Here is a 110,622-nt window from a genome sequence, read left to right as displayed (position 1 = left end):
TGTTACTACTACCACTAATTCTACTACTACTACTACTGTTACTGCTACTGCTACTACCATTGTTAATGCTGCTACCGCCACTATCAGCACTACTACAACTATTACTACTACTATTACTACCATTACTACCGTTTCCACTACTACTTCTACTGTTGCTACTACCACTAATACTACTTCTACTACTGTTTCAACTACCACTACTTCTACTGTTGCTACTACCACTAATACTACTACTACTACTGTTTCAACTACTACTATTACTACTGTTTCCACTACTACTTCTCCTGTTACTACTACCACTAATACTACTACTACTACTGTTTCAACTACTACTACTGTTACTACTGTTTCTGCTACTGCTACTACCATTGCTAATGCTGCTACTGCCACTATCAGCACTACTACTACTACTACTACTATTACTACCGTTTCCACTAATACTTCGACTGTTACTACTACCACTAATACTACTACTGTTTCAACTACTACTACTACTACTACTATTGCTACTGTTTCCACTACTACTACTACTTCTCCTGTTACTACTACCACTAATACTACTACTAATACTGTTTCAACTACTACTACTACTACTACTATTGCTACTGTTTCTACTACTACTTCTCCTGTTACTACTACCACTAATACTACTACTAATACTGTTTCAACTACTACTACTATTACTACTGTTTCAACTACTATTTCTACTGTTACTACCGGTACTACCCCTACTGTTACTACTACCACTACTACTACTACTACTGTTACTACTGTTTCTGCTACTGTTTCAACTACCACTACTACTACTACTGTTACTACTGTTTCTGCTACTGTTTCAACTACCACTACTACTACTACTGTTACTACTGTTTCTGCTACTGTTACTACTACCACTACTACTACTGTCACTACAGTTTCTGCTACTGCTACTACCATTGCTAATGCTGCTACTACTACTACTGCCACTGTTAACATGACTAATTCTACTACTGATATTACTATTATTAGTACTACTACTACTACTACTTCTATTACCTTTAGTACTATTAGTACTGTTCCAAGGTAGTTTTCTCTGTCAACTGGACTCTGTCAACCCAGTCCAGTTGACAGAGAAAACTACCTTGGATACAATGACCTGGATGACTGAGAATCTACACGATAATAGTACTGTTGTTTCATATACTGCTGTTTATACTACTATTACGACTTTTACTATTACTTTAAAACTCGGCTTCTACAGTTTACAGGTTTTACATGTTTGGAGAACACAGGTTGTGCAGTGGACTGTCTCTTTAAATCTGTGCAGTGAGGTCATTGTTGGTTGGGTGGAATCGAGGACTAGAAGAGGAAGTCATGTGTTAGGCGGTTTGAGCGCCGTGGAACGAATTTGCCAGAGGCTGTGATGGTTTATACAGATTGGTGTGAAAACACTGCGGGTGAGTTTCCACGCCTTCCATACCTGAACGCCACATTAAATCGGATATAAAAATAAAAATAGATCATGTTGTGACGGAGGGGGGTTGTTGTAACGGAGAGTTCAGCTTGTGAAACCAAAAGTAAACGTTTCATACATGAGTACTACATTTTATTTTCACACATTATTGTGTGGAATAGAGATTACTAGAGCTGAAATGTTGAGGAAGGTGTAAAGATTGTAACATAGAGCTCAAATGGTAAGTGGTAGTTTATAGGTTTGTGTATACTAGCATGTGGTTTATGGTTAGGTATGTGGTTTATGGTCAGGTATGTGGTTTATGGTCATGGTTGTTGGCTTTCACAATTCCTGTTGTCATTTCGTGGAAGTGGTGAGATAATCATCTTTTGTTGTTTATCAATGATAGAATCCAAGCGATACTGTCCTGGGGAACAGTTCTGCTGGCGTGGATCCAATCTTGACTTTAGAAATCAAACATGACATCACCTGCAGAGCGGACAGCAGCAGAAGTCCTTCTGTACCGTTGGTGGAGCTGGATGTGGACATGGATCTGGACCGAAAGCTGTTGACATGCAGAGTAACGCATCCATGGAGTTGCCGATTGTCTTCAAAATGTCTTTGGATGGATGGTGAGGATAAGGCTGCAGTGATGAGGTCACCATTGAACACATTTATAAAGCATTATTACTCTAATTATCCCAGGTGTTATTGATCAATTCATATCTTGACAATGGAAGCTCTATGATGCTTTCTTTCAGCCTCCAGAAGCATGAAATCTCCTCAAGCCGGATTGGTCCTTCGAGGAGGAAGTGGACCATTTGGTCAGTGATCAGATGTAAGTTTCTCAGGACTCTTTTCCTCACCATCATGTTGCAACTTCCACCTGAACTGAGAACATCCCGTGATGCTGAGAGTACGTAGGAACAACGCAAAAGAGAACGTCAGGGAAAACCTCCTCGGAGGTTCTCTTCCTCAGGAGACTGTCAGAAGTCATGTGACTCACCTGGATGACCTTTGACCTTTGTTTGTGTCTGTAAGTTCATGTTATGCAAAGGTACTGTTTATGATTCCTCATCAGAGCCGAACAGCAGAGCTCAGAAGGTTGTGATGGTCCGAAGGAGCAGCATCATCCGGAACATCTGGACTCCACATTTGCGGTTTGAACACAAGCAGTATCAGTGATTGGTTCCGTGCGTTTGGACCGAGAGGTCAACGTGCTTCCCTGTGTAATTCTTTTGCAGCTGCTGGAGGAGAACATCTTCAACTTTGTGAAGAACGAGCTGAAGGTGATCCAGAGGTGCCTGAACTATGATTACCCAGAATGCCCAGAGGAGGAGGAGCTTCAGGGCAACAGAGAGGCTTTCTGACCATCACGGTGAACTTCCTGAAGAGAAATGAAGCAGGAGGAGCTGGACTGACCGTCTGCGGAGTGGTGAGGGAGATGCCTCTGAGCGTTCTGCGTATTTTTCAAAATGTATTTGTGTTGTTTTAGCAATAGGGTTGGGGTTTTCTCCTTTGTCCAGGGAAGCCCTGCTGCCGTCTGTCAGCGTAGACTCAAATCCTCCTTAAAGACAAGTTTCCAAAGAGTGTTTGAAGGGATCGCCACAAGGAGGGAGCCCAACGCTCCTAAATCAGATCTATACCGAACTCTACATCACGGAGGGGGACTGCACAGGTCAACGACGACATGAGGTCCAACAGATGGAATCAGCCTCCAGGAGAGCGTGTAGACCAGAAACTGCAATCAAACTCCAAGACATCTTCAACCCTTTACCAGGACGACATGGGCCAGTCAGAACGGTGATGACACAAGGTGTAGCCGGCATCGGCAAAACTGTCCTAACACAGAAGTTTGCCCTGGACTGGGCTGAAGAAGAAACAAACCAGGACATCCACTTCCTGTTTCCGTTTACCTTCCGAGAACTGAACCTATTGAAAGAGAAAAGGTTCAGCTTAGTGGAACTTGTTCAGAACTTTTTTAGTGAAATCAAAGAAGCAGGAATCTTTAAGTTTGATGAGTTTCAGGTCACTTTCATCTTTGACGGCCTGGATGAGTGTCGACTTCCTCTGGACTTCCTTCGCAACAAGGCCCTGAATGACATCACAGAGTCTGCCACAGTGGATGTTCTGATGACGAACCTCATCAAAGGGAACCTGCTTCCTTCTGCTCGACTCTGGATAACCACAAGACCCGCAGCAGCCAATCTGATCCCACCCGAGTGCATTGACAGGATGACAGAGGTCCGTGGATACCTCGATCCGCAGAAGGAGGAGTACTTCAAGAAGAGGTTCCTAAATGAGGAGCAGGCCAGCAGAATCATCTGCTCACATCAGGAGATCTCGAAGCCTCCACATTATGTGTCACATCCCAATCGTTCTGCGGATCACTGCTACAGTTTCTGGAGGATGTGTTAAAGCCAGAGAGGGAGTGGAGCTGCCAGGACCCTGACTGAGATGTACATCCACTTCTTGGTGCTTCAGTCCAAACTACGGAATTTCAAATACCACGGAAGTGCTGTGGATAGATCCACATTGGAATCCAGAGAACAGGGAGATGATAGAATGTCTGGGAAAACTGGCCTTTGAACAGCTGCAGAAAGGGAACCTGATCTTCTATGAATCAGATCTGAAAGAGTGTGAAATGCGACCCGATAGCCGCCTCAGTGTATTCAGGAGTGTTCACGCAGATCTTCAGAGAGAGGAGAGAGGGCTCTACCTGGAGAGGGGTGTTTCTGCTTCATCCATCTGAGGTGTTCAGGAGTTTCTGGCAGCACTTATGTCCATCTGAGTGTTCATCAACTCTGGCGTTGATCTTCTCTCAGAAAAAAACATCCAATGAAACAGATGACACATCTGCAGAGGCAACCTTTTACCAGAACGCAGTGAAGCAGAGCACGAGGAGTTCTAATGGACACCTGGACCGTTTCTCCGCTTCCTCCTGGGTCTTTCTCTGCAGACCAACCAGAGACTCCTAAGGGGGTTCCTGGCAAAGAAAGAAATTAGTGCAGAGACAAGTCAAGACACAATTTAAGTACATCAAGAAGCAGATCGGCGAGAGTGTGGTCTGCAGAGAAAGTATCAACCTGTTTCACTGCTTGAACTGAGCTCAACGATGGGTCCTCTGGTGGAGGAGATCCAACAGGCCCTGAGGTCTGGACGGCTGTCCACAGATCAACTTTCTCCTGCTCAGTGGTCAGCTCTGGTCTTCATATTACTGTCCTCAGAGGAAGATCTGGAGGTTTTTGACCTGAAAAAGTACTCTGCCTCAGAGGAAGCTCTTCTGCAGCTGTTGCCAGTGGTGAAAGCCTCGAGCAAAGTTCTGTAAGTGCAGATTAGCATCAGCTTCACCGGTTGGAAGACAATGGACATTAACATTGTTCCTTCTGCTTGTGTCTCAAGGCTGAGTGGATGCAACCTGACAGATAGAAGCTGTGAAGATCTAGCTACAGTTCTCAGCTCCTCCAGGCTCAAGGAACTGGATCTGAGTAACAACAACCTGCATAATTCTGGAGTAAAGCTGCTCACTGCTGGTCTATAAGAGTCCACAATGTACCCTGGACACTCTGAGGTCAGGAACAAACGAATTTACCAAACTTTACAAATTTGGTCATTGACAGTCGTTAACCTGTTCATCTCCTGGTCATGGACAGAACAAACTGTTTATGTTTGTTTTCTTTTCAGGCTGTCGGGTTGTCTGATAACAGACGAAGGTTTTCGTTTCTTTGGCCTCAGCTCTGAAGTCCAACCCGTCCCATCTGCGGGTTCTGGACCTCAGCTTTAATCATCCTGGAGAATCTGGGACAGAAAATGTTGACGTCTGACTCAAGGACCCAGAATGGGAGGCTGAACACTCTCAGGTGCTGAGCAATGCTTCTCTCCTAAAAAAAAATCAACCTTGTCTGGTCCGATTGGCTTGATAAACCTATTCCCACTGTTTTAGGATGGAACCTGCTGGCCCCCAGTGGCTGACCCCAGGTTTGCGGAAGTGTAAGTGTCAGCTGCTTGATATAAAATTGTAATATCATTGTTTATTGACCTAAACTTACGATGTTTGTCTGTGCCAGATTCCTGCGAACTGTCATTCGACACAAACAAGCGGTGAACAGAAAGATCCGACTGTCCTGAGGACAGAAAGGCGACTTATGTTGGGGAGGAGGAGCCGTATCCCGAACCATCCCAGACAGGTTCGACGAGTGGCCTCAGTTGCTGTGTGATGCTGGTCTGACTGGCCGCTTTTTACTGGAAGTGGAGGAGTGGACTGGACACGTCGACATATCATTGAGTTACAGAGGGATAAACCGATAGGGCACCAATACGACTGAAGGTTTGGCCGGAACGACCAGGCTTGGAGGTCTGGAGTGTTCCGAGGATGGCTACTGCGTGTGGCACAACAACACCGGTACCACTGCCACTGTCTCCAACACTACCTCCTCAGGGGTAAAACAAGGTAGCCGTGTTTCATGGACTGGCCCGCTGGGATCCTGTCCTTTTACAGGGTCTGCATCCGACAGGCTGCTCCACCTCACACCTTCAGCACTACATTCCCTGACCCTCTTTATCCTGGGTTTTGGGTTCTGGGCCAGCTGGTATGGTCAGTGTCCCTGTTGTCCTGTTGCAGCAGCAACAATAACATCACACCTATTCCTTGCACCCAGCATCATGATCATGACAGCAGAGCCCCTCCTCACACATCATAGTAATTCTATCTTTGTGAGGGACGTTCACTGGCATAATACATTCCTCAGCTTTTTTTACCCCAACCATTACACTGAATTGTGTCCTCTGGCCCTAACCCAAACCCATCTTTAACCTAAACCCGTTCTACCCTGAAACCTAATACCATGTAAAGTTGTGAGGACCATCCAAATGTCCTCACCTCCCAGAAATGTCTTCACTAGGGAAGTGCTGCTAGGAAAGTGTGTATTTTTGTACTCCCTGTGTAGCCTGTAAGAACACACTCACACACTCATTAGCAGTACAGTGTCAGTAGAAGGGACGGTGTTTTATTCCTCACAGAGGTGATCCAGGCCCAGTTGTTCCTCAGCAGCACGTCTGGAGACTATCTTCATTACTGTTACTATGGCTATAGTTGAAGCTGTTACAAACAGTTTGATTACATGTATAAGCACATTAATCTACAGCAGCACCAAGGTCCATACGCATGTATATTTATCTTTATACTGGTTCTGATAAGGTCAATTGGGGCAGAGCCTTTTCCAGCCCTCAATACCACTGATATTACAATATTACTAAGACATCAGATTATTTATATCTAACCTTTATTTCTACATTAACATATTCTTAAGTAGCAAACCAAATATTTTACTCTTATAACTCTATAAAAACATTTATGAAAACAGAGTGTTCTGTTGAACAATGTTTACTGTAATAGTTTGTATTTTTATATAAGAACAGGAACTGCAAAAAAATATGTTATAGTAGTTTTTCTCCTGTTTGAATAAAGAGTCTGTTTCATCGTAGAGCATTAATAAACTCATTGAAATAAACAGTTTGAAAACTATATTATAAGGCATTGTTCTGTTTCCAGATGCAGATAAATTACTGAAGTGCATGTGTGAGAGTGTGCACTGATCTTCTCTGCTGGATGAAACGTCTCCCGTCACCGCGGTAACATACTGCATCACATAATGCAGTGATTGCTCTGAGAGAAATGAGGGTCTAAATATAGAGCAGTGCAGAGATGTGTGTGTGTGTGTGTGTGTGTGTGTGTGTGTGTGTGTGTGTGGGGGGGTGTGAGAGCATTTTGCTGAGTCACACGGTTCTGCCAGGATGGATATTGAAATGACACCCCCCCCCCCCCCCCCCCTTCCCCCAGTGATGATTCCATTACCAACTCTGCCTCTATCAGAAAAATTGATTAATTGATTGGTTGAGTTCCGGCCGTTTTCGGAGAAAAAAACAGAAAAAAAAAACATGTTGCGATGGTTGCTGATCGGTGTTGTGTATTCCTGTTGGGTCCACTATTGTGCCTTGGCACTTTCACTGGCTTTGCACAATGGCTTTGGTAATTAGAAATAACAGCAAACTTGTGAAACGTTTGACCCCCCATCCCGGCTGATATAAACAAAGACGGCCTCTGCCTGTCGCTCTGAGAGCTAACATTCAGCCTGATTGTGGTTCCTCTCAATATTGCTGATCATTTATCGGTTATTTATTCTCAAGTTGCGTGTTTGAGTCAAACCATTTATAAATCTGACGGACTTTAAACTCCACCTCTGACCAAGCCGACAGCCAATCTGAGTGGGACACACCCTTGGTCCCCCTCCCTTCACTTGATTCTGCTCTCTCTCGCTATCTCTCCCTCCATCTCTCTCATCCACGAGCAAAAGGACGGGACAGCCCACACCAACAGCAGAAGAAGAACAACAAGGAGAAGAAGACAAAGAAAGAAAAGAGAGGAAGGGAGAAGTAGAATAACATGGATGTTCTGAAGAAAGGCTTCTCCATGGCAAAGGATGGAGTGGTCGCCGCAGCTGAGAAGACCAAGGCCGGCGTGGAGGGGGCTGCCACCAAGACCAAGGAGGGGGTCATCTACGTAGGTGAGAGGGAAGGGGGGATTGATGGAGGCATTCAGCATTAAAATTATGTTATTCACAAATAAATGAAGAAGTTTTTGGATTCTTTCCCACTTTAATATCACTTCAATCATGTTGGTCCAGTCTAAATATTGAAATCTGATCCGTCCTGAATTCTGAGTTATTGGAATTTAGTGCAGGGAGGAGTGCAGCGCCCCCTTCTGGCCAGAGTAAAACGCGGGAGGAATTTGATCTTATCTAATAATCTATTCAACACTACTGTTATTATAATCATCATCATTATTATTATGCCATTCGGAGGGAGCTGCTACATTTTCATTTCCCCGCCTGATCCTGGATCTGTGAGATTATAGGATCTGAAACATGACACAGCAATAATTCTTCCATCTGCAGCGGCCATCCTCGGTTTGGGACATGGCTCTACTGGGCCCTTCATCCTTACAGGGTTTATTATCAGGACCTCCCACCCCCACTGGCGCCAAGGTATTGACACAGGAGCAGCAGGAGCTGCACCCAAGCATGAATGCACAGGACAAATCTCAGCGTTTATCCAGTATTGATCAGGAAGTGATTTGGGGAACTTTTCGGCCACCTGGACTATTTTCTCTGATCAAACATGCTGCCCTGTCTGACCCGCTGAAGGTGTGCTGGAACACGCCACATATGTCGTCTTGAGCCCTGAAACAGAAGCAGAATCACATATGCTGTTGTCTTTCACACAAAGATGTTGTTCATTTGATTCATCACATGAGAAGCTCCACGCCCACTGGGAACACTGGATCTGCACCAGCACATCGGAGCCACGCCCATACCGCCCTCCCAGCCAATCAGAGGCTGGAACACTGTCCGCAAACCTGCAAAGAAAGGCTGAAAGTTGTCCGTGAATCTGAGTCTGTATGGAAGAGAATCTCAGCTACTTCTAAAGATAAACGACTGTAAACTAAGTCTGCAGTTCTAAACCAACTATAAATGGGAAATCAAAACAGAGAAACAAATAAAATACATTTCTTATAATGAATTTAAAGCTATGACGTAAAAATCATGTTGTCATTTTGGTTTCAAGGAAACAAGACGATGGAGGGGGTGGTGACCAGTGTGAACACAGGTAAACATGCCGACTCATGCTTGAGCTGGAAATTTGCCTTATTGGCTGTTGCTTCATGGCAGATTATGTTACTTCGTGTTTCTTTTGTCCCAGTCGCCCACAAGACAACTGAACAGGCTAATATCATAGCAGACACTGCAGTTTCTGGGGCCAATGAGGTCGCCCAGTCAGCCGTGGAGGGGGTGGAGAACGCCGCCGTGGCGAGTGGATTGGTCAGCTTGGTGAGTGATGAAGCTGCAATCTGTTTAAAATTATCCACATTTTGCAGTTGTAGTGTCTGCTAAAAAATAAAATAAAAGAATTAAACTAGATTTTATTCAAATTTCACATTTGTCTTCCCTCTCACATCTCTGGCGATTGGCCGATGACAGGAGGAGGCGGGACCAGTGTCTGAGAAGGTGTTTGATTTGATACTCAGAAAAATCATTAAAAACGTGTTTTTGTCGGCCGTCGCCACAGAAGACATGCGGTGAGTCTGGTCATGTGACCCCTGCTGTCTTTCCCCTGCAGCCTGGCGTCCCGAATACAGAGGCTGAAGCAGAAGAGAGCGAACAGGCGGTGCAGTAGGTGAGATTTGTCAGACTGGTAATGCTGGACAATCTGCTGGTTGGTTCCTCAGGCCAATGGTTTCTGTACTGCTTTTTAATTTCACAACAAAATTTGTTTTATTATAAAATCCTTAATTAGTTTCTTCTTACTCTCTCAGGTGCTCATCCTCACCTCCCCTGGTGGTCATTTCCTGGTTCTTCATGTGTAGTGAAGAACATCCAAGGAACCTCCTATTAGCCGTGTGAACCTTAACCTAATTAACCAGTAATAATTAAAAAAAACAAAACTCCCCACATTCCTCTGTTACCATGGTTGCCTCATCAACACAACGATGACAAGTCTAACACGTTGTCAGGCCATCCAAAGTTTCTACGAAGTAAATCATCAACATCACTCATCAAAAATGTCATAGAAGCCACGCCCCCTCTGTCACTCACCACACAAAATAAACCACACACACACCTATTCTAGTGCTTGTTACTTTGTGTGGACCTTTACTGGCATAATCCATTCCTCTCTTTCTTACCTTAACCCACACCATGACATCCTGGAACCTGTACCCACCCCCTAATCTAAACCCAATCCCAGCCTTAATCTTAAAACCAGGTCTCAACCCTCAAATGAACCGTGAGGACCACCAAAAATGTCCCCACTTCGCAAAGAATGTGCTGAATTTGCAAATAAAATGCATCTGCTGATCCTCACTGTGTAACATGTACAACACACACACACACACACACACACACACACACACACACAAACACGGTTCTGCTGTTATTAATTAAGCTCTTGTAGACAATAACCGATAATGAATAAAAAAAAGTTTGAAACTATTCCTAGCATGATCCTTTCTTCGCTCGAAGCTGATTGATTGATTAATTGATTGATTGATTTGAAATATGAGCCAGGTTTTCTACTGCCGAATAGTGTGAAGATGTTAATCTCATCAAGGGCTTTTGAACTTTTGAACATGTGACAAAAACAAGCAACCCAAAACAACCGGAGAGGCAACATATGGACAGATTTTTGAGGAGTGTGTCTGGGTGCGACTGGCACACCCCTCAGAAAACGCTCTTCTATAACACACACACCCATCCCTCCAGCGACACCTGTTCTCATCAACCAATCAGGAAGCAGTACCTACGCCATCATCATTCTGAACAGGGACCTTCATGTGGGACTGAAAGATAAAGAATCAAGCTTTCCTCATACATGTACTGGTTTAAAGGAGCGGTTCACCATTAAAAATGGCAACCATTTGTATAACCGATTCTGGCTAACTGATTTAGCATCATAGCTACATTACAGAGCTTGTAAATCAACACTTGCAAGCCTTCCTTCAGATTCTGTTGCCAACATTGTTAATAAAAGTGTGCACAAATAATGCTGAGGGCGACCCCATGGCTGCATTTCAAGGCTGAGATTTGTGCTGTGTTGTGTTCCTCTGCTGTCCTGTGGGACAGGTCGGTCCTGCTGTCACACCTGATTCCTCCAATGGGCGAGGCGTATCACATAAAAGATCCAGACTGAAGCATCAACAACAGTCTCTGAACACTTGGAGCAGCAGAACATGGACAAAATCACCGGCCTTCTTGGTGACGGCGCCGTCGGAAATATCCTCGAAGACCAGATTCGAGACAAAGCTGCAGATTGCAGCAGGTGAGAAATGATCTGGACCGAGTATGCTAGGAGGAGGCCAGACTTTAATGGCAGTTTCCTATTACCTGTATTTTCATTAAAGTAGGAACGTGAACGTCCAGGACCTTCAGCAATAGCAGGAATATTCACAGGATGGGTTCAGCCTATCAGTAATTTGTGTTGTTTGAAATTGGTGGGAGGAGAGCCAAGTTTGAGTCCGTGCCTCACGAGTCCATAGTCACCTCTGGATTCAGATGTGTTACAGATGTTTCTGTTGTGACTGTTCCTGCAGCCGGAATCTTCAATGCTGTCCGGGGTGGAGGTGATGAAAAAGAGGAAGAGAAAAAGGACTCAGGGTTGGATGTAGGTAACATCCTCCAAAAGGTACAGGCGGCAATGACGACAAAGGAGGTGAGTGAGCTCCCACAAACGGCATCAAGCCCCCCCCCAGGGGCCAAACACAAGCGATCGCCTTCATCTTTGTGTGCTTGACGTGTTTATTTCACTGTAATCTGCTGGTGAAATCTGGAAACATTTCACCACGGCTCAAGTTGCTGGCAATGAGCTCACTAACACGGCAAAGTTCGCATCTGTGATGTTTTGTTGTCTCACTTTTTTGCAGGCGTTGATGTGGGAAATGTGATCGGAGGATTTTTCAAATAGAAAGATTTGAAGAATGGGCCTGATTCTGGAGTGGATAAAATATATATCATCCCTAAATGTTAGTTAAACAAATAGCAAACATGCAGAAAGCAACTGTTCTTTAAAATGTAATAAATAAATGGGTTATTATAACACTGCTCACATGAGTCCATTTTAAATGTTTTTATTTGTATTAAGTGGTGGTACTGGGACGGAAAGGGTAAATGAACGGGTTATACTGGGGCCAGAGAGCATAATTGGACAGATGGATAGTCAGGCTGGGGAGCTGCGTGTCGAAGACGTGCTGGGTGATACTGGAGCTCCCCAGGGACCTGTGCTGGCGCCCTTCACTCTTAATACATCCTATTTCCAGTACATTTCTGTGTTCCATCACAGTGATACAGAATCATGGTCATGGGGGGCGATTACAGGAGCCTGATGGGGCTCTTTTGTAAATGGGTTGAAAGGAATGGGCTTTCTTCCTCACACCTCCAAAATTAAGGGAGTTTGTATTGGACTTTTGGTGCTAAGGTTGTACACTCCGGCCTGTGAACATCCAGGTGTGGACATGAAGCAGGTCCAGTCATTGGACTGATCTCAGGAAGTCCCAAAGCCTTTGATGCTTGAAACTATTTTATGTGTCGGTGGCAGTCTGCAGGGACAAAGGGACAAAGGTGTTAGGAGATTGGACAGACTGGTGAAGAAGGAGCTTGGTGGTTGGTATGAGGCTGGACCCCTTGTTGGGGGAAAGCACAGCAGAGGAAGCTCCTCCGTATCCATGGCCGGCCCCTCTGCTCCTTCCCTGGCTGTCTGGAGGAGTGCAGCAGTGGGTGGCTCCTCTCTCAGCCTGCCAGACTGAGGCACTCCTTTGTTCCTGCGGCCATCAGGCTGTATAATAGAACTCTGTGTGGATAGGAATTTAATTCTCCCTGGCTCTTTAAACTAGACAGCATCTTTTATTCTTTATATTTGTAATTGGTTTTAAGTGTGTGTGTGAGTGACCATTGTGCTGCTGGACAACGTGAATTTGCTTCTGAAATAAATAGTTATTCTGTTCTTTTACACTGGTGATGACGGATGATGCTTATGGTGGTGGCGGGTGCTGGAGAGCAGAACTGGGGGAGCGTGGTAATTCGGGTCTGAGGACACACCCGATTCGATTCCTCGAGTTTTTCTAGGCAAAAGTGAGGCGGCAGCTGAGAACACACACCAACACTCTTCACACACGCCCGAGAGGCCGGCAGACCGTCAACCGATGGATCACATCTTAGGAAAAGCAGCAGAATGCGCAGGTGAGTGAGGCTGAAGAAACAATGATCTTTAATAATCAAAGGCAAATTGTCACAGGTAAAAATTCTGGTGTTTATGTCACACGCGTCCTAAAATGTGTGTGTACTCCCGCTGGCTTTTGAACTTTGACTGTGGTCACACGTGAAACTTCCTGAGCTTACACCACATCCAGCTGTGTTGATGATGTGTAGCTTTTGTTGACTTTCTGCTTGTTATGATCAGACAGTGTTGTCGTGCCATCAGAACCACCATGGAGATCAGACTTGCACTAGCTCCGCCCACAATGCTGGCCGGCTATTATGAAGGAGAGCGAGGCGTTTAGAAAAGTTGGTTTCACTGTTTTTGTCTAACTTGTAAGCTGAGTATCCTGTGAATCACCTCAGTGTGTGTGTGTGTGTGTGTGTGTGTGTGTGTGTGTGTGTGTGTGTGTGTGTGTGTGTGTGTGTCTCTAACCTGCTAACGGGTTTCCACCTTAGCTTCTTCACAGCTGCTTTCTGCTCAGTGTGACGTGAGTCCAGAAACAGCTGACTGGGCCGGGAGACTTTTCAAAGCAAAGGAAAACCCTGAAAATCCTGTAACAAAACCAGAGGACCGTTAAGAACCCGAAGAAGAAATATCAAACAGAATTTTGAGAACTCGATTCGTCTTTGTTTATATAGCCTCAGTCACAATCTAAGTTGTCTCTAGGCGCTTTGCAGAAAACCGGAGCCTGACCCCCATCAAACAAGGAGAAGGAGACCTTGAGCAGGACCAGGCTCATATGGGGGGACTGAGAAGGAGAAGCGGGGCGATTTACCAGAACACATTAACATGACATAAACTGAGCCGTAACAGCTCATCGTTAATGGGGATGTGGAAAACTCATGGTAGAAACAAACAAGTTCTGATCCATCGAGATGAGGACGAGGGGAGTGGGACTGTCGGCTGGGATGAAGGGGGGCTGACAATCATTCGCATACCAGCCTCCATGGGGGAGGACAGAATTTACATTAAAAAGCTGTTATTGGACACACGTCACACTCAGCAGATGGCAGCTGAACCTTGTTAGCAGGTAAGATGACATCTAAATATCTTGTTGTCGTGCCATCAGAACCACCATGGAGATCAGACTTGCACTAGCTCCGCCCACAATGCTGGCCGGCTATTATGAAGGAGAGCGAGGCGTTTAGAAAAGATGGTTTCACTGTTTTTGTCTAACTTGTAAGCTGAGTAACCTGTAAGTGAATCACCTCAGTGTGTGTGTGTGTGTGTGTGTGAGAGAGAGAGAGAGAGAGAGAGAGAGAGCGATAGAGAGGGAGGAAGAGAGACAGCGACAGAGAGAGTTCATTGGTTCAGAGTCGGAGGAGCAGGTCAGTCTGGTCTGTCAACACACCTGACTCAGACTTGATCCATCCACGTTTATGTTTGTCTGATGTTCTCCTCAAACATGGAGCCTGCATCAGTTAAAGGATGAGGATCACTGCAGGAATCATCAGGAGCAATTGTACCAATATTAGCTCATTTCACTCAGTCATCTGTTCATCAAGTCACCCACAGCACACAACCATGTGACACATCATGTGAGCTCACAGCCTAATGGTGTTTGTTCTACAGGTGATGCGTTGGAGGGAGCACTAAAGAAGGTTTGTGGGGTGGAAAGCAAAAAGGAAAAGTCAGGAGGATTCCTCTCATTTTTGGGAGGTGACAAGGACAAAGATGACAAGGACAAGGACAAGAAGGACACAGGAGGTCTGTTCTCATTTGGAGATGACAAGAAGAAAGACGATGACGACAAGGGCGGGTTCTTCTCAAAGATCTTCAACAAAGATGACGACGAAGACAAAGAGAAGAAATCTGGGTTTAAAGGTCTGTTCAACGAACAGGGAGGAGCAAGTGGTGGCGGCGGGGGCGAAGAGATGCCCAGATTTGATGAAGATGCTAATGCAGGACCAGGACCAGGACCAGGACTCAGTGACGGAGGTAACTATGGAGACAGGCGACCCAGTGGGTCATTACGAGCACTGCAGTAATCAGACAGTAGTCAGCATTTTTGTTGATATTTTAATCTGTTTCATGTTCGATCTTGTTAAAATTCATAAAAAATTATTTACCTTTGTTGCAGATGTTTTCAATGATTTGATGGATGTGGCCGAAGAAATGTCCGAAGGAAAATAAAGGGAGACGATTTAGCTGACGTCCTCTTCAGTCCTCCTTTCTTCCTTAACCTCTTGTTTTTAATCTCTCACAAAATAAAATAATGTAGCTTTCACACATCGGAACGCTGACTTTGACGCGTCGGTCAGTTAAACAGCGTCTATCTGATGTCGGTGTGTTTGTTCAAGTTTTAGAATTTTGTTTTTCTGGTTTAGCTTAGCAACGTGAACCACCATGGCCCAGCTCGCTCAGGTATGGAATTTTATGATATTTACTAGAAATAATAAATAAAAGGTCAACGAGGTCATCTGATGGACGGATGCTTTTCGTCAGAGCCAGTTAGTTTATAATAAAGATGCATGTAAACATAAATCTCCACCAGACTGTATCTAAATCTGTGGGAACTGTTATTGATCTGATCTTGCCGGATCAATTGTGATTGATAAACCAGGTTTGGACGTCAACTTGTGTACCCAAACGGCACCGGGATCCAAATACATGTTTATTTGCAGAAAGAGTGTTTGTTTTATTTATTTCAAAATTATGCTTTTCCGTCACACTGCAAATAAAGAAAAGTTCCACAAACAACTGGTTAATCCTGGCTGGGTGGTTGTCATGGGAGGGGCTTTGATCTGAGACAGCTTTATCAGGAACGTTGATGTCCATCAGCTGGAGAACTGGAGGTCCAGCAGGGTGAAGTCCTGAGCGACGGGGATGCTGTTTTCATCACACAGGAAGTGGCTCTGGATGGTGATGACCATGACTTTTCTTGGGAGGGAGAGAAGGGTGTGAATCTTCTCTGCTGCCACCTGGATGTGCTTCACCTTTGACCCTGGAGCTGTGCGTCACACACGTGAAACATGCTTAAAAAACAACAACTCAGAAGTTTGTCTTTGAGCTGTAAAGGTTGTGTTGGACTGTTTGAAGAATCAGATTTTATTTGTTGCCTCACGCAGACGTAACAGGTGTACCTTAGTCCCGTAACTGTGACGGGACGCCTCACCTGAGCTCCTGTGGAGCTTATCAGGAGGAGCCTCCAGGATCTTCTGCAGGAGAACAGGAGGAACCTGAACACGCACCTGGCTGCTGCCCTGCCCCCTCACTGTCAGCATACCTGCCCTGAAACACACACACGCCTTGATATTTTTAGACACAACAGCCGTTCACAACAGGGCATCATTCCTACCTGTAGTAGCGGCGTACGGCCGTGTGTGGCAGGCAGGGGTAACACGGGACGTAGATGCCATTGGCGTCAGTATCCAGTTCAGTCGCGCAGAGGCCGCAGCCAGTGTAGGTGATGTCATCATTCAGTACCGCCACAATACCGTCCAATGGCGTGGAGTTGTCAAGCACTGCCCGTGGTGCTCTCTGGGAAGTCAGAAAATCCTGGAAGTGAAAGGAAGTGACCTGGACTCTGAGCTCTACAGCCCCTACGATCAAAACCAAAGAAACTGGTTTTAAAATGAATCCCCTGCGAAGCTCCTCACGATTCAAGGCTGAGCTCCTGAAGTGAATTATGTCTGTCTCACCGCTGTATTTCTGGGACAGCAGTGTGTCGAGGTCCAGTTCTATACTGGTTTCCCTCTGAATGGATCGTTGCTCTACGAACTCCTGTGCCTTGGGGTGTGCTGGGTCCAGGGCCTGGACAGAGCTCCAGGGGGTGGAGTGAAGTTCAGGGAGTTCAGAGGTAAGACCCTCCCTCACCAGGAGGTTGCGGAAGTCCCAGACCGCTGCTGCAGGAAGTGGACATGTATTATCTGACTCAGACTTTTAAGTTCCGGGTGTTAATGGACCTTATGTACCGTACCTTTGTTTTGCGTCAGGCGAGAGAGCCATTGAACAGCCGCTCCCCACAGAACCAGAACCCCATGCTGACTGCCTGGCTGCTCCACACTAATAATGGCCTTCATCTGGACAGCTGACCTGCAGCAGGACTCCGCCTCGCTTCGCCACTCTAACGATCAAACCCTTGACTTAGTCAAAGTCCTTACAGCGGTGTTCCACAGAGGTCTGTCCCATGACCCTCAGCGTTGTTGCCTTTATCTCCTGCTGGTTGCACAGATTACTTTGGGGCAACTGCATCACTCACCTGTGCCGAGCTGTGTGTGTGCGACGTGCAGCCAGGCGTGAACCAGCGTGTTGATCCTCAGTGAATTCAGGTTGACGTAAGGGAGGCGTTTCAGGTCCTGAGGCGGCCGAGCATTCAGAGACGCCAACAGAGGGCGCTGCTGCCGAAGAAATCCACACAGAGAGGCGAGCGAGCGAGCATGAACCTGCTTAGGGGCTGGAGAAAGAGCGAGAGAGCGGTGGAGGGTGAGAACCAGCCTGGTGAGAGCAGCAGCTGCTGGCTGGTCACACATTGTACCTGGAGGTGTGTTGGAAGAACTGACAGTTCCCAAATTGAGCAATTTACTGCTGAAGGTCGACTGCAGCACTGTCTCTCCTCTCCACTTGTCGTGGTTGACCCGCAGACCTGATCACAAAGGTTATGAACGCAAATGTTGAAAATGGGCCGTCTGTTAGGAACACGTGATTGAATGGATATTCTGGATTCTAGAGAAACTTTCTCAGCTGATCTCCCTCATTATAATAAACATGAACTCCGCCTCCACACAGCTGACCAACACTGTCGGAGTTTACCTGAGATGAGCAGAATGTCTCCGGGGCAGACAGTTAGGACCCAGAGTGCTGCGCGCCGCCATAGCAACACTTTCATCTCCACGCCCGACTGGTCAGTGACAACAATAGACGCCAAAGGGACAAAGGCGCCAGCCGCTGGTCCAGACTTGATCTGAAACAAATCAAAACCTTAATTGAATACCCAACACGTTTGCATCGCCCCCTGGTGGCCAAATGTGTTGTTTACTTTTCAGCCTTAAAGGGCTCCACTCACTTTGACCTCCTTCAAGTGACAGGGGTGAACCACAGCCACGAGAACTGTGTACGGCGCCGTCTTTCTGTTGCACTGGTTCAACAGTGTGGTGGGACATCTCAGCTCAGCAACATTTCTATTATCAGAAGGAGCTTCGGGCGCTTCACCCATGACAGTGTCCAATATTCGAGCTCTCTTGCTCTCAGGTGATTGCTTTGAGGTGAGGGGGGCTTGGACAGCATCTTGGGAGCAGAGCACCCCATCTGGGGTGGCCTCGATGACCACGCCCCCTCGCTCTGCCCTCAGTGTCAGCGAAGGTTGGCTGAAGAGTTCTGCAGAAGCCTCCATCGACAGAGGGACGGGACTGAAGAGTTCTGGTGTGCTGGAGGAGACGGACGATGGTGCCGGGACATCTGTAGACGGTGTCTGAATTTGCAGGGCTTTCTCTGAGCTCGCCGCTGACTGCATTCCATGTCTACCTCTCAGGATCAAGGCCTGGCTCAGAGTCCACGTGGAGAGGTACTGAGTCTGCTCGGTCAGGTGAGAAACACCTAAATTTGCTTTAGAACCCGTCTGATGGTCTGCTTGATCTGTCGGGAAGCAGCTGTCCAGATACTCAAAAACTGAATCTGAAGACGGACCCTCGTCCTCAAGGTGGCGGCTCAGATGATGAGGCCCAGAACCTTCGGTGGTCCAGTCAGCTCTTAGAGCATCCTGATCTGATTCTCCTGCGGCTGGACGCAGGTGTCCATCCTGCCAGGTGAGCTTCAGGTGCTTGAAGTCAGCAGGAGGTTGGCGCCTGACCTCGCTGGAGGGGGGCAGATCTCCCAGGAAAACATGGATCTTTGGCCGCTCACACATGACCTTTGCTGAGGAGAACGTGGAAGTATATGAAGCACAAAAGTTCATCAACCCTGACACCATAATCCACCTTTAGATTTTTCTAATATACTTAGATGTTTAAGTGGTTCTGTATCAGGTTTGCATGGACGCAGTCATGGTGTGAGTAACATCTGGATTCATTAAACAGGCCGAGCTGAAGGAGACCAATGGGAGCACAGCAAGCAGGGGGTGGTACTGATGTCACACTCCAGTGTTCACCCTCAATGTTTAACAAATGCTGGTTTTATTTTCAGTTTTCTAACCTGTTGAAGTCAGACTTTAACCGCCTGCCATTGTCTTCACAGAACATTAACAACCTTTTCTTGGCCTGAAAGAATAATTCCAGATTTCTCACTCGGTTTTATTTCTTTTCTTTTTTCTTTTTTTTACAAATCAATCAGCTCCATAAATGGTGCTGATGGTCTTCTATGGTTTCAGGGTCTCGGGGTCTCGTCATGGGCTGCGGCCTCAGTCATAAACTGTTCTTTTTTCAGTTCGCCCTTCTGTGACTCTAAGTGATGATTACCACCTGCTGCTGTCACTCCATCAGTAACGGACAGCGCCACCTACAGCCCAAATCTTCACTTGTGAATCCAAATAAGCACACTAGTCTTGTCAGCACACACACACTGAAAATATTAAGATTGTATCACAGAATTCAGTTTATTATTGTGGTTATGAACATCACACGGAAATAAAACTCATTTTCAAGATAAACGTGCTGCATTTACATTTTTAATGCTTTCTATTGTAGTTATAAAACACAGACACTTTCACGCGTGATTTGTAGTCTGCATTTAAAATGGTTTATCAATATTAATTTCACTAAGATGTTGCCTAGATTTTATTTATCTCCTACTGAATAACCATTTGAATCAATCATAAACTACAGACGGAAGCAAATAAAACAGCACTACAAACAGTGCGAGAGATCATCTAAAATCAAATAACCTTTCACATGCCTTTTAAGTGCTAAATCCCTTTTACGGTGCTTTTACGGTGAAAATTCTAATCCGGATGTTGCGTCAGCTCCAAAGCTGATGCTGTTGATAAAAACGTAAATTTGCGGAAACGTTGTGAAATACGTTGAAATTGACGGCATACGTGATTTAATTCTCTAATTAGATGCGTTCCTGATAACGCTCTCAAAGATTATTGCTAGTAGTTGTTTATACGCTTGCTTGAAAGCTGCTTTTAGGTGCTAGCGCCGCGTCAGTTGTTTACCGTAAGTACCCGCAGAAACGCGCAGCAGCGCGCGCTGACAGGAAGGGCTGGCAGAAAGGAGGAGCCGCTGCCATCGCCAACATTCCGCCTGTAGTTGTCTGACACCGTGCAACTGTTGTACAGCTCCAAACTGTCCTGGGGACGGCCGGCTACTTTAACAGTAAAATGTACCGATACTTCGGAGAGCTGCTTACCCGCGGGACAGGCGGCGTCCGATCCGCGGCTGCAGACTCGCTTCTCCCGGCGTGCGCCTCCCTGCTGCGCTATCGCGGCTACAGCCAGGCCGTGGACCGGGACGACGACCCGAACTTCTTCACTATGGTGGAAGGCTTCTTCGACCGTGGAGCCGCTATCGTTGAGAACCAGCTGGTGGAGAGCCTGAAGACCCGGGAGAACGTGGAGCAGAAGAAGAAGCGCGTCCGCGGGATCCTGAGAATCATCAAGCCGTGCAACCACGTCCTGAGCGTCAGCTTCCCGATCAAGAAAGACAACGGGGAGTGGGAGGTGATCGAGGGCTACCGGGCTCAGCACAGCCAGCACCGCACACCCTGCAAGGGAGGTGAGAGGGGCACCGGTCGGGACCCGCATAGGCTCCTCGGATACCCGAGAACTTCAGCTGAACAAAGTCTTCCACGTTGATCGAGTCCCAAAAGTAATTTATTCATCTGCTAATCTGGAGCCGGCACATTTAGTGAAAAGAAAATATAGTTTCATGAAAATGACATTAGAGACACAACCCCATCCTGGTTCCGGGTCCTTATTTTTCCATTACTTTTTATATATTAAAAAAAAAAAAAGTTATATATTTCGAACATCTGGGGCGATTATAACTGTAAGAAAATCAATAAAAAGCTAATTTGGTCTAAATGATGGGGCCAAATCTGCAAAGTTGACAATTGTCCTGACATAAAATTAATCTGAGCAATATCGAATTATACCGGAGGTCAACAGCCAATCAGAGTGAGGAGCGAGTCTACGTGGAATAAATAAACAACACACGGAACATGTATGTTAGAAATCACACATGTTCTCTACCGCCATGAAAAATACTGGCGATGTTTGTCGAGCAGTTGAAAAATGATTCCAAATTCTGAAATCCAGGAAAAGAAGGAATGTCTGTTCTCCTGCAGACACATCAAAATATCACAAAACTGAACACAACCCCTAATCAAATGTGCTTTTAAAAATAGACCTAAACATTTTCAGTGTTTTAGTACGTTCATTTTAATCAGTGGACGTTTTTAAACGCCTCCATCAGTTTGTTCATTGGTGTGTGAGGGTGTGCACGTGTGTGTGCTGGTTGTTGGGTCTGGTTTAGGTCTGGTTTCCTCCCCTGACTGGAATGTTGACACTCTGGTTGTGTGTGTGTGCGTGTGTGTGTGTGTGTGTGTGTGTGTGTGTGTGTTCTCGTGCACATTAAGGGTCGAGGACCAGAGTTACTGTACAGGTGAGGACATTTGGGTTGGTCCTCACAACCTTACGTTGTTTAGAGATTCCAGGTGTGTGTTTTCTTGTGGCTTGTTGTGTCACATCAAGCCACCTTGAGTTGTGCGTGTGTGCGTTCACGCATGTATAAGAGACACTTTTCATCGTTCAACAAACACTGTCGCCAGTGAAGAAGTTTAACTGGACTTTGTTTCTGAATTAGCATCAAATTAAAAAGACGTTTGTGATCCCAGTAAGATGAGGAGACAAACGACCCGGATGGAAACGAGCCGGAAGCTTTCTCTAAACGTTCTGTAAATGTCAGAAACACAAAACAAGCAGCGTTGAAGGGCTGCAGGTAATTCTGAACGAACGTGCTCGTACGCGCGTGATGGAAAATTAAATAATGAAGAAAGGTGATTTAAGGGGCTGGTAAGCAGCCACACAAAGTACTAAACACACACACACACACTTGAAGCCATCCAGACGTTTGCATAATGAAACGTGTCTGGCTGCCGAACAGGTTCATGTTTTTATTCATCTTTTTGTTGTTGTCTTGGACGGAGTGTGGAAAAAAAAAAAGAGGGCTGTCCAGATGCAGCGCCCTCTAGAGGCCGGGGTCGTAAATACATCACATTTCACAATCGGAGTCTGACGCCAAAGCAATTAACAGTGGCAGGAAAAACCCACTTTGACAGGTAGAAACCTTGAGCAGGACGGGGGGCAGCAGGATGGAAGGACAGAAAGAGGACAGACACGTCCATCATATATGCAACTACTTTAATTCTACTAAAGACAGGGAACATAAGCAGGGCAGGTTTTCCACCACGCCCGACTGACTCATCCAACGTGTCCACCAAACTCTTCCTCCACTTTCTGCCGCCCTTTTTCTCTCCTCCTTCTCTGCGGTTTAAAGCTGAAACCACATTTGTTCATTTGTTCCATGATCCAGCTGACGCCATTTGTTTCTTGCGTGTGTGTGGTGTGTGTGTGTGTGTTGTGTGTGTTTGCCTGCAGGATTTAACTGCCATATATAAAAGCCATAAACAAGAATAAAACATGACTGATGATGATGATGATGTGTGTTTCAGGGATCCGCTACAGCTACCGACGTGTCTGTGGATGAGGTGAAAGCTCTCGCATCGCTGATGACATACAAATGTGCGGTGTAGGTGAGTGGAAAAACACAAACACACACACACACACACACACACACAACACACACACACACACACATCTGAGAGCCTTTATTTTCTGTCCCGACTCACTGTTTGTTTTCGTCTCAATGTGCTGATGTGTTCCAGATGTTCCGTTCGGTGGAGCCAAAGCTGGTGTGAAGATCAACCCAAAGAAATATTCGGTAAGTTTCTTTTCTTTTTTTGCTTCGTGGATCCTTTTCCACCCTCGTCAGCGTTCCGACCGCGGGCAGAGTGACATGGTGCCACAGGTCTCATGTCCGTGCTGATGGTTTTACCTGTGTTATTTCACTTTGATAACTGATTGTCTAATTGATTCCCTCCGTTCATAGTTAGTTTGTGCGTCTGTGTTTAGGACAACGAGCTGGAGAAGATCACCAGACGATTCACCATCGAACTGGCCAAGAAAGGCTTCATCGGTCAGTGAAGGGTCAGATGTGAGAAGCTGAGCAGCCCGGGCCTGTTGTTGACATATGTGTGGTTCTGCAGGGCCCGGTATCGATGTTTCCCGCTCCAGACATGAGCACCGGGGAGAGGGAGATGTCCTGGATCGCCGACACCTTCGCCACCACCATGGGACACTATGTGAGTTGCTAGCAAGCTACTGTTCTCATTCTGGTCCAGGCGGATCACTTAAAATTGGTCTAAGTGGGACCAGACTGACCTTGAGGTTGCTGGACTGTGCTGGTGCTCGTGGGGTATTTAACTATGAAACCCTTTAGACCCTCTACAAGAGTGCATCTTTGGTTCCAGCTGTGGTTATTTGCTGAGGATCATGGGAGCTGCTGCCTTTAAATCCTGTTCTGTGAGTCGCCGGCTCGCTCTGTTTTGAATCACAGCTATCGTTGGTTGTCGACAGACTGACCCCCTCACTCTTCTAATCCAGGGACCGGTGTCGCAGGTAAAACCTGATCCCTGTGAAATCTTTAGATGAACTCTTTAGATTTTAGACTTGGTGACCTTTGGTCTGAGTCCCTGGGTTTGTTTAGGGGAAACTCTCTTTTGTGAAGTTTTAAAAGGCTCCTTGATTAAAACCATCTGCTGCTTATGAATCAACGTACACATTAAATGGGTAAATGGTTTCAACATGCTGAACACTGCCCCCACCGGCTCAAGTGGTACTGCACCTAGTGGTTTATATCAAAAACTTTCATATATGAGGTTTGAATAAAAGTATAAATAAAATGCCTCCTTATGTCTCCATTTTAAATCTATTATGATAATGCAGCCAACCAGCACGGGGAGGTCAGATGTTTTAGGATGTTTTGGGGAATTATATTCATATATGTAAAATCAAGAAAAATTCTGGTCACATGGTATAACTAGCAGACGTTTGCATTGTATGCTGGGATATAAAAATATTGTTTAGTCAATATTTTTATGTTACGAAGCAAATTAATCACATTCCTAACTCTGACCCTACAAATACAGCCGTTCTAATGGTGAGAATCATCTCACATCTCACTTTTTAAAAGCTTTCCTTTGTAGAAACTTTAGGATATTTGAGTGTTGGCCATTAGATTTCTTCTTGTGGCTCGGTATTTTTCTTTGGTTTTTTTTGTTGGAGCCTGAAATTCATCACATTTGTTTCTTTTCGCTCTTTGTCCTCTTCAGGACATCAACGCTCACGCCTGCGTCACGGGCAAACCCATCAGCCAGGGAGGAATCCATGGTCGAATCTCCGCCACGGGCCGCGGCGTTTTCCACGGCATCGAGAACTTCATCAATGAAGCGGCTTACATGAGCCAGCTGGGGATGTGTCCTGGCTTCCAGGACAAGACCTTTGTCATCCAGGTACACGTGTCTCCGTTTGTGGCGTGCATGTGTGTGGGGGGGAAGTAGCAATTTTAACGGGTTATCTCAATAACCGTTTAGTTTATTAGTCACAAATTAACTGTGGTCTATTTTCTGCGCGTGCTCCTGGGTTGACCTTTAACCCCGCCTCCCTGAACACAAAAACACAAACTCCTTGGAAACTAAAGTAAAGTTTTTCTCTTATTGTCTTGCAGGGTTTCGGTAACGTGGGTCTTCCACTCGATGCGTTACCTTCATCGCTACGGGGCAAAGTGCATCGGCGTCGGAGAAATGGACGGAAGCATCTGGAACCCGAACGGCATCGATCCCAAGGAGCTGGAAGACTACAAACTGGTCAGTGCCCGTCAATGACCCTCAATGCCAACGCGTCAGATCTCTAAACATGGATGCAGACTGGTCATTGCTGATCAATAATCATTAGCACGGGTGTGTTAGTGCCAATCAATGCTTTGTGATTTTCGTCTGCAGGCTAACGGGACCATCGTGGGTTTCCCAGACTCGACGCCCTATGAGGGAAGCATCCTGGAGGCCGACTGTGACATCCTGATTCCCGCCGCCAGTGAGAAACAGCTGACCAAGAGCAACGCGCACAAGATCAAAGCCAAGGTGCGCCGTTCCTCACTTCTGTGGGCTTTGATGTTCCATCACGGCTGACGTCATTCCTTTCAGATCATTGCTTGAAGGTGCCAACGGTCCCACCACGCCCGAGGCCGACCGAATCTTCTTGGAGAGAAACGTCTTGGTCATTCCGGTCAGTTGCCCTCTAAAATGGACTTCCTGCCACATTCCGGAGTGGGTGAGCTTATCCCTTCTTGCTGTCTGTTTCAGGACATGTACCCTGAATGCCGGTGGAGTGACGGTCTCTTACTTTGAGTGCTGAAGAACCTGAATCACGTCAGCTACGGTCGACTCACCTTCAAATACGAGCGGGACTCAAACTACCACCTGCTCAGTAAGCGCTCCCCCTGCTGCCACGTTTACTGAATTACAACTGTCCGCTGCAGCGTTCCCTGGCAACAGCCAACTCACCATCGTCTGACGGTTTCTCTCTGTCTTCAGTGTCTGTTCAGGAGAGTTTGGAGAGGAAGTTCGGGAAACACGGAGGCGCCATCCCCATCGTCCCCACAACTGAATTCCAGACCAGGATTGCTGTGAGTGCACATTATTATTAATGCTTTATAAAATGCTACAAACACAGACTCCGTGTATAAATTGTTGATGGTGCTTTCAGGGAGCGTCAGAGAAAGACATCGTTCACTCAGGACTCGCCTTCACCATGGAGAGATCAGCCCGGGTAACAAGCACACGTAGTAACAGAGAGATTTTGTTCTTCCCACTTTGTGAGGACTTTCTTAGACACACACCTCAGTGGCTCTCAAACACTTTCTGTCAGGACCCTTCAGAGAAATAAGGTTTTTGTTTGCACACAGTGCTTTATTTCCTATTTATGGTATTCATTAAGCTTCCTCTCAAACCTTGGGAGGTTTACTGGTTTCACTGGAGTAGATGGTTTTGAGCTGCCTCTCATGGTGCCTTTGGCCCAGTCTGATATTTGTGCCTTCGCCACACAGACCAAACCGCCACAGTGGTGGGTTTGTTAGTCGTACGTCACCAACATGAGTTTTAGGCCTTCTGACAAGCTTCCAAACTAAAAAACTGTCCTCAGTTTGCTTATGAAATGTATTTTCTAGTCCTCACAACAGTATGTATCACGTGCAAGAACACACACTCAAACTATTTTCTCTCGTCCCCCCCCCCCACAGCAAATCATGCGGACAGCTAACAAGTACAACCTGGGTTTGGATCTACGGACGGCAGCGTACGTCAACGCCATCGAGAAGGTTTTCCAGGTTTACAACGAGGCCGGTCTTATCTTCACATAGACACACCTGTGTGTCACCTGCGTCTGTCTTTCTGTCTCTCTCTGGTTCACACTGCCTCTGATTGGATGAATGTCTTTTTTTTTTTTTCTTCTCTTGAACCCGAACCAAAGATGTTTGAGTCGAATCGGCCGCTTCACTCACACTGAGAGAAACAGGAAACCAGGACAAAAGTCTGTGGACACCTGCTCTTCTTAGAGAATCCTCAGGTTCTTTGTTTTTCTGCAAAGTTAAACAACAGAAAACTCAATTCTTTTATTCCTGAATTTGAAGGGGGTAAAAATCACATTTCACTACAAATGAATTGCTGGATCAAAGAGGATGTTTGTGTTATCAACATTGCTACTTCTGGGTGTTCACACACTTTTGATCTATCGGCGAGCTCAGACTTTGCACAGAAATATTTTTTATAACAAAAATAACTCCTCAGGACTTTAAAAGTGTATTGATCAGCTTTTAAGTGCTGCTAACATCCATAAACACAACCAGATTAATATGACGTCTGCAGACATTCACCTATGCAAACAAACCCCACAGCTTTATTTTTATTATTGCTGTTATTGTTTACTGTGCCTTAAAAAGAATTGTCAGTGCGAGAGTTCATTGTCATCTCCGTGGAGAGCGAGAATGAAGCAGGTCTGTTGGGGTGCGGCTTCCCTGCTGCATCCTGCGAAAATGAGCTGAAACTATATTTTCTGCCTTTGAGATTATATTGGAATCAAATGTTACTGAAAAGAATAAACATTCAAAACAAATCCTCATGTGTGCGTGTCACCCACATTTTACATCGTATAAAATATATGGTTTACTTCCGTGTGTCCTTGTGATTTAAAGTTCACACCAAGACAAATTTTATCTTGAATATACACGTGATATTTGACGCATTTTAATGCGGCCGGTGAAGGAGGTGAGACCTTTTATTTTGATAGGGCATCGACTCCGCGCGTGGCGCTTCTGCGCCGTCCACCAATCAGCGGGCTCCATTTACCACGTGTCTACGGAATTCCCCTCCAGCTGCGGGGCTTTCCGACCTCAATGAGGCGCTGCTGAATAGTCCAAGCGCGAGGACTGCATTTCCGGGAGAAAAAGATCTTCAAATTAAAGGAGAATTACGGTTGCGCGATGCACGTGTTTTTCTACTAATAGTGAAGTAAAAAAAAATCCCGACAAAGTCATTTGAGGAAAAATCGTTTCAGTTTCTAAAAACAGAATTTTGTGTTTCCCCTACTGAATACATTTTTTGTACGAAACGTGGCTCTTGATTTTATTTTGAAAGTAACAACAGGAAACAGTATGTAGTGTTGAGACGTTTTTGTTCTCTCCTACACTGGAGTTTTGTGTTGTTGAGTCGGACATCGCTGCAGTTGACAGGTAAAACTCTTTTTTTTTAAAAAATTAACTTTAACATCGATATCTATCGATGACGCCATCATGAACGGCTTTATGATGTGAGGCGACGTGTTGCCTGTTGATCAGAGAAGCTGCTGATCAGCTGGTTACTGAGACGCTCGGAAGGTTTATTGACACTTGTACTCGGGTCATTAATCGATAAAAACCTTTGTGTTAAAGACAAGAAACTGCACTGATCGGGTTGTTTCGGGGGGGGGGACGAGATTCAATAACTTCTACGTCAGTGTTGGAGGATCATTATCACTAATCAATGTCTCGTGATCAAATAGACATCAACGCGTAAATTATTGATGCAATCATTACATTGGGTAATTGTTTATGTTGCTTTTTAATATAAAGGGTTAAGGTTAGGGTTTAGGGTTAGGGTTAGGGTTTAAAAAACCTGAGTTTAACAGGTTTTTTAAGGGCTCCAGATCAAAACAGGGTAATTTTTTTCTGAGTGATAGAAACTTTATTGAGGTGATGCTCGAACGTGACTATTGTAGCTGACCAATGGTTGCTTTATGGTGTTAAAACGTTTGTTTGTTTTTTTAACTTTCAGAGTGACTGTAAACTTTCTTTTGATTCATTTTTACACCTTTTCTATTCTTTTATAGAGTTTTCCCCTTTAGTTGTAGCGTTAAAGAGGTCACGCTTGCATGAGATTCGAGCTGCACCAACAGCTTCATGCAAACAGTTTCCACTCTGCTTCAGCCTTGATGCCAAGATCAATGCAGCAGATTCAGTTCTTCAGTCTGCTGGAAATTTAGGATTGTCCGTGAATAATCAGTGAGGAGGAAGAGTGGAAATACCCTATGAAACACACACTTGCACAAACACACGCACTCATAAATGTCAGATTTTTCCTCATATTTTTATTCAAACAGAAGAAGAAAAAACCCAGAAGGAGGAACAACCATCACTGAGTCAGCTGAGTCTTCATCACTTCATCATCATCAGTTGAAATGGCTGGAGCCCTCAGGTACGTGCATCAACAGCATAGATTTAAATAATCTATTATCTGAAATCCACCTTTTATTGTATGTATTGTATTATTTATTGTCATCAGCTGGCTAACAGCATTAGCTCACTAATCCTTCCATTCATGTTGTTATTGTTTGATTGGTGTTCCACCAGTTTAGACGGTAGCCTTGAACAACGGTAGCCTTGAACAGATCTGAGTATTAAATACTAATATTACTCATCAGTCAAAATTGATTTTTTTAGGGTTTTTTTTCTCCCTTTGCTTTATCAATTTATTAAAATTCCCTTCTGCTGTATTGGACAGTGGTTGCTTAAGTTGCCTCCAGTTGTCAAAACTGGTGACAGTTTCAGAACACTCCGAAATATATGACAAAATTAAGCATTTTAATAGGAAAAATCAACAAATATTAAGAATTAACTCAGCTCATTACCCTGATGTTACAAAGAAATCCTCATGAAATGAGTACCTGAAGAAAACGTTCATAATTAAGGTAAACAAGAGTCTGTTTCAGAGAAACCGAGTGAAACTTTCCCCGCTGCAGCTTTACATTAAGCTCTGTCTCATTGGCTGCTGTGGGGGGGGGGCTGTCCCTCGACTGTGAGGCGGGTTTTTCTGATGAGGGACAGGAAGTCAAAAAAATGAGAAAACAAAAAGCACCAAAAAGATGTGACAAGAAAAGTGGAAGTGAAGTGAGTCAGGAGGTCAGAACATGAAATTTCGGGACGTTTTCTCAGGTTTGTCCTTAAATTCTGCATTTGAGTTTAAATATGAAAGTTTGAAGAAGTCTTTTTGTCTTTATTATGAAATCACAGAAATTTCTTAAACACATCTCTGCGCCGATACAGTCACTGGAATCTGAATGATCAGTCATTATGGGCTGTTGTTGAATTTATGCGTGCTATTGTTGCTTTCAGAGACCTTTAAAAGTACATTTCAAAGGCAAAAATCTGTTATTTTGCCCAGGAGTTATCCAGTTGTGTTAGCCTGCTACCTTATTATGCAATAATTGCCTGTTGTCATTGTGGATTATTTTAGTAAATCATCAGTCAGAGTTAGCACACAGACGCTTAAGAGATGTTTTTGAAACATTTCTAAAGCCTGGCCTCCGCCCGTAACCGGAGTCCTTTTCATTCATCTGACTGAATCCAGTTAATCTGCAGTTAATCCTGTTTCCAGTCTCTGGGCTGAAGTAAGATAGTTTACCATTAGCTCTGCATTTAAAACTGGTGTCGGGCCTGCAGGATTCTGGACGATGGTTTCATTTGAGACCAGAACGCTCTGTGTTGCATAAGCTGCCCAGCTCCCTCACACTGCTCATCTGGAATTCTTGGGGTTTTCCTACACAGTGGCCACTTCCAGGAAGTGACTGAAACAGATGGGGGGGGGCGGGTAGACAGAGAAAAAAACACACACACACACGCACACACACACCACACAGATCGAGAGGTAGATGGCTAGATATTTACGTCTGTTGTGATGCCGGGACTTTAGTGACAGACGAGGGAAATTAAAGTGACTCAAGTCAGGCCTGTGTGTGTGTGTGTGTGTGTGTGTGGTGTGTGTGTGTGGTGTGTTGTGTGTGTGTGTGCATGCGCGCTTGTACACGCTATGTATTGAGTTCCAAACTCCACATTCTCTGACAGTGAGGACATTTTTTGGGAAGTGAGGAACATTTTTGCTGCTCTCACTCCGTCAGGGCTTCGGAGGGTCCAGGCTGGGTGTCGGTTTAACTTCTTGCTTTTCTTCATGTTTCAGGATGACTGAGGCTCAGTTTATCAACGTCTACGAAAACGATGTGAGTTGATTTTTGATCGTTTTCCTCAGATAATCTTGATTTCCGAGGGAATAGGTTTGATTTGGGCTTTTGTGGGGACACGAAAGTGCTCCAAGAGTAAACTCTTGTTGACGCGTGGCGCATGGACGGACGCTGATACGATGATAAAGTTACACGCAACCGTACATGTAAATGATTCCCCAAAAATATGGACGTAAAACCGAAGAACTTCTAGAATCTGAGGTTTTATTGTATCGATCAGCTGATTGTTCAGGTTACTGAAACCTTCTTTAAATAAACAACCTGAGCATCCAGCGTTGGACGCTGGAGACACTGGACGCTGAGCTGCTGCTCATTTAACCATCTACTGATCACCGATCTGCTGTGTCCTTCAGCTGCAGATGAATTTGATGCAGTACGACTACATTCCTCCAGTGGACATAAAGACGGAACCTTACATACCTGAGACAGGTACACAGGACATGCAGGTGTCCTTCCCTCAGATTTTGCTACCAGTGGTCCAGCCTAAAGCACAGAACGTAGAAATAGATCTTCTAGCGATTAAAAATCTGACCGCATGTTGATGTTTCAGCTCACGGTCCGTACATCCAGATCATCGAGGAGCCCAAACAGGTGAGACCGACCGCGCTTCCTGTCTGCAGCCCAGCGACACGTTAACCACAGGGAATGCGTTAAAAGCGGGTTCCAGGGTTCGGTTTCCCAGCTCACGTCGCGTCTGACACCTTCTCGTGCGTGGCAGAGAGGATTTCGCTTCCGTTACGAGTGTGAGGGTCCGTCCCACGGTGGACTTCCAGGAGCCTCCAGTGAGAAGAACCGGAGAACCTACCCCACCGTGAAGGTGCCGACCTTCTGATGACCTTTATACAGCTGAAGGCCGTTAGCTTTGTGTTTGGGATGAACTCTGGACTGAACCATCTATTTTCTTGTTTTTGGTAAACAGATCAGTAATTACGTGGGTCACGCCCGCGTAGAGGTGCAGCTGGTGACGCACACCGACCCCCTCGCGTCCACGCGCACAGCCTGGTGGGCCGTACACTGCACCGAGAACGGCACCTGCATGGTGGACGTGGGCCCCAATGACCTCACAGCCTCGTCAGTGTCCAATCAGATTCCTTCGCTCGTCAGGAACACAGCGGGCTTCACTTTGTGATGTCACCTCCTGCAGATTCAGCAATCTGGGGATCCTCCATGTGACCAAGAAAAGTGTGGTGAGGTCCTGAACAAGAGGCTCAGAGAAGAGAGGAGACGACAGAAAGCCGCCCACTGTCTCCTGACAAGGTCAGGCATCACATGACCGCCGCCAGCCAATCAACACACAGCATCTACGGTCGACCGTCATCCAGACGTTTTGACTTATTTGATCAGTTTGGGGTCGCCACGGCGACGTGAATGTTCACGCTAACGATACGACGCGGGCGCCAGTTTGGGATTAAACCCTTTTGATCCCTCAGATTTGGAGGAAAGCTCCATCCTGAAGGAGGCGAAGGAGCTGGGGAAGGTGATGGACCTGAACATCGTCAGGCTGAAGTTCACCGCGTACCTGCAGGACAGCAACGGCGGGTTCACACGGGCGCTGAAACCTGTCGTCTCCAACGCCATCTATGACAGCAGTGAGTCCATAAGTCGACTGGTTCGGAGGTGGCGCACGTGCGCGCTGGGGGAGGTGCTCAGTTTCCTGTCGCTGTTTTTCCTGCAGAATCTCCCAATGCCTCCAACCTGAAAATCTCACGCATGGATAAGACGTGCGGGACGGTTCTGGGAGGGGACGAGATCTTCCTGCTCTGCGACAAAGTCCAGAAAGGTGAGAAAAGGCATCCTCTCTGCCCGTCCGCCGGGCTCCCCGAAAACATCCCATCATGCTGCTGTGCTCCCCAGACGACATCGAGATCCGTTTCTATGAGGAGGATGAGGGAGGCTGGGAGGCGTTTGGCGACTTCTCACCTACAGATGTTCACAAACAGGTGAAGAAACCAGGAATGTGTGAGAATTAAAGGATGAAGTGAGTGTTGGCTGGAGGGCAGCAGAGAAAGTGGAGCGATGAGCACAATTTCCCCGAATGAAGGATTCGCCACTTCCTGTTTCCGTAAGACTGCAGCACCCTGATGACCTGTTATCTCCGCAGTACGCCATCGTGTTCAAGACGCCGCCCTATCACAGCGCAGAGATCGAGCGTCCCGTCACCGTGTTCCTGCAGCTGAAAAGGAAGAAGGCCGGCGACAGCAGTGACCCGAAACAGTTCACCCTACATCCCTCTGTCCAAGGTAAGCCCCGCCCCTTTTAAATCCACCGCCAGTTGCTTCCGAATGTGAAGGTCTGCCTCTGCTGCTCAGACAAAGAGGAGGGCTGATGAAAGAAGCAGAAACACTGCCTCACTACGAGTCCTGGAGAGGAGGAGCTGGAGGAGGAGCCGGGTTTGGAGGAGGAGGAGGAGGAGGAGGAGGAGGAGGGGGTTTGAGGAGGAGTGGGTTTGGGAGGGGAGGAGGTGGGTGTTGGAGAAGGAGGTGCGGAGGGAGGAGGAGGAGGAGGTGGGTTTGGAGGAGGAGGTGGGGAGGGGAGGGGAGGGGAGTGAGGTGGGTTTTGGAGAAGGAGGTGGGAGGGGAGGAGGAGGAGGTGGGTTTGGGAGGATGGAGAAGAGGAGGGTGGGTTTGGCGGAGGAGGTGGGTTTTGGGGGAGAGGAAGAGGAGGTGGTTGGAGGAGGAGGTGGGTTGGGAGGGGAGGAGGTGGGTTTGGGAGAGGAGGAAGAGGAGGTGGGTTCTGGAGGAGGAGGTGGGTTTGGGAGGAGGAGGCCAGTTTGTTTTTAACGGAGTAATCTGATTAATATAATCTGATTAACACACCCACGCTAGCACACTCATTAATCTGATCTATTTTGTCCTGACGTAGCCAATAGGTGAACATGAGCCAACATGTATTTATGAGTATTTATGAGCAACAAATCTGATTGCTGGATTTGAAGATCGGATTCTTACAAGTATCGGATTTTTTCGGGTCACGTAACGGACTCGGTGAGAAAGAGACTGACGGTCCGGTTTCTGTCAGGATACCAGTTTAACCAGCAGATGAACGGAGGAGGAGGGGTTTTCTTCCCTGGCTTCACTGGTTTTTAACGGAGGGGGGGGGCTCAGATGTCATGCTCCGCCCCTCCATCGCTAGAGGGTTCGGACAGCCGAGGGGACAGAGCGCCGCTGCGCCACTGCAGCATCAGCTGTTTCAGATCGGTTGAGACTGTCGTCATGACAACCAGACATGGCGTGTTATGCATACACGCGTGATTACGTCACCCTTTTTATCATGGGACTCATCATGTGACCTTGATTTCCAGCAACCGGCCCTCCACAACAGGGTGTCTCAGAGTGCCCGGCAGACTGCCGCCGCCCTGCTGCAGTACTGCAGCACCGGAGACGCCCGGGTCCTGCTGGCTGTCCAGAGACACCTGTGTGGGGTCCAGGACACCAACGGAGACACGTCAGTCAGAACTTGCTTGAGTCCAGTGGGCCGGCGACCAAATCTCAGGGCTGACTTTGAATTTGTCTGGTTTTCTGCAGTCCGCTGCACCTGGCCATCATTCATCAGCAGACAGGAGTGATCCAGCAGCTGATCCAGACTCTGCTGAGCAGCCAACAACAAAACATCCTCAACACGGCCAATCACCTGCTGCAGGTACGGCCCGCTAGCTCCATGCTAACGTCAACGGGGCTAACATCACTGCAATGGCACCTAATTCCTCTGGATGGTGGATTTGATTGACATTAGCGCCATAAAGCTAATAAATGTACAGCCAACAGTTGTACCTGATTGCGGTCACTTCCTGTGCCTGCAGACACCTCTGCACCTCGCCGTGATCACCCGCCAGGTGAAGGTGGTGGAGATGCTCCTGAGCGGGGAGTCGACCCCAGTCTGCTGGGACAAAGATGGCCGCAGTCCCGTCCACCTGGCATCGCTGGCTGGTGACAGCGCTCGTACTCCGCCTCCTACTGGCCCACCTGGGAGAAAGCCACGCCCACGTGGTCAACAGCTCCGACTATCACGGTTGAGGGACGCCCAAACGCGTGATCATCCTGTTTAAAGAAGCAAAGCATCATGGGGTTTCCCGGGTCAGGTCTCCCATCCTCTCCACCTCGCCGTGAGGATGGACGGCGAGCGCTGCCTCCGCCGGCTGGTGGAGGGCGGAGCCAAAATCAACGCGCCCGAGCAGAAGAGCGGAAACACCGCCCTCCACCTGGCTGTGAGGGAGAACCTTGTTCAAGGTGGCCTGCACGCTGATCACAGAGGTACCACAAACGCCACGCCAGTGATGTCACCATCACGCCACCTTGCATTAGCTGAATCTGCCCTGTGTGCAGCTGAAGGCGGAGGTCAACGCGTGCTCGTTTGGCGGGAACACACCTCTGCACCTGGCCGCCAGCCTGGGGCTCGCCAACGCTCTGCTCGATGCTCGTTGCTGCAGGTGACGTTGGGATCGACATTTTCCAGTGGGTTTGTTTGATCGCCAATCGGCAGATTCGGTGTTGATGAATGAGTCGACGTTCCTCAGGCGCCGACAAAAACATGGAGAACGACGAGCCGCTCGTCTGCAGCTCCTCCTCAGATGAAGACGAGCGGATGGAGAGACCCGGCAGGCGGTCACGCGCAAGCGAGGACACACCCCCCTGGACCTCGCCAACTGTCAAAAAGTAAGCAGATCACCAGCCTGGTGTGTGTCTCCTCTCCTGCGTCCTTGTCTCCTAATGTCCTCTTTGTGTCCTCAGGTGAGGAACCTGTTGAACTCCAGAAACAGTCCAAAGTCCAACTGTTCCAGCAGTAAGAAGATGAAACCCACCTCTGAAGGTTCGTCCTGCTCTCCAACGGAGTCACACAAATGTTCCTGTCAAAGGTCAAAGTTCAGAGCTGAGTGCGATTGCATGTATGACGCTAATATTGGCGGCGTTGCAGGGGCGGAGTCTACGAGCCTGGATGAGGACACGGTGACCCAGCTCATGGACGTGCTGAGCGACACAGATGTTCCCTGGATGAGGCTGGCAGAGAAACTGGGGATGAAAACGCTGAGTCAGCTGTACGTGGACTCAAAGGCGCCGTGTCTTCACCTGCTGCAGCACTACAAGGTAAGCGGTGGGACTCCGCCCCCTCTGATCACATGACGCGCAGCAGCAGTCTGACAGTAGCGTGTGTCCAGCTGGCGGGAGGTCCGGTCCAGGTTCTGATTGAAGCTCTGCAGGATCTCGGCCTGTCCGAAGGAGTTCGACTTCTGAGAAACACGGAAAGGCAACACGAGAAACACAACACTGGTAACACACACACACACACACACGCACGTCCCCGCTCACTTGTAGACGCACGTCAACCTGGCGTTTCTCCGTCCAATCAGAAGCCACCGTTGACAGCGGCTTCAGCAGCCAGCCGATGGAGGAGGAGCCGGAGCCGGTGGCCAATCAGTGAGCAGGAGGAGTTTCCAGCCTTTGGGAAGCAGAACTGGACAGAACTGTTAGAGGTGCTGTGAGCGGAGCGCTCAGCCACGCTGAGATCTTAAACCTCCCAACACAAAGATCCAACATGTCGATCACTTCGGCTTCAGTCTGATTATTTATCTGATTTTTTTTTTTTTTTTTTTTGCTTGGCGTCTGACGACGTCCAAAGACAAGTTTAAAACTTCCAGGGCCACGAGAACCGGTACGGAAGCTCATCGGTGCCAAAAAGGAAGAAACTAAATCATAGAACTGACATCAATGCAAAAACGATGAATTGATTTTATCAATAAGCAACATGTTAAATGTGAGCATTCTTTAAAAATGAAAAGAAAACGTATTCAATTTGGTTTTGAACAGTGACTCAGCAGTTTTAGCAAAAATCACGACCTGTTTGTCCGTTATTTAAAGTATTCGAGCTCCTGCACTAAATTTGTTGTCAGTTCTGTCAGAGTTTTTACTAACACCAAATTTTTGTTTGTTTGTTTGTGTGTTGGTGTTTGGGTTTGGTGTAATACCGGAGGGCCACTGTAGGTGGCGCTCTGTGATCGGGGAGAAGGTAATTACTCAGCAGGCGTGCTCCTGACGGTGGAGGCCCACAGTTTTTAATCATCCTCCTTTCATGTTATTACACTGTGGCCAACTATGGTTTTTGCTTTCCATTCAAGTTAGAGGGTTACTGGAAGGGTTGCACAGTTCCACTGAGGTCTTTGTTCAGAGCGCGAGAACATAAATAAATGTTTGGTGGCTGCACACGACGCTCAAGTGTTTCATTCATTGGACTTGGACCTCCAGGTAGTCCAGGGACTCCAGGTTTGTTCTGACAAACAGCTGTGTTTACAGGCTGTTTAAATCCCAGCACCTTGTTTAACATTGAAAGTTGTTGTTTTAAAACAGATTACACGGATGTGATTACACACAGAGGAAGGCTGCGTGAAAACGTGATTATGCTCGCATTTTAAATGGTAAACTAAATACATAAGATAGATAGGGACACTTGATGATTAAAAGGAATGTAAATGTACAGAATGTAAATATAGTTTAATCTCAGCAGAGAAAAGGACATAGACAGGTTAGATGTGACCCTCGGAAGTTTTCGTGTGAAAATCGTAATGGTGAAGCTTATCAGTCATATTTAAATCTATTAAACTGACAGAAAACCACATGCTTTTAAAAGGGTTTTATTTCTGCGCCTAAATTTCAGAAACATGTTTCACTACAACAGGAACCTCACAGGAAGTGGATGCATATTCAGCTAACATCAGCGTCCCAACGGCAACACTGAGAATTTACAAAAAACCTTCACAGGAATGAGTCGTCAAGAAACACAATAAATAATTCAAACAGCTGCTTTTACGCTAAAAAACTAAATCATCCTAAAATGTAGCGGGCAAGCGCTCGCTAGCTAGACGCCGAGCCCGACTACATTATGGCTTGTCAACATGTAGCCTTTTATTTACATGTTTTAGATGTGGACATCCCCGAGTGTCCATGATGTTGTTCTACAGGATTTACATGGGGACAATACAGATATATGACATTTAATTAAAAAAGTTATGTGATGTTTCAAACAGTTGTTTCAGATTTAAAAACGTGAGAAGATTACAGCAAGAGCTCTAAAAGATGCACATTTTAGTGTCGGTACCTTCTGAAATCAACTGGACTTAGCTGAACTTGTACAGCGTGCAACGTGTCAAGAAGAACCACGTCAGGAAAATCACCGTGAAGTCCATATGTGTAGTGGGTGGGAGGGGCTCATGGTCTGTGCTGCAAGCCAGCCACCGGGGGCACAAGAACGGTTCGGGACTATCGATGAGCTCTCACGTCATTGTTAGTCACCACCTGCAACATTAGTGTCACCTGACCTCAACTTAGAAGTGCAGTGGGAGCCTTCATGTGATCAACAATCCTGTAGGATTCACATGTCACCCTCATTAATAACCTTCACTATTTAAAAAAAATGTATTTACAGAAAAGTACAAAACTACATAAGTTCATTAAAATAAATAAATAAGGAATTCTCAAATTTCTATTACATAAACACAAATGAGTCTAAGACAATGTTCAGTTTTTTTCATTAGACATGAAAAATATTTGTGTTCTGTCATTTTTGCAAGTTGAATTAAATGTTTTCGTAAAATGCAGAAAAATATTGGAGTCTCTCTGCTGCCACCCAGCGGCCAGACAGTTGTTTCGCGGATTTGTACTCTAGCGACACCCCGTGGCAGCAGTGTGTAACTGCATGTGGACGCCAGACTGTAGCCCCTCCTACTGACTCACATGGTTCCATTAATCCTCTCATCGTTCACCTGATGACAGATTCAAACACGCTTCCTATTCCAGCATTTTTCCCTCAGCAAACATCTATAAAAGTTCAAAAGTGACAAATATTTGCCGTAAAAACAACAAAGGGGGTGACATTTAGAAAGTAAAGTCACTTACAGTCAGATTGAATTTTTCCTTTGTTGCTTAAGTCTGTAGATCAGTCACCTTTGATCTTCCATACATGTCTTCCAGCAAGAAGAAAAATATAATAAAAACAGATTTAATCAGATTCCTCATAGTTTGATATCACAGTATATGCACGCACACACACCAGACGTACACACACAGACACACACCCGTACACACAGGCACACATGCTCTAGTGTGGTTTCGTTTATTCTCCACGGTATCTCCAGCCATTTTTCCTTTTTTCTTCCATCTTCTCAGCTGCCGTGGCAGCAGTCCCACGCACTTGCTATGTTTTATTGGGTTGGCATGGCAACCCTCGCACTCGTGTGAGGTTAGAAAGTAAAAGTACCGCTGACACTTCCACACAGGAAGTCCCTGAACGTGTTACAGGAAGTAAAGCTTTTACTCTGAAACATGCCGTCGGCCAGTTTGTCGCAAGCCTCTTCAAACAAAGTTTTCGGTTAACGTCTTCACTCCCACGGACTTCGAACGCCTCACGACCTGGCTGCACTTTAACAGAAAACATTCAGCGCCCACCGGGCTGCGTCAGAAGCCACTCCGCCTTAAGCTGCCTCTTCCTGTTTGCTTGCTCTGCCGCTGCAGTTCGGGCCGCAGCTCGCCTGCACCGCTGTTCTTCTTCCCTCCTTCCTGGACGCCGCTGCCGGCGCTCTTGGAGGTGGAGGATGAAGAGGAAGTGACCTTCATACTCTTGGACTTCTTTGAGGGCTTTTCCTTGGTGGCGGAGGAGTCCTGAGGCAGCGTGGGGCTGGAATGCGCCCCTCTGCAGGCCACCGTCGCTAAATAATCGCCGCCTCAAAGGCCGCCAGGTCTTCGTCTCCACTTAACAGTTGGCGCGCAGCAGCATGGCGTAGGTACCGTAACGGGTTTTCTGAAAGAGCGAGAACAGCTTTTGGCTTTGAGGGTCGGTTCAACATCAAACTGTTGGAGATAATCACACCCAATTTCCTAATCGAAGCATCTGTGTGAGTTCACCTCAAACTCCAGGTACTCCTGTCGGGCTTTCTGTTCCTCCAGCTCACGACCTTTGACTTTCCGCTCCGGGGGTCGACGCCGTCAGATCGATCAGTTCTGAGCAACACCGCTCGGAACGGTTTCTCGTGAGATTTGGCCTGCTCCTCCTGACGGCACAAGTGATAATCCAGTCATTACGTCCACCGTTCGGCACACAAAACAAAATCTAATGTCGGTTTAAAACGTCAATGAAACAGTGAACGCGAATGACCAGAACCTGCGTCAGTTGGTGTTGGAACCCGGCAGCAGGGGGCGACTGAATCTCTTCTGGGAGCCGATCGCCGCCGGAAACGGAGGAGCAGAAAACATGGCCGCCACCAGATTGATGCGCGTGATCCACGACTGCATCTCTTCTGCGTTCCTGCAAGAAAATTCTGGTTTAATTGCGTCGTGCGTCTCGGCGCCGCGGTTGGAATCTGTCGCGTGAAGATGAAAGACATCAAAGATGGCCGGGCCGGTTCTTACGGTGCCTGGAAGAGGAACACCCTCCAGTCCGCTGTCCTCAGGTAGAACACGTTGGGCCTCTTGCTGTAGTCGGGCGGCTCTCATGGCCAGAGAGTGATGGACAGAAACGGCGTTCTTTCACGTCCTCCTCGGTCAGCTCGCGCTCTGCGCGGTACTCGTCCTGGCAGCCAATCACAGAGCAGCGATGCATGAGGTCCAGGATGGACTGTTTAGATGATCAAGCTGGGACACGTGAGGCAGGAATAACATTTACCTTCTGCAGGTAGAGCACCAGACCCTTCAGCAAGATGTAGAAAGACTTCCAGCCCCTCTTCCCCCGTGGAGCTGGAGGACAAAAGCATCGGTGGACCGTTAAAATTCAGCCGTCAAATTCACAAACCACATTGGAAACAGGACATTAATATGTAGAAAGAATTTAAAAATATATATATTTGAAAGAATAAACGGAGAAGAACGCCATACTTCTCTTTCCGTCGGGGTCGGCGTGGACTTTGCGAACCAGGAAGCCGCTCTTGTAAAGTTCACCGTCGACCTGCTGGGCGACGCCGACCAGCGGGTTTCCTCCAGAGCCCAGACGCTTCATGGTGTGGGAGGCGGAGTCTGTCCGGACAGTGTCGGTCAGCTCCGACTTCATCTCCTCTTCATCGCTTTGGAAGACCATAGGGAGGAAAAGCAGTGAGTAAAAAAGCAGCCTGCGTTTACACTTCGGCCAAATGAAGAGAATTTAGGGCACAACAGGCGTCTCCATAGTGACGAATAGCTACGTGTAACAGAGCTGCAATGGAACTACAGAGATGTCCCACTCAAATAAAATTCAGGATTATTGAAACCAGAACTGATCCATTTAGGTTGACCTGCTGAAGGGGGGCATTTAAAGGCCATTCTGGAGCCGGACACCAGGGGGCGATCCAGAGATGGCGTCATAACCTCATGAGGGCAACTCAACAGGATTTAACATCTCATCACGTTTGTCGGCAAAAACACAAACAAACATCTGCATGGGCGTTAGAACGGTGACCTGTAATTACCGCCACGAAATGGGAACGCAGGGAATGGTTACCATAGTAACAGAGGCTTAAATAAGAAAGTCAGGGCAGCGGGGACACAGAAATGTGCAGACAGTGTGTTCTCACACACACACACACGCACACACAGTTTCACATCTGCTATGTGTTAAACCAGTGTTACTACAAAACCAGTAAGTGGATGTTACTGGAGGAACAAACTCACATGGTCCACTGGAGCTTCTCGTTCTTGATGGAGTTGTAAAGAGTCTGTGAAGACAAAGCAACAATTTTAGAGCGTCTGTGTGAAGGAATATTTCATTTTATACGTCTGTGTTAGTTTTAATTATTTTGTGTTTACATTTAATGGAAATTGAATCGCTTTGTGGGTTTTTTTTGTTTTTTTTTTAAATTGGAACAATTTTATATTCTTCTGTCCTGCAAAGGTTAATCTTTGTTTCTGGTGTTTCAGCGCCCCCTGTTGGCCTTATGGAAAGGCGACGTTTTCTACCTTCTTCTTGCGGCTCTGTCGGTGCTGCTGTCCGTCCTGCGTCTTACCCAGCAGGTCCGGGAAAGCCAGAGGTTTGAGGGAGCGGGATCGGGGTGTCCTGGGATACCTGAACGGGTCCGTCTCCTTCGAATCACGCCCGCTTCGGACTGAGCAGAGCGATCGCGACCGCATGCGCCCTGACGAGGGGATGCTGTTGACACCAATCATGGTGGAGTGTTTGGAGGGCCACCGACCGAAGCTGCTGCTGTTGATCACACTCCACACGTGGACTTCCCTGAGGTCGGACTTTGACTGGACATCCAAGTGACGATCACAGGTGAATCCCAACGAACCGTCTCGCGAGAACCATCCGAATCGGGCTTCGCAATTAACGAAAGCAGGAAATCGGGAACTATTCTCCCCTGTCTGCTCGGCTCAGACCTTCACACATCGCACACACAACAAACGCTGTGTGTGTGTGAGATGTGTGTGTGTGTGTCGGCAGAGAAACGGCTCAAAACATTCAGAAAACGTCCAACGTCAACTGCTGACTCAGCACTTTCCCACAGCATCCGCGGTCCTTAAAGGGCGGCAAACGCGTTTGCGTTCGGCGGCGGCGGCGGGCGGCGGCGGAGGAGATCCCTGGACTGCGTGACGAAGAAAACGAATCAGCCAGCCCGCTCCCCTCGCTTCAGCCAAACACTGGAGAAAAGAGAGGCTGGGGACGATCGAGCACACCCACACACACAGACGGTGGGGGGGGGGGCACCCCAAACTGACGTCAGTTTCCTTCTGAGAGGAAGAATGGAGGGATGCAGGAGCCTCCTGTTGCACAGAAGAATGACAAAATCCCTCCTGTTCTCCACCTCCTCTTGTCTCTGTCCAGCAGGAGAAGCACTTGTGCAGGTGAGCTCCTCCTCTTCATCTTCCTCCGTTCGCCTCCTCCTCTTCACCTCCTCTCCTCCCCCACCCTCTTATTTCCCTCCTACTCCTTTCCCTGCACTTTACCTCATCCTCCTCCTCTTCGCCTCCTTCTCTCCCTCCTATTTTCTCTTCCTCTTCACCACCTCCTCTCCCTCCTCCTCTCTGTTTAAACTTGGGAAATGTTGCTCGCTCGCTCGCCCTCCCTTCCTCCACTCTCTCTCTCTCAATGCGCATTCTGTCTTCAGCGGTGGTCTTCAGCAGCCAATCAGAGCACACGGATGGGCTTTTGTTCCCACCTCTTCTGCTGGGAGCTGTCAATCACAGAGGATTCACAGAGCTGCAGCCACAACAGTGACTCAGCAAGTCTGTGGCTAAACATGACCAAGCATTTTTATTCATAGCGGCAGATGACAGCAGACGTCACTTTCAGCTTATTTACAACGTGGAATCCTGCAGGTTGTTTTATTGTCTGATTCAAGTTAAAATGATAAAAGAAACGTATTATAGTTTATTTCTTTCTCTTATCTTATTTCTTGTTCAAATGTGTGTAACTTAAATATGAATTTATATATATAACATTAAAATAATCGGTAATAGGCAATCTTGAATTTTTTGTGTATTTTTCACTTCTTGTCTTCACACCTTCAAGAAAACACTCATTACTAATCTCCTTCATGTGTTTTTGTGTAACAAGAATTTTTACTAGAGCTTCTGTAATCTATAGTTAAATAAACAGATTTTAACTTTGTTTTGAGGTGTTTTCCTCCAGGGTGGAAACACACCTACTGAGTATAATTCATGTTTGTCACTGATCAACACTCTGAGCTTCCTCCCACACACTCACTGCAGCACCAGGCGGAAACACATGAGCACAAACACGCACGCACACACACACACACACACACACACACACACAGCCTGGAGGATAGAAAAAATTTAAAAAAATAAAATTAATGCATCTCCCTCACTCATCTGTGTTGGAAATCTCAAGCAAAAAGATCCCGAGAATGTTGTATTAAGGAAGTGTGTGTGTGTCTGTGTGTGAGTGTTTGTATGTGTGTGTATGTGAGTGAGAGAGAGAGAGAGAGAGAGAAAGAGAGATACCTTGAGTAAATCTTTGGGGAAATCATGTCCATCATTGAGACCCTCCAGGTTGGTGATGAACTGACTACAGGACATCCTCTTACCTACATTCTACACACACACACACACACACACACGGAATCAGTAAAAACTGTTCAGATTTAACACTATTACATGTTATTTGTATCTTCCCTTGACTGGACAGCTTGTTGCCATAGTAACGGCCATCACATCCTTAAACAAGTGTCACAGCTGAAGTGCTGCCAGTGTGACGGAACGCTGACATGAAGCACGGCGCTACTGTCAGAGATGTTACACAACCACCAACTAACCCTCACGCTGCACGACTGCACATGGGGAGGCAGCAGAGGTCAGTAGAGGGCGCCACTGTGCAGCCACACTTCTTCCAAGGTTTTGTCCGTCTCTTTAACAGTTATATTATTTACACGAGAGTATCGTATACAGCCTGCAAATGTATAGAATGTGTACTGGATAACGTTCACGTCCTCCTGCAGATTGTGACAAATTTCATCCTCTAGGGAGCGCTAGTCTTTGTCTCATAACACGAATGAGCTGGATTTTAACTAACATTATAGGTAATAAACACATCCCTCAAATGATTGTACACAGATTCCAGAGGTATCTAGAGCTTTTACAGATGCCTCGTAACAATGTGTGTCAATATGTGAACATGAGGATCTTCCACTGGCAGCGCCTGCTGACGCGACCATATAAGGATTTCCTGTCAGATACAGCTGAACCAGTTCATCACGAACCTCCATAAAAATGCTCAGAGCTCTTTTTGTTCTAAAGGAGTCGCTGCTGTACATAATGGTCACGTGACCCTGTAGGAGTCGTTATTACCTCCACCACGGGGACTTCAAGTTCACAATGTTAGCAGCTAATTTACACTTTCTTCTGTCCAGCTGCTGCAAACACTCATGTTTACTACTTAAAACTCATGTGTTTGGATGTGACTCACGTTTCCGTGGAGATCAGTGTTCAACAGCATGACAGCACATGTCAAAGTGTGGATGCTGTCTGAGAGAGAGAGATACGAGAGAGACGAGAGAGGACAGATTATGATACTGTAGATAGACAGACAATCAGTCTGTCTGACAGACAGAAGACAGACACACACAGTCTGTGAGTCAGGTACCTTCATTTGTCTCACTCTCACGGTTACACTCTCTGTATCTCTTGGAGAAGTGAGCGAGGACTCTCTCTCTCTCCTGAGTTTCTCCAATCAGAGCGAACTTCCTCAGGAACATCCTGCACAGATCACGCCTCAGCACAGTGCATTGTGGGAAATGTAGTCAATGGTGTAGTGGTGTGGGAGCTGACCTGAGAGCTTGGTCGATGGTCATCGCAGTGAAGTCAAAGTTGCTCAGGTATTCTTCCACCACCATCTGGCTGAACTCGTTACTGTAAACACATAAAATGGCAGAGACATCAGAAGCCAATTAGAGGGCAGGCCGCGGTGGCGGTGGGGCCGTTCACATACGCACTGACTTCTTGCTAAGGTGTCGAGCCACATCCGATTTCTTGAAACCTTCCAGGTTGTACAGCCGTTTGGCCAGACGTTTCGCAGCCTGCAGGTCAGCCTTGGTGCCGTTGGCCAGCCCATCATCGCTGCCACCGAGTTCCAGCTGCTCCACCTGCGGGTACAGCAGCTCGAGGGGACGGTTCACTGGACGCTCCCTGGCAAAGATAGTTCCAATCATCAGGTGGTAACACACTGTTGGAGACTCTGTGTGTGTGTGTGTGTGTGTGTGTGTGTGTGTGTGTGTGTGGTGTGTGTGTGTGTGTGTGCGTGCGTGCGTGTGCGTGTGCGTGTGTGTGCGTGTGTGTGGGCAGGTGGTTATCTTTACTGTCAATTTACTGGCAATAATACACTGTTTCTATGGTTACGGTGCAAACAACAGCAACACAGCAAAACATTACGAGATGTAAAAACAACTTCTGTTTGTCTCACCCAAAGCACGATGGGGACCCTTCAGGCAGAAGCCAACGATGTGAATCATAATGGGAATTCATTTTTAGTTACGCAATCATAGCTCAGTGGCAAATGTTAGCATGCTAGGATTTGCATCTGTCCCGGACGTGTGTGTTAAATATTTTTGCGTACACTAGCATGGAGATATTAGCCTTTAGCTCACCGCACTGCAGGCTCATGCTTCCTCACAGAAAACAAAAACGTCCTTCTTATTTTTACCTTGATGCTGTTGTACATAAACAAAGCTAAATGAGCCTAGCATGCTGCCATCTAACATCTCCACAGGCCTGTATAGATCAGGTCAGAGCATCGCTCTATTCAACAAACCTCTCTAGTGAATCAAATCCGGTCTTCATGGCGGCTTCTTTGCTGTGAAAGTGGGCAGCAGAAAGAAGCTGTGACTGAAAGTAGGAAGTGGCCACCAACCATTTCCTACTTTTTCAACTTTTGCAAAATGATCCATGGGCATCAGCATCAAAATCATCATCCAAAATTCACCTTTGACCTTCATTGGCTACATCATCTGTAGCATTGCAGCGATCAACGTGGAATTCTTTAGAGAACATTTATTTTCCAGCAAACAGAACAACACCCAATCAGTTTGCCGGACACCGAGTAGTATGTAGTACTTCCTGTCACGTATCCATGGCTACAGGGAGTAACAGTGAATCCGGATGTTTCTGTCGGCAATTCCTTCCTCCTCCAACATGACCCATTCATCCAGGACAGAAATATTCTCTCCTGAGCAGCAGCACACAGGGAACCTCATTTTACAGGATGCCAGGACATTTTTTCGTTACCCAGCAGCCACTGGGGCCAGCCCATCTCTGACCACAGAGGCCAAAAACCCAGAATGCCACTGATTTTAGGTTTGGTGCTTCTATAACATTTTTAGAATTAAAGAACGTTGCTTGAGAATGGCTATGCTGTGATTGAGGTTTTCCTGCAAAGCCAGGCTCTTATAAAGGGAACCCAGTCGCTCTCATTGACACTGAAACGCGTTTTGATTCGCTGCCATGCGTTCATCTTTCCAACGACTGGATAAAAATGGCTGACACGATGGCTCCTCCATCGCCATCTGGGTCAATCATCTGCTGCCATGCTAACAGACCATCCTAACAACAAGATGTGAGCTCATTCGCGTGTGTTTACCACATAGATGGATCGTTTTTGTTCACTAGAGTGAGGCTGAAATTAATGGTTATTACATCAGACTGGATTAAACACAAAGGGTCAAAATTAGTACAGCGTGCTGCGCCTCGTCCGTCAAACAGCTGTGTGATATCACAACAGCTATATCTTCATCATCACCTCCATCATCATCATCATCATCCTGCAGCAAAACCCACAGGCACGGACGAAAGAAGGACCCTGAGCGTCTCTGAGCTGGAGTGTTTGATGACTCAGACTGTTATTTTCCAGGGTGTGTCAGACAACTTTCAGCCGGTAACCACGACAACCACAGCAGCAGCAGCAGCAGCACACAGAGGGACTGTCAGAGCCCGCCATCGCTCTGCTTGTCTCCTACATTCAGATGGACAAGTGAAGAGGCTCTGATTAAAGAATGGGTTAGCATGTACCGCTCAGCCCCCTTCTGATCCATAATGGAACCATCCTACGAGCTGCAGAGGAATGGGGAACAGGGTCATTACAGGATCTGTTTGAAGCTGTGCAGCCTGATGCCTCCCAGCAGTACTGCTCCCTGCTGAGTCACTACAACAGCTGTAGCTGGTCTGAAGGCAACAGACTAGCACCCCTGAGGCAGAAAGTGGTATTACAAGGCAGGTCAAAGGTAGCCAGTTAGCATGCTAACGTCAGTAGATACCTGAGAACATGTTAGCTATTACACCTGACCGAGTTAGCTGCAGACTCACCTGTAGACGGCTGGGTAGGGTGAGGCGTACAGGTACCTGTCCTCCAGAGCTCCGCCTCCCCAGCACATCAGGTAGCTGGCCATGCCGGCGTGAGTGGGCCACCCACTCTCACACCCAGCCGAAACTGAGCAGCTGCCAGTCAACACACATCCACATGGATATTCTCCCAGCCCGAGATGTTACCGAGTGACATCACCCAAAGTTTAATCTGATGATGTAATGAGACGACATCATTGGTCTTCTGTGTCCTCCCGCAGCTTTTTCTCAGTAAACCGCCTGGTTTTAGCTCTCTCCTGGGTTAACTCCTCCTCTTGGCTCCACTCAGCTCCTCTTCCAGCTCCTCAATGGTGTTTCTCAACTTTTCAAAGATTTTCATTACCGGCTCCTCCAAACTTTCTCTGTGGACTCGGTCGGATCATCTCTTCCCTCCCTGCCTCCATCAGCTGCCGTATTTTCCTCCCACTGAGGGGGGAGGAGGTATGCGTTTCCTTCCCAAAACGACCCCAGATGCCCCGCCTCCTCCTCCTCCTCCCGCTGTCTTCTCCTTCCTTTCATTGTCTCCTCAAACTTTCTTCAAAGTTATAATCTTCACAGCAGAAACAGACTGTGAATTGTATTTCAAATCAGCTTTAATGTTGTTTGTCCTTTTTTATTTTGTGGCAAAATACAGCAGCAAGAGAGCTGGGAAAGAGGGCAGATAAAACCGTTATGCTAGGACAAACTGGGCGACCCACTCAAACCTCTCAAATCTTAGGGGGTGTTTTTTGCATTGAAACTCTTCAGCCAGCAACTCTGAACCAGGTCAGAGTTCAGAAAACAGGCAGCATATGGAAGAGATCCACTGAGAGAAGAAGAGAAGAAGAGCAGAAGCAGCAGGAGGAAGAGGAGGAGGAGGAGGAGGAGGAGGAGGAGGAGGAGGGTCTGACAGGGAGTGTCTCCAAAAAGTCTGACAGGAGTGGGAGGTCTTTTTAGGAATGAATCCATCTGGAGTTTCCTTTCATAACAAGATCAAATGTGTGTGTGTGTGTGTGTGTGTGTGCGTGTGTGTGTGTGTGCGTGTGTGTGTGAGAAACATGGATGCAGTGTTGGAGGTGGGTCCTTCAAGCTGAGGGGAAGTGTTTTTGATCATGTGATCAAACTAATAACAATGTCCATCTAGTCATGTGACCCCTCTTTGACCCCTAATATGCCGACGCCTCACTGAGACCCCCCCACATCCTCAGAACAACTCCAGCTATTGTACTGAAGTGCTTTAGAAACATGACTTGATTTTTATCATTTGTGATGATTATTTAAACTCCAGACATTCAACAGCTCATTGCACCTCTCTAGCGCCACCACATGGCCGATCACTGTGACTGCAGCCTGAGTTATGTGAATGCTTTTAGTCGCATTTGAATAAATTATTTTATCACAGATTCATCTGCAGCTGTCCTGGTGAAACATCATCAGCCACCTACGTTATCCTGGACTCACCTTGGGCTGCTGTGGAGTGAGGGGGTCGAGTTGGCTTTACGGAAGCCCTCTTTGAGGATGGAGCGCCGCCACGATGCTTTCTCAGACATGGATCGGACTGGATGGCCGCTGTCATCTTTGGAGCCACTTTGGAGCCCCGCCCCCGAGGCACTGAGGCTGAGTTCGGATCGGGATGTCTCGGGGGGCACGGACGGATCGGGGTGAGTCAGCGGTGCGAAGCTGAGCTCAATGATTTGCTTGGCGCTCTCGCAGATCTGACTCTGAAGGCACAAACACACATCGAGTCACGAGTGTTGCTGCAACTCGGCCGGTCGGCTCTGACGTGGCTTCGTTACCTGAATCTCAGGGGTTAAGGTGGGCAGGTCAAAGGTAAACACTGATGTGGACCCTGAGGTCAGGAGGTCAACGCTGTCCAGGCTGCTGTAGGAGGTGCCCTTGGCGCGGTGAGACTCCATGATGCTTTCGAAATGGCGGCTGAAAGAATCCAGGTGGTTTTCAGAAGGTCGGCGTGGACTTCCGATGGAGATCGGAGACTTGAGACCACCTTGAGCATTCGACAATGCTTCTGAGGTTCTGAAGAAGTCAGCAAACAATGAACTGGGCCCAATGCAAATCAAATAATACCTTTTACTGTATTTATTGAGTAGTGAACAAACACACTAGAAGGTGGATTGAGACTCCTGCGTTCACATGATCGATGGACTGAGGTGAGCTCACCTGAACACCTCCTCTTCCACTTCGGCACCTCTGTGTCTCTGCTTGTCCGCCGGCACTTTCAGGCTCAACCAGCGGGTCGTCCCTTTATCGCTTTCAACCTCTTCCTCCCCCTCTTCCTCCTTCCCTTCTTTCCCACCATCCATCCTTGGTTTTTGGTAGGCGTCGCCAGGCTTGAGGCTGTTGTATCCCCGGATGCTGTGGTTGTTCTCAAAGGTCGTATTTATGTCCTCGCCGGCCTCCGCCTCTGCTCGCATCACCTGCCGACCGGGGTGGAGGGGACGTTTAGTCAGATACGTTCATTTTGAGGTACTTGCAGTGAAAACTTTGACTGACATCACCTCGTCCAGGTCAGTCTCTCTGTAACACCGCAGTGGAACGGCGTCCAGGTCTGTCTCCGAGTATTTGATGGTGTGACGGATGATGCCAGTCTTGGGGGCAAAGTCACAGGGGTCAGAGGTCACCAGCTCCACCTCAATCTGACGCACTTTGTGATGCGACGCTTTCTGGGCTGCTCTGTCTAAAGCCTTCCTTTGATTGGTTGTTTTCACATGGACAGAGGAGGGTGAGGAAGGGTTTGGTGAGAAAGGCGTGTCTGGAAGACAAAGGGAGAATGTTTACCTGGCAACACCAGGAACAACTGTGAACACAAACGTTTCTTCAAAATATAAAAGAGCTGAATGTAGACCAGGAAGTAAGTGTCAGGTGTTTAAAGCTTGTGAGTAGAGTTACGTAAGCGCTTTTCAATGCTAATCTGAAGCTAATTGGCTTAGCGAAGCTCCTGAAGCTGCCGGTGAAACGAGAGACGAGGACTGTAGTAATTTTCATTAACATGGATACGACTCACAGGGGACAATACACATGAGAAAGTTAATTTCATTCAGGCGTACAGAAGCACAAAACTAAACAAATCTTGTTGGTAAAAAGCTTTAAATGAACAACGATCGGTTCTTTTTTATGGAAACGGTTCAAAAAAGAGTGAAAGAGCAAGTGAAGCACCTCTCCTGCAGTGGTTCTCCTCTCTCTGTCCTCCAAACAGGAACTCCCACTTGGCACGAGCGATCCTCTGCGATCGTGACGGCAGCGTCTCTGAGCTGCGGTCCGACTGCATGAGGACAACAGGAATAATAATAAATCTTTTAGTTTTGTGGGAAGATAAATACTTTATATTTATGTTTCATCCCAATCAGATTACAAAATAAAACTGAAAAAATCTACTGATAAACTAAAAGGACAGACCCGAGAAACACGGTAAATATTAAATTAATCCAAAGCATACACCGAGGAACAGCACCATTATGTGTTTTTATTGTTACTGAGGTGATCAAATTACACATTATAACAATGAGATGCATTCCAACATGCTACCAAACCCTCATCAGCCTCCCGCCCAGCCGACCTGCATTGCTGAGCCACTGCCGCTTGTGTCTTGGCTTGACTGGCTCAAGGTTTCAGGTGACGGCTGCGAACTGTCTCCCACACTTCCTGTCACCCCACTGGAGCTCTGAGAAGACGTCCCACCCCCGGTGTGATCCAGGAGCTCCGTCTGCTCCCTGGACACGCTTATAAGTGGCATCTGCATCCCTTTTATTGCCAGGTTTCGTCCCACCTTCCTGTGATGCTCATCCTGACGAGCTCCGTTGGCACTACACACGGACTGTCTGTACTTGTCTTCGCAGAGGTTGTCTCCACGCTGGACCGGCCCAGACCCCCCACATTCATGGTTCCTGGCGGTGCAGCTCACAGGAGTCTCTTTGGTTTGACTTCTCCGTGACCATTCGGGGCTGAGGTGATTGTGCTGCCGTTGCTCCGTGGCCACGTACTGCGGCGGTTGGTAATGATGCGCACTGTTCTTACCAGGTGATGAAGCTTGCTTACTGTGTAGATCCAAGATGGGTGACTGAGTCTGGGAACACAGGCCTTTCCTTGAGGGGACAGGTGAGATCCGTCCCGGTCTGGTCAGAGGCAGAGTTTGCTCTGTTTGCCTCCGATGGATCTGCTCAGGGGACCTTCGTCCCACAAGAGTGGCATAAGGATGTAGATACGTCCCATCTGGATTTGGACTCTCTGATCTCTGTGACTCTGCTTGAGAAGACGTTGGAGAAGGAGTCCTTCTATCTGCAAACTCAGCAGACAGCTTGCAAGCGTACACAGCTTGCTTGCCCGCTATCTCATCATTGAAGGAAGGGGAGATGCTTCTCCTGCTGCTGGTAGGACTGACTGCATTAATGGTTCTGCTACTACGTGATGAGCTGTAATGGCTCTTGGTGTGTGAGTCATCGGCACCACTGTAGCGTAGACTGTCTTGAGCACAGTGACTTCTGTTAGCATTGCTAACGTTGTAGCTATAATTACCACAGTGCTGAGGCTTCCCAATAGTTTGATGGTCTGTCCTGCCACGACTGCTGACTGAGAGTTCGTGCTGAATATCTGTGGGTCTCCCTGCAGGTAACGGGGGGTAAAATTTACTGGACAACCTGGGCCTCTCGTCCATGACCTGTGGTCTTTGGGCTCTGTGTGACAGGCTCGGAGAATGAACATTTATAGGAGGGGCCATCGAATAGGGGGAGTATTGAGTGTGTGCATACAAATGGTCAGAGGCTGGACTTCTAGGGAGGCCGTTGACTGAATTATGGCATACTCCCCTGTCCAGCTCCAGAGGATGAGCTTTGGATGGCAGGGTGAGAGAGCCACGTGGCAAAACGGGGGATCCTGCCCAGGATCGGCATCGAGGTGACTGATAGTTCCGTGGCATGGTTGGGCTGCAATTGGCCGGGCTATACCCGCCATATCTGCGCCGGAGCACTGGGGTTGCAAACTCGTCCAACGTCCTGGTATCTCTGGAAGGGGGGTTATTGGTGGCTCTCTGCGTATAAGACCAACACCACTGGGGCAGATTCTGAGATTCTGAGTAGGGATAATCAGTTTTGGGATGACCTCCATGTCCTGGTTGACCAGTGTACCACAATGGATCACTCAGCCGCTTCTGGTTGTGAGGCATGAACTGCCCGTAGCTCCTGTGGAAAGCTTTGTCCAGCTCACTTTGGGAAACAGGAGTATGGTGACCACCCATTTTGTGTACATGAGATTTCTCTATGTATCCATAGGATACAAGAGAGGTCTGGCCCCCATCACCCTCCAGTCCTGGGACAGCACAGGACCTGGGAAGGTTGGAGAATGAAGTCCTTCTTCCAGAGGAAGCAGAAGATGGAGAGAGAAGCACTCTTCCTTGTTTTGGATCCCTTTCTGACCAGGTTTGACCTGTTGAGCCATGTTGACCTGAGTTAGTGAGTGTTTCAGGTGCCAGAACTTGTAGAAGTTGACCAAAACTGTCACACATGTGTCTCTGGACCTGACCAGAAGAACCCGTTACATCGGGGCTCTGGAGCTGGAAGACGACAGACTCTCTGGACTTCGATGGTGACACACAGCTGCTATCCAGCGGTAGATGAGTGGCTGGGGATAGTTCTGGACTGTAGTTGGAACTGGACCGGTTGGAACTTCTCTGGGAGCAAGGTAGGACTTCGGGGCACTGAAGCATCAGCTGACCGGTCCCTGTGTTTCCTGGAAGTTTCCCATCTTCCTCAGCAACAGGCCTCACCTCCACATACAGATGGAGGACTTTACCTGCCTGAGACATGACGGCACCCGATGAGCTTTATGCTCTTATGTTTGGGGATATTTTTAGGCAATCCTTCGCCTCCTGTTATGAGGCAAACTCCTGGAGGATGCTCAAGGTCATTGGAATGTCAGGTGTGACATTGCGGCTGTTCATCATCGCTTCAGCCTGCAGAAAGAGACAGGAATTATTTTTTTAGGTTTTAGAGAGCTTCAATTATGCAGATATAAGTAAAAAGAAATGTTCTCTCATCCTTTAAAGGAACCATTGTGTAAGGCTGCTCAACGGCAACTCAACCAGGACTTCACACAATTTAATTAAAAGATATTAAAGTCAAACTAGCTTAGCTAAATTACTCTAGCGTATGTACACACTTACACACTTTACTTACATTAGACATCTTTACCCGAAAGTCATTTAAGCAAAAAGTTAATTTTTTTGAGGATTTTTCAGGATTTTTGGAGGATCAGCTTCACCTGTCTATTAGTGTGACGTGCAAAAACTCCTCAAAATAAATTGTAACAAAGGAAAGCAAACGTCTGTGCATCAACAGCGCCACCTGGTAGCAGACAGACTGGAGCACATCCCATAAAGGTGACGTCTGTCAGAAAAGTCTGTGAAACACTCCGCTCTTCCCGCAGTCTGACAAAAACATGCTGTTTCTTTACAGGCGTAAAGAAGCCTGGCTGCTCCTCCATATTTATTCCATCCATCCGAATTCTGCAGCCTTCCGAAGAATCAGATTTCTTCTGAGACACAGTTGAGGTTGGATTTGTTCTGAAAATTAAATTGTGTGCTTCTTCCAAAGCTTTAACAATGCCTTTATCTCCTGGAATAATCACACGTGAAAAATAAAACGTTCCATTCACATCTGTGGTGAAGCAGCGGCGCCTCGCATGTGAGTTTGATTCTTCTATTAATAGATGAGAAAAGCAGCTTGGAGCTCAGCTGCTCAAGTGAGGACAGCCACCAGTAATTTTAAGGTGTTGTTCAAACAGCTATGAAAAAACTGCCAATCATTTTTGGAATCCACCTCCGTTTCGTAGCATATGAAATATTTGGTTTGGGCCAAAATGTTGAAGAACAAAATGTACATTTCTTCAAACGGATGAGTCTGATCCCTGCAGCTTCCAAGACCAAAGCTCTGCTCAGGTCTATCATGGTCAACCTGGATGTTTCCTAGATCTATCCAGGCCCGTTGCAGGATACATCCCAGATCTTTCCAGGCTCTATCCTGATTCTGACTCTGAACTGGCCTCTCTCAGTCGTTCTTGTATAAGAACAAAACTGAACAGGTTTTGAATACGAATCTGATTCTGGATCTGCACCAAACTGGGTTGCAGTCATTAATTATTCTAAAGGTTAAAGGAATCAGATAAGAGGCGAAGGACAATCTGGTCATCAGGACAGAGAAAGTGAAAACTTCAAACAATAAAAAAAAGTGTGAGGAGGACCTTCTGAAGAGACCTTGGTCACAGAGCCAGTCGGCTGATCTCAACCTCAACAATGAAAGAGTTTGCGAAGACTAAAGGGAGAAACATCCAAGAACAGGCCGCAGCCGAAGGCGTCTGCAGAGGAAACACCTGCAGGAGGAAACTAACAACCTCCAGACTTCAGCCTCCCTCTGACAGCCTGAGATACTCATCAAACATTCAAAGCTCCTGAAGACTGACCTCCTGAAAACGGAGCAACTGTGGATAGAGTGGCTTGAATTCATCACCAGTAAAGGCTGGACTGTTGTTACAGCATAACTGTTTGAGTTCAGACCGAGTGAGGTGGTTTATAGCGGTAAATATTATGACACTTTTCAATAAGAAAGTTTGGAAATGACCTGATCTGAAGGTTCACAAAAGAATTAATGATGAGTAGAATTTAATATTTAACTTTTAAAAAAAAAATGTTGCAATGAAGAAACAACTGTCCAAAAGAATAAAAGTCAATTATTAATGGATGGAATTATAGGAAAATCTGTGACAAACACGGAGCTGCAACTTAATCAGCAGGAGTTTGAACAATGATTACAGAATGAACCACTTGTCATTATCACTGAACTCTGAACTCTGTTTAGAGTTTACAGACACGCCAGTTTGGCTGAATTGAAGTCATATAATTAGTCCGACTCTTTCCTGAATCCCGCTAATAGGATTCCCCCAACGCCACTCTCCTCCTCCTCCCTGTTCCCAGCATGCACTGCACAACCCATACATTCACGTTTATAAACCACAGGTATGCAGACACACATGGTTGACACCTTACCTGTGCATCCTCATGGTGCCCTGGGCCCGACATTGAAAGCTTCTGGGTAGCCACGGTAATCTCCTCTTCCTCTCTCCGTTTTAGTATAACCTTGTTTTATCCTCTCTGAACACTTGTTGTCTGCAGCAGTCGGCTCATCCAGCTTCCCCTCCTCTGGCTCCTCCTCTTCCTCCTCCTCCTTCTGATCTCTATCAATCAGCTGAGGCCCCGCCCCTTTGATTCTCGGCAGACTCCCAGCCAATCCCATTTATCCTACAATCCGGGCTAGTCAGCCAATGATGAGCGGCCCTGGCAGACCAGGGCAGTAAGAAACTAATATCTATGTGGGGGGGTGTCAGAGGGTCACCAGACCCTTGTCCGGACATGCCACCATCTGTGATAGCGGTCTGTAGCGTGTTTAAGTCTGTGATGAACACCAGGATGGTCTATGATGAGGGAATTGTCTGTAGTAACAGTGGGTTGGTCTGTGGTGAAGAGTGGGACGTCTGCAATGACTTCAGGGTGTGAGGTAACAGTCTGTGGTTAATTAACCTTCTGTAGGCAACTGTAAGACAATGTGTGATGAGTTCAGGTTCGGTAATGACTGCGTTGCAGTCTGTGGTGAGTTCACTGTCTGTGGTTATAGTGAAATGGTCTGCGGTGAGTTCACGGTCAGTAGTTAACTGTGGGTTGGTCTGTGATGAGTCCAATTACACTAATTTCATGAGCTAAGTGTCTGCAGTGTATAAAATCTATTATTAAAGATATTAGAATTTTTATCAAATTACCAAACTCCCCTCTTAAAATAATGTTTATGGGTTGACATTTATGATTTAGTGTAAGGAGTTAGTCACATCAGAAACTAATTACAGATGACGTTATCCATAGTATTAACAATTAATAGGTTATCAGCGCACTCATGATCAATAATATCTGTACTTTTAAATTTAAATAATGGATTATTCGACCAGTCTGGGGGGTGTGTTTGTTCTGAGGCTTCTTAAAGAGGACGATGCTCCCCTCATCCCGGGACCCGCCGCCAGCGCACCAGACTCCTTTCAAAAATGGATGAGTGTAAAGTTCTCATTGTTTAATCCAAACCCGACACGACTTCACACGACACTCGCGTTTGATCTGAAGATCAGAAGGGTTCGCGACAGTTCGGCGTGGTTCTGGTCGACCAAATCGTTCTGCAATTGCAGGAACGTCCACTTCCAAAGGAAATGCATCCGTCTGCTGGGAACCACTCAGCAGAATGAATGTCATTCAAGATGGCTTGAAAAGTAGGAATACGACGAAAATAAAGGGTTTTACTGCTCAATACCGCACCCGAATTTATCTAAACATTGTGATTAAATAGAGACGATATTTAGTAAGAGCGTATATTTTCGAAATGTAGATAAAACCCGAAGATTGCTTTAAAATTGTACATTTTTCAAAGGGGTTTTACATGCGATCTGCTTACCCGGAGTGGAGGAGAATTAAAGGAGTGTGCAGGATTTTATGGACCCATGCTGATTCACACCAGCCCCGACCCTGAGTCACCCGGTGGATCCATCTGAGGTGTCGGTGTCGGTTTACGGCCACAGCGGAGACAGATGTTTGGAAAACGGCAGCAGAGTCCGGCTACATGCAGCGTCCGGTGGGGGTGGGGGGGCAGCGATGGGCGGCAGTCCACTCTTCAACCTCCTCCATCGGTATTTTACTTTTGTTCTGTTCTTAGTGTTTTCTTTAATTCTATTTTACTGCAGCCGCCTGACATTAGTTTACCTTCTCCACGGTGACTTCAACTTCCGCATCGCTGGAGTGACGCGCGGTGACGACATCGCCGACGTCACGGCCGACTGCAAGGTGGAGGAGCGCGAGGCCTCTTCAAGCCTTGACATTTTAAGATGCGAGTTAGTGTCCACTTTCTGTCTTCATCAGATGTTGAATCAGAGGGAGACATGTTGATAATTGTTTTAGATTACCTGTATTCATTTATAGCGTCAAACGCGCTCGCGAACGAGCTGCCATCTATTGTGTTTGAGTGCCATCTAGCGGTGGTTCTGAGAATCTCGACGTCACTTGGACGGCTGTGATTGCGTGAATATGCTGTTTTATTCAGCATTTTCTGCTTTATCTCAGCTGAATAAAGCAGCTCAGTGGGTAAACATTTAAAACCAAAAGTAATACCTCCCCCCAGTAAATGTTTATTCAAACAAAATGTCAAAAAAGCCGACATTTGTTTGGATATAAAAGTGGTTTTGAATCAGCTATTTGCTGGTTTAAGTTAAGTCTACCAGGGGAACTACCGTAACTAACGCTGCTTAGCTTTCGCATATTCCTGCTCATCAGTCACAGATGTCAAACTCATGTGAAGTTCTTTAAAGTACCAGTAGATGGCGTTCAAAGATAATTCGACAATTTCACAGATAATTCGGAATAAACTATTTATGTTCTTTGGATTTCTAAAAATATATCTTATATATTTGATATAACTTATATCCAACTGGATTTTTTTAAATCCACACTTGTTTATGTTTCTATATATAAATAAACAGAGGAATTACCACAAATTAATTGTTTCAAAAAATATTGGTAAAAGAAAAAACGAAAAAAAAAAAAATCAAATCTGAGCACGTTTCACCTAATTTGGGTTCAGGCTTTACGCAGAAGGACCTTCAGTGTCTCTGGATGAACTCTGACCAGCAGAGTCAAGCTGGCTGGAACAAAGCTGGCTTTAGTCTTTCAGGTCTCCACGTGTTTACAGGTGTTCACATTCACACACGAGATTTATAGAAATTTCATTTCTATATTTCTATTCATTACTCTCTCTCTTTCTCTCTCTCTCTCTCTCTCTCTCCCTCCGTTTAACCTCTGACTCCTTCAGTTAGACCTAAATCAGAGATTAGAGCTACACACCATAAAAATTACCTGCCTGATAAATTTGCACGTATGTGTGTTACCCTCCTCTTTCTACTCTCTTTCTCCACCTCCTCATCCCTCCTTCCCTGCTTTACCCCCTGTCCAGCACCAGGATGCCCACCCCCACCCCAACAGAGTCAATCAGGATTGTAACAGCTACTGTATAAATAAAGATTAATCGAATTATTTACCATTTTAAAAAAAACTCAGCTTTTTGTGTTTTATTGTACACATGAAAGGACATTTATAGGAGAAAAAGTCAATAAAACTCAGATAGTTATAGTCAATAGTCGAATTAAAGCGATCCATTATTTATGTTGAAACTTAAAGGACAAGTTATTGGTTTATTCTGAACAAAGAGTTCCCTTTTTAAAGCAGCCTAAATGTTTCTTCACGTCTCAAACGCAGCGAACGACGCCCGAAACAGGTGTGTTCTAAGCCCCGCCCACAACAGTGATAAATGGAAAGGGACGCAGGTGGGAAGCAGTCAGAAACGCGTTTGTCCTCGCTGCTTTAGCACGTCCAGAGGTATTGTCTCCTTTTAGGCTGTATTGAAGTTAAGATCGCGATGAATGAGTCGCAGGCGCAGCTTTCAGAGTTCAGCTTCGAGCGGCGCTTTGACGACAGAAGAGCGATGGAGTGGATGCAGAATAACTGGTGAGAACCCGATTCCAGACTGTTGTCATGTTTGATGGGGGGTCAGCAGCAAACTCTGAAAGTTTCACTCGAAATGTTTGCAGATGAATGTGAAAGGAAAAGATTCCAGGATGATTTAACCCGGTTTTGTTGTTATTTTTCAAAAACCTGCAGCTAAGCGATACGTCTTATTTAAATCGAATAAGACCAAATAATTAACCTGTATTTGTCTTTTACTGAACAAAACCCTGAAAAGACTGTTGGTATACAGAAGTTGTCCAGTGTGTTTCATCAGAAGCAAATCTTGAACTCGTTAAGGGGACTAAACGATCTTTAGTTTCTAGAGAGGCAGATTTCTTTGGTGTTTCATGAATGTCACTGGAATCTCTGGAATCTGGTCTTTCCTGTTGCTTCCGGTTGCAGTGATGATGAAATCCCGAAACCGTGTTATGAGTATTGTTATAAAGCAAACGAAACATTGTCTGTAATTAGAAATTATATTTCAAAAAGGAGAAAAATGTCCACAACTAAAAGATGGTATAATTCAGTTTTCCAACACTTTGAGGTCTAAACTTCTGAATCACAGCTTTACAGTGTCCTTTGTTGTCGCTAGGCAACATGGTGAAACTTCAGCCAGTGACCACTGTGAAAGGCTGCCTGTGACCATCAATTTTAAACAGCCTTTCTAAATTTGAAATGAAAGCCCCATCTGCATAAGCTGATCTTTTATTAGCTCTTCTGGGTCCAGGCCCCTCCCAGGGGTCCAAAAGTGAAAAATGTAACATTCTTTGTACGTGCTTTAACATCATTCTTTTCCTCTCGCAGGAGTAAATCTTTTCTGTTTAGCGCTCTGTACGCCATGCTCGTGTTTGGAGGTCAGCATTACATGAAGCTACGACCCAAATTGAACTTGCGGTTGCCGCTCATCCTCTGGTCGCTTAGTCTCGCCATCTTCAGGTAAGGAGGAGCAATCAAGCGTCATGCTTGATTATTTTATGAAAAAGCATAAGAATATTACCACATGCTCGGGTTTCACTAAGATGCTAACAGCAACAAAAACCGGTACCAGATGAGCTCATCTTTAATTTCACAGGTCCACCCCAACCAGTTTGTTTAGAGGCCAAACTGTCTCCTAGCAACAAGCGATTCCATGTGAGAAACATGACAGAACATGCAGGTGGTGAAGCGGTGTGACATAACGTCTAAACAAACCAAGAAGAGTGACGTGTTTAATCTTCAAATTTACCTGAAATAAACACAAAGACTGCAGGAGTTCGGGTTACAGGTGGTCACATGACCCCTACCTGAGCGCTTTAGATGCCGAGTCATGATCTCACGGCACCACTTTGTTCTCCAGCTGAATCAGCAGAACGGTGGGTCTGGGTTTAGGTTTGACCTGATGTACGGAGGCCTTTAGGGACAAATGAAAGTTTACGCCATCACACTGGTGATGCCTTCAGGTGTTCTCTTAAAATTCTGCAAAAATAGGAACTTTTGTGAACTCTGCGCCTGCAGTACTTTCAGCGGTCAAACGGTGCTGATGTCCTCTCTTTTCTTCTTCTGTGGTTCTATGGTAGCATTGTCGGAGCGGTCCGGACCAGCACCTACATGATTCACATCCTGAGCATCAGCGGTTTCAGGAGATCCATCTGTGACCAGAGCTTCTATTATGGACCCATCAGCAAGTTCTGGGCATACGCCTTTGTCCTCAGCAAAGCGCCTGAACTGGGTGAGTGTTTGGTTTTCTGATGCAGAGTGTTTGAACACAGCCTGTGTAAGAGGAGTCCAGGATCTTCTTACAGTGATACCGGTAAAACCCTGGGTTCTGTCTTGTAGGTGACACGGCCTTCGTGGTTCTCAGGAAGCAGAAGCTGCTCTTCCTGCACTGGTACCACCACATCACCGTGCTGCTCTACTCCTGGTACTCCTACAAGGACATGGTGGCCGGCGGCGGCTGGTTCATGACCATGAACTACGCCGTACACGCACTCATGTACAGTTACTACGCTGCACGCGCCGCCGGAATGCGCGTGCCACGGCCCTTTGCTGTGCTCATCACGAGCGCTCAGATTGCACAGATGACCATGGGGGTGGCGGTGAGCGTGATGGTGTACCGCTGGATGCAGCACGGCGGCGACTGTCCGTCTCGCCTGGACAACATCGCCTGCGCAGCGCTCATGTACGTCAGCTACCTCCTGCTTTTCTGCAACTTCTTCTACCACACTTATCTGCAGCGCCACGCCAAAACCACCAAGACGGTGTGAAGAGGGGCATGATGGGAGGTTTGAGTGAAGCTGCTGATGCGTTTGATGACTGAAGACTAGCAGGAAGTTTCAGTTTCAAATGTTACTGAGGAACGGGAGCCCCCTCCTGCCAGTGTGATGCCCCGGCCTCGTCTTTAGTTTTCTAAATGTTATTTATTTTGAATTGATTTGATGAATGACGGCAGCTTATTTGCAGCCTGAAAACTCACGTTTCACTGAATGTTAAAACTTTATCGTCACTGACGTTCACGGGGTGCATCTTTGTGCACGAGGTGTCTTTATGTACAGATTTTATTTATTGTAATGTTTAACAGCTGTGAAGGACATGATATCTGTATGAACATGCTGGTCCCCTTTTATGGTTCTGCTTCTGATAAGGGATGATTTAAAAACAAACTTGAATGTTTTTTTTTTATAAAAGTAAAATAAAGAAGTTGAACAGTGCAAATACATTTGGTCTGAATTTATTTAATCCATGAAGGCAGAATTCAAAGTTCTGATGAAAGATGGTGAGAACAATTGGTTCTGACAGCTGAAAATGTTTCTCATTCACAAGTCAGAAAATTACATCTGTTTAAATATTCAGGATAATTCCATATTTAAAATGGCTCATTACTGTAATATAGGGTTGTGGATCAGTATTGTAATGCCAAAAATATAAATATCTACTACCTGAGGATCTTATAGCAAGAAAAGCTTGAACAAGCGTTTTCAATTTAAGACATTAGCAGCAGAATAGCAACATTTCATTCAAGTATAAACTGCAAAAGAAGAAAAGGCTAAACGAGTAGAGGAAGGATGGTGCATTCAGGGTGTTGGTTGTTTCTGCTTCATCTCCCTCCAGCTCTTCCATAGCAGCAGGTCACGACTCTTAAGCAACGCCACCAAGCACCGTGGCAGCTGGAAACCATTAACCTGACCCACGCCGTCGTCTCTGCCCATCGCCAGCAGCATGGTCACGTTGCCTAGCAACCGAGATGATGAACATAGGTGATCTCTGGGCAGAGCCCAACATTAACCGGACAGTTGGTTCAAGCCAACATAAATATGTTTAAGTCATAATTCCATTTGCAGCATTGCGTGTGTACCTGTCCGGTATGCTGTCAGCCGTTTCCCATTCACACTGTTGGCGATGTTGCCAACGGCGATGCCGGCATGCAGCTCTGCATTATACGCCGTCTTGGCTTCGTTGACGTTATTGCAGTCACCGATGGCGAAGACGTTGGAGAATCCTTCGACCTGCAGGTGTTCGTTGACCTTCAGCGCGCCGCTATTGGTCATGTGATCAGCTGTAGAGACAAATGTATGGACGTAATTACCCAGAATACACTGCTGCTCGGCATGATTATCCAGGATGTGCAGTTTATTCCCTCAGAATTTAGTCCTCATGATGTCGCAATAGACAGCATCAGAGGATCAAGAGTTTTTAGCCAAACATATACATTTATCTTAATTAAATTTGGGCATATATTAATGGGAAATTATGAAATATTGATATTTAGTGGTCATTTTCCTCTCTGCGCGTTTGTGTGTATCAGACACTGGATGTGGGTGTGTTATGAATGTGCGCATGTCTGTGGGTGTGTGCACTGACAGAAACTAGACTTGTAGGCTGAACTGTTGACTCTCAGGCCGGTGCAGCAGAAGATCAGGTCTGTCTTGATCCGTTCTCCTTTGTCCGTCACCACCTCCATGTTCTTCGTGGTGGCGTTCAGTTTCAGCTCCGACAGATTGGACACTTTGTGTCCTGAGATGTACAGAGGGTCCAGTAAACGTGGACGGAACCAGAAGTCGCCTGGACAGAACTTGCCTGTGTGTTCTCACCGAGCAGAACCTCGACTCCTTTCTCAAGCAGAACCTCTTTGGCTTGATAGCGAACGATTGGCAGCAGATCCGGGTCTGCTAGCTGCATTCTGGAGTGGACCAGAACCACCTGGACAACTTCTGATCCTCAGTAATTTTCAAATGTTACAAAACAGCAGAATCCAGCCTTGACCTGCCTATGATGTCAGAGGTCACCAGAGTGACACACACCCTGACATCAGAGGTTACCATAGTCACGCCCCACCTTCTTGTCTGGATATTCAGTCCTGATTTCAGCAGCCATTTCCACTCCAGTTGACCCGCCTCCAATCACCAGAACTGAGTCTGCAGCCTGGACCTGAACACACACACGTTGTTGGGAATGATTCTGGTTCTCAACAGGGCTCGGTTCTGTTGTCGTACCTGCCCAACAAAGTCCTCGTACGACTGCACGGCGCTCTGGTGAGACGCCACCGTGTTGAACCTCCCTGGGAAAGTGCCATCGGTCCCAGTACACAGGATTAGGTGGGTGAACTGGATCTCCTGCAGCACAGACAACACCATAAATCCACAGACATGGATCAGAACCAGGCAGATGTCTCAACCAGCTCACCCGTCCTCCCTCCAGGACCACAGCCTGTCTCCCGGTGTCGATTCGCTCCACTCGTCCCTGAACAAAGCTGTCCCCAAACGTGTTGGCGTACGGGATAAACGTCCTCTTAGCGAAACCTGTCAAAGTGAAAATGGTCAGGGGTCAAAGTCTGACTGATAACAAGAATATTAATGGCACCGATTTTACCCTCAGCAAAAATGTCACTGTGACTCAGCATTAAAAACCTTTAGATATAGAAATATAAAGCAAATCTACAAATACAATACAAAACACGTTTAAAATGTAAATGTTAAAAAAAAACACAAGAGAAGTTTCATAAAAACAAGGCAAATATAACCAATTAGGGATCTCAACATTCAAGATGTTACCGGGCTGAAGAGACGCTCGGAGAGCAGCAACATTATGATGAAAAGAGTCCCTCAGGTCGATCAGAGTGAAGGCCAAACCTCGGGATTGGAGCCGGAGAGCCGCAGCTATGCCCCCGAAGCCTCCGCCCACGACCACCACATGGACATCAGCGGTGGAGACCTGACCCCCCATACTGTGAACCAGTAAACCAGTAAAAGATGCTGTTACGATGAATGCAGACGAGACCTACTCCATCACACACCAGGAAATGTGTCTTTTTAGTCACAGGGCTGATGCTCTGGGGTGGATATAGTGACAGAAAATGTTGCGCAAAAAAGACTATTTACGTAAACGCTCTTCAAACAATCAATGGATCCTTTCATCTCAATCAGGAGTCTAGATGTGATCATCATCGCATGATTGACCCGCAGTGGGTCAATTATTTTCCGGATCATCAAGGTGATTCGACTAAAGTATTTGTGAAATACTTGTTAGTACTCTCTGATCGCAGTACTCACCTTTTACAACTTCAAGGTTGCGGAAAAGCTGTAAAAGAAAGGAGGCAAAAGTTTTCTTTTTTCCCTGGCTTCGTGCTTCTACAGGCAGCTCCACGTGACCGGAAGTAAGTTCGCCCTTTACGGCCGTAGCTTCCGACGTGTGTAGATGATGGATCACAGCATGAACGTTGCCTGTACAGTAGATAACTGTGTGCATGTATGAAATCGCCGCTGTCTTTTCAACACCATTCCATGACGCCATGGCGCAAAGGTTGTGTCCGGTGCGTTCAGGTACTGTGGGAAATATTAACTATCCCACCATAACTACAGAAGACATTGAGTTTTCATTAAATAGGATGCTGAGTCGATTTGTGATTCGTGATTAAATGCCGGTTCATATTTTTAAACATGTACACTGCAAAACTCCGGAAGATGTAATATTGGAGACAGGTGTGATGCTTGAGGTATTTTAATTGAGAAAGGAAGAAGTAAAAGAAAGAAAAAGTACATAAATAAGTACGTCATTTCTGTAGTGCTCGAATGTGGTTCTTCTGAGGGAGTATGATGATATAAGCGACAGCATCCTATGATTGAAATTATTACTACTTGGATCACTCAAAATTAAACAGAAGAGAAATGGTCCTGGAATCTACAATTGAGGAATTGTAGTGTTCTCACGTAAAATTAAAATATTTATGTAGGTTCGCCGCCTCATGGAGGTTGACTTGAGACTGTAGCGTCAATGTTTTTACGATCTTTTTTTTTAAGAAAGTTGTTTGAGTTGAGAAATTTTGTGTTTACGTCGTTCTTTTTAGACCGTTCTTCGTAAAATTACTAAGTCTATATCGTTCCTCTTTTACCCTTGATATTAAAAAAGATAAACAGTCGTGAGGGATGTTTGGTTTTATTGTGATATAACACCGGGAAGGCTTTTATAGTGAAAGAGATCAGCGGAAGTGATTCTGTGTGTTTCCGGTAACTTCACGAGGCTGATGCTCCGTTACCCTGTTTCTTTCATGTCGGTTTAACGGCAGGATATGCGGAGCTGCGGGGAAACATCCATGGAGGAACCGTAACGTTCTCCCTAAAGGAGCCGCAGGAGGAGCCGGAGGAGGAGGTGAACTTTTACCGCGGTCAAAAAAAGTTAACTAAAGTTACTAAACCGTGAATATTCCCTTTAGGTTATCGTTACTGGACAAACTAAAACCCCAGTGCACGCGCCTTCTTCACCTTTGATGGGTTTGTTGTCTATGTGCGTGTTTTGCGTTTTTCCTCCTTAAACTGCGAGTCTTTGTTCTCTTGCGGCTCCGTTCCCATGGTGAAGCTTCATCACCTCGCGAGAACCTGAAGTTGTAGCGAGGTACAGTGTAACGAGCTACAGTGTAACGAGCTACAGTGTAACGAGCTACAGTGTAACGAGCTACAGTGTAACGAGCTACAGTGTAACGAGGCAGAGTCTGCAGTACTGGAGTTTACTGTAACTGCAGAACTGACTTGTGAATGTTTTCATTTAACCTTAAAAGTCCAAATTTTAATGGTTGTAATATTGTTATTTTAGTCCAACAGCAATTCACTGTAGTCAGAAGCTACTTCAGAGGTTACACGAGATATCGATCACATAATTAATCTGAAGTCAAGAACATTCAACATACAGTTTAAACACACAATTTAATTTCTTCTAAAGAGGCGCTTGTCTGCAATTGCGGATAAACTTCTGCAAACAAGTGTGGTGAATATATTTTAAAAGTATAGAGATCTGAGAACAGAGCCTTGTAATCATTAATAGAGGCAGGTCATTAATTTTGTTTTAACAGCAGCTGTTTTGGCAAAACTGTCAAATTTCTTCTGTCAATCATTTAATGGGGACATTCCAAAAACACATAGAGAATCACACAGTGATGACTGAATTATTGATTAGTAAAAGTGATTTGATAAATCAAAGAATCAGTAACCACCAAACAATATTTCAACAATGCTCCATGTGCCAGGCATGTTTAAATGTTTGCAGTGGGTTTACGGTGTGTTAATGAAACATGTGTCACTTTAGAGGTTCTGTCACTTTCTGCACTGCATCTGCAGGTGATGCAGCGTCATGCTTCATGATGATGGAGGACGATGACCACGGCGACTACATCTCCCAGCTGAGGGCGGAGTTTGACAGCTGCGACTCATCAGCCTCGGGGTTCCTGGACAGGGATGAGCTGACGGCGCTGTGCCAGAAGCTGCACCTGGAATCTCACCTGCAGCAGCTGCTGGACACTCTGCTGAGACGTGGCGCCTGTGGCAGGGTAGACGTGCATGCAGCTCGTACCAGCACGCAGTAACGGTACCCGTGTTTTCATCACTGAGCTGTGTTTGGTCTTCAGGTGAACTTTGAAGAGTTTAAAGATGGATTTGTGGCTGTCCTGTCTCGCTCTTTGGACCTCAGCACGTCGGAGGATGACAGTAGCTACCTGGAGCCAGGTAACCTCAAATTTCCACGTGTTGGTGCATCTGTTGTTGCTCAGGATCATGGGTGACCCCCAAAAAAACCTGTTCTCAGTCATTCCTGAAGAGGTGAAGCCAAAGTTTGTGAAGGGAAAGAAGCGTTATGGACGGCGCTCCCGCCCCGACAAGCCGGAGAGCGCTTTGTCCCAGGGATCTGAGGACTTTGGACCACCTGGGGTAGAATCTTCAGACCTCTCCCCATCAGGCATCCGCAGAGCTAAACTCAGACGCTCCACATCACTGGAGAGCATTGAGGTCAGATATCGTCCTTTCCTTCCTTTTAAAGTCGCAGGAAGATAATCTGTGGCCGATAGGGGGCGATATTTCACCCTTTCTATTGTATATTGGACTCACTATTGCTTCCCCAGGAAACATTTGATATTACAACACAATGTAACAAGTCTGTCCTCAAACCTTCTCTAGCTCGGTGCTGGGCCGGGTCTCTGCAGAATCACGCAGAATCAAAGTGGTTTCAGTTGTGTCACTGGTTTTATCAAAACACTCAGTTCAAATGTCCAGCAGAACCATCGGGTCCAGTTTCATGTCTGAGGTGGCCTCAGTCCTGCTGGTTGTGACGTGTGAGTACCTGAGGGAGGTGGAGCAGCGGCGGGCGTGGGGGGGATTTGACAGAGGCCTGTGTTTTGAAGAGGTTTTGAGGTTTGTGGCGTTTTTCAGGAAGTGGTATTTTCAGGAATGTCTGCTGGCAGAAACGGGGAGCTGCTCTGGATCTGCTTTGTTTGAATACGGACGAAGGTTTAACCTCCTCAGATTCATCACGCTTACTAAATGTGAACCATCTGTGAAAAAAAGCTCAGTCCAGCAGGCAAAAGTCACGCTACTAACTGGTAAAGCAAAACATTTTCATGGAACTCATTTCCATGACAACCCGAGGTTAATACCGCAGCACCCTCTCTCACTCTGTGGCTGTCTCTCGTCCAGAAATATCTGGAATTACTTCACATTGTCAAAATGTATTCTGTTACATAAAGAGCTTAACCACGCACGCATGCATGCGCATACACACATGGACACACAGACACACACGTACAAAATGTTCAGCCTGGCTGAAGTAATGAATGCTCAGAAATTCCTTCTGATCACTGGTTTGTTAGCATTGCAAAACACACACACACACACACACACACACACACAGACTGAATGTTTCACATTGTCTCTGCAGAGTCTGAAGTCTGATGTGGAGCCAGCCAATCAGGAGAAGTCAGATGGTACGTTCTTCTGTTTCACACACACAGACACACAGTGGTGTTCCTTGAGAAAACACTCAATATGTATTATTTCTCTTATCCGTCATGCAGCAAGTTTTAGATCCAGGTTTGTGTGTTGCAGGCCCTCGGCTGGAGGAGGATGCAGAGCTGAGAGGAAATGGAGGAGGCGTGAAAATGGTTAATGATGACCTTGATCTGGAACCGGTAAATGCAAAGGTGAGAGCCGCTGCACACAAAAGACCAACATTGTTAGATTATTTAGGGGTTCACGATAATATTACAAGAACAATTCATACAAATTTCCCCAGGAACTGCTCCAGAAGCTGGACTCTGATCTGGACACAAGCATCAGCAAAAGGGACTTCCACATTATGAGAGACTCCCACCCCTTATCCAGCTCCACTCCTTCACGATCTCTTGACCAGAAGAGGGGGCCACATAGGGTCAGATCCACATTTAACATAATGCACCTTCATGCTGAATGAATTCCCTGTGACTGATGAAGTCATTGCTCACATTAAGTATTTCAATTAATTCAAATGTCCCAAACTGTGTGTAATGTTGTTTATAACATAAATCCACGTGAATCATGTTGTTTAATTTTAGCTCTGAATTTTTAGATTCAACTGCAGTTGAATTTACAGGAAGTCCCTGAATGTGTCACAGGTGTCTCTACTGCAGCTGGCAGCCATCAGGCTCATCAGCTGTTAGCAGGTGCTAGCTGATAGCAGCTAGCTCACGTAATATCATGTACTGCACAGGTCTGATCTCAAGCTACAGGCTGTTAACATGGGTCACCTCAGACAGAAACAAATACTCCAGCCATACTCCCTGCTTGACTCAGGTGACGTTTTTATCCAGTTGCTAATGAAAGCCTGAACTTGTGTCCGTGAGATTTCTGTTCCCACACGGCTGTAAGTCAGCATAGGTTAATCCAGATTAAAGTTTCCAGCGTGACCTACCAACAACACCAGTCTGTTAGAGCTCTGACAGTTAATACAATGCTCTGACTCTGCTTTTGTCCATGAAGTCTCAGGAAGTCTTGGAAGAGTGCTCGGGTCGCTCCACCACACCATCTCTGCTGATGGCCACGGTGGGTCAGAGGGTCTTGAGTCGGCTGGACGATGGGACAGGATGCTGCAGCCCCGAGCAGGTCGTGACTCTCTGGACTGAGGAGGGCATCAGGAGCAGCCGAGAGATCCTGCAGGTTAGCGCAGCTCATGGGTGACGCTTATGGCAGCCACTCGTGCAAACCCAGATTTTTATTGAGTGTTTGTGTGTGGACTACTAAACATAGATCCATTTTCATATAATCTGGGTCAAACATCACTTGTTTAATTTGTTACTGTATTGATTTTAGATTGTCTTACTTTTTGTGCCAGTTCCATCCTTTCTACAGTCATATGAATTTAAAAATATATTTATCTTTGTCTCTTCTTTTTTTTAACTTATTGTTCAGACTCTGGACTTCTCTCTAGATGATCGTCTCAGCCTGGTCGACCTCACTCTGGCGCTGGACAATGAGCTGCTGGTCAGTGGAAATGGAATCCACCAGGCGGCACTCATCTCCTACAAGAATGAGATCCAGCACCTGCAGTAAATAGATTCTCTCTGTCTGTCTGCGGCTACAGCTAAGTGTTGTTTGGTTTGATGATTGATTTGGTTTGGCCCTTAACGGTTAGTTGAAGACCCCTGACTGCCTGGATTTTCCAACCCAGGTCAGATCTCATCCAACCACTGGTGGCGTTTATAAAGTTACACTGTGTGTGTGTGTGTGTGTGTGTGTGTGTCAGGGTACTGGCAGAGCAGGCCTCCAGGGAGAGGGACAAAGTGAAGGCAGATCTGGATCACGCCGATCAGAGGAACCTGCAGCTGGTCAGCGAGGTGGACGATCGCCACGCCAGCATGGAGAACCTCAACCAGAGCCGGATTCGGTCAGACTCTCATGTTCATGTTTATACATACATAAAACAACCCAATTGCAGTCAAAGTGGTACAGATTGGAGGGTGATGCTAGCAAGCCCACACCTTGTGAATCTGTGGGTGGTGCTTTTACATCCAGCTTTAAGTATAATGTCTTATCCTGTCTTATCAACATGGAGTCATTGGTGTTTCTGCAGAGATAACACAGTGACGTATACTTATTATAAGTGAATGTGGAAGTTGCCTGGAAAAATCATTGTGATAAAAAAATACAATAAGTTATGTTAATTGATTGAATTGGTATCCATCTATTTTTACAACAGCTCACCCCTTCTTACACTCGGGTCACATGATTACATAGTATCTTGTTTCCTTTCAAAAGTTTAAACAAAACGATAACAAAAATCTTATCAATATAAACCATCAGGAGCAGGTGAGTATTGGTTATCACATCAGGTCGGTCGAATCTCTGTCTTGCCTCCCTCGTGAGAACTCCGTTGATGGTTTTGGTCCTCTGTAATGCAGATATTGATCTATAAGCCCCTCCCCCACTACTTATACAAAGGTGGGACTGTGGTTGACGTGTGCTCTGTGATTGGCAGGGACCTGGAACAGGAGTTCCGTGATAGGCTGACAGCTGTGCGCAGTCAGGTGGAGCAAGAAAGCGACATCCTGCTGCTGCAGGTGGAGCGGGAACGCGGTGCCCTGCAGGAGGAGCTGCGGCTTCTCCGGGCACAGGAAGCAGCGCTACAGGAGGAGCTCCATGCAACTGCACAGGTGAGCTCACCTTCATGGCTCTCTGTACGACTTCCTGTGCCTCTTTTTAAATACTTGAAATTCTATACTCTCGATTCAGTATCTGAGTTGATCCCAATAACCAGAGGTGTCTTAAATGACCTCACTTCCTGTAGGAAGTGGACAGGAACAGGATATGGCTAAAATCAAGTAATCTGTAATGAATCAATAAGACAAATTTTATTGAAACAAGACCTGAGGATGAAACGTTGATGTGTTCTTCAGTGAGACCTTGGAAACAGGAGCTGTTTTGTAAGATTTGATATCCTGATGAGTTTGGGTGAACATGTGTGAACCTTTTACGATCAGGAGAACGTGGGTTTGGAGCAGGAGCTGCAGGTGGTGAAGCTGCAGCTGACAGATGCTCAGAATTCTGTCAGCAGACTTCAGAATGACCTGGACCAGCTGCTCAATGACAAGGTATTATTATTATTATTATTATTATTATTATTATTATTATTATTATTATTATTATTATTGTGGTTCCAGCTTCCTAATATTCCTGGGGGGGGAAGGGGCATACTATACTATACTATACTATACTATACTATACTATACTATACTATAAACCAGTGTGAACCAGTGTAACGCACACACCTATCACACACACACACACATACATACACACACACACACACACACACCACAGGTGTCAGGTGGTTTCCTGTATTATTGATGACAGTTTCCACTCTGACTTCATTTTCCTCTCTGACTGAAAGACTGCTTTTGACCTTTCGTCAATATGAAAGCTAATGCTGCCTTTGTTCAACAGTTTGGCAATTTGGACTCTGCCGGGTGTGGACTGAGTCTTGATGAACGATTTGCTGACCTCATCAAAGAATATGAGCAGCAGTGCCGAGTAAGTGTTGTTTGTGTGTGCGTGAGCCAGTTTGCGCATTTATTTTAGACCAGGCATATCCAAACCCAGTCCTTGAAGGCCACAATCCAGCCAGGTTTCCTATCCCACTGATTGCATTTTCAGCCTGGTAGGACAGAAAACCCAGCTGGATTGTGGCCCTCAAGGACCACAATCCTGACTTTGTTCTCAGGCGTAATATGCTAAATTGGTAAATGCTGAGAGGCTGTGAAGAGTTGTACCGGTAATTTCTGTTTTGTGTGTGCGTTTGAACGCCTCGTATGGCTTCAACAGAAAATCAAGGTGAGAAAAGTTTTGCTGTTTGAGGTGGGACACAAGTATCTGAACAGAGTTCTTTAATGCAAAGAAATTTTGTTCAAATTTGCTCACATCAGTGCATGTGTGAATAAGAAATAATGTTCTATTATATTCTATTCAATTCTATCTGTTGGGACTGATGTATTGTGGGTGGGTAAGATAAGGAATGGACAGAAAAGGTGTTACCTGAGGAGGAGGGACAGGAATGAGGAGGAGTGTTGTTGGATGTGTTCAGGAGCTGCGGGACAGAAATGATGAACTGAGCTCGGAGTTGGAGCTGCTGACGAGTCAGAGGAGCAACAGAAAATCCAGGCGAGCCTCTGGAGGGGATGCTGCTGCTGTTCTGAACTGGACTCAACCAGCACTGTCTGCGAGCATCGAGTCAGACTCTGGTAAACATCAGCACCGTGTCTGTGTGTGTGTCTGTTGAGCAACCAGTCAGGATAAATCACAGAAAGACCATTCTTTGGCCCTGGTTGCCTTCTCCACGGTGACCTCCAGTGAGTCTGGAGTCAGGTCCAGATTCAGGCCTAGTGATCCTTTTTGTGTGATCAGCCATAATTTCCAACAGGGAAACAGTTGCATTATGCAGTTTTGGAAGAATCTGAAAACAATTTTAAAAGAGTAGGTAGCAAGAAACTCCAGAAAGTCGTTCCTGTTGAACAGGTCTGATCTGCTCCGCTGGAATGGACACACCCACCCACCCCAAATGAAAACACACCCACACCCACACACACCTTCACCATTAAACGCATCATGTCTCATAGCTATTCTTGTTTTTCAGATTTGTCGGATGTGAAACGCACATCATCTCCTCAGATCAAGAAGAAACTGCAGCCAGATGATAAAGAAGGTGAGACGCACATATACATACAAGTAAGAAGGAGTTTACCTCATGCTCACCAGTGGAACACCTATGAAGTTCATGAATTGTAGGTGGAACAATGGTTGTGGAAGGTGTTTCAACAGAATACCCACCTATTACACCCACTCTGCCAGCAGCGCCTTCTGATGGTCATTTAGGAACTGCATGTACATGTAAACAGAAACGATGGCGGACTGAGACCTTTTTGCTCTGCAGCCGTCTGCCCCCTGGACGACATTTCTGGACCGGCTGTCAGCATCCAGACTGAAATGGCTCTGGAGCAGCTGAAGCGGAAACATGACCAGGAGCTCCAGCAGCTGCGTATCCAGCTGGAGACGCAGGTAAAACACCTGCAGTAGTACAGAGGGCATGGTGGAATGTTGAATGCAAATGTAAAAATCTCTTAATCTCCCTATTCCAGGTGAACTATTATGAGCGCAGTTTGGAGCAGATGCGTCAGAGCATGGAGCTTGAACGCAAAGACATCTGTCAGACCTTCAAGGTAAAAACTCAGCCACACGTATCATATAATAAAATTACTTTGGTAAAACTGGTGTTTGAATGTAACATGATAAAGAACTTTGAGGTCTAAAGTTGCAAGTAATGGTGAAGCAATGTAGCATTTCTCAGCTGGAGATCAGTGAGCTGGAGGAGCAGAAACTTCAGGTAGAGCAGGAGGTGAAGCAGTTGCAGGAGGCGCTTGGCAAACTGCAGCTTCAGCATGGAGGAGGAGGCTGGAACAGTGAGCAGGAGCGCAAGTAAGCGCCACAAAAAACCACAGTGAACATTCACTTATGCAGTTCTTTTCTGACGCTAGGTGATGTTGCTGTTTTCGCAGAATGCAGCGGGAACGTGCAGAGATGGAGCAGAACTTTGCCAGAGAGATCGGTAACCTGGTCCAGAGGCTGAGCTCTGAGAAGGACCAGCTGGAGGCGGAGCTTAAGCTCAAGATGGACCAGGAAGTGTCCCTGCTGAGGTAGGTGGTGGTGTAAGAGAAAGGGGGGGGGGGGCAAGAAGTTGGGAGAAATAGTTCCATGAGAGATAATCATTTTCAGCATTTCCTCAGAGTAAAAGATGCAGGTGTGGATAGGACAGGATGCTCATGGGTAAGAGGAAGTGTCAGGTGGTTTATGACACGATACGTAGTCATGCCCACTGTGAACAGGGAGAAGGCGGAGCAGCAGCGCTCTCACTTGGAGCTGCAGCAGGCCGACAGCCAGCGACGCCTCCTCCACCAGCTTCACTGTGAACGCCAACGGATGCAGGAGGCAAGGGTATTATGGGAGATTGAGCTCACTCAGTCGGAGCAGGAGAAGACGAGAGTGGTGGAGCAACATGAGGAGGCCAACCAGACCTCCAACCTGCAGATCAGCCAATCAGAGAAGAGTGTAGAGGCACTCAGGGTGCGTTGTGGTCGGGTGGAGGAAGAACTGAAAGAGTCCCGCGCTCAGGCCTCTGAACTGGAAGCTCGACTGCTTGAGGCTTGTGCTCAGTTAGAGGAGAGCATCGCCTTTATAGAGGAGAAGAGCTTAGAGGAGGAGGAGCTACAGCTTCTGAAGGGTAGAGAACAGGACCTCTTACAGCAGGTGTATCGGCTGAGAGCAGAGCTGGAGAACATGCACACCAACAGCTGCAGCCTCTCTGACTTTGTCGTACAACACACTGCCTCCTCCCTGGAGGAGGAGCTGGAGGCTTTGCAGAAGACCATAAGGAGCAGAGCCAGTGAGCTTGACTCTCTGAAGGCGGACCGAGACAGACTGATCCAGGACCTGAAGGATCAGGCCATGGCTGTGGACACCCTGCAGTTGCAGTTGGACCAGATCTCTGAGGAGCTGGACCAGATGAGAACTGCTCACAGTACTGTGGAGAAGACACTGGAGGAGGAACAGGCCAGGAGCTTAAAGCTACAGGGAGGCCTGGAAGAGGAAAAAGAGGAGGTGGGTCACCTGAGACAGGAAAAACAGACCTATGCAGGGCTGGCTGACCAGCTCTCCACCCAGATCGTAGAGATGGAGGAGGAGATCTGCACACTCCGAGAACACCTGAGGGAGGTCAGCTGCCAACTCAACCAGACCTCAAACCTGGTACTGGACCTCAGGACACAGCTTAATGCCAAAACCAGTGAGGCGGATTGGCTCCGCACCTCCTCTGAGTCACTCCTCAGGGAGGTTCAGCAGCTGAGTGACCAGCTGGAGGTAAAGAGTGGAGATCTGGGCAGGGCCAAAAAGCAAGTCCTTCACCTGGAGCAGGTCCTGTTGGACTCCAAAAACCATCTGCGTTTGGCAGAGGATAACTTTGAGCAGGAGAAGCAGAGGATGACCCGGCAGCTGGTGGAGATGGAGGGTCTTGTCCTGGCCCTGGAGGAGGTGGTGGACCCAACCAGTCCACACAGGTTTGTGGAGCATGAGACTACCGGAGCATGACAGAACCAAATCCTGGTCCCAGTGCCTGGTCCAGATGATGATTAACCCCCATCTTCTGCCACAGTTGAAACCATGAGATAATCTGGAAACACCCACAATGCATTGCTGCAAACTAACCTGCTTTAACCCCTCACCTGACTGCTAACCCAGCGACCACTGCATGACCTCACTGAATGACACCATCCTGTGATTTGTTCTCATTTGTCCAGAATTTAGATTTAGGCTAATATTTGATACAGAAATTAATACCTCCAGTAAATGCAACACAATGTTAAACATTTAAAGTAAGAAACTGTGATTGTGTGTTGATTTATCCTTACTCAGATTGGTTTTCCTCCTTTAATGCTCGTACCTTCCCTGAATTTATTTTATTGCCTTTTCTATTTTATATTACGTTTTTTTTATTTACTGGACATTTCATTTGATGGAGATTTTTTGTAAAAATTAAATTTACAATAATAACTTGTATTAACTCAAAGAATTAAGAAAATATTTTACATTTTAAGAGTTTTCTCCATTTGTAATGTCATCCGTGTAAAAACAAAACCAGGTTTTGAAGCAAACTGAGGTAGTTTTTAGAAAACCCTTAAATGGGAGCTTCTGAAGAATTCCTGTGCCAAACTGTGGTCTGATCTGTTTTGGTCTGGTGGCTTCAGGACTCGTCTGGAGGAGGTCCGGTCAGAGAACGGAGCTCTTCAGGAGCGACTAAGGGTCATGCAGCAGGAAGTCCAAAGCATGGAGGATGATGCTGCCAAGAAGAGGTGAGGAAGGGGGATTTCAGTGATGTCACACCCACATTTTGGAATGATGTCATTGCTGTTGCACATGAAAACGCTGTCAGATGTTGAGCTAAGTCTGCTGTAAATTTGACCTATAGTTTGGTTATAAAACCATTTCCTGTCTGTCAGGAGGAAACTGGAAGAGCTGGAAAGAACCAATGAAAGGAGCCGAGTCGAAGAAGAGCGGCTACATGAGGAGGTTTGTCATTGCCGAGTCACTGAGTTGGTGAGCTGCTGGATGCCGAGTCACTGAACCACTCTCTGTAGAACTCCAGGTATCGGGAGGAGGTTCTGGATCTGAGCAATAGAAACCTGCAGCTCAGCAAAGACAATGCGGAGTTGAGTGCCCGTCTCCGTGGGGACCAAGAGTCGGTCCGGTTGCTTCAGGAGCGCCTTGTTACGGTCGCCAGGGAACAGGAGGAGGAGGGCGCTGCTGTGAGTGGACATGTTTGTTCTGTTTTACGAGGTTATGATGTTGCTCTGAATGTCGTTGCCATGGTCGCAGGTGCGGCGCCTGCAGGACGCGGCGCTACAGCAAGAACGAGAGAAGCTGCAGCAGCATGTGGCGTGGACACAGGAGAAGCAGCTGATGGAGAAGGAACTCGGTTTGCACAGGGAGAAGGTGCGTCACGCCACCAAATGTGCCATCGGTGGCTGTTGCCGCTCTGGAATCTGCTACACGTCTCTCACTCTGCCCACGTACCGCTGTTCTGTTGCAGCTGGTTCATGTGTCGGCGCTGGAGGCGGAGATTAGTAGCATGACTCTGAAACTGCAGTGGTCGGAAGATGACAAGACGCGACTGCTGAGAGAAACTGAGGAGCAGAGCAACAAGGTCACGAGTCAGACTGGAGTTAAAATTCCCCTTCAAGGCTCATTTATGTTGTAGTTTGTGGGGACAACGGTGTCACACCAGGTCCCACCTGCCTGTCAGAGCTTTCCTGGTGTTTTACCACTGGTCTCGCTTGTTACTGGTAACTGCAGTGCTCAACACTGCCCCCGGCTTAGTGGGTGGTATTGCAGCAGGTCTGGAAAGACGTTCCACCGCTGCGGCTCACTTGTCATGTGACCTGTGTCTTGGTCAGGTGGTAGAGCTGCACCAATCGCTGCTCTCTCTGGAGACGGACTCGGAGCTCCTTCGCTCTCAGCTCCAAGCTGTCAATCAGGAGAAACTCAGCCAAGCGCAGGAAGTTACGGAGCTACGGAGGAGACTGCACGATGCTGAGGACAAGGTAGGATAGAAGTATCATAGGTTACTGGTTGGCCCATGAGACACAGGCTGAGGAGGGTTCTGTTTGTTCTGACAGGAAAGGGAACTCCACACCAGCATAAGGAAGCTCGTGAGGGAAAAGGAGGAGCACCATCAGGCTCTAGTAGAGCAGGAGGACCAGATCTCCTCTCTGCATAAGGAGTCACACAAACTGCTGGACCAGAACCAGCAGCTTCAGAGCCAAGTACTCAAACTGCTCAAACTGGACTAATCTCTGCTCACAAACTGGTTTAAATAATCTTTTCGAATCCTCAGCTATCAGAGATGCAGGTCCAAAGTCTTGAGGTCCAGAGCCTGAAGACCAGACTGAAGGAGCTGGAAATGGCGCTGACCCAGGCTGAGGAGCAGGTAAGGAGTTGACCTGAGACAGCGTGTCACGAGATATCCATGTCCAATTATATTGTCTTGTCACCTGCAGCAGAGTCTGGTCCAGGTGCTACAGCAAAGGGAGAAGACGGAGGAAAAATGGAGGAGCTGCAAACTCGTCTGATGGAGGAGCAGAGGACTCAGCAGCTGGAGGAGACTCTGAGGCATCGTGTCCAGCAGAGCAGCTCCCAGATAAACATGAAGCAGGTAAATTACCTTTTTTATTCAGTTGAACTTCTGCAAACGCCAGAGTATTTTCAGACTTCTGTACAAAGGGCCACATCGGAATTTTGCTAAAAATTTCTGATGTATGCTAACGCATGCTAGCATTAATTAGCATAATGCCAAAGAGAATCTACAGAGAAAAAGGTGCCATCAAACCTAAACATTTAATAAATCTGTTATGATGCAGGATCATATTTAAAACAAACTTATGTCATAAAGCTAATATTAAAAGTATAAGGCCCATGATAGGTGTATGCTCTAGGTCCAAAATTCTATTAATCTTTATATTTATTAGATATAAACCTTAAATGAGCTACAGGACTCTCATTGGCGTCCACCAGCAGATTCACAGGTGTGATGTCAGAGTTCTTTGTGTTCAGGATCAGTATGAGAAGGCGCTGATGGGCCTGCAGCAGAGGGTGCAGGAGCTGGAGACCAGGCTGAAAGGGGTCCAGATGGTCCTGCAGGAGAAGGTCCAGCTGCTCAAAGAGCAGGTCAGTTCTCCCTCAGCTGGCCTGACCACACGATGTCGGCAGCATTGCATTTCACACTTCCTGTTTCTCTGGTCTTCAGCTGGTGAAGAACACCAAGTCGAGCAGCCTGTTGAAGGAGCTCTACGCGGAAAATGCTCAGTTGATGACGGCACTGCAGATCACCGAGCAGCGGCAGAAGAATGCAGAGAAGAAGAACTTTGTACTGGAGGGAAAGGTCGGCGCCCTCAACAAGCTGCTGAGGGACGTTGTTCACGTCGCGCTCGCCACGTGAACACCACCACTGTTGCCTACTTTAGCACAAGGACTGGGATGGAGCTGAACCATCAGCCTAGCACCACCAAAGCTCAGAAAGTGCTGAGTCATGCTCAACATTTCCTGAAGCAGATTTTCAAAAAATTAGAGGACCAAACTGCCAAATAAAATAATCAATGTATCCACAGATTAATTTACAAATGATTTTTATGGTGCTTTTTTTCCACTATACATTTTGTATTTCATTCTACATTTTAATTATTTTTAGTTTAAGAAAAACATTCAAAATGCCATTTTTTCTTAATTAAAAGGGAATTAAATTGTTTTTTTTCCCCCTGTCATTTAATTGTGGTGCATGTGGTGTTCTTTGGCAGTTTGGGTCTTCCATAAACAATTTTACTCAAAACTCCTCACTACCTTTTTATAAAATCTAATTATCAAGCAGATTTCCTGAGGAAGTTGCTTCTGCTCAGCCAGTCACAGCAGTGAAACTGCAGCCTGACAACTGTCTCTAATTCACATCACTGTTGTCTTAAGGAGCAGCCAAGAGTTTATGGTCGAGGCCGCCGCAGCTGGACAGATGTGTCAAAAACAGTATTTTTACATTTGTACAATTTATTTTTGTCAATGTGAGATGTATATTTTTATGAAGTTTTGTCCTCGTCAAGTTTTACATTTTTCCAGCTGATTGTCAGGTAAAATGGACCAAAGCTCATCTGTGTCACATCATTGTAACATCAATCCACATTAAATTATGTTTTTATCTGTATCCATGTAGCTCTGGTTTATTTAGAAGTAAATATTCCCAGCACTAAGGGATTTAAAAGGGTTATCGCCTCTGTTTGTTTACCTGTCAATAACTCAAACTTGATTTTACGGATTTTGGTTCCAGATTCTGGAAGGACTTTGACCTACGACCGTCCAATTGGCTTTGATCATAAAGTACAGCTAAAATTGTTTTACTACTCTCTATACATTATATATACTCGTAACAATATCTGGGAAACTTTCTTGTTGGGTGAAGGTCGGTGCTCTCAAACTGCCTTTTCCCTCTAGATTTCTAATTAAAATGTAACACGATTTGAACACAAAATTTAATCACAATCAGCACAAATGTTCAAACAGTAATGATCAGGGACAACAAGAGCTTTTAAGATGTAAACCAGACTGATTAGTGAACTCATGACAGGACGTGCTCCAGGACACCCTGGCGAATCAGCTGCTCGCATTTCCACCGTGGCAGGAAGTGCTGTGGGGAGAGGAGGGTGTTAGAGCTTTGCATTTGCCCCAGGGGGCAGTGGAAGAAGTGGCTTCCTGTTCTGACCTGACTGTTTTTTTTGAGCAGAATCACTGTCCCGTCGTCGATCTCAAACTCACCATGGTCCTTCAAACATCTCACCTGGGGGGCGAGATGACACCATCACCAGGTGACCGTGTGCAAAGGCCCCTGGGTCAGATTAGAGGCAGGTACTGACCTCAATGTAAAGACTCTTGGGAGGCTTCATGTCCTGCGTGATGTCCAGGCCGTCGCCTCCACCCACAGAGCGCATGAAGTTTGCAAGAGACTTTTTATATTGATTGAACCACTGCAGCTGTCACGCACACAACACACAGAAAACAGTCACTCGAAACATCTTGATGTCTCCAAACATGATGTTAATCATGTTTGGAGACATCATAGCTACGCCTGCTCAAACACCCAACAGTGCCGGCGTCCACCTGTCCTTACCAATAGTCTGAAATAATCAATGTGAGGAGGCTTTAGGATAAAATTAGATCAAGTTTGTGTCTAGAAGCAACGTCACCTCCTCTGCACACATGTGGAAGCGGATGTTGGCAGGCAGCACGCTGCCGTACTCCCAGCGCAGCGCCCTGATCCTCAGCAGGCGGTCGTATCTGATAAACACATCAAATTATGGTTGGACAGTTGTGGAGACACAGGTGAAGCACAGGTGAAGCACAGGTGAGGTGGTGCTTACAGGTAGGCAACAACGCAGCGCTGGTTCCTCAGCAGGCAGCAATGGCGCAGTTTGATGGAGGGAATAAGCTCAGTTCGGCCGGCCTTCGCTTCATTACTGGTTGGAAAAAGTAGAACAAATTAGTTTTCTTTGAAGACTTTTGTTGCCGTGGAGATGGGAGACAATTAAGCCAAATCACCCTGTGAAAAGGGAATACAGTACTTGCATGTTTCATGTACAGAAACACTTAAAATAGGCACAAATGTAACTCCAATAATATAAATCAAAACCTCACACGTCAGTTTGGTTCTGTTCGAAAAGAGCTTCCATTTCCTGCAGAACCTGCCGGAGTGTGTCTTCCTAAGAAATAAGACTTGCGTAAGAGCTTTGCAGAAGTAATGTTATCAGCATTGTTACGACACAAATACAAAATTCGTGCTGGGTTTTCCTCAAAAATTGAGTTCTGGAATCGTTCGAGTTCAAATACAGAGTAACTGACATTAAACGCAGGCAACTGTCCGTCGCTCATCCGGTGCAGTTCTCGGATTAACTCGATGGATTTCTCGCAGAACATCCCGAAACTGTGAATATTAATTATGACAAAACCTGAAGACTCGGTTCGACTTTAATTTCGCGGGAAAACTTCCATTTCCTGTTGTGATCACGTGACAAAAACCGACGGCAGCCCCATTGGGACAAAAAATACCGTTAAATGTTTATATGTAAAGAGACGAGTACTTATATCTATAGGTGTTTGCCGCAGTTGTAGTCGGGGCTATTGTCATAAAGATCAAATAAGGAAAACGTGTTATTAACGGTGACAGTGTGGTGGAAATGCGAGGTTTTTTCGCTAGGGCGTTTCGCTGTTATCCTTTAAAAAATGGGCACATTTTCCTGTTCAAAATAAACCCGTCGGGGCACTTTACAGTGACGTTAGAGAGGAGGTGAAAAACTGATTGCGGCCTCATTTTTCTTCAGCGAGCGTTGTCCTTAAAGTTTTGCTCGCGTTGGTCGTTTTAATCAGATTATCGTCCTTGCTATTTCTGTCGTTTGCCCAAATGCTGCATTCCTGTTAGCCAGGAAAAGACCGACCCCGACATGGTAAATATTTGTTTCTGTACACACAACCGCGGCTATTGTCTGACGTCAGACAAGTTTAATAAATCTGTTAAAATCAAACCAAACATCTTGAAAACAAACTACATTGTAACTTTATTTTTAGTAAAGTGAAGATGTTGCGTTCACAGACAATCGCTATTTTTTTAATGTTATTTTAGATCAAACTGATGTCTGTCATGTTAACATTTCAAGTGCTGTAAATATATTAAACTAGAGCAGTACATTTCTATTGTATCATTTTTGTTTCCGATTTCAGTGCAGTTCGTTTGTGTGTTTGTTTTCATTCTCTTGAGAAAAGTCAGAACTGTAGCATTTACGACATTGCCCTGAAGGCATCATGCTCTACTTTTGTTTTGGTTGTCATTGTTCCGACGCTCACCGGTAGTCGTGGACGCAGCATATCTGATCACGTGGGGTTGTTTCTGTGCTGCGATTGGCTGAGACCGGTTAGCGGCTCTCCTCAGAGCTGGCTGCGTTGGAGTCACTGCGGGGACGCAGCGCTGTCCTGAGCGGCTCGCAGTTTCCATCACCCATCCGGCTAACAGCCAACTCCCCGCTGACATTCCTTTCTTATCCTGTCCTTTATCGTTTCCAGTGATGCGAAAGCGGAATAACTCACCGACTGAGCAGCCTGATAGTGGTTCTTTGCTGGAGGACGACCCGGACTTGAAACAGCGCACTGTCAGGGTAACTGCGGGGCCCTCAGCTGACGACCGGCAGGGCCCCGGAGCTGAGGTGCACGCCATGAAACCGTTCAGGAGGTGAGAGTCACGCCGGGACAGAGGAAATAACCGCTTTGATGTTAAAATTCAAACAGGGTGAAGGACATTCGGGTTCAAGTCATTTGTTTCTAATAGAAAGTCGTGATTATCACCGGATGAGCAAAAGATTAAAGTTAGGATAGATTAAAGTTACCTTCTTTCACAGAGATAATGCTAAGGACTATAATAACACTGAAACTGCATATTTATAATGTAAATCTGCAGAAATAGTATATTTATCACTTTGTTTAAAATCTTCGCTGTGACTTTATCAAATATTAAATTAATGTTAATGATAAAATGTATGTCCGAAACCAGAGGAATTTTAATTTAGTCATTAAATCGTAACCCACTGAAAGAACAGATCATGATGGACTGGTTTGACTGGCCACATTGAGACTGGTGAGCCTGTCAGACCAGAATCTTTCAGCACTTTGACCGATTGACATCAGCGTCACCTGAACTGGTGGGTGCACTCCAAGTGCGCCAACAGTGTGAGTGAACAGCACAGAGGTTAATCACCACACACCAATCAGAGACCCCTGAAGGTCAGGTGAGGTCACCTTGAGTCCCAGAACACTTTAGATCCAATTAAACCACAGGTTTTAGAGGGAGAAAACGGGTCGGCCCGTGTGGTTCCTGTATTGCTCTGCTAGGCTCCGACATCCATCAGCTAAATCCTAGGTGTGGCACGTTCCTCCGAGCACACATTTGTGGTGTTTTTTATATGTGTAAAAGTGTGTTTTTAGCCTTAAAACTTTCCTGCTGAAAGACAAAATGATGCTGATTAATTATTATGAATAAATGTGGGCGTTGGTGGATTTAAAGTCACTCCCTGGAGTGTTTTATACCTGCTGAGCTGTGCCCTCAATCAGTCTTCCTGATTTTGTTCAAAACAGGCCAGACAGGAAGTGACCTTTGTCTGTTTCCTGTTGTCTCTTTAGCTCATTAGTGAAAGAAGAAGTCACTTTCGGCTCATCTGGCTCAGCATAAAAAGTAGAGCAGGGTCTTTTCTGTCTGACATCCATTGATATTGCATCCAGACGGTGGCGTTCACCGGGCTCCTAAAACCAGATGCAGCTCTGCCGTGTTCGCATTAATCATTTAGGTCTAGAGAGCTGCAGCAGCTTCAGCTCCGGTTACAAACACCAACCTTCTGTCACGATGACCACGTTTCGGACCACAGGTCCAGGTCTGGCTCTGGTCCGACTGACTGGTCTCTCCTCAGGTTGACTCTCCTGGGGAGGCTGAAGAGGTTGATGCTGTGGCTGTTGGTGGTCTACGTCTCCGTCCCCTTTATTGTCAAACTGTGTCCCTCCATCCAGGCCAAACTCGTCTTCCTCAATTTTGGTGAGTTCACAAAGCCGAAAAGCAAGAAGAAGCTCCAGAACTGAAAACTCGTCATCAGCTTTTAGAGGATTTGGCTTCAAACGAACCCATTTAGTTTGTTTCCAGCTTCTGTTTTCTTTCATCTTTGAGGCATCAGTTTTAAACGGATCTTCAGCAGTTTTTGGGCGAAATGTCGGATCAGGACAGACTGTGATTGACAGCTGCTGTAATAGGAGATAACAGGTTATGACACCCGTGCCCCTACCCCACAGTCAGGGTGCCCTACTTCATCGACCTGAAGAGGCCCCTGGACCTGGGTCTAAACCACACCCACAACCTCTACCTGGAGCCAGAGGTCGGGATCAAGATAGGAGTCTGGTAAAATGCCAACACACACACACACACATTGTGTGTTTTTGCTACTTATTGAGTGCCTAAATACTTATTCTACTAGCAAAGTGAGGACTGTGTGTGCGTGCGTGCTTTTCCAGGCACACAGTTCCAGCTCACATGTGGAGGGAAGCTCAGGGAAAACAAGGTGACTGGTACCGCTCCATGTTCAGTTCCACCCACCCTGTAATCCTTTATCTTCATGGAAATGCAGGGACCAGGTGAGTCTACACACACACACACACACACACACACAGATCACAGGTCAGTGTCTTGTTTAACTTATTTTGCATTTTTGTTGTATCTCTGCAGAGGTGGAGACCACAGAGTTCAACTGTACAAAGTAAAGTTTCTCTCTCTCTCTCTCTCTCTCTCTCTCTCTCTCTCTCTCTCTCTCTCTCTCTCTCTCTCTCTCTCTCTCTCTCTCTCTCTCTCTCTCTCTCTCTCTCTCTCTCTCTCTCTCTCTCTCTCTCTCTCTCTCTCTCTCTCTCTCTCTCTCTCTCTCTCTCTCTCTCTCTCTCTCTCTCTCTCTCTCTCTCTCTCTCTCTCTCTCTCTCTCTCTCTCTCTCTCTCTCTCTCTCTCTCTCTCTCTCACACACACACACACACATTCATGCTGGTGAAGCTGCTGTTTTTGCTGTGACCACCACACTGTCTGTCTCCCTTCAGGTCCTCAGTTTATTGGGGCACCACGTAGTTACGTTTGATTATCAAGGTGAGTAAGAAATGTTGGCCATTGATTATTTAGCAAGATTTCATCTGCTGGTGGTCAGATTAACCAGTGATCAGATTAACTGGTGATCAGATTAACCGGTGATCAGATTACATCACCAGGTCACGGATGTTTTGAGAGTACGCAAGGCTCCACGATCTGTCACCGATCAGAAGGAGCGGTTAACCTGTAAACATCACTCCTGTGTGTGTGTGTGTGTGTGTGTGTGTGCGTGTGTGTGTGTGTGTGCGTGTGTCTCACTCAGGTTGGGGGGATTCCGACGGCGCTCCATCAGAAGGAGGGATGACGTCAGATGCTCTGTTCATGTATGATTGGTTGAAACATCAACTGGACGACAAAACATCACTTTACATTTGGGGACATTCTCTGGGGACGGGGTAAGACACACACACACACACACACACACACACACACACACACACTGCCTAAATGTTTTTCTGGTTTAAAAGCAAAATGCCATCTGTCAGAAGCCAAAAATGTCCCCACAAACCACTAAAGTCAGCACATAACTGGTCTCCACTTCTACTGAAATGTGTCTGTTCTTCCAGAGTTGCCACCAACCTGGTGAGACGACTGTGTGACCGAGGTTTGACACACACTTACTCACACACTCACTAAACACTCACTTCTCATGCTTTATTGACATGCATATGCTGGTCCTCGCAGAACTTCCAAGAACACGCAGTCACACACACAGAGCAGGATTATAGTGCAGCTCTTTTCTTGTAGGAAGTCCTCCCGATGCTTTGATCTTAGAATCTCCGTTCACCAACATCAGAGAAGAGGCCCGGAGCCACCCCTTCTCCACAGTAACACACACACACTCATGTTTGTAGCTCTGTGAGGACTTTCATAGACCATGTACCTCCCTTAGCCCCTTGCCTAACCTGAACCTGAGCCCATTTCTAACCTGGAGCGTGTCCTCTGTTTGCAGTTAAAACCCATATTGATGTCCTCATTGTGTAACATGTACAAGAACACACACACACACCAGTAGTGTATCTTTGTATCTTACGTTTGCGTGTGTGTTCCAGGTGTACAGGTACCTGCCAGGATTTGATTGGTTCTTCCTGGACGCCATCACGGCCAACAACATTCGCTTTGCCAGCGATGAAAAGTGCGTAATCTTCCACGGTGACCTCTGACCCCCGCAGAGCAGAGCAATTACATTTTTATTAGAAATTAGGAATAATTCCTGTATTCAGGGTATCTCTAAACTTTCTGGACTGACCAAGAACCGTTTGCTGATCAGCAGATCAGTCATTTTTAGATCCTTCAGGATCTGTGATCATGTAAAATAGATCTATAGGACACTGAGAGCGGGAACCCTGTGAGCGACGCTGTTACAGTCAATCACCTCTAGTAGAGGGCTGAAGGGTCAGAACAAAGTCCTGCGCAGAACTCATATCAAATTTTACTGCAGTTCCTGAACGCACCCTTCCAGACAGCTGCCGCTCTGCCCTCTACTGGCCGCGTGAGGAAGTGCCGTTTATTTGACCTGTGGCTGTTTGTCATCGCCAGTGTGAACCACATCTCTTGCCCCCTGTTGATCCTGCACGCCGAGGATGACAACGTCGTCCCTTTCCATCTCGGCAAAAAGGTTGGAACAAAAACAGAATTCAGACCAAAGGACGTCGGACTCATCCTCTTCCTCCCACAGCTGTACCTCATGGCCGCCCAGTCCAAGAGCCTCAGTGGTCACAAGGTTCAGTTTGTCCCTTTTCCCTCCTCCCTGGCCTACAGGCACAAGTTCATCTACAGGAGCCCAGAGCTGCCAAACATCCTCAGGTATTTGTTTGCCAAATAATGCTAATCTACTGTAAATTTAGCTACGGGAGCTGGCAAAGCTGCTGTCTCAGATAAGTTGAGTTAAGCTGAGTTTAACAACATTGCCTTAATTACAATAAGTTAACATTACCAACTATATTGGTTGTTACCTAAATTGAGATAACTTAAGCTCAAGATAAGTTAATTTTTGCCACGTCACTGAAGTTAAGCTTCCACTAGATGATCCAGCATTCTGATTTCTCCATGAAATTTGATTTTAAATTGAATAGTTTTTTCTTTTAACAGTGTTGACTTAAGTATTTAACTCAGCTAAACCATTAAGGGAATGTTGAGATTTTGGTTCTGTGAATGGCTCTAAGGTTTTTGTAATTGTCTTGGGTTACAGTGATTTCCTCAGCACTTCACACTGACAGATGGACGCACCTGAATTTCCACACTTGCTTGAGTTAAACACACCCTGCCTGAAGACTGACACCACCAAACCAACAGGTTATTCACTTTACCCCTGAAAGTATCGGGAGTGTTTTTGCGTACTGTAGAAGGTCATTAATCCAAACTGAACAACGGACAAAAGCCCTTCCTCTTATTAGCATCGTGTCAGTTTGTCATGCAATCTTACTTGTATCTTTTTGTCACATTTGCCTGATGGACTGTATTTAATGGCCTGTTATGACTTGAATGGTAAATTAAATATTTACTTTGTGATTTTAGACATTGTCCTGCACTATAAGTAAATGAGCTACAGAAATATTAGATGGATTTATTTCTGGGAACAGACACGAAACTGCGAGACTCCATCAATCTGCTAGTTTTAATAATACAAAAGCTTGTTAATATTACCGTGGGTGAGGTTTGTTTTCAGGAATTACAGTATTTAGGATTTATTTGCTAATGCTAGCTAACTCTAACATGGTAGTCATCCCCTATTACACCTGTTCAGCAGTCAGATTAAAAAGAGTTTTATTAGATCAAGTTAAAGATTCTGAAGTAGGCATCAACAAAACATGATTATCTTGGTGTCGCATCCAAAGAAGTTAGACAATTAGTACAAAGTTTGATTTTCAAATATAGGAACACAAAACCATCATCATTATCAGTATTTAGCACAAGAGGAGTGATTTAAAAATGCAGCTCAAGCCCTAAAACAAGCGCTTCAACGTCAGCGTTGTTACTTAACTCAACATTTTAGCACACAAACCAAAACCAGAGCCATTTAAAAAAAACACACACACAACAAATGGAAAACCGATTTTTCCATTTCCTTTAAGGCCAAAACATTCTGTCAAGTTTTAATGTTCTTCCTGAAGCTTTAAGAAATTAGCACCAGATGGTAAACAAATAAATGATCGCTAAATATGTGTAGAATTAATTTGACTCCACTTTAAATCTTAAAAGAAATGTCTCCAGGGATGTTGTTTAGAAGGCTAATGCTAGCTGCTCCATCATGTTTTAAGCTGGCTCTCCAGTGTCTTCGCTAGAACAGTGGCTCGTTGGGGGGTGGGATCGTGACGTCGGACGGTTCGACTCCCCAGATCTCTTGGGCGTACTGGGTAATGGTCCGGTCACTGGAGAACTTTCCTGAGGCGGCGATGTTGCGGATCACCATTTTAGTCCACTCGGTAGGATTCTGGGAGGAAAAAAGATGTATTACAATTTAATCAAAATCTCCAAAAGGGATTATGATATAAATAAGTAACTCTTTTACCTTGTAGAGCTCGCTGACTTTCTCCTGACACCTGACGTAGTCTTCAAAATCTGCAAACACCTTGAACCTGAAACATGACGCAGAAGCTTGTATTTAATTCCACATGAATAGAAACGTTACTGGTTTTACGTGATCCGACGTTTGGCGTCAGCTTATGTTTGCGTTTCCACTTGTGAGCTAACGGTGGCTCCGCTAACCTGTCGTGGTTCAGCAACATGTGGACCAGGTCTTTGAAGAGGTGAGGTTCTGATGGGCTGAAGAAGCCATTCTGGATCTGATCTATGGCCAGTTTCAGCTCCGGCAGACGCTCGTAGTACTCCTGAGCGTTGTAGCTGCAGGAGGAAAACGGGAAACGATAAATCCGGTGCGTTCGCTGAAGCCAACACGCCTGCGATGCCATCAAACGTCAGGAGGAATACAGGAAGCGATGTCATATGTGCTCACCCCTTCCTGTCCATCTCCTCCACGTCGTTCACCCTCATGCCGAAGATGAAGAGGTTCTCCTCGCCCGCCTCTTCGGCCATTTCCACAGTGGCGCCGTCCATGGTTCCGATAGTCAGAGCACCGTTGAGCATGAACTTCATGTTCCCAGTTCCGGAAGCTTCCGTCCCTGCTGTGGAGATCTGCTCGGACAGGTCAGCTGCTGGGATCACTGGGCGGTAAAAACAGACACGCCTGAGTAGCAACCCTCACTCCCTCCCTCCCCCGTGTCCAGCGCCCCCATCTACACCCCCACGCCGGCCCCCGGCCCTCCTCACCTTTCTCAGCCAGTGAAACTCTGTAGTTTTCCAGGAAAACCACTTTCAACTTGTTTCCCACGGCGAGGTCGTTGTTGATCACCTGACCGATGGATGTGACCAGCTTGATGATCAGCTTGGCCGTGTGATACCCGGGAGCTGCCTGTAGGGGGCGCAAAGGTACAGATCCGCTCTTTTATTTCCTCCTCTTTGCTCGGTTATTTTACCCGCCTGCTTTTACTTACTGTAACAATCTATTAATAAACAGATAAAAGTCACGTTTTACGTAGAACTGTTGTGGCGAGTCACCTTTCCTCCGATCATCACGGTCCGGGGGACGATCTCTCTGCTGGGATCCAGCTTGATTCCTGAAAACAAAGAGGTTTAGATGTGGAGCAGCAGGGGGCAGCAGGTGGTTCCGGCGGGCCATCTCACGGTTGTAGAGCGTGACGGCGTGCAGACAGGTGAGCAGCTGCCTCTTGTACTCGTGGATTCGCTTCACCTGGACGTCGAACATGGAGTCGGGATCGATGGCGAGGTCGTAGCTCTGATTCAAGAAGGCCGAGAACTTTATTTTGTTCTCCTGAGAGAGAGAGAGACAGAGAGAGAGAGAGCGAAGGAGGGTCAGAGACGGGTTCAGAGACCCCCCCCGGACGGTGGGACTGGTACCTTTTTAACCCGAGCGATGTCCCGGATGAACGCGTCATCGTTGGTGAACTTGAGGACGTTCCTCAGCTGTTGGAGGTCAGTCAGGAAACCTTCTCCGATCCTCTGAGAACACAAAGTCCAACTGAGCCGACCCTTCCTGTTTACTGGGATCACAGCTGCGCTCGCTAGCCTTCAAAGAGAGAAGTTGCCATGGCGACGGCGGCTGTGACGTTACCTCCACGATGACGTCAGCCAGGCCGGGGTTGCACAGCAGCAGCCAGCGGCGCGGCGTGATGCCGTTGGTTTTGTTCTGGAACTTCTCTGGGTTCATTTCATGGAAGTCTTTGAACCTGCAGGGAAGAAACGGTCAGAACCGGCCCACCACGCGGGCCGGGAGGGAGCGGGCCCCCCTCCCCCGGTCGGTCGGGAGACGCACACGCTCTTCTTCACGATGTCGGAGTGGATCTGAGCCACGCCGTTGACGGCGTGCGACCCCAGCACGCACAGATGGGCCATGTTGATCCGCTTGGGCTGGCCCTCCTCGATGAGGGACATCCGCCTCAGGCGGTCCGTGTCGCCGGGGAACCGCGCCGCGATCGCCTGACACACGCAGCACAAGTACATCAGAGGACGCGTCTGCACGCTGAGAGGCGGGACGCGAAGACGAGGGCGGCCTTACGTCCAGGTGTCTCTGGTTGATGTCGTAGATGATCAGAAGATGCCGCGGCAGCAGCTTCTCGAACATGAACACCGGCCAACGTTCCAGCGCCTCTGGCAGAACCGTGTGGTTGGTGTACGCGCACGTCTGGCGGGTGATGTCCCACGCCTGGACACACACACACGCGTTCAGATGCCTTCCCGTGGGACAAAAGTCCACTTAGAACCTGCTCAGGGGTCTCACCTTGTCCCAGTCCAGACCTTCCACATCCACCAGGATCCTCATCAGCTCTGGGATGGCCAGAGCCGGGTGGGTGTCGTTCAGCTGGATCGCCACCTGTCGTTAGGTTTAACCACAGAAGAAGAAAAGGTGAAAACATCCCGTCCACGCGCTAATATAGTTAGCATTAGCCAACATCAAGGTAACCAGAGGAACTTTAGCCAATCAACAATATTAGTAATGGAAAAGTATAAGATGAAAATGTAGATCCTCACTTTGTCAGGAAATGTTTCAAAGGAGGTTCTGATGGGATCTCTGCAGCCAAACTTGGAGGACTTGAACCTCCGGATGATGTCCTGCAGCGTGGCGGCCACCACAAAGTACTCCTGCTTCAGGCGCAGCTCCTTCCCCTCAAAGAACTACAGGTCGAGAAAGGCGACTCAAACGCCGTAACTGGGGCCGTTATTGTGTTCCGTACGTGAGAAGACTCATTTGTCTTACGTTGTCGTTGGGGTACAGAACCCTGGAGATGTTCTCCGCCAGGTTTCGGTCCAGAACAGCTTCGATGTAATCGCCAACGTTAACTGAGACACAAACGGGACCAAAAGGCTCGTAAACGGATCATTTAGCTCCAGATAAACGCACGTGCTCTAACAAATGAAGGTTGCTGCCCTCAGAGCCGCCACCAGAGGTCGCCGTTACCCCCCTTTTTAAAAAACGTACAGTTCTGCAATTTGAAGTCGTTTGGCGCTTTTGCCGACCACAGTCGCATCGTGTTCACCGTGTTGTTGCGGTAACCAGGAACCGGAGTGTCGTAAGGCATCGCCAACACGACCTGTGCACAAAAGCCCAGGGAACATTGTCATCGGCGGCCAGCGATTGGGTCAGATTAGCCCCTCCCCCTCTCCTGGCCTGAGTGTCGAGCCACTTGGCGCCGCCCTCCGTTCGCTCCACTCGGCCGTAGAAGTGAACCGGCAGCATGTACTCCGGCCGCGCCTTCTCCCAGGGGTTCCCATACCTCAGCCAATCATCGGCCTCCTCCACCTGAGCAACGCACCAGTCATCCATTATTCAGTTCCTCATTTCCCATGATGCTTCACTGGTGCTGCGTGTACCAGCGTACAGTTGTTGGTGAAATACCTTTTTTTGGTATTGATTACTAACAACCGTTCGTTGTCAGGGTAACCAGATGTGTCCCTTACCTGCCAGCCGTTGTTGATCTTTTGGTTAAAGATACCAAACTCGTAGCGGATGCCGTAGCCGTACGCTGCCAAGCCGAGCGTCGCCATGGAGTCCAGGAAACACGCTGCGTTAAAAAGTTGGGATTGTAAATGAATAATTACAAATGTGTTTTTAACTACCCGAGTGGACGAGCAAAAGTACGGCAAACTAAACATTTCGGTTTATTAAAGCAAATACCAGCCAGTCGTCCCAGTCCTCCGTTGCCCAGACCAGCATCCTCCTCAATTTCCTCCAGCTCCTCCATGTCCAGACCCAACTAGACACGCACAAAACAAACACGCCTTTCAAAATAAAAGCATCAGCATCCTTCTGTTGTCCAGTGAAGGCGGCAGCCAGCTGACCTGGTACAGCGCCTCGTCACAGGCGTTCTGCAGGCCCAGGTTGATCATGGTGTTCTGCAGCGTTCTGCCCATGTAGAACTCCAGAGAGAGGTAATACACCCTCTGAACACACACGCACACACACACACACACACACACACACACACAGGCGATGAGCTCAACAGGATGGAGGCTTTGTTCAGAAAAGGAACCAGAATGTTGATTTTCGGGCTGAGCAAAACATTTTTTCCCCACCAGTTTTTGTTATTTATCTAGTGTCTTTTTATGTTTTAATCCAAACCAAAGCAAACTATAAAGTGTTAGAACTGGTGAGGAATAAAGTTTTAATAGTCCGTGGCTGATTTTTGCAGCCAATTAACTGATTGATTGATTAGCCTTCCTACTTCTAATCAACAGTGACTCAGCAGAAACGTCAAGTCAAACAGGTTAAAAACGTTAATTTCAGCCCCTTTTTTTAACTATTTGTTTCACTGTCCTTCCCATAATGACGTGAGATCCGCAGCACTTCTTACGTCATTCCAAACTCCAGGAATAATTTGTTGCACTTTGTCAGTAAAATCGTGTTAATTAAGGTATTGCATGAACGCACTGATTAATTATGCACTACACTCGGTGCAAACATTGACTTTGATTAATTAGTTCTGCTGCAGCTTCATGGCTGCAGGAAACAAAGTTTTATTCTTTTTAAAACATTCAGCTGATCATCAGCGAAGTTGGGAATGTCTGCACGTAATTCTGCAGCTCGCTACACTTCCTGTTTACGTCCTGTACCTTGGGGTCCTTCTCGTAGTAGTACTGCTGGGAGCGGATCCAGCGGCCCACCAGGTGGTCCCGGACAGCGTGGGCCAGGGCGAAGTAGTAGTCCCGGGGCGTGGCGACATTCCGGTCCTTGACCAGGGTGAAGTGGAGGTGACGGTTAAAGTCCCGCTTGATCCCCGCAACGTCTTCGAGCCCCGCGATGCCACGCACGCTAATCTGTTTCCGCTTCTCCTGGTCACTGAGTGGCGCCGCCATGTTTTTTGAAAATCAGCCAGGAGGAGCGGGGAAGGCGGCCGGAGCTGGAAGGACGAGCCGGTGGAGCGACGAGAACCTGCGGAGCTCTGGCAGGAAAGCAAGATGCGGCCACGCCCACTTGGCGGAAACTTCGCGCTGTGAGGGCGGGGCCAGCCGAGGAGTGAGGGCGGGGCCATCCGAGGAGCTAACAAAGATCTCTACATGCTGAAAGATGTCTCACTCTCACTCAAGAAAAGCAACAAATGCTCTCCTGTTTTTCTATCTTTAATAATGTATTTGAACAACATTTTTACTCGATTCCCCTTTTTTGAGATTACTGGTTGCCTTTTTTTTACAGGACCTATTAATCTATGGAAACATATAAGAGTACTCTTTTTTCAAACCTACGTATTTAAATGTAGTTATATCGTAAAATAGTTATATTATGTTGAACACTACACAGAAGGAATTCATTTGTGAAGCTTGATGACTTTCGGTTCACCTCTCTTCAGTTCGCTATCTTATTATGTCTTTTTATTTTATTCATTACATTTGTGTTTCATTTACGTTGTGTTTTGGGATTCTTGTGAATCTTTTCACACTAAACGATTTTTGAGCATCTGCGTCGTGACGTCATCCTCGGTGTATTTCCGGGATTCGCAGTAAAACGCATCGATCAGGTGCGAGTGCTCACTCCTGAACTTCTACCTGGTCCTCAGCTGTTCCCGCACGTGACGTCTGCCCAACTAATTGCTGCCGGACCTCCTCGTGCTGAAGTCCCTCTGTTGTCCTTGTCCAGTGTCCTGGTCTAGTGTCTTGGTCCACACCCACAGGTAAATCTGATCACTCATTCTGACGATACACGCTACCTGGTTGAACTGGTCAAACTGGCTTCAAACTCCATTTAGATTTACCTTCATCACATCAATGAGCTAATTCTAGATTTATGACACTATAGAGATCTAAGTCTTTAGTTGGGAGCAGCTGGACCACATCAGGTCAGCACTGACCTTTGGTTCTGGTTCATGTGTCCCACCAGGATGTCGAGCACATCTCAGAAGCATCGGAACTTTGTGAGTGAGCCGATGGGGGACAAACCCGTCACTGCGCTGTCTGGGATTGGTGAGGTTCTGGGAGAGCGCCTGGAGCAGCAGGGCTTCGACAAGGTGGGTGCAAACGTTCTGGATGTGACCCAATAGTGTAGACTGGACCTGACCTGGGTACCAGTCTCTGTCCATGGGAGTTAAGGTCAGCCTGGTGAACGCCAGCACAGCAGGGTTGTAGCGTGTCTGTGTGTGTGTGTGTGGATGGGGGCGGGGGGGTGTTAAGGGTCCAAATCAAAATTGGGGCTTGAACTCGGGGAGCACTGCAACATCGTGTTGCTCTGGTTGTGTGTTTTCAGGCGTACGTGGTGCTCGGTCAGTTCCTGCTTTTGAGGAAGGACGAGGAGCTGTTCAGCGAGTGGCTGAAAGACACCACACATGCCAACGTGCACCAGGCTGACTCGTGCACGCAGTGCTTGAGGGATTGGTGTAACGCATTCCTCTGAGGATCCCCCTGCCGTCCTTCCTCTGCTCACTCACTTCCTGCTCCGCTCACACGGCTTCTCTGCTATTAAAGGTGGGTTTAGCCTCCCGGGGAGGTGACTCCTCCACCTGGGCCCAGGACAGAAAACCCAGGTGCATCTTGGCCTTAGAGCACCGACACCCTTGTTTTTAAGCTTCTGATGAAGCACCGGCTTCTCACAGCTGGACCTGGGGTGTCACAGCCAGCTGTTTGCTTGTTACTGTGGGGAATATTTTCAAAATAAAGGTCCTGTCTGTCAGTGCTGCTACTGTTTTTTACTTATTCATAGAAGAGAAATCAAATGTTTATAAAAGGCAGGTTCTCCCTGAACATTGGGAAATCTTTTCACAAGGTACAGTCTTTATTTTTCCTTTAAATATGAAAGAAGACTGAAAGGTAATGGCCACCTCTGGATCTCCTGATTGGGTAGCGAGCCCTGATGTCACAGATGTGTTAAAGGCTGACTGCTGATGTCAGCGGTTTGGAGAATGACACCAAACTTTAACAGTACAAAAGTTAAAACTTCAGGTATGGGAAGATCCAGAAGATGATTTGGACCGAGTGAAATGTTTAAAATGTGTCCTCACTCATCCTCTCATTGTTCTCTGAAAGCATTGAGGTCTCCATGGTTACAAGAGCTTGTGACCTGTAAAGTGCCACCGTGGACGTCCAGCTCCACAGAGGTTCCAGGCCGGGGCTCTGGGTCTCCCACGATGCCTTGGATCTCCAGGACATTGAGGATGCTGTCAAGTTCTTCCAGAATAAAAGCATCAGTGTGTGTTAAGAGTGTTGAGGTGATGGAAAGCTGCTCCCAGAGACCAGCTGAGACCCACGTGGTTCATGGTTTTCGCCAACTGAAACACAAACGGAGGACACTAAGGTTCTGGTGCAACAGGAAGTCGGGCTCTGGTCCAGGTGCAATTCTCACCTTGAACTGTTTGTCTGTGGAAAATCCAAGTTCCTGCAGCAGGACCGAGATGTAGACCAGGTCCAGACAGAGAAATGGACTCTGCTGAGGACTGACAGAAAGGCCGCTGCAAACTGGATGACATCACACAAACTACAGATTACTGAACAGACAGGAAGTGATGCACCGGAAGTCACATAATCTACAGCCAACATGTCTGTTGAGGTTCAGGTGGAGGTTCATCACCAGTTTTAATTCACTTTTATATAAGATCAATGAACATTTTGAACGTTTTTACTATTGATAATGTTGATACATTTACTTTGAAACATCTTAAGGTAGTTTAAACGAATCCCTAACGATTGATCTTTGCAGAGCCGGAGGCTGCAGTCCATGTTTCACCCACTTGATGGCGCCATCTCACCTCTTTTCGCTGCATTGACATAATCTGAGACGTGGACCGTGCCCTCATCTCCCTCACCTGAAACAAAACATTCCAAATCATTAACCAAATAACTTCCTTGTTATTTAAGTCTAATTATTATTATTTTGTTTTTTTTTAAAAGTTAAATATTTAAATCTAAATCTCAGCTAAAATAATAATCCTCTTCTATATTTAGCTCAGCGGTGACTGAAATGCATTCTGGGAATTGTAGTTGACCCCCATCTCTGGTCACCTACGGGGTGTTGTAAGTGTAGCATTATCGTACCGAGCAGAGCGAGGTCGACAACTCTGTCGTAGAAATAACTCAGTGAGAAGAAGTCCGCGTCTGCAGCTTCAGACACCTTCAAAAGCTTCTTGTAGAGGAACTTCTCCACTCTGGTCACGCACGCCTCGTACAGCGGCTCACCTGGAACACGCACAGGAACACTCTTGCTACACACCATAACTCACAAAAGCTAACAGACAAGGGTCAACGGCATCGCTGCTCACCTGCCTTCTGACCCCTAACTGTGTAGACAACCTCAGCATATTCCCAACTGCCTGAGTACTCTGGAGCAAGGCAGGGACTGACCAGCTCAGTGCTGCCGCCTACTGCTCAAACACAAACGGCAGAAAGCGGGCGTGAGCACAGAGCCATGGAGAGGAGATAGGCGTCTAAGCAGAGTACGTACATGGCGAAGCATCGACACCACCTAAGATGGCGAGTCGAGCCGACATCAGTCCCAGACCCAGATAGCTGCACGCAGATCACATGACAAATGACAAGACAGAAATAGCTGATGCCAGACAAACTGTGTGTGTGTGTGTGTGTGTACCTGTGCGTGTAAACAGTGTGTGTGCTGTTGAACATCCTGAAGGATCTGATGTAATCAATAGGTGACATCTGGATGGTTTTCTGCACCCAAGCACATTCAGCATGGTTAGCATGACATGCTAACACGTTAGTCTCTCAGACGCTTGTGTCCTGAGATGTTGCAGCCTAACAGGTGCTTTTGTCTTAGATGCGCAGGTAGAAAAATAATTTATTGTCCTCGTAGGAGGGGGCTTAAGGAGAGGAAGTGACCTCATAGTTTACTGCCCTACCTCATCCTGAGGACTGAAGGTGATTTGAAAGGAGCCTCCCCCTAAATCCAACATGCCAACGGCTGAATCAGCATGATGTAGACCACCTAGAAGAATTACAGAGATTGAAAAAAATGTGTGTGAGAGTGTGTATGTGTGTGTGTGAGTGTGTCTAACCTGTGATGAAGTTCAGCGTGACTCCAGGCAAAATTCCTGCATGATCAAAGAAACAGCCTTTCACTTCAAGTAATATTTCTATTTAATTCAAAGTACAAATATTTATTTTTGCAAATGTAATTACGGGCTGGTCAGTAAAATTAGCAAGTTAACATGCTAAGGGAAAATTGTTCTTTTATTGAACGCAGACGTTATATATTATTCCAGGTGAGCTCAAATCCATGTCGGTAGCTCAGCTCAAAGTTGTCATTAGCATCCACGGCTAATGCCATCTGCATTAGAGCCTTTTAGCACTGATCTCTGACCTCGTCGCATGTGGAGGTAGGTGCTTAGCAATAAAAACTGTATCATAGGAGCTTTACTGTAAAAACTTTAATGCAGAGGACACTAAGAAGCAATTTCAAACAAAACAGGCAGAGGACTCGGGCTTTAGCTCAGGAAGCTAACCACTTAGCACCCCACTGCCCTCCTGCTAACCAATCAGAGATTGGCATTAACAATAAGTCATAAATCTGCGAGAGGATCAGCTTCAGAGAAGAACAGCTGAATATCTGCTATAACGCCGATGGAAGATGGAGCCGCCGAGGATGAGGAGGACGTCCATTAGCAGCATGACGAAGACATTCCTGATCCGAACGCAGATAATGGGACATTATCCCCACACACACATAATTGCTTGTATGAACGACTTTAAAGGATTAAAAATACGAGCGACGTTTCCACAAGAGCTACATGTGACTCCTTCATCATGTGTGTGTCCACAAACACGCAAGTTCACATAGATAGTGACCCAAATAATGTAGCAAACATCTGGAGCTGATGAGTCTACATCCTGGTCTTCAGGGACGTGCAGGAAGTTCCACAAACACCAATCTTCAACTGTTGCGTTCATTAACCAAACAAGCCAAAGGCAGAATCTCCCCCCAGCACATGAAAACCACAGGTGTTAAACCCGTTGTGTAGCTAACGTCCCGCTTGGCTACCAACATCTGCCACCATTGACCAGCACGCGGATGCTAATTACTGCCTGAGAGTTCTTGGGTTTTCTGGACTATGCTCTTAACATTCCCTAGCTAGCCAAAAAAAGGGTCAGCCACTAATAATCCGATGGACCGCATTTAGCTTTGATTTCACATTTCGATAAGCTTCTGCACTGTAAAAGATTGTTTCCGTCCAGTGGTTTTATTCCTTTTTCTGCTCAAACCTGCAGCACAACACAAATCTTTGCTCCCAATCTGTCACAATTTGCAGCCACCCCAGATCATAGCTGCCCCCCCCAGGCTGGTAGAGTCCGCACTGGGCATGATGGCAACATCACTTCATCTGCCTCTCTTCTTGCCCCGGGGCACCCTGGAACAGGGTGAATCTTGGCTCATCAAAGCACATGACCTTCGTCCACAGCTCCACAGTCTTATGACTTTAGACAGGTTCTCTGCTTGAGGTATGACGATGGTTTGACCCTTCTCAAACAGACTGGACAGGATGTGGCGTTTGATGTGGTCGTTTAAGAAATGAGAAGCTTCTCATTGCATCAGCTGGGGGTGGTAACTAACTGTTGCCAGCGGAAAGATAAATGCCCCACGCAGTGATTATAAAACAGGGCTGAGCTGCAACATCAGTGTGTTTATTAGCTAATGTGACACATTGAAGGGATTTTAAGAGAGGAGCTGATAATTCTGTAGCAAATACCACCGATACCTTCATCCACGCCGTCAAGAATTGATACGCTGTCGCCTCCTGACAGAAACGGTGTGATTTCATCAACAGCAACTTCACCTGGACACAAAGGGAACCCGGAATGACCCAAATAGGCTTCGTGCTGACAGAATAAAGCTAACGAGTAGCAGTAAATGCCAACGTGCTCACAGACCAAAGGTAATGAAAACACAGCTCAGCTAAAGCTAAAGCTAAAGCTAAGCTTACCATATTCAGGGTGATGGGGCGCTAACAGAAGATCCTGTTTAAATCAGCACAGACTGATTTGTCAAATTACTGATTGTTTTGAAGATTTGATAGACGACATTTCTGATTATGATACGTATGAGCTGATATTTGACGCATGAGATGCTGACCGTGTCCAGCAGGTCCTGAGCTTTCTGTTCAGGCAGCAGTCGGAGGCCAGCCGTGGCCCTCAGGAGGACGGGAGTGGAGCTCCACAGGGAGGCAGGGACCGTGGACTGGGCCACCTTCAGGAGCTCTGAAATCCCAGCGGAACACTAACGGAACAACATGGTTGAGAGGAACGTTCTTCAGCAACCGATTCAAAAGGAAACGGAGACTTTCAGTCCGTTGACCTAAGGGTCTTCGGTCATTGCGCTCACCTCCCGCGGATGGTCAGCGTAGGCAGACAATCCCGGCTGAATGGATCTGAACGTTTCCTGATGCAGAGACGGAACTCCTGCAGCAACAACAACACATGATCGGCGAGGAAATCAGACAGGGATAGATGCTCTCCGTCACCACGGTAACCGCCATACCTCTATCCTCCATCCTGAACTGGAAGACGTGGATTCTGGTCCCAGTGCTTCCAGCGTCAAACATTGATGCAGTACTGGTTGGTCGCCGCCGTAAATGTGGGCCTCTGGTTGCCTGGGCGGCGTCCAGCCAAGCACGCCGTGCTGAGGCGGCCGCTGGCCATCGAGCTTGGCGGCGTCTCGCTGACGCTTGACAAACGTCAAGTACGTGAGCAGGAATCCCACAAAGATGAAGACTCCGGCCAACTTCGGGACCTTCATCACGACTCATTTCTGTGCTTTCATTTCCTGTTGGCAGACAAAACCAGTCACATTTCCATCATAACCAACAAGGGTTAAATGCATGTGTTTTTGTTACATTATGTCTATTTAAGGGTTTTTTTTTTGTCTGTGTTATACATATAAATCACATCTGCGAACAAGAAAGGTTTTCGTATTTACATTTAGCAGAGGTATTTTGATATAAATACTACTTTCTCGGACGTTGCACATTTTAATTATCGTATCAGTGATGTTGCTGGAGAAGGTCGGTGTAGGACTTCTGTTATGGAAACAAACATTTACATTTTAATAAGACTAAAATGTTCTAATATTAGCAGGAATACTTGAATTGTAAATTAAAAGAACAAGAAAATGACGTCGAATGGCTGACGTAATTAATGCAACATATAATGTTATTAGTCGTGTGTTTGTAACGATTGTGGCGTTAATCGAGCATGAAATTATAGATTTTTACGCAACATCGGATGCTAACCGTTTAGCCCAACTACAGACCGTACGGGGAGGGTTAGCAGGATGACTTAGGACAAAGCTCAACGCGTCCCTCCAACAAACGGGAACGAATTTGGTTACATATTGAGCCGAACCGAGCCGAACCGAACACACCCAACAGACAGTTCACTTAAACATTTTACTCACTTTTTACTATGAAAACTACAGTCGACGTTGCGGCGCAGGTCTATGACGTAATTCGGAGTGGCCAGCGCTGACAGTCTGGTTGTTCTAATGTTACACAGATAAAATGACCTTTTAGTTTAACTCAGTCTCATTATTTGATTAATTTTTAATTGGTTATTTATTTCACCATTTTATTTATACCACTTATTCTCTTTTATAGTTTTTACATTCTTAGTGATAGAAAAGTACTTATAAAACAATATCTTCTCTGTCTCATGAGTTGAAAAAATAAATAAATATGTAGTCAACAAGGTGTCTCAAAACATCCAGTAATTATTTTAATGGTCATTTTTTCATGGTTAAAAATAACTTTACTAAATCAAAATACTACTGAGTTGAATAAAGTGATGTCTGTGATACTATTTCTTCATTGCTGTTTTTGATACAATATTATCATAAATGATAACACGAAAAAACTACACTTACTAAAGGTATATGTAATTCTTCTGCCGGAAAAAACATATATTTTTAATCGTAGTAGTAATCGAAGTGCTGCAGTTCCTGTAGCATATTTAGAGTTTGATCAAAATCAAAAATAATCCACTTCTTAAATTCAGTCTTCTTGAATACAATAATCAGTTGTATCGACACTTTATTGATTTCACAGTTGAATGCTTCCTCTTCCTCCTGGTCTTCCTCAGTCTGCTCCATATATGTGATTTAATCTATAAGCCTCTAATAGCTGTTTATCAGTTAATGGCCCGCCGCGGGACGTTAATGGTTCCGTAATCTTTTACTCACTCAGATGGAACAAAAACGTTGCTGAGTGGATCCTAATCGTCCCGCAGATTTACATACAAATTACATCACTTTAGTCTCTAATCCAGCTAAGTTTTTAATCGACACAGAAACCAGAAAAACACACAGAATGTTAAATATAACATCAATATGACAAAAACATGAACTAATGTTGAGTTTGAACTCAAACGGGCTCTAAATTTGTCAGAACTACAAAAAAAGTCATTGAATTAATGTCACACTTAAATCATGTAAAATAATTAATGTTTATTCCTGATAAAAATCGATGCAGCCACCTACATGACCATATAAGGCTTGCTTCCTGTTGCCAGTAGGTGGAGCCACCGTATTAATATAATGCATTTGTAGTAAACTGTTAATAAAAAGCCTTTTAATTTGCTCTCAGTGTTTCTACAAATTACCATCCTGAACTTCTGCATCATCATTATACCACACATTGGTCTTTTTATTCATGTTTGTTCATCTTGTAAAGAAAAGGATCACATAAAGTGAGAGAAATCACACTTAAATATGAACATTGGAATCAACTTTTCTTTATTGTTGTTCAGAATGATGTAAAAATCTGACCTGAGACTTAGATCATGTGACCACAGTCACGTATCAGCTGTATGTGGGTCATGTGATCCCATCAGGAGGATTATTAGGGAATAATTTGAAGGATTTCTGAGGATATAATTCTGCATGTTAGGATCATAATTGATGGAAGATTCCACTTTCATCTGGGAAGATTCAGATGGATTAGCAGTCGCCACGGCGACAGCTGGACTGAGCTGCCTTATTTCTGAGCCTTATTAGGCTGCATCTTCTTTATTTCTTATTTTTATCTGCAATCTGCTGCAGAGTACACGAAGAGCAAAACTGTGGACAAACAGTACTGAAAAGATGACAACTTCTGCCAGAAAAAGTTTTCAAAATTATCTGCATGATTTTGTAAATCTAAAACTAATCCTGGAATTAAAATCATTCAACCTTTAATATACCATCTTTCAAACCTGTCTAAATGTGACCAAAATGTGATGATAGCCATAGTAGCTAATTCTATAGCAATGTTAGTTACAGTGTTGTTACATTACACTGTTAGTGGGTATTTTTTACTAAAAAATAACAATGATTTTATTTCCTCACACTCAACAAGACGAAAGTCATAGCAGCTGTGGAGGGAAGACGGAACAATGTTTGTCAGATTAACGGCAGAAATCTTCTCATCTGATGAGTAATTGGGGGCATGATGACATTTTATAAAACATCACAGCTTCTAAATAAACCAATGAAGGAGAGTGAACGCCATCCAATCCCTGCTTTATTTTTTGGGAGGAAAAACAAGGAAAAAAGGAAAGAAAGGATGATTAATGTTATTGGATTATTTACATTGCCCTCTACATGAATTGAGCCACAGAAATGAAATTAAAATGTGTGTTGAATTGATTTTTCCAGGAAAGTCCCATAAAAACCACGACGGTAATAAGGTAATAACTAATTCTACCAAAGTCGATTAAACACCATCTCATCCCGCAGAAACAAATAAGATGTGGATTAGACAACTGTGGCTACATTAAGAGGCAGATTAAAGGGTTTTTATCCATTATTGTGATTATTATTCTGCGTGTTCTGCTTCTGAGGGCTTAACCTCCTGTTAGCTCACAAAACGAGCCATTAGAAACGAGAAAACAAACCCGTGCAAATGTTATTATTTGTCAGGCAATGGTCCAGGTTTAGTGTAATATTCAAATCATCTGCATAAAAGAAAGGTAGAGGAGCAGATCATCGCAGATCGAAAACACAAATGTGCTGACATAGTTTAACAATCATTTGACAAACACACCGCAACTACAATTCCTTCATCTTTCAACGTCACACACCCTCTTCCAGGCACCCCAGGTGTGTTCAGGTGGCATTAACTACTCCCCAACCTCCTCTCCTGATCCAGAGCCATCTCTGCTCTGTGATGTTCTTGATGGATCTCCTCTCCACCCTAATGATGTCCAGTACACTCAAGGTCTCACCTGGGCCGACTTGCAGGCACTAGAGTCCCTGTGCTCATCACCTTCCTTGCCCAGGTAACCTTAAAGTCCTCCTCTAGTGACCTAAAGCTGCTGACTTTCCTTTCCAAGCCCAAAGGGGAACGATGAGCAACAGGATGTCTTTCTAGATTAGGAAGCCCTGAACAGATGCTGAGTCCTTCAGGCTCTCCACTGTGTGTGACAGCAGCAGGAGGCGTTATCAAGAGATGGGCAGACGAGGCTTTAGTGGCAGAAATTAGATGAAAGAGACAAATTTCTGAAGATGTGATAATACTATGCTCGCTGTAACTAATTTGAACTTCATTAGTCAGTAGCGTTGGATGTGTGGTGACATTCAGAAGTATTTGTGATGTCTTGAGACTATTTGAATCTAATTTGGATTAATTTACAGCAATTTTGCCAATCCTGATTTCCAGCAGGATCGACTTTGTAGTCAAGAACAAAGTTAATCAAAAGGCAAAAATGTTTTACATCATCTGTCTGTTGTGGAAGTCATTAAAAGGAAAGTCTTCGGCAGCATTTCCTGCAGTACAAGCAGGACTTGATATGAAAGAGTGGAGGTATTTGTTCTTGCTCGCGGTCATGCTGACCTCAGCAGAGGATTAGCTGTTTGGACTTCTTTCATTTTTCAATTTATTTTAAACAATGGCTTCAGATTAGCTGTCAGAGTCAGAGTGCATCAAATAAAGAAAATTGCATTAAATTATCCCATTAATATTATTATATTCGCTGCTCCGTACCAACATTATATAATGAAACAACGCGTTTTTTATCCTGCCCCAGGAAGCAGCCATGCTAGTAAATGAAAATTGGATTGTTATAATGCAGCCTTCCAAATGAAAAACCACAGCCAGGATGAGGGAAATCATGTTTTTATGCTCCAATTTATCATCCCAGTGCACACACACACATATAGACACACTTTAAATACACACCCTCAGTATTTTTACACATTTTTCACTGGGTCTCTGTTTATATAATACAACTTGTTTAGCCTGTTGCATCAGCCAAATAAAGTTAAGATTAGTTTTTAGAGTTCTAAAAAAATCAATCATTTTAATGAGCCCAGTCCAGGTAAAAACTAATCTGAATGAATGTAATCTGATCCTGACTGCTTCTGCCTGATTTTGTGTGATGGTGTGTTCGGTGTCTCGCTGACGCTGTGGTGATCGTCGTACTTATGGCAACTATCTGAGTATTATGTATGTGTGCCCCTGCTGTTTAAAAAACTGTTAATTTTATTGTTTCTCCTCTCATGATTATCAGTCAAATCACTTAATGCATTGTGATTGAGGGCACTCGCTGCCTTTAGCCAAATGACTGTTGATATTTGCTTTTAATTTAAGACAAGACTCATTAACATGCTGCCAGATTAACTGCTGCAAGCTGAGGTTATCTGCTCTTAATGCTGCTGCACTCATATAATCCCTGCTAACTTGGATTGGTGGCTACAATGAGATCAGCGGCCAATAGGGCGACTCCACGGAAGCAACAATCACAGAGGACCCTGAATGCACCACAGAGCCCAGACTGATAAAACACAAGATCTCAGACGCGGCCAAAGCGACAAAGACGAGGGTCGCTTTGCAAAAGCGATGTAGATGACATCATCAGAATAAATCCCACCTTCTGACTGAATCAATAAAACACACTGGATTATTATGATTATTACAGTGATTATTCTGGTCTGGCGGTGACTCGGTGGAGGCCAAATCTGCTGAGGAAGAGCAACGACATGCAGATAAATCTTTTCAAATGTGGATTATTAAATATTTGCAGCCGGCACACACGGAACCATATGGTTGAACATAATCAACAAACCTTCAGTAACACAAAGACTCATTCTTATTGCTCATTTTAAGTTTCTGTTCGGGCCCTGGTCCTGGTTCCTGGTTCCTGGTCCTGGTTCCTGCTCAGTCATTTTCAGCACCATTAAGGCTTCATTTGGTGCAAATCACACTCAGCAGAACCTGTCAAGAACTTCCATCTAAGCTGCCGGAACCTTCAGATCTGGGCTCAGCTCAGTCACGCCTCATGTTGTTCTTCATGTTTTTAATAACAAAAAAAGCTCTGAGGGTCTTTAGGTCACATACACGGCGAGACGGTGGCGATTCACTTTTGATGATTTTTGTAATTTAATATTTGAGAGTTTATAAACCGATTGTCCTCTGATTGTCTCCTCCAATCTGTCCTTAGCCTCGTTGTGCTAATCCACACACACACGCACACACGCGCACACACATGCACATGCAGACATACACACGCACATACACATACAACAAAGGGCTGAGGTGAAGCTCAACATGTTTGTTCTCTAAACCAAAAGTTACTGTGATGATTAAGAAAAAGATGGTATATGACATCATCATGTCCCAATGATGGTGGTCATGGTGATGATGATGATGATGATGATGATGATGATGATGATGGTGATGGTGGTGGTGATGGTGGTGATGATGATGATGATGGTGATGGTGATGGTGATGGTGGTGGTGATGGTGATGGTGGTGATGGTGGCTTATGAAGACACTGAAGGTGATGAGGGACAGGTTTTTGCTGTCCATACTGGAATTCCCACCATTATTGATTTGTTTGTCCCAGTGTGGGGTGACAGCTGAAGAGGAGGGGCTGAAACAAAAAGGAGTGACAGATGGAGGAGAGAAAGAGGAGCAGAGATGGAAGGATCAGGCTGAAGGAGGTTAATGAAATGAAATCACCCTAATACAGTAAAGTTCAGCTGAACTGACTCTTTTTAGTTTACGTACTCATAAAGAATTAGTTGATTTTACCCCCACTGTCGTCAGCATGTTGGCCAAGTGGCTTAATTACCTGTTATTATTGTTTTACTGATAATGCTTTATTAAAAAAAAAAAAAAACAGTGCTCACAAATGCACAAACCTTCATAAATCCTCAGAATTACTGGAGCAATATTTATAAATCTTTTGCTGGTTCGTCACGTCTCCTGAAATTTGACTCTGATTGGTTGGTTGCTAAGCAATCAACAACCTTAAATGTGATTATCGTGGCATCCGCTCTCCGCTGCAGGCCGGGGTCATGCGGTAACGGAGGTGGGGGAGCGTCATCGAGGGTGTCAGGGTCAGAGCAGGGTTCAAAGGTCAGAAGCAGCGGGCTTTAGGAAAGTGTCTACATCTGTTGCTGGAACGGGAAAACGAGAGACAAGTCTGGTGTCGCTCCACTTGTCCTGGGAAACAACAACCTCACAGGTTGTGAAATTAGCGTAGCACATCAGGGTTAATGCGTCGGGCGGCACGTGTTCAGCTGGTGGGCGGCTCGGCGGCGTTCGCTCCAGACGTCTCTGTACAGCATTAAATTTTTAATCATTAGCCATTAGCGCTAATGGCAGCAGACAGCTTTCTCTGCTGTTGTTTGTCTGGCGTGGCCGACTGCACTTTCAGGCCTGAGATTACAAAATGTAAATGAGTGGGGGGTGTTTCGGGGGGGGGGTCATATAAGAGTATATGGTCCAGACTTCCAGACAGTCTAATTTAAAAACTGTAATCCCAACCCAAGAGTTGTTTACAGCGCCGAATTAGGTTAATCTATTAGGCCTATTTGCATAAATGTGCATTTATGAATAATTAGTGGGCCACAGGCTGAAGGTGGAGACTGGGGGGGGGGGGGGGGGGGGGGGGTCAGGAACGGACGCGTGGCCAGACTATTGTTGCCGTTGACACCAGTTAACAATAGGAAGGAGAAAACAATGAGCAACAGGAACCGTCTGCTATCGCTTACAGGCCGCTGAGCAGCACACGCAACAGCAGCACGTCTTTAATTTAATTACAGCTGCTGCTGTAATTGGACTCATTACTGCCGTTTAACTGGAGAAGCAGCTGGAAGGTGGGACTTTAAACTGGACCAATCAGAGGACGGGTTTATATTTACTGGTTCACAGTCATTATGCCTCACTTTATCGACGACGTAGGGGCTTTAGCAAATTTAGCATAATTTTGCCATCATTGCCTAATTTCAACATTTCAAAATAATCCTTTAATACAGAAATGTACCTTTTCCAGTTATTATTAATTTAGTTGCTTTTTTCCCCCCAGCATTGAAGAATCTTTGTATATTTGAAAATCTTCAACATGTGTTCTTCTTTTCCCTCTTCCTGTTATTGCATATTCTTCTGAGATTCAGGCAGAATGATGCCTCAGCCTCAGCTGCCTGTGTGCAGTGCTTCTCTGAGCGTTTCCGCCTGTTTTCAGTTTTGAGCGTTCTGCCGATCTTTGTGTCAAACGTCTCTAATTCCCCAGACACTCATCACAGCAGCTCTCTGGGGAGACACGCCCCCTCTTTTTTACTCAGCACCAGCAGACAGAGGCCTCCACGCCGGCGTCACCCGCCTGGTTCTGTTCACCAAATCCTGCCAGCAGCAACAGTTGCTAACGTGGTCCTCCAACACTTCCGTGTCCATCTTCTACATATCCCCACCTACAGTGTTCCATCTACAATAGGCCATCTGGTATACTTTATATAAAGTATTCCATCTACAGGTCTCTGTCTCTTGTACTTAATCTACAGTATTCCATCTACTCTTTTTATACTTCTCCATTTGTAGTATTTTTTTGCAGTACTCTGTCTATAGTACAGTATTATGCAGTACTTTGTCTATGGTACAGTATTATGCAGTACTCTGTCTATAGTACAGTATTATGCAGTACTTTGTCTACAGTATTATGCAGTACTTTGTCTATGGTACAGTATTATGCAGTACTTTGTCTACAGTATTATGCAGTACTCTGTCTACAGTACAGTATTATGCAGTACTCTGTCTATAGTACAGTATTATGCAGTACTCTGTCTACAATATTATGCAGTACTCTGTCTATAGTACAGTATTATGCAGTACTCTGTCTGCGGTACTCTGTCTGTAGTACTCTGTAGTACTCTGTAGTACTGCAGGTTGGTGATAACACTGGTCAGCAGCGCTGAGTCTGAACAGACAGTAAATTAATTACAAACATGAAAAATGAAACAATCAAGTCATGAAGGATGAAGATAAAACTCTGGATGAGGATAAAAAGCTCAAGAATAAAAGACCTTAATCTGAAGATTATTCAAACCCACATAATCAATAAATCTCCTTCTTCATATAATGGTAATCCATAGTGTTTTAAAATTTAACATAAGTTTCTGCATGGGCACACACACACACACACACACACACAACACACACACAGTTTAATCCAACTGTAGCACTTCTTTTCGGCTTACATGAGTCAAACTGGTGTTCTGATTTTTGGAAAACCTTATAATCTGCAAAAACTCCAAAACTGTCTCATCATTTTTCCGTGTGTGTGTGTGTGTGTGTGTGTGTGTGTGTGTGTGTGTGCGTGCGTGCTTCTACTTGCACATGCAACATAGTGAGGACCAACATGTGCATTTTACCAGCAAAGTGAGCACTTTTTTAGGAAGCCGGGGCAATTTGTCTGGTCTTTACACCTTTAAAAGTGGAGGGTTTGGACTTGTTTTAAAGGTTCAGGGTGCATCAGGTTTAGGTCAAAGGTCAGAGTTGGGGTTTGGGTTAGGGTTTGTATTAGATGAGAATGTATCATGTATAAGAAAGTCCTCTCATGCATGGGAGGGAGTGCACATTAAACACATTAAATGGAATTTTAAATCCCATTTTGTAGTGTTGCCTATTGATTGAGGGGAAATGTAATTCTTTAAAAATAGGTGAGTAAAATAGATGTTCGGTGATGCTGATGCAAATAGAGAAAAGTAAACAATTTCATGTAAAATAATATGGTTTCCTTTTTAGTTTATCTTTTCATTTTTACTTTAAATTAGAAGTTTTTCTATACAAATATATATTTATTTAAAAAGTGATTTAAATTAAAACTTTTAAAAATGAAAACATGTTTATAAAATAAACTGCAATGACTCAAAAAGTACTCTCAGGTGTTGATATTACAGTATTTTTCAGTATTTTTCCATGTTGAAATGAAGGTTCTAAGTAATACTCTTAACGTAATAATTTAGGAATTATATTTAAAGTATTACAACACACACACACACACACACACACACACATGCACAGCCTGCCAGCATGCAGTCAATCCTGACGGATTAAACACTAACTTGGCCCTAATTTTACAAACAGACTTTCATCCTGAGGCTTCGTTTTCTGTGCCAGTGTGTGTGTGTGCGTGTGTGTGTGTGCGGGTGTGTGTGTGTGTGTGTCGGAGAGAGAGAGTAGGTAAAAATGGTCAACTGGTTTTAAAAAGCAATTAGAGGAATCTGCTTATGGGACATAATTAAAGCAAATTTGAGCCTGTTCTTGAAACTTTAATCCAGTTTTTTTTTCTGTTTTTTTTGTAGATCTAGATATGATGTCATCATTTCAGTCCAATCAAATAAAGACAGATTAAATACCATTAAATTCATTGAAAATCGGGAACACACTTTAGGTTATCAGTACAAATAAGCATTAATAAATAGACACAAAATATTTTATTGTTTTAAAATATGAAAGTGCAGAATAAGTATGACTTTTATCGTGTTTTTTTCAATGTAATACATAATGTAATAAAATATTGATTTTTCTTTTTGCCTGAAAATGTTCTGTATTTTGAGGTGCCAAAATAACGCTCCTGTGTGATCATTACTGATTGGTATTGATCTGATTT

At 45.9% G+C, this 110,622-nt stretch overlaps 12 protein-coding genes, 1 long non-coding RNA gene and 2 pseudogenes across 15 annotated transcripts; 9 read left to right on the top strand and 6 right to left on the bottom strand.

Annotated features, from left to right (window-relative positions):
* Positions 1–4,065: 4,065 nt before the first annotated feature.
* LOC105418218 (NLR family CARD domain-containing protein 3-like) lies at positions 4,066–6,961 on the top strand (annotated as a pseudogene).
* Positions 6,962–7,750: 789 nt separating this feature from the next.
* On the top strand, positions 7,751–10,479 carry sncga (synuclein, gamma a). 2 transcript variants are annotated; one of them, XM_011617007.2, is made up of 6 exons: positions 7,751–7,995; positions 9,056–9,097; positions 9,191–9,318; positions 9,469–9,495; positions 9,608–9,664; positions 9,804–10,479. In XM_011617007.2, the coding sequence occupies exons 1-5, from the start codon at positions 7,875–7,877 to the stop codon at positions 9,662–9,664; spliced, it is 375 nt and encodes a 124-aa protein (XP_011615309.2). In that variant the 5' UTR covers positions 7,751–7,874; the 3' UTR covers positions 9,804–10,479.
* A 5,506-nt stretch (positions 10,480–15,985) lies between these two features.
* Positions 15,986–20,915, bottom strand: shld2 (shieldin complex subunit 2). The gene is made up of 10 exons (XM_003976114.3): positions 20,522–20,915; positions 18,243–19,090; positions 17,990–18,140; positions 17,715–17,822; positions 17,439–17,633; positions 17,157–17,303; positions 16,879–17,082; positions 16,536–16,779; positions 16,353–16,468; positions 15,986–16,187 (listed from the first exon to the last, which is right to left on the bottom strand). The coding sequence occupies exons 1-10, from the start codon at positions 20,913–20,915 to the stop codon at positions 16,015–16,017; spliced, it is 2,580 nt and encodes an 859-aa protein (XP_003976163.3). The 3' UTR covers positions 15,986–16,014.
* Positions 20,119–27,398, top strand: LOC115249630 (glutamate dehydrogenase, mitochondrial-like; annotated as a pseudogene).
* A 531-nt stretch (positions 27,399–27,929) lies between these two features.
* On the top strand, positions 27,930–37,032 carry nfkb2 (nuclear factor of kappa light polypeptide gene enhancer in B-cells 2 (p49/p100)). The gene is given in 33 exon segments (XM_029835598.1): positions 27,930–28,014; positions 28,920–29,014; positions 30,773–30,812; positions 31,187–31,262; positions 31,384–31,424; positions 31,552–31,650; positions 31,753–31,804; positions 31,807–31,846; positions 31,848–31,904; positions 31,978–32,015; positions 32,018–32,077; positions 32,264–32,422; positions 32,509–32,613; positions 32,688–32,773; positions 32,935–33,073; positions 33,143–33,172; positions 33,175–33,261; positions 33,852–33,968; positions 33,971–34,033; positions 34,139–34,277; positions 34,358–34,472; positions 34,633–34,767; positions 34,769–34,861; positions 34,912–35,055; positions 35,057–35,083; positions 35,156–35,218; positions 35,220–35,259; positions 35,347–35,409; positions 35,412–35,485; positions 35,561–35,639; positions 35,745–35,914; positions 35,986–36,097; positions 36,178–37,032. Coding segments are annotated over 32 exon segments (2,631 nt in total). The 5' UTR covers positions 27,930–28,014; positions 28,920–28,997; the 3' UTR covers positions 36,249–37,032.
* Positions 37,033–37,439: 407 nt separating this feature from the next.
* LOC101064059 (uncharacterized) lies at positions 37,440–58,141 on the bottom strand. The gene is given in 21 exon segments (XM_011617009.2): positions 37,440–39,617; positions 39,722–39,867; positions 39,978–40,121; positions 40,226–40,296; positions 40,298–40,342; positions 40,344–40,385; positions 40,479–40,549; positions 40,688–40,872; positions 41,456–41,499; positions 43,748–43,837; positions 44,709–44,767; positions 44,886–44,998; positions 45,071–45,151; positions 45,239–45,427; positions 49,073–49,332; positions 49,408–49,645; positions 49,790–50,046; positions 50,128–50,381; positions 50,786–50,891; positions 51,186–53,417; positions 57,106–58,141. Coding segments are annotated over 18 exon segments (4,386 nt in total). The 5' UTR covers positions 53,328–53,417; positions 57,106–58,141; the 3' UTR covers positions 37,440–39,617; positions 39,722–39,867; positions 39,978–39,982.
* On the top strand, positions 40,763–41,916 carry LOC115249631 (uncharacterized). The gene is made up of 2 exons (XR_003888320.1): positions 40,763–40,900; positions 41,074–41,916. It is a non-coding gene; the product is annotated as an uncharacterized lncRNA (long non-coding RNA).
* An 864-nt stretch (positions 58,142–59,005) lies between the features above and the next one.
* On the top strand, positions 59,006–61,898 carry elovl6l (ELOVL family member 6, elongation of long chain fatty acids like). Its single transcript, XM_003976117.3, has 4 exons — positions 59,006–59,204; positions 60,009–60,140; positions 60,761–60,912; positions 61,020–61,898. Exons 1-4 carry the CDS (start codon positions 59,116–59,118, stop codon positions 61,445–61,447), a joined length of 801 nt encoding a protein of 266 aa, XP_003976166.1. The 5' UTR covers positions 59,006–59,115; the 3' UTR covers positions 61,448–61,898.
* aifm2 (AIF family member 2) lies at positions 61,898–64,976 on the bottom strand. The gene is made up of 9 exons (XM_003976118.3): positions 64,730–64,976; positions 64,232–64,404; positions 63,864–63,979; positions 63,674–63,793; positions 63,516–63,608; positions 63,272–63,380; positions 63,042–63,194; positions 62,536–62,736; positions 61,898–62,412 (listed from the first exon to the last, which is right to left on the bottom strand). The coding sequence occupies exons 2-9, from the start codon at positions 64,401–64,403 to the stop codon at positions 62,255–62,257; spliced, it is 1,122 nt and encodes a 373-aa protein (XP_003976167.1). The 5' UTR covers position 64,404; positions 64,730–64,976; the 3' UTR covers positions 61,898–62,254.
* A 712-nt stretch (positions 64,977–65,688) lies between these two features.
* Positions 65,689–78,733, top strand: ninl (ninein-like). The gene is made up of 30 exons (XM_029835826.1): positions 65,689–65,825; positions 66,788–66,996; positions 67,075–67,171; positions 67,251–67,450; positions 68,376–68,421; positions 68,543–68,637; positions 68,730–68,864; positions 69,452–69,628; positions 69,881–70,017; positions 70,215–70,355; positions 70,947–71,121; positions 71,449–71,559; positions 71,912–71,998; positions 72,549–72,705; positions 73,098–73,166; positions 73,395–73,519; positions 73,600–73,680; positions 73,809–73,936; positions 74,017–74,154; positions 74,344–75,570; positions 76,258–76,362; positions 76,510–76,579; positions 76,648–76,815; positions 76,886–77,002; positions 77,100–77,213; positions 77,464–77,610; positions 77,686–77,832; positions 77,904–77,996; positions 78,067–78,221; positions 78,620–78,733. The coding sequence occupies exons 2-29, from the start codon at positions 66,808–66,810 to the stop codon at positions 78,136–78,138; spliced, it is 4,548 nt and encodes a 1,515-aa protein (XP_029691686.1). The 5' UTR covers positions 65,689–65,825; positions 66,788–66,807; the 3' UTR covers positions 78,139–78,221; positions 78,620–78,733.
* Positions 78,734–80,065: 1,332 nt separating this feature from the next.
* gins1 (GINS complex subunit 1 (Psf1 homolog)) lies at positions 80,066–81,643 on the bottom strand. Its single transcript, XM_003976112.3, has 7 exons — positions 81,443–81,643; positions 81,239–81,303; positions 80,965–81,060; positions 80,791–80,881; positions 80,461–80,577; positions 80,310–80,384; positions 80,066–80,234 (listed from the first exon to the last, which is right to left on the bottom strand). The coding sequence occupies exons 1-7, from the start codon at positions 81,515–81,517 to the stop codon at positions 80,166–80,168; spliced, it is 588 nt and encodes a 195-aa protein (XP_003976161.1). The 5' UTR covers positions 81,518–81,643; the 3' UTR covers positions 80,066–80,165.
* A 52-nt stretch (positions 81,644–81,695) lies between these two features.
* Positions 81,696–87,775, top strand: abhd12 (abhydrolase domain containing 12, lysophospholipase). 2 transcript variants are annotated; one of them, XM_011617012.2, is made up of 14 exons: positions 81,696–82,044; positions 82,658–82,823; positions 84,052–84,173; positions 84,425–84,530; positions 84,644–84,763; positions 84,855–84,885; positions 85,212–85,257; positions 85,520–85,652; positions 85,824–85,861; positions 86,005–86,084; positions 86,310–86,392; positions 86,797–86,875; positions 86,936–87,063; positions 87,449–87,773. In XM_011617012.2, exons 2-14 carry the CDS (start codon positions 82,660–82,662, stop codon positions 87,471–87,473), a joined length of 1,155 nt encoding a protein of 384 aa, XP_011615314.2. In that variant the 5' UTR covers positions 81,696–82,044; positions 82,658–82,659; the 3' UTR covers positions 87,474–87,773. The 2 variants fall into 2 exon arrangements, with proteins under 2 accessions (XP_011615314.2, XP_003976169.3); XM_003976120.3 differs by lacking the exon at positions 81,696–82,044 and having other exon boundaries at positions 82,511–82,823; positions 87,449–87,775.
* Positions 87,776–88,003: 228 nt separating this feature from the next.
* pygb (phosphorylase, glycogen; brain) lies at positions 88,004–93,742 on the bottom strand. Its single transcript, XM_003976121.3, has 20 exons — positions 93,385–93,742; positions 92,614–92,715; positions 92,450–92,528; positions 92,233–92,336; positions 91,943–92,074; positions 91,754–91,865; positions 91,532–91,614; positions 91,306–91,449; positions 91,055–91,147; positions 90,833–90,979; positions 90,590–90,753; positions 90,389–90,503; positions 90,175–90,276; positions 89,941–90,088; positions 89,815–89,873; positions 89,527–89,668; positions 89,213–89,420; positions 88,966–89,100; positions 88,769–88,835; positions 88,004–88,690 (listed from the first exon to the last, which is right to left on the bottom strand). Exons 1-20 carry the CDS (start codon positions 93,625–93,627, stop codon positions 88,538–88,540), a joined length of 2,532 nt encoding a protein of 843 aa, XP_003976170.1. The 5' UTR covers positions 93,628–93,742; the 3' UTR covers positions 88,004–88,537.
* Positions 93,743–94,191: 449 nt separating this feature from the next.
* Positions 94,192–95,430, top strand: LOC101063389 (barrier-to-autointegration factor-like protein). Its single transcript, XM_003976113.3, has 3 exons — positions 94,192–94,439; positions 94,646–94,772; positions 95,009–95,430. Exons 2-3 carry the CDS (start codon positions 94,647–94,649, stop codon positions 95,153–95,155), a joined length of 273 nt encoding a protein of 90 aa, XP_003976162.2. The 5' UTR covers positions 94,192–94,439; position 94,646; the 3' UTR covers positions 95,156–95,430.
* Positions 95,431–95,514: 84 nt separating this feature from the next.
* Positions 95,515–101,239, bottom strand: entpd6 (ectonucleoside triphosphate diphosphohydrolase 6). The gene is made up of 15 exons (XM_029835827.1): positions 101,156–101,239; positions 100,378–100,525; positions 100,241–100,342; positions 100,085–100,161; positions 99,832–99,979; positions 99,462–99,539; positions 97,764–97,799; positions 97,608–97,693; positions 97,340–97,419; positions 97,196–97,260; positions 97,014–97,115; positions 96,790–96,930; positions 96,504–96,560; positions 96,101–96,213; positions 95,515–96,026 (listed from the first exon to the last, which is right to left on the bottom strand). Exons 2-15 carry the CDS (start codon positions 100,496–100,498, stop codon positions 95,943–95,945), a joined length of 1,290 nt encoding a protein of 429 aa, XP_029691687.1. The 5' UTR covers positions 100,499–100,525; positions 101,156–101,239; the 3' UTR covers positions 95,515–95,942.
* Positions 101,240–110,622: the final 9,383 nt, after the last annotated feature.

The sequence above is a fragment of the Takifugu rubripes genome, chromosome 4 (genome assembly GCF_901000725.2).
Source record: "Takifugu rubripes chromosome 4, fTakRub1.2, whole genome shotgun sequence".
Lineage (NCBI taxonomy): Eukaryota > Metazoa > Chordata > Actinopteri > Tetraodontiformes > Tetraodontidae > Takifugu > Takifugu rubripes.
Note: the sequence above shows the minus strand (reverse complement) of the source record. Positions and strands in the feature narration are given on the sequence as shown.

Excerpts from the sequence above, each read along its gene's own strand:
- sncga (XM_011617007.2), top strand. The coding sequence starts at position 7,875 with ATGGATGTTCTGAAGAAAGGCTTCTCCATGGCAAAGGATGGAGTGGTC. Across the intron at positions 9,319-9,468 it reads CGAGTGGATTGGTCAGCTTG|GAGGAGGCGGGACCAGTGTC; the intron begins GTGAGTGATGAA and ends GGCCGATGACAG. Across the intron at positions 9,496-9,607 it reads CGGGACCAGTGTCTGAGAAG|CCTGGCGTCCCGAATACAGA; the intron begins GTGTTTGATTTG and ends TTTCCCCTGCAG.
- shld2 (XM_003976114.3), bottom strand. The coding sequence starts at position 20,915 with ATGCGGGTCCCGACCGGTGCCCCTCTCACCTCCCTTGCAGGGTGTGCG. Across the intron at positions 16,469-16,535 it reads GCCGTACGCCGCTACTACAG|GGCAGGTATGCTGACAGTGA; the intron begins GTAGGAATGATG and ends TGTGTGTTTCAG. Across the intron at positions 16,188-16,352 it reads TAAGCTCCACAGGAGCTCAG|CTCCAGGGTCAAAGGTGAAG; the intron begins GTGAGGCGTCCC and ends TGTGACGCACAG.
- elovl6l (XM_003976117.3), top strand. The coding sequence starts at position 59,116 with ATGAATGAGTCGCAGGCGCAGCTTTCAGAGTTCAGCTTCGAGCGGCGC. Across the intron at positions 59,205-60,008 it reads GAGTGGATGCAGAATAACTG|GAGTAAATCTTTTCTGTTTA; the intron begins GTGAGAACCCGA and ends TTCCTCTCGCAG. Across the intron at positions 60,913-61,019 it reads CAGCAAAGCGCCTGAACTGG|GTGACACGGCCTTCGTGGTT; the intron begins GTGAGTGTTTGG and ends TCTGTCTTGTAG.
- aifm2 (XM_003976118.3), bottom strand. The coding sequence starts at position 64,403 with ATGGGGGGTCAGGTCTCCACCGCTGATGTCCATGTGGTGGTCGTGGGC. Across the intron at positions 62,737-63,041 it reads AGCCTACAAGTCTAGTTTCT|CTGATCACATGACCAATAGC; the intron begins GTCAGTGCACAC and ends TTGTCTCTACAG. Across the intron at positions 62,413-62,535 it reads GCTGACAGCATACCGGACAG|GCAACGTGACCATGCTGCTG; the intron begins GTACACACGCAA and ends CTCGGTTGCTAG.
- ninl (XM_029835826.1), top strand. The coding sequence starts at position 66,808 with ATGATGATGGAGGACGATGACCACGGCGACTACATCTCCCAGCTGAGG. Across the intron at positions 68,865-69,451 it reads AGAAGAGGGGGCCACATAGG|TCTCAGGAAGTCTTGGAAGA; the intron begins GTCAGATCCACA and ends TTGTCCATGAAG. Across the intron at positions 76,363-76,509 it reads GATGATGCTGCCAAGAAGAG|GAGGAAACTGGAAGAGCTGG; the intron begins GTGAGGAAGGGG and ends CCTGTCTGTCAG.
- gins1 (XM_003976112.3), bottom strand. The coding sequence starts at position 81,517 with ATGTTCTGCGAGAAATCCATCGAGTTAATCCGAGAACTGCACCGGATG. Across the intron at positions 81,061-81,238 it reads GAACAGAACCAAACTGACGT|TAATGAAGCGAAGGCCGGCC; the intron begins GTGAGGTTTTGA and ends TTTTCCAACCAG. Across the intron at positions 80,235-80,309 it reads TGCTCAAAAAAAACAGTCAG|CACTTCCTGCCACGGTGGAA; the intron begins GTCAGAACAGGA and ends CTCTCCCCACAG.
- abhd12 (XM_003976120.3), top strand. The coding sequence starts at position 82,660 with ATGCGAAAGCGGAATAACTCACCGACTGAGCAGCCTGATAGTGGTTCT. Across the intron at positions 82,824-84,051 it reads GCCATGAAACCGTTCAGGAG|GTTGACTCTCCTGGGGAGGC; the intron begins GTGAGAGTCACG and ends GTCTCTCCTCAG. Across the intron at positions 84,886-85,211 it reads ACAGAGTTCAACTGTACAAA|GTCCTCAGTTTATTGGGGCA; the intron begins GTAAAGTTTCTC and ends GTCTCCCTTCAG.
- pygb (XM_003976121.3), bottom strand. The coding sequence starts at position 93,627 with ATGGCGGCGCCACTCAGTGACCAGGAGAAGCGGAAACAGATTAGCGTG. Across the intron at positions 91,450-91,531 it reads TTCTGTACCCCAACGACAAC|TTCTTTGAGGGGAAGGAGCT; the intron begins GTAAGACAAATG and ends CTCGACCTGTAG. Across the intron at positions 89,874-89,940 it reads CGCCGTCACGCTCTACAACC|GAATCAAGCTGGATCCCAGC; the intron begins GTGAGATGGCCC and ends CTTTGTTTTCAG.
- LOC101063389 (XM_003976113.3), top strand. The coding sequence starts at position 94,647 with ATGTCGAGCACATCTCAGAAGCATCGGAACTTTGTGAGTGAGCCGATG. Across the intron at positions 94,773-95,008 it reads AGCAGCAGGGCTTCGACAAG|GCGTACGTGGTGCTCGGTCA; the intron begins GTGGGTGCAAAC and ends GTGTGTTTTCAG.
- entpd6 (XM_029835827.1), bottom strand. The coding sequence starts at position 100,498 with ATGAAGGTCCCGAAGTTGGCCGGAGTCTTCATCTTTGTGGGATTCCTG. Across the intron at positions 100,343-100,377 it reads CCAGCGGCCGCCTCAGCACG|GCCCACATTTACGGCGGCGA; the intron begins GCGTGCTTGGCT and ends AGGCAACCAGAG. Across the intron at positions 96,931-97,013 it reads AGTTAGGGGTCAGAAGGCAG|GTGAGCCGCTGTACGAGGCG; the intron begins GTGAGCAGCGAT and ends TGCGTGTTCCAG.